A 144179-nucleotide genomic window follows, 5' to 3' on the forward strand; every position below is an offset into this window, starting at 1 on the left:
TCAGTCTTATTGTCACAATGCTGGCAGGGCCCATAGCCTTTGCACTACTTGTCCATTTCTTGATCTGATTTGAAATGAGTTTTCAACCAATTCAATTCACATCTGTGATGTCAGGGACCAATGGAGAAGGCTCATCCACTTGGCACTGCTGGCTGAAGATTGCTGTAAATGCTGTTGTCTTATCTGTTGCATGAATGTGTGAGGCCCCTCCATTAGTAAGGGTGGGGATATCTGTGATGCTTCCTGCAGTGAGTTGTTTAATTGTCCATCACTATTCATGACGAGGTGTGGCAGAGCTCAGATCTGATCTTTTAATTGTTGGGTCACGCAGTTCTATTTGGTGTTGCTTGCACTGTGTGGCATGCACGTTGGTTAGCTTCACCAGGTTGGCACCTCATTTTTAGGTATGCCTGTTATTGCTCCTGGCATGCCCTGCGGAACTCTCCATTGAACTAGGGTTGATCCCCAGTTTGATGTTAATGGTTGAGTGGGGGATATTCCAGGCCATGAGATTTCAGATTGGGCTGGAGTACAGTTCTACTGCTGTTGTTGGCCCTCAGTGAGACAGAAGTTGCAGGATCAAGAGGGCTGATTGTGTGGTTGTATTTTCTAGTGCATTGGTAGATGTAATGTGGACCATCCAGTTTCATTCCATTGTTGAGACTGTGCAGTGATTAATACAATGAGTGATTTGGTGGGCCAGTGTCAGGAATGCAACTTTTAAAAACAGGTTTGGTGATTGACACATGAAAGAAGTGAAACGGTCATGGGATTCGAACAGATGAAAGACTCAACAGACAATCAAGGTATTTTTCAATGGATAATTTCAGTTACATCACACTGTAAATTTTTGCTATAAATTCCGTGCCTTTGAATTGTGCCCTCCACAATCACCTGATGAAGGAGCGGCCCTCGGAAAGCTCGTGTGCTTCCAATTAAACCTGTTGGACTATAACCTGGTGTTGTGTGATTCTTAACTTAGAATATTACAGCACTACTAACAGGACTGCATGTAAACAAGCTCAGTACAGTTGATCAATACATTTGGAAGGATTTTCTCCAAGTTTGATGATACCATATTAGTCAAAATCGTCAACTTCAACCTGCAATGTTGCTCTTAACAAAAACTTCAGGCTGACACAAATCTCCCCACCCCACTGCAATGTGGAAACCGGGCCCGACCCAGGAATTGGAACTGGGACATTTGTGGACTGTGATCTCCAAGGAAGCGAGCAAACACAATTCTGACAGATTAGTCCTCAAAGATGAGTCGCAAGTTTGAGACACGGCAGGTGGTATGCCTTCTTGCATTTAGCTTAATTGCATTTCTTATTTACAGTAATGTTTTGCAAAGTATAAAGATATGTGTTTTTTTTTTCCATGGTTGGGGAGTTTTATCCTAGTTGATCACAGCTGCTGTCTCTCGCTCCCCAAGTCAAATCATAGGATCGATAACAAAACAATAAACTGCAGATGCTGGAGATCTGAACATCGGAAACAAAGTGTTGGAGAAACTCAGCAGTTCTGAGGGTATCTCTGAAGAGAAAGAAATGTTACATGTGAAGTTCACTGACTCTTTGTCTGAACGAACAAAAGGTCACTGGACTTGGAACTTACAAAGTTTTTCCCCTCAGAGATGCTGCTGGACCTGCGGTTCTCCAGCACTGTGCTTTCTATATTGAACTTTATTTACAAAACAGATCGGAAAAATACTAATCTGCAAAATTGAAAGGTTCATTGTAAACATAAGCGTAGTGTCGACAATTGCGTTACACAAGCACGTCTCAGTTTAAAAACAAGATTTAACTCACAATAATATTCCATCTCAAAATGAGCCAAGTTACACCAGTAATAAAGCTCATCCACCCAATGAGGCACTTCAGCACAACATCCTGCCGTGTTGCACACAGCCACCTTTACCAAAGAATGATCACATGGCACAAAATTGAAGGCCGAGAGCATGTCTCTTTAAAGGGGCTGAAATCAAACTCTCAATTTTTGGAAGGCTTTTTGATCAAACCTGATTGAACACTTAAATCTCAGAGCATAATCTTTGCTTTTTTTAAACAAAGTGTGTGGGAAACATCCCACATCTTGTTAAAGGTTCAGTTCAGTCTGATACATAGAGCCAAAGGTCAAGCAAACCTCATACTTTCCATTCACTTCTACAAAGGGCTGACATCACATTTCTTCAGGATTTAAAGTATTTTATAAATTCTTTATAAAACCAATTGTCACATTAAAGAATTGGACAATAAATGTCATTGTATGCAATAAGAGTGAAGAGTGGTATTCAAATCTACCAGATTGCCTTCAATAGCGTGAATGCATCTATTGTAAATATTTGGAATATTCCAGAACTGCCCAGTGCTTGGCAAATTCAGAGGGGACAAAAAAATCACATTGAGTAATTTGAAATTAAGAATCCAAGAGGACGTAACCACTGAAGTATTCAATTCAAATAGTTGAATGGAGTGCTCACATTTAAAATACCTCTTATCCATTGGAATGGATGGACCGACAAAACTGGGACCAAATTTCTAGCTGGGGACTATGAAAGGTGCTTTGATAATGTCACCTACATTTACCAACATTAATTTGGCAAGCTCTGAAATAAAAAAAAAATCAATACTAGCTTCATTGCTGCTCCGATCAGGTCCCAAGCTCTGTAAAAAAAAACAATGTTCAGGTTTATTGCATATGCTCAGAAACATATGTTTCTTCTACAGATCTTGCAAGTTTCCCCAATGAGCATAGTCCATCCAAATGATGTTGCTAACTTTGGCCAACTCATTTCTTTCTGAGCCTCTATAGCCCGAAGAGTGACCAGAAGCAATTACTCCACATATGTGGGAACATTGCCAATGAGGAATTTTTCCTTCAGAATTGACTTCCATATATTCAGTGCCCAGAACAGATAAAAATCTTGTTATCTTTTATAGAACAATGAATCAGTGGGAGTAAAACGCCAACCTTTTCTTGCTTAACAATCAAGCTGCCTAAATTTTAAAAATGAACACTTCTTAACAGTTCACTAGATCCTAATGAAATATTTTGTGCAAAACAAATCACATGATACATAGTTATTCAGATAACAAAACAGGTTCGGTCATTGAAGAAAACAGATGAAAAGGTCATGAAATAATGTGAGTTTGATATACCTCGATCATCATTTCAGGTGCATTCTCTGCATAAATCCTCCTTTTCCTCCTCGAAGTATTCAACTGCTTGAATATTTGAGAGAATGAAGTCACAGTTGTACAACACTCAATCAAACCCTTCAGTCCAACTTGCCCATGCTTACCAGATATCCTAAATTAATCTAGTCCCATTGGCCAGTATTTGTTCCATATCCCTCTTAACCCTTTCTACTAATTATCAGTTTATTTTACTTTATCAGCACTTGAAACACTGACATTTTTTCTCCTAACATTGGTAAAGGGATTCCTAAGTTCATCCATCCAAGTTAATTTTGTGATCTTTCACAAAGAAACAAGTGAGAACAATAAATGGCTGAGTGCAAAACAAAATCCTGCAGCTCCGCGATATCTGAAAGCACTGTAAAGCTCAGGCAGTATTAATCTTTCTGGTCAATGACCTTGTTCTCGCTAAATATAACATACAGGCAAAGCAGAAGGAAAGTAGAATTTGGAATGATTTGGAGATGTCAGTGTTGGATTGGAGTGTACAAATTTACAAATCTCACAACACCAGGTTATAGTCTAACAAGTTTAATTGGAAGCACACGAGCTTTCGGAGTGTCACTCCTTCATCAGGTGGTAGTGGAGGGCTCAATCCTAACACACAGAATTTATAGTAAAAATTTACAGTGTGATATAACTGAAATTATACATTGAAAAATTGATTGTCTGTTAAGCCTTTCATCTGTTAGAATATCACGATAGTTTCACTTCTTTCATGTGTAAATCACAAAACCATTTTAAAAAAGGTTGCATTCTCAGGTTAGCTGTTACCAATGGTGAGAGGTAGACAATATGTTGAAGGTGTTACACCCCTGTGTTCTCTGTCTATGCCATGATGTTTAGATTGATTCTAATCTAAAAAGTGTGATAACTGAGTTTTACATGATTTCTTGCAGTTTTTGAGTAAAGTAAAATGTAACCCTGCAAGGACAAATTCATCCCACAAAATATGTGTGCATGTGGGTCTTTGTCTGTCTCTCTGTGTGTGTCTGTCTGGGTTGGGGGGTTTGTGTGTGTAGTGAGTGTAGAGTGTCTTAAGTCTGTGAGGGGGTGCATGTGTGAGTATGGGAGTGTATGTGCGTGTTGTCTGTGTATATGTGTGTCCATATGCATGTGTCTATAGGAGTGCTTTGTGAGTGTGTGTGTGTGTGTGTGTGTGTGTGTGTGTGTGTGTGTGTGTGTGTGTGTGTGTGTGTGTGTAGGAGTATCTCTGTGTGTGTGTATAGTACAATGGTGGTCACCTATAATGTGACATGAACCCAAGGTCCCTGTTGAGGCCCTCCTACGGGTACCAAACTTAGCTTTCAGCTCTGCTCGGCCATTTTTCGCTGCTGCCTGTCCCGAAGTCCGCCTTGGAGGATGGTCACCTGAAGGTCCGAGGTCGAATGTCCTGGACCACTGAAGTGTTCCCCAACTGGGAGGGAACACTCCTGTCTGTTGATTGTTGTGCGGTGCCCATTCATCCGTTGTCGTAGCCTTTGCTCAGTTTCCCCAATGTACCATGCCTCTGAGCATCCTTGCCTGCAACTTAGAAGATAGACAACATTGGCTGAGTCACATGAGTACCTGCCATGCAGAGCAAAACATCACCTGTTCACAACACAATGCCATCCAGGCTCTTAAAACCAATCACAACATTGTCCATCAAACCAGCAGATAAAGGAGAAGCCATTGTCATTCAAAATAGAATAGATTACTGCAAGGAAGTGTACCAACAACTGCACAACCAGGAACACTACAGCCAACTACCAGGTCATCCGACCAAAGAACAGGTTTGAGATTGGAGTTAGTGTATTTCAATGGACAGGGAGCTAGTTGACAGACAGGAAACAAAGAGCTGGAACAAACAGGGAATTTTCTGAGTGGCAGCCAGTAACCAGTGTGGTACTACAGAGATCAATGGTTCAAACCCAGTTATTTACAACATATACGGATGATTTAGATGGGGGATATATTACTATTTCTATTTGTGGACGACACAAAGCTGGGTGGAAGGGTGAACTGTGAGGAGGATGGACTGTGAGGATGATACAGAGATGCTTCAGTGTGATTTGGATAAGTTGAGTGATTTTTTTTTGTTGCAAAAACAGAAAGGGAAATTATCTGAATATAATGGGAAAAGGGGAGGCGCAACTGTCCTCCAGTCACTGAGAGTGAGCATGCAGGTGCAGCAGGCAGTGAAGGCAAATGTTATGTTGGCCTTCATCGTGGGGTAGGCCAGAACCAGTGGGCATCGTCTAAAGGATATAAGATTAGGCTATTCAGAAGGGAGAGAAGGAGACATTTCTTCATCCAGATAGTGGGGAACTAACAAAATAGTCTGTCACAGAATGTATTTCAGGATAAAACATTGAATATTTTTAATGGTTAGATATAGTTCTTAGGGCTAAAGAGATCAAATGGTATGTGGTGAAAGTGGGAACAAGGTCTGCATTTGGATGATCAGCCATGATCATATTGAGTGACAGAGCAGGCTCAAGCGGCTTACTACAACACTTGCTTTTTATGTTTCCAACAGGAAAAAAAGTCAAATATTTCTAAAACATGTCAATTTCTTATCTGGATCACAAAAGAAAATCTTCATTTTTTTTAACAGCCTCTTTAAAGATTTATATAAACACAATCATTACAAAGTTCCCTTGATATTTAATTCACCCTGGGAGAGGGTGCTAGTTTCTATTAGTTTTCCAATATTACAACATTCACACAACAAACATAATTCATACGTAAAATTCTGCATGATTTTTCAATAATTCCAGTAATTCTGGGTGCATTTTATTCAGAAATGTAGTGCAGCCTACCATATAATCAAGGCCATTATATCGAAACTTTCACATCACACTGTATAAGACAAAGAGGTCTTCAATTAAACTGGATTATCATGAAATACCATGACATTGCTTCAAAATGACAAAGCTGTTTCCTCTCTCATGATTGATTAATGAATAAATTTTCAGTTAAATGTAGCGTTCTAGCAAGAATACTATTAAAACAGGTTAGGTTCATAGCACAGTGTCTGCAGATTATATACAAAGCTGCATTGTAACCACAGGATATATTTACATTACTTGCTTTTATTGAAGATGGTTTCATGGAATAAGAGGATTGCCAATGAAACCAGCATTTGTTGCTCATTCCCAATTGCCCTTAAGTGGTGGTATGCTGCCCTCTTGAAGGTACACCCACATTGCAGTCAGGATGTGGTACAGGTTTGATGATATGATTCCAATTCAAAACATTATGCAGCTTGGTGGGGAACTGGGTGGTGGTAGCATTAGTAAGGGAGCAGTAGCTACCATTGTCTTAGGATGGCACAGATCATGGGTTTAAAAGGTGCTGTCAAAACAGCCTTGGTTAGTTGCTTTCGTGCATCTTATATATTGTACACACTGCTGCAAATGTGTGCCATTGAGAAAGAAGTCAATGGGTGGGGTGTCAACCAAGTGGGCTGCTTTGCTCAGGACAATGTCAAGCTTTTTCCTTGCTGTTGGAGCAGTATTCATCCAAGCACATAGAGACTGTTCCATCACACTCCCAAAAAGTGCCTCTCAGGCTTTGGACAGTTATTCATTGCAGAATGTCCAGCCGTTGAGCTGCTCATAAATCCAGAGTATTTGTGTCGCTCATCCAGTTACAATCCCAATTAAGTTATCCTTCCATCAATGCCATGTCTTTTTACCTGATCAGGAAGAAAATAGTAGGTTAACAACCCAGTTACAGATAGAAATACCAACATTCAACTTGCAAAAATACTACTCCCAAAGCAAAAAAGAGGGAGATGGAATTGTCTTTTCTGTGGGAATCTACGAAGGAGCTGCAGAAAAGCATTAAAGTAACAAACTTAATTTTGAATGCAGTTTAAAAGAAAAGATAAAAAAAGGGAAATTAAATAGCTCTGAAGCAAGATTAAATTCAAATTAGAAATCAACACAGATTTCCTGCAATTGCTAAAATCATCCAAAGTGCTTGTGAGCTTGTCCAGCATGACACTAAATGCAGCACTAAGCCCTGAATTATATTTGATATCAGTAATTTCAATTCTAAATAAAAATCTAAAATCTGAAAGGACTATTAAACTGACATTTTAAACAAAAATTCCAAGTATTCCATACAACACTTTATATCCAACCTCCCGACACCTTCTGGCTCAACACTACTCCTTCTGCTAAGATTCGTTAACTTCAAATAGCAACAGAGCTCAGTAAAGCCAACACCAGCTCCATTTCACTTTCTGACTTGGATAGGAGGAGAATCTCAAGTATTATCTTCCGAATGGTCCAACCACAGGTTACACATCCCTCTGAAACAGGGTGAGCATGTCAGCAGCATTGGGATACAGAATAAAGAAATGTTCCTCGATGATACACTCACAAGCAAAGTTATATTCTGTTTGTCTGTTGACAAATCTTTTGGAATGAGGCAAAGAAAATAGAAGAGGGTAAATTAAATCAATATTCCAAATTCACACCACTGTGATTTACTATCCCACTTCACACCCAACCTCACAAACACACTAATCAGTCATGTGAATAAGGACAGAGTACTTCATCTCCAACCAACCAGCATGTTTGGCAAGGAGGGAAACGTTTAGTCTTTCATCTGTATTACTGATATTTCCTGAAATGCCCCAGGGATTCTGATCTTTGCTGATCTGGCTGCAGAGACTTGACAAGGCAGATGTAAGACTGCAGCTCACTGAGCAACCACAGAATTGCCATCTTTCACTCTTTCAATGTTTGAACTGTGAAATTCAGTTCACATAGTAAGGTTTGCATAAATATGACTCTCATTTTACAAAACTAAAACAGGGCCTGAAACGAGTGGTAAGTCATGGAATTAAAGGATATCACAATGCTTCCAAGTCTAAAAGGATTAAAAACAATGAAGAATTTGATATAAACTCCAGCACAACTCAATGTCAATTATTTAAAAGATGTAGTAGGTCAGAGATTTTCAAAACTGTTCCCACCGTGACACCATTTTAAGGCTTGTAAATTGTTAAAACTCAGAGTGTCTGGGTGGTGAAGGGTTTGACCATTGCTACCTTGGAGCTCATGACACCAAAACTTCATGTTGTGACCTCAAGTAGGGACTCACCCCACATTTTGTAAAGATCTGCAGAAAATCATAACTGAAACCTTCTGATCCACTTGACACAATGTATTTCCCCGCCCCTTCATGTCATAAATTAATCTCTATTTAAGAGAAAGTTTTATAGCAATACACCTCGTGTGTTTTCAGTTTAAGTTAACCAATTTGATTTAGGGCTTCGGATTTTTATCTTTCCACGTTAAGTACAGATCTTCAAATATCACTTGACTATCATAAATTACCAGTTATCAGGTGAGGAATTAGAGGTCTGGTTTCAACACTCCATTGCACTCTTTCACAGTGGGGTATGAAACAATCAATTCAAAATCCATCACTGAGTATTTTGGAAATTGATATTTAGGATTTCTAGTCTAGATTTTATAGTATCATCTTTTAACATTTATTGTGCCAGATACAAGTTAAAAACAGATGTTTTAGGGTTAAATAAGGCAGGTTCCAGACATATGCATGTTATTTCAGCAAGGGGGCAATACTGCAGAAATATCACAATGGTCCACTTGTTATCTGAAGGTACTTTATTTGAGTTAGTAACACTGAATTTTGCAAATTATTAGTTAATTATATAATGTCTTAAATGCAACTAATTCCTGTTATGGGATTACCAGATGAGAAAAACTGCCATGGATCTGCTGGCCTTGACCTTTGAGATCTAAGTGGTTGTAGGTTTATAAGTTGCTGCCTAAGGATTTTTGGTGAATCTCTGCAATGCATCTTTAGATCGTACATACTGCTGTTACTGACCATGAGTGGTGGAGGGAGTGAGTGCATGTGGATGTGGTGCCAATCAAACAGCTAGCATGTCCTGGATGGTGTCAAGCTTCTTGTGTTGTTGGAACCCCACCATTCCAGCCAAGCGGCGAGCATACCATCACCGTTTTGGCGTGAGTCTTGGAAATGGTGAACAGACTTTGGAGGTGAGTTGCTCACCACAGTATTCCTAGTCTCTGACCTGCTCTTGTAGCCACTCTGTGTTGGTGTGGTATGTCCTGTTGAGTTTCTGGTCAATGGTAACCCTCAGGGTTTTAATAGAGGGAAATTCAGTGACAGACATTTTTGTCAAGGGATGGTTGTTAGATTGTCTCTTATCGCAGATGGTCTTTAACTGGGGTTGTACAAATATTTCTTGCCACAACCCTGTATATTAATTAGTCCTTGCTTCATTTAAACATAGTTTGCTTCAGTATCTGAAGAGTTACAAATAGTGCTGAACATTGGGGATGTTCAGCAGTGAGTGCACATTCTGACTTTATAATGGAGGGAAGGTCATTGATGAAATAGCTGAAGATTAGTGAAACCAGGACAGTACCCTGAGGAACTCCTGCAGAGATGTCCTGGAGCTGAAATGACTGACCTACTACAACCACAACCAGCTTCCTACTTCCCAGGTATGACACCAGAGGAGAATTTGCCCCCAAAAACCAATGATTCCAATTTTGCTCAGCCTCATTGGTGCCACAAATGCGGCTCTGAAGACAAGACCTGTCACCTCACCTCCCCTCTGGAATTCAGCTCTTTTGTCCATGTTTGAACCAAGGCTGTAATGAGCTCAAGAGCTGAGTGGCCCTGGCAGAGCCCAAACTCTGCATCACTGAGCAGGTTATTGCTGAGCAGATGCTGCTTGTTAGAATTGTTGATGACCCTTTCCATCACTTTACTGGTGAGCGACGGTAATAGGGCAGGAAATAGCCAGGTTGGATTGGTTCTGCTTTGTGTACACGACATATCTGGGCAATTTTCTATATTGTCGGGTTGATGCAAGAATATTGTCAGGCCCATCATCTTTGCAGTATCCAGTGCTTCTAACCGTTCCTTGGTATCGTGTGGAATGAATCAAATTAATTAAAGACTGGTATTTACAATGTTGGGGACCGCTGGAGAATGCCAAAATGGATCATCCACGTCTGACTGAAGATTTCTGCAATTGGTTCAGCCTGAATTTTTGTACTAATGTGTTGGGCTCTTCCATTACTGATGATAGGGATACTTGAGAGTGTTCTCCTGCAGCAAGCTTTTTCTTAAATAAAAGATTTTCCACTATCATTTACGACTGGATGTGACAGGACTACAGAATGTAGATCTAATTCACTGGTTGTGGGATCGCTTAGCTCTGCCTATCACTTGCTGTTTATGTTGTTTGGTGCACAAGTAGTCCCGTTTGATAGCTTCACCAGGTTGGCACTTCACTTTTAGGTCTGCCTGATGCTGCTTCAGGGATGCCCTCCTGCACTCTCCATTGAACCTGGGCTGGTCTCCTACTTTGATGCTAATGGTTGAGTGTGTGATATGACAAACCATGAGACTACAGATTGAGGAGTACAATTCTGCTGCTGATGATGGCCCACAGTGCCTCATTGATGCCCGGTCTTAAGTTCTTAAATTGGCTCAAACATTTGTCCCATTTAGCATCGTGACCTTTAAGTGCTATTTTTCCTGTAAGAACTGTTCACCTTAAGGGCTGTTATCATTGGTGGAGTAGCCCAAATTTCTCAATTAACAAAACCAATTCCACAAATATCTATGAAACTGACAGTTAACTCGTAGCATTTTGATGTGAAGGCAAGTGTCGAGAGTATAATGCTGGAAAAGCGCAGCAGGTCAGACAGCATCCGAGGAGCAGGAGAATCAATGTTTTGTGCTGAAGCCCTTCATCAGCAATGAGGCTTGTGTGTCGAGGGGTTGAGCGATAAATGGGAGGGGGTGGGGTTGGAGTACAGTAGCTGGGAAAGCGATAGGTGGAGGAAAGTTGGGGAGAAGGTGATAAGTCAGAGGGGGAGTTATGGACAGGTCCGGAGGGCGGTACCAAGTTGGAGGCTTGGGACTGGGATAATGTGGGGTAAGGGGAAATGAGGAAGCTGTTGAAATCCACATTTATCCCGTGTGATTTCAGGGTCCCAAGGCAGAATATGAGGCATTCCTCCTCCAGGCGTCGGTTGGCAACGGTTTGCAGGTGGATGAGGCGCAGGACCTGCATGACTTTGATGGTTTAGATGGGGGTGTTAAAGTGTTCAGCCACGGGGCAGTGGGGTTGGGTGCGGGTGTCCCAGAGACCTTCTCTGAAATGATTTGCAAGAAGGCGTCCCGTCTATCCGATGTTGAGGAGACCGCATCGGATGCAATAGATGACATTGATAGAGGTGCAGGTAAATTTCTGATGGATGCAGAAGGATCCCTTGGGGCCTTGGACCGAGGTGTGGGGAGTGGTGTGGACACAGGTTTTGCACTTCCTGCTTTAGCAACTCGACACCGCCCTCAGGACCCGTCCCTCACTCCCCACTCTGACTGATCACCTTCTCCCTTACTTTCATCAACCTATTGCTTTCCCAGCTACCTGCCCCCAAACTTCACCCCTTCCCATTTATCTCTCAGCCCCGACCCACAAACCTCATTCCTGATGAAGGGCTTATGCCCGAACCATCAATTCTCCTGCTCTTCAGATGCTGCCTGACCTGCTGTGTTTTCCAGCACTACGTTCTTGACTCTGATCTCCAGCATGTGCAGTCCTTATTTTCTCCTCCCTGCAAGCCTACTTTATCCACACTTTTCATGATCAGACATTTTCCTTCCCTGTCGCTGGGTTTCATAACAAAAGTCACCAAATAATAAAGAGTATAAAATTTCTAATCACTTGTAACTGAGTCAAAGTAAAGTCACCATAGCCCTGGAAGGCAGTAGGGCTGCTCTGTCATGACAGAAAAAGTGGTGGTTTAACCTGAGGGTCACCGCACCTCAGGTGAGGGACAAGTTTGAAAAGATTGAGCCTCAGCCGATGCAGGAATTGAGCCTGCGCTGTTGGCATCACAGCATTGCAAACCAGCAATCCAGCCAACCGAGCTAAACAACCTTTATTACAGCATGTGCAACAACATGGGAGAGAAAAAGGGTTTCACTGAGCAAGGGTATGTAGCATCAACCAACAATGAAAGAAAATGATGATTCTCAAAAAACAGATGGCCAGTTAGACTCAGATGTACAAATTGGAGACAGGCCCTTTGGTCCAATTTATCCATGCTGACCAGATATTCTAAATTAATCTAGTCTCATTTGCCAGCATTTGGCCCATATCCCTTTAAACCTTTCCTTGTTTTAGGCTGAGTAACTCGTGGGTTAATTTGCCCAATTATCTTACTAATCCAGAAGATACTGCTACCATCCCTAAAGATGGGACATAAGCAAGGTATTAATGGGAGGAAAGATGTTAGAACAGTCTCTCTGACAAGGGGCAAATTATCTTCCATCTTTTTTTTGTTCATCCTTCGATAGTTTGAAATTTTTAAACCTTCTGGTCTACCATCATCTTTGCAGTTTTGTGCATCTTTTCTTTCAATTTCATATCCCTCATAATTCCCTGAGCTATGCACTGCTGTTCATCATGCATTTCTTTTACAAGTCAATAGATATTGTTGAGAATAATAAAATAACTGAATATATTCTTCTGCTTTAACATTCTAACTATAGTCCCATTCCAGTTTAGCTCACTTTTACTTTATACCCTTGTGACTGCCTTTAAATTTGGATACTAGTTGAAGAAGCAAATTCCTCACCCTAAAACTAAATTCTATCACCTGCATTGAATCTTACCAAAAGGGTCACTTATTTTGAGCTCATTAATCAATCACATTATCAGATGATCCCTGATTGGTTCCAGAGCATCTGCTCTGAGAAATTGTACAGAGCAGTCAACCTCAAATTGCTTCAGAAGGTAACATAAGCTGAGTGTACAATACTATTTTAACTAACAGAGAACCCTCTGCATACCAGGATTCTGTTAGATCCCCAAAATTACTCAGAGCATTGAATCCCTATGTTGTGGAAACAGGCCCTTCAGCCCAACAAATCCACACCAACCCTCCGAAGAGTATTCCAATCAAACCTATTCCTCAACATTTACCCCTGATTAACGCACGGAAGCTGTACATCACTGGACACTATGGGCAAATTAGCATGACCAAATCACCGAACCTGCACTTCTTTGGATTGTGGGAGGAAACCACTTGGATCACATTTTGCTTTTGAAATCAGAGGCCCCTATTCAACCCATCACAACTGTGCCGCCTTTTTAAAATAGCTACTTGGCTAGACCCCTGCTCTCACAGTGTTGCAAATAATTTCTATTTGCAAGTATTCAAATTGTGGAAATTAACAGTGAATCAGCTGCCACCTCCTTTCCAGATGATCTCAGCTCTTCTTTGAAACAGCAAAACCCAATCAGAATATTGAAGCATCCAATGTTTAAAAAAAATCACATGCTCAGACACTGTAATATGATGGGTTTTTTAAACATAACGCTGAGCAAAAGTTAATTTAGGGCAAAATGGAGAACTCGAAGAGAAAGGTGAACCACCCGTGGGTAACAAAGGCAGTCAAGGGCAGTACCCACAAGGAAAAAATGACGTAGCAGCGGATGAGTAAAAAGCAAGAAAACTGACCATGTAATTAAATTGACAAGAAACAAAAACGAATGGCAAGAGTTGTCCAGGTATATTAAAAATTGAGTATCTAACGTCAGCATCGAACCCTTGGAGGTTCTGACTGTGGAATTGACAATGGGTACAGGGAAACAGCAGATAATTTAAACCGATATTTTACATTGATCTTCATGAAGGAGGATACCGTTATCATCCTAAAGGTAGCAAATAAGCAAGTTACTCATGGGAAGTAAAATGTTATAACAGTCTTTGTCACAAGGGACAGAGTATTGACTAACTAATAGGACGAAAGGCAGACAGGACCTAATGGCCTGGATCAAACATTTTTAAGCAACTGGCTGCAGAGACATTTAAGGCATCGATTGGAATATTCCAGAATCAAGGGATACAGGGAACATCCAGTGGATTGATGAGCCTGTTCAAGAAGGAAAGGGAGACAGAAATCAGGAAACTATAGACTAGATTAGATTATTTACAGCGTGGAAACAGGTCCTTCAGCCCAATAAGTACCTACCGACCCGCCAAAGCACAACCCTCCCAGACCCATTCCCCTACATTCACCCCTTCACCTAACACTACGGGCAATTTAGCATGGCCAATTCACCTAACCTGCATATTTTTGGATTGTGGGAGGAAACCGGAGCACCCAGAGGAAACCCACGCAGTCACGGGGAGAATGTGCAAATTCTACACAGAGAGTAGCCTGAGGTGGGAATTGAAGCTGGGTCTCTGGCGCTGTGAGGCAGCAGTGCTAACCACTGTGCCACCGCGCCACCCAGTTAGTTATTTTAATATCTGTTTTGGTAATACAACAGAGTTGAATATAATAGTCAGAAATAGCGGGACATTTTGAAAAGCTTATCCTGAAACATGGTAGACTGGGTTTTGTGAAAGAGAAATGGTATTTGACAAATTTGCTACAGTTCATTGAGGAGATAACAAACAGGGCTGATAAAGGGCAAGCCAATGATGTTCTGCATTTGGATTCAAAAATGCAAATGATAAGGTGCTACATAAAAGTTAATTGCATAATACAGGAGCTCACCATATCGGGGTAATGTATTAGTATGGACTGAGGATTGGTTAACCACACTGGCTGTTGCTGAGACCTCACTTGGAGTACTGTATACAATGTTAGCTCCCATATTTAATAAAGGATAAACCAGCATTGGAGACCATTCAATAAAGATTCACTTAGCAGCTTCAAGGATGAAAAGGTTGACCTATCAAGAATAGCTACACAGGTTAGGTCATTATTCAATAGAATCTCAACAAATAAGGGGTGATCTTGTGGAAACAAGATTCTGAGGAGCTTGACGGGGTAGATATTGACTAGATCTTCTAGCACCAGTGAAGCCTCAAATCAGGGGACATTACAGAAGGGAACATTCATTTTAAAACAAAATGTAAAGATTTTTTTTCTCTCCGTGAATTGCAAGAATTTTCCAGCCCAAGGAATTGTGAAAGCTAAATGTGGTAGGCGAATGGGTCTTGGGTTACTCTTTGGAGGGTCAGTGTGGCTTGTTGGGCTGAAGGGCCTGTTTCCACAGAGTAGGGAATCTGTGATTCTGGACAATAGACAATAAGACAATAGGTGCAGGAGTAGGCCATTCTGCCCTTTAAGCCTGCACCACCATTCAATATGATCATGGCTGATCATTCCTAATCAGTATCCTCTTCCTGCTTTATCTCCATAACACTTGATTCCACTATCTTTGAGAGCTCTACCCAACACTTTCTTAAATGAATCCAGAGACTGTGCCTCCACTACCCTCTGGGGCAGAGCATTCCACACAGCTACCACTCTTGAGGAGAAACTTCTTCACCCAATCTCTGTCCTAAATGTTCTACCCCGTATTTTAAAGCTGTGTCCTCTGGTTCAGCACTCACCCATCAGCGCAAACATGTTTCCTGATGCCAGAGTGTCCAATCCTTTTATAATCTTATATGTCTCAATCAGATCCCCTCTCAGTCTTCTAAACTCAAGGGTATACAAGCCCGGTCGCTTCAGTCTTTCAGTGTAAGGTAATCCCGCCATTCCAGGAATTGACCTTGTGAACCTACGCTGCACTCCCTCAATAGCCATAATGTCTTTCCTCCAATTTGGAGATCAGAACTGCACACAGTACTCCAGATGTGGTCTCACCAGGGCCCTGTACAGCTGCAGAAGCACCTCTTTGCTTCTATACTCAATTCCTCTTGTTATGAAGGCCGGCATGCTATTAGGTTCTTCATTACCTGCTGTACCTGCATGCTTGCCTTCATTGACTGGTGTAGAAGAACACCCAGATCTCTCTGTACTGCCCTTTTACCTAAATTGATTCCATTTAGGTAGTAATCTTCCTTCCTGTTCTTGCCACCAAAGTGGATAACCAGACATTTATCCACATTAAACTGCATATGCCATGCATCTGCCCACTCACCTAACTTGTCCAGATCACCCTGTAATCTCCGAACATCCTCATCACATTTCACCCTGCCACCCAGCTTTGTATCATCAGCAAATTTGCTAATGTTATTGCTGATACCATCTTCTATATCATTTACATATATTGTAAAAAGCTGCGGTCCCAGCACAGATCCCTGCGGTACCCCACTCATCACTGCCTGCCATTCCAAAATGGAGCCGTTTATCACTATCCTTTGTTTCCTATCAGCCAACCAATTTTCAATCCAATCTAGTAAATTACCCCCAATACCATCCACCCTAAGTTTGCTCACAAACCTCCGATGTGCGACTTTATCAAAAGCTTTCTGAAGGTCCAGGTCCACTACATCTACTGGATCTCCCTCGTCCATCTTCAGAGTTACATCCTCAAAAATTTCAAGAAAATTAGTCAAGCATGATTTCCCCTTCATAAATCCATGCTGACTCTGTCCTATCCTGTTACTACTATCCAGATGTGCCGTAATTTCATCCTTTATAATAGACTCCAGCATCTTTCCCACCACTAAGGTCAGATTCTATCCCAAATTATTTTAAAAGAGGGCAGATAGATTTTTGAAACATTGAGCAGTTGAGGGCTATGCGAATCAAGCGTAAAAGAGGTGTTGAGGCCTGGGTTGGCCCAGCCATGATCTGATAGAATGGGGGAACAAGCTGAAAGGGATGAATGCCCTACTCCAGCTCCAATTCCTTGAGCCTCCATTTCATGCTTTTTTGTCTCCAAAGAAGAGCATGATACAATGTGCTGAAGATCTCAGATGTTGTGAAAATGAGGTGTTTATGTACTGATTCAGATGGCATTGATTCATCAATCACAGCGATTCAGTCATGACTAGGAAGGGAATTCCCTCCATGAATAAAGGAAATCTACTGCAGAGCTCACACAAAGGGAATTCTTCCCTTCAGAGCAGAAAAGTGTGTTGCTGGAAAAGCGCAGCAGGTCAAGCAGCATCCAAGGAGCAGGAGAATTGACATTTCAGGGATAAGCCCTTCTTCAGGAATGAGGCTGGTGTGACAAGCAGGCTAAGATAAAGGGTAGGGAGGAGGGACTTGGGGGAGGGGCATTGGGAGTGCGATAGGTGGAAGGAGGTCAAGGTGAGTGTGATAGGCTGGAGAGGGGGTGGGCGCGGAGAGGTCGGCAAGAAGATTGCAGGTCAAGAAGGTGGTGCTGAGTCTGAGGGTTGGAACTGAGATAAGGTGGGTGGAGGGGAAATGAGGAAGCTGGAGAAATCCACAAGGTTGGGACTGAGATAAGGTGGGGGGAGGGGAAATGCCTGAAACGTCGATTCTCCTGCTCCTTGGATGCTGCCTGACCTGCTGCGCTTTTCCAGCAACACATTTTTCAGCTCTGATCCACTTTCTCCAATTCTTCCCTTCAGTGAACTCTCCCATCACATTACCCAACGTATCAGCTAAAGCAGGATACACTGCGCATGATCTAGCCAACAAAGGGACCCCGGGTGATTGATGTTATCACCGGACCAATAAAAGGACGGTGGGCGGAGCTGGAGGACCTGGCGGGGCGGTTGGTCCTCCAACCAATCAAAGTGAATGATGGGCGGAACTAGACTAAACCACGTGATCACCCTTGCGCGTGGAGCACAGTCGCTGTAATGAATGCTCGGGAAGTTATGGAGCGAAAGGATACGGTAAGGAAAGAAATAAACAGGGAAACGGCAGAAAAACTGTGTTCCTATGAGAGGAGAGGTTTTATAAACAAATTGTGCACGTCGGAAAACAAATTTGAACGTCCCAGTCCCGCGTTTGCAGTAAATGGGAAATTGCCTCAGTGCTGAGTGAGCGCCGCCATCTTTATTCGGGACAACGATTCACTGGACACGTGCGGAGCCGCCATCTTTGTAGGGGGCAAAGGAGCAGCGTTTCTCTGGTAAAAGTCATAGGACAGGATTTACACAGAGCATTTTCAAACCTAGAGAGATGGGTGTTTATTTCTGGATTTGTTTCGTCATTCATTTAAATGATTTGGATGTCAACATAGGAGGTATAGTTAATAAGTTTGCAGGTCATACAAAATTGGAAGTATTGTGGACAAGGAAGAAGGTTACCTCAGATTGTAATGAGATATTGGTCAGATAGGGTTTAATTTAGATAAATGTGAGGTGCTGCATTTTGGAAAAGCAAATCAGGGCAGGACATATACACTGAATGGCAAGGCCCTGGAGAGTCTTGCAGAAAAAAGAGACCTTGGACTGGAGGTTCATCGTGTTAAAAACAAATTCAATAAAATTTAGACGAGACCACCAAAACTGGAAACGAGACAATTTATTCTGCAATCTTGCAAGAATCGGACTCCAATTGTACAGAACAATTGAAGTGAGGAAAAATTCAAATTACTACACCAGTTGTACCTTTTTAGTTGCGTGAGGTCATCTCTCCCGACTATGACTGGCTCCTATACAACCCAATCTATCTTATTGATTTCAATTAATGCCCTGCTGTGCTCCACTCTTATTGCCCCCTTCTCTCCAAGTTGGCAACTTTCCCCTCTGTAAGTGCTGACACAAGGCTAAACCTATATCTTGATGTTCCTTCTCACTTGTCCATGTACCATTATCCATAGGTACATCATGATCTGGTTCAACATTTTGTATCAACTCTGCTGTTACATTCCATCCCTGCATATTTCATTGACTTGTATAGCTCAAGCATTTTGGTTATATCAGCGTTTTGCTGAAAACACAAGTTTTAAACAAAACTTATTTGAACTTTATTTTAAACATTGAACTTATTTGAAACTTATAATAATTACACACTAAAATTAGTATTCAATTAACCATAATTATAGATTCTCTTCCCTAATTATTACAGAGTTAATAGTTCTCTTGCTGTACCCCTTTTTCTGTATGCTTTTTCTATATCTGCAAAAACAACACTTTTCCCATTTCTAACAATAGTTCCTTGCCAGTCAAGTTGCAGGTAGACAGGATAGTGAAGGAGGTTTTCAGTATATTTTCCTTTATTGGTTATAGCATCAAATATAGGATATGGGAGGTCATGTTGCTGTACAGGACTTTGGTTAGGCCACTTTTGGAATATTGTGTGCAATTCTGGCCTGCCTCCTATCAGAAGGGTGCTGTTAAAGTTGAAAGGTTTCAATAAAGATTTACAAGGATGTTGCGAGGTTTGGAGGATTTGAGCTACAGGGTGAGGCATAAAAGGCTGGGGCTGTTTTTCCTGGACTACCATAGGCTGAGCGGTAATGTTATGGAGGTTTATACAATCATGAGGGGCATGGATAGGGTAAATGAACAAAGTGTTTTTTCCTGGGGTAGTGATGTCTAGAAGTAGAGGGCATTGCTTTAGGCTGAATGGGGAAAATTTCAAAGGGGCCTAAAGGCCAACTCTTTAATGCAGTGGGTGGAATGAGCTGCCAGAGGAAGTGGTGGAGGCTGGTACAATTAAAACATGTTAAAGGCCTCTAAATAAATACATGATATGATTAGGAAGCGTTTACAGGGATATGGGCCAAGTAGTTGCAAATGGGAGTAGATTAGGTTCCGATATCTGGTTGGCATGGATGAGTTAGACCGAAGGATCTGTGTCGGTGCTATACATCTCTATGACTGTGGGATCAGAACAGCTAATATTGCTCTGATTCACCTCTGGGCTCCCTCATGGCCACTTTGTCAAAATCTAGCTTCCTCAGTCTTGAACAGTAGGTGTATTTTTGGTCTGTTTAGTATTTTACTATTACTTTAACAGAGATTCTTGTAAGTTAACTTTTCACTGCTGCCCAGCTCCTGACCGTGTGCTGCTCTATTATCAGATTTTTTTTTTCTAGAAAATGTTTGACAGTCAAGAATTCTTTTTTCCAACAAGCAAGTGTATTTTCCTTCCATTTCCGACTATCAAATTCCGCACCATTTTCATTCCCTGTAATCTGTTTTGCACTCCCTGAAACATCAACTGTGTTTCTCCTTCCACAGATACCAGTGATTAATGTCAAAGCCCTGTTGCTTGTGGAGAGGGTGATGTTTAACTTTCTTGTACAGCTGCAGTTTGTGTGGTGAAGGTACTCCCACAATGTGGTTGGGTAAGAGACATTACAGAGTATTCATTACAGCAACAGTAAAGGTCTGAAGATAATGTCCAAATCAAGAACATGCTTATAATTTCACAAAAATATTATTGGGAACTTTAGACATGAGGCCAGAGAAAGATGATATTAGGTCAGGTGACCAAAAGCATTGCCAAATAAGCAGGTTTTGAGGAAAGTCTGAAAGGAGGAAAGCAGATCTGTGAGGTTTTGACTGCGAATTTCAGACCTTGTTGCTTTAGCAACTGTAGAAACAGCCACACAGGTGAAATAATGATTTAACAAAGCGTTGGGAGTCTCGAACAGAATGGGTTGTCTAGGTCTCAAAGGGTGTGTGATGCAGCGAGCTAGGAATTAAATCAAGGGTGATAATTTTAAATTGGAGGATGTGGGCTGGGTGCTGGCAAATGAGATGAGATTGGGATATCTGGTTGGCATGGACAGGATGGATTGAAGGGTTTGTTTCCATGCTGTACATCGCGGTAGCTCTATGTTATTGATTATGAATAGGAGCCTTTTGATTGATCAACAATTTTTGGTGTGAGGGAGTACTTGGGCAGCAGAGATTTAGTTTTTCTTGAGATTACAGGGAGGTTGAATGTGGGAGGCTGGCCAGGAGTGTGTTTGGATCATGAAGTCTGGAGATAACACAAGGTGGATGAGAGTATATGAGCTGAGAGGAGGGTGGAATCAGCAAGAAAAAGTGGTCTTGGACTGGGACTGAGCTATCACACTCTCCTCACCTCTGGGATTCAGCTGGTTGTCAGGTTGTGAATCAGGGCAGTATCACAATTGGGAGCTGAGTGGCCCTGGTGGAGCCTAAAATAAGTGTCACTCAGCTGCTGCTTGATAGCCCTGTTGATGACGACTTCTATCACTTTATTGCTGATCGAGTGTGGACTTTTAGAAAGAAATTGTCTGGGTTGAGTTGCCCTTTGTTTTTGTGTTGAACATGCCTGTTCTACATTGTTGGTCGATGTCAGTGCTGGAGGGGTACTTGGCTTGGTGGGTGGCAAGTTCTGGAGCACAAACCATCAGTATTATTGCCAGAATATTGGCAGGGCCCGTAGACTTTGCACTACTTAACCATTTCTTGATGTTATTCAAACTGAATCAAACTGGCTTAAAACTCACATCTGTGATGTTGGAAACCACTGGAGAAGGCTGAGATGGATCATCCCACTTTGCAATTCTGGCTGAAGATTGCTGCAAATGCTGTCATCTTATCTGGTGCATGGATGTGTGAGGCCCCTCCTTCAGTAAGGGTGGGGATATCTGTGATGCTTCCTCCAGTGAGTTGTTTAATTGGCCCTCACCGTTCACAACTGGGTGTGGCAGAACTGCAGAGCTCCGATCTGTTCCATTGGATATCGGATCACTTAGCTCTGTTGCTTGCTGCTGATGCTGTTTGATATGCAGATAGTCCTGTTTGGTAGATTCACCAGGTTTGCACTTCATTTTTAAGTCTGCCTGGTGCTGCTCATGGCATGCCCTCCTTTCCTGTCCATTGTGATGGGTGAGAGCAGGATTTACAAACCCATGAGATTATAGATTGTGCTGGAGGACAGTTCTGCTGCTGTTGATGTCTCATAGTGCCTCAGAGATGTCCAGTTTGAGATTGTACATCTCTTCAAAGTCTGTCCCATTTAGAGTGGTGATAGTGCCACTCAACACGATGGAGGTTTTTCTCAACTTTAAGGCAAGACTTTGTCTCCAAAAGGAATGTGTGATGGTCGCTCTTACCGATACTGTCATGGACAGATGTATCTGCCGCTGGTCAATTCATAACAATGAGATCACGTATGTTTTTCCCTCTTGTTGGTTCCCTCACCATCCGCTGCAGACTCAGTTGAGCAGCTATATCCTTAAGGACCTGATCAGCTCAGTCAGTAATTCTGTTGCAGAGCTCGTCTCGATTATGGATATAGAATTCCTGTACCCAGAGTATGTTTGGCACCATTTTACTTCCTCAGTGCTTCCTCCAAATGTTGTTCAACATGAAGGAGAACCGATTCATCAGCTGACGGAGGATGGTACGTGGTAATTAGCAGGAGCCGTGAGACTTCCTGGTGTCCGGAGTCAATGCTGAGTACTCCCAGGGCAAATCCTCCCTCTCTGTACACCACTGTGCCACCACCTCTGCCTGGTCTGTCCTCCCGGTGGGACAGGACATATCCAGAGATTTTAGGAGAAAGTGAAGATTGCAGATGCTGGCGATCAGAGTCAACGGTCTGGTGCTGGAAAAGCACAGCAGGTCAGGCTGATGAAGGGCTTAGGCTCGAAACGTCGATTCTCCTTCTCCTCGGACGCTGCCTGACCTGTTGTGCTTTTCCATCACCACACTCTCAATATCTTGGGATGGTGATGATGGTGTCTGGTCATTGTCTGTAAGGGTTGATTTTGTGAGTATGAGTATGTCAGGCTGTTCCTTGATTGGTCTGTGAGACAGCTCTGCACATTTTGGCACCAAAATCCAGATGTTAGTGAGGAGGACGTTGCACCATCGAGAGGGCTGATTCTGTGGTTGTATTTTCTGGTGTCTTGATAGATACCAAGTGGTCCATCCAGTTTCATTCCTGTGTTGAGACTTTGCAGTGATTATTTCAGTGAGTAGATTGCTGGGCCACTGTCAGGCTGGCAGGATGTTTTTTGCCATTGACAATGATTTCATGGAGATCAGGAGATTCCTAATTCCAGTTTTTTTTTTCTTGAATTCAGACTCCACCATCTGCAAAGATGGGATTCGAACCAGGACTTCAGTCATTTGTTGTAATATTTTGGATAAACGTTAAATACATTAGGTTTGTTCACTCACTTTAAATATCACTAACCCAGGTTTTGTTTCTTTGTGAAACACTGTCCATCATCCTGTATCCTCCATCCTTCTCTCTAACAACAAGAGTTTGGAGCACATGGAGTTTCTTTGTCACTAAGACTGAGATAATCCGATCAGTTGCTTCCCTCCCTCCCACTAACCCACGGAGCCAAACTGCCTCACGTAGTGTTCCTGGTTTTTGTCCTAAACTGACATCTTTCTCCAATCTCAGGTCAAACCTTATCAGAGCTCATCTTGACCCTTTACCCTAATCTCACTAAACTACAGACTTTCCAACTCTCTTTCTTCCTCCTCCTCATCAGTCCCTCTCACCGATTCATTGATATTGTTCCTTGTTCTGTCTTTTCTGGTTATGCCCTTCTCTCCCAAAATCCTGCTCCATCTCCACTCTCCAACTCCTTTCTGAATTTCTTGCATTTGGTGTCCTTGGTCCCTCCTGTATCTCACGTATAATGCCAGGAGGTGACATTGTGCAAAAGCACCATGTTGGGTTTCACATGTACACTGACGGTGCCCAACTCTTCCTCCCCATCATCCCTCTCCATTACTCCACTGCTACTCAGTTGTCAAACTGCTTACCACACTCCCACTACTCGATTAGCTGCAGTTTCCTCCAATGAAACATTGTAATGGTTAAACCCATTGCCTTACAAATTCCTTTCCCTTATTGCTGAGCCCCTCCCTCTCACTGGGAACTGTCTGAGGCAGAACTACACTCTTCACAATATTGCTGTCATATCTGACCCCAAGCTGACCTTCTGATCAGACACCTACACAATCCCAAACACCAGGAATTCCAATCTCTTAAACGTTGTTTGTCTCCTCCTCACCCCAGCTCCATTGCTACTGAAACCCCTTACCCGCGTCGGTGTCACCTTAAACTTGATGAATCTGAAACGGAACCCTTGATTCCGTGACTGACACAGAATCTGGTTTCCGACTCCCCCGTGATGGGAAACACCCTCTCACTATTTATCCTGTAAAACCCCTTAAGAATCTGGTGGTGGGGTTTGATTGTAGGTGGTGGAAATGGCAGAGGATGATGTGTTGTATCTGGGTGGAAGGTAAGGACTTGGGGAGGGTTCTCTCCTTGCAGTTGGAGGTTTGGATTTCAAAGACAGAGGTGCGGGAAGTGGAGGAGACACATTCGATGGTATTGACTACGTGGGAGGGGAAATTGCAGTCCTTGAAAAACGGGGCAATTTGGTATGTTCAGGCATTACTGGAACACTGCAGTAAGCGTGAGACAGAGATGTTGGCCAGGGAACAGGCTCATGTGTTAAAGTGACAGGCAGCTGGAAGCTCGGGGTCTGTTTTTGCAGCAGAACGTAGATCATCAGTCGCCATTTCCGCCACCTCCACTGAGATGCTGCCAGACACAGGTTCCTGTCCCCTCCATTAACAGCTATGCACCCCCCAGCCAGATCGTAATCCACTCCTTTGTCTTTCCAAATGTTCTGGTTTCTCTTTGGGTTCTGTCCCTCCCTATTATTTACTCTTTAACCCCTATCACCTGCAGTACAAAGATCTGCAGGTTAGTTGAATTGGCCAAGCTAAATTTCCCATAATGCTCAAGGATGTGTAGGTTAGGTGCATTAGTCAGGAGAAATGTAGAGTAATAGGGTAGGGGAATGGGTCTGGTTGGGATACTCTTCGGAGGAACGCTGTGGATCTTTTGGGCCGAATGGCCTGTTTCCACATTGTCAGGATTCTAATTTTCCCAGCTCCGGTTCTGAGGAAGGGCCACTGGACAGATTTCTGTTCCCAGATGCTGCCAGACCTGCTGAGCTTTCCCAGCACCTTCTGCTTGTTCCTGATTGACACCATCCATACACCTTCTGGGTTTGATTCAGACAGGGGGAGGATCCCAACACTGACCTCACAATGGGGTCCAGCTGATTGGTGGCAGCTTCGGACCAATAGGAAAAAATGGTGGGACTGGTGGACCAAGTGGAACCAGCTGGTCATCCAAACAATGGGAGTGAATGAGGGGCGTGGCCAGTGGGATGACACGTTACCAGTAACTCAGCTGATGCAGTGCCACGTGACACGGTCGTTGGTGAATGTGGGAGACGCAAACAGGGAAGGGGAGAGTGGCCTCTGAGACAGGGAGATAATGAGTCACTTTAGACTGGGAAGTTTTAATTACACACTGTGCGGTTCGTAAGTCTGAATTAGAAACTCTGGGTCCCGCGTTTGCAGCAGATGGGAAAATGTCTGCGGCCCTCAGGCGGTGATAGGACCTGGGATATGGTCGCCATCTTTATTAGGGGTAAGGTCCAGGTGAGGCACATGTGCATGTCCTCTTCCTAGGATGGGGGGTGTGATTTGAAGAGAGGCATTTACACATCAAGCACATACCAAGAGAAATATATGTCTTTACTATTCTTCCTGCACTGACTGTGAGTTTTGTTTTGTGAATTCATTTCATAGGATATTAAATCAGAATAATTGAGGCTGGGATCTCAAAAGCAAGTTTTTACAGTCGATGGAGTCATCAGGATCTGAATATCATTGGCATTTAAATGTGGAAAGAGAAGCGTTTGTCTGTTCTGTTTGTGGGAAAATATTTCTAATATTTTTGTTAAGCAGAAAGATGTACAAATTTGTGGTTGGATCACCCTTTGGGTGTGTGCTCTGTTCTGGGCCCTGCAGCTGAGGAAGGAGATATTGGCCTGAGAGGGAGCACAGATTTATCCAAACTACACCTCATCTCTGTAAGAACTGTCAGATTTCGATCCAATCACCCACTTCATGACGTTAACCTATAAACTCTTTATTTTCAATTACCTGCAAACTTCTCATTAAAAATCCTTTTGGACTCAAATTCCAGTACCTTTTCAGGTGGAATGTTCCAGATTCTGACAACTGTCTGTTCATCCAGAAACTGCTGAGGTCCATGTTGACTCTGGGGTTACAAAGGGCTGAGCTGAAAGATGAGGTGCTGTCCCTGAGCTCCCATTGAGATGCATTGGAACAGTACAGGAGGCTGAGGGCAGTGTAGGTGTGAGCAGACAATGAAAATGACAGGGCTGCACTGTGAGGGCTGCTTGGCTCAATGAGAGTGTTCTGGAGTTGGGTGTAAACAGAGTGAGGTGAGACAGGGAGAAGGTGAAGCTGAAACTCCGTTTTGGTTCAGGCCATTCAGAAACTCACATGATCCCAATGGGAACAGCCAGTTTTTAAGTGATACCTGCGGAGTATTTCTTAACAGTTTTTAAAGTATAACATAACAGGTTAAGTAAAGATTGGTGCTTTTGATTTTAATAGAAATATTTGTGTGAAGGAAGGTTGCTAGTTCATTTAAATTCTCTTAATGGGAGTAACTAAATGAATAAAGAGAGACATTGAGATAGGAGCCCTCAGACCTGTGGTGTGCTACACTTGCACAATGTGGGAAATAAGGGCCGCTTCCAGTATCCCTGACGGCTATGTGTGCAGGAAGTGAACCCACCTGCAGCTACTGGGAAACTGCTTTTCAGACCTGGAGCTGTGAGTGGACTCACTGTGGAGCATCTGCAATACTAAGAATGTTATGGACAGCACGTTTAGTGACTTAGTCACACTGCAGGTGAGGGCTACACAGGCAGAAAGGGAATGGGTGACCGTCAGATCAAGAAAATAGACAGGAAGGGAGTGCGGAGTCCCCAGTGGTTATCCCCTTCTCAAACAGGTCCAGATATACCACTTGGGATTCTGTTGGGAGGTTATGGGTGGGGTAGCCTCTCAGGAAATCAGCAACAGTCAGGTTCATGACACCACAGAAAGGTCTGCTACACAGACCAGGAGGAAAGAGAGTGGCAGGGCTAAAGTGACAGGGGATTCAATAGTCAATGCACAGACAGGCACTTCTATGGCCACAGACATGAATCCAGGATGGTATGTTACCTCCCTGGTGCCAGGATCCGCGATAGCTTGGATAGGCTATCAGACATTGTGGAGCTGGAGGGTAAACATCCCATGGTGGTGGAATCTTCTCACTATGAAGACTCTGTATCATTTACATTCTCCACTGCTTCCCACTCCTATCTGCTTCGAAAAGAGAGAATCACAGAGAAACACGGAATAAAATGGGGCCAGAGTCTCTGGTATAAAACTGTTAAACACAGTGCCCCCATCTTATCCATACTGGTCATCAAGCACACATACCCTGTATGATCATCTAATACCTTTTGATATTAGAATAGATGATACAGGATTAATTAATGTTTTGATGAGGAAAATGAGCAGAGAGGTTTAGTAGTAATTTCTGGAGCTCAGGGTGCATGAATCTGAATTAAAAATGGGCTATCCTCAAGGCTGGAATTAGAGAAAGGCACTTAGCACAGAGATTGTGGGGCTCGAGGAGATTACAAATACAAGGAGGATTGTGAGAATGGATGATGTTACAGAGACAGATGTTTTGTTGTACCAGAGATAGTGAGGGTTCTGAGGCTGGAGAGGAATTACAGAGATAAGGAAGAGTTGTGAAGCTGATGAAGTGACAGTGATAGAGAGAGTTGTGAGCATGGAGCAATTTACAGAGACACTGAGAGTTCGAGTCTTAGTTATTCAGCATGGAAACAGACCCTGTGTTCTGACCAATCCATGTCGACTATAATTCCAAACGAAACTAACTGCACCTGCCTCCAAATATTTCCTATTTATGAACTTTTGCCCATGGTCTTTTAAAGATTGTAATTGTATTCACAGCTCCCATTTCCCCTTGCAGTTCATTCCACAAATGGAAAAATATCCTAATATCGATTAGGATATCTATAAAACATCCTAAAATCTATTTAAAACCTTTCTCATCTCTCTTCAAAATGTGTGCACCCGAGTCTTCAATCCCTCTGCGACCCCCCGGGCATTCATCTTATCTACACTCTCCATGATTTTATAAACCTCTTATAAGTTCACCCCTCAATCTCCGATACTCCAGTGACAGAAATCTCAGCCTATCCAGCCACTCCTTCAACACCACCCCTCCATGCATGGCAACATCCTGGGAAATATCTTCTGAACCTTCTCTAATAACATCCTTCCTATAACAGGGAACCAGAACTAGATGCAGTATTGCAGAAAAGGCCTCACCAGCATCCTGTACAGCCTCAACATTACGTCCCAACTCCTCTACCTAAAGGTCTGAGAAATGAAGGTAGATGTGCTAAACACCTTCTGAACCACCCTCTCTACAAATGACACAAGACCTGAACCCCTCGGTCTGTTTGTTCTTTGTCACTACTCAAGGCCTTACTTTTAATTAGTGAAATTAATTAATGAGGCTAAAGTCGATGTCTGTTTTATCAAAATGTAACAGCTTACATTTATTCAAATTAAACTCCGTCTGCCCCTCTTCAGCCCATTCACCCAATTGATCAGGATCCCTTTGTAATCATAAATAACCTTTGTTACTGTCCACTTTAACAATTTTGATGTCACCCACAAACAAACCATACTTTGTATATTCTTACCCAAAACATCTACACGCATGGCAAACAAAAATGGACCCTGCACCAATTCCTGTGGAACACTACTGGTCACGGGCCTCCAGTCTGAAAAGCAACCCTCCACTATTGCACTCTGTTTCCTACCGTTAAGCTCGTTTTGTATCCAATTGGCAAGCTCTTCCTGAATCCCATGTGATCAAACTTTACAAATTAGTCTCCCATGCAGAACCTTGTGAAAGGCTTTACTGAAGTCCAAATAAACAATGTCTAATGATCTGCCCTCGTCGATCTTCTTGGTTACTACCTTAAAAAGCTCAATCAAGTCTGTGAGACACCCTCTTGTGTAACCATGTTGACTGTCCCTAATCATTCCTTAACTCTCCAAATACATGTAAACCCTATCCTTCTGAATGACCTCCAACAGGTCACCCACCACTGAAGTCAGACTCCGAGGTCTACAGTTCCTAGGTTTCTCCTTCTATCCCTTCACAAACAAAGGCACATGAGCCACTCTCCAGTCATCAGGTAGCTCACCCGTAGTTATCGATTATACAAATATTTCTCCATGGTGCCCACAATTTCCTCCCACCCAAACTGTTCCCGTCCTGTCACTTCAGTCACTTGCCCTGTCTGATCAGCCAAGAAAAGGTCAGGTGTTGCTTGCTTTCTGATAGGAACATTTACATATTGATAAAGAACATTTTCTTGGACTCGTTTAACAAATTCTTTCCCAACCAAACCTTTCACACTATGGTCGTCCCAGTCAATGTTTGCAAAATTGATTCGTCTACTATAACCACCTTATTATTCTGACTTTATATCTGAGATCCCTCTGTATGTTCCTTTAGTTCACTCTGATTATTGCGGCGTCTATAGTGCCATCCAACCAAGGTGATCATTTTTTAAATTTTGAAAACACAGTTTTATTTTTAAAAAGCTCTCCTCCGCGATTTAAAAATAAATCTCTTTTTGTTTATTCACTCAGTTGATGTGGGTGTTTACCCTGAGGGCAGTTGAGAGTTACCTACATTGTTGTGGGTCTGGAGTCACTTGTCGGCCAGACCAGGTGAGGATGACAGTTTCTTTCCCAAAAGGACATTAATGAATCAGATGGGTGTTTTCTAACAATCGACAATAGTTTCATGGTCATCATTCGCCTTTTCATTCGCGATTGTATTGAATTCCGATGCCACCATCAGCCATGTTGGGATTCTAACCCTAATCCTCAGAACATTACATATATTACTCGTCTAGCAAGAATACCATCTGGCCATTACCTCCCTTTTTAGCAGAGATTAAAAAAAAAGTTCCCTCATTCTACATGTACAATTTGTGATAAAATACTCAAATGTCCATGTGTCAGCCTCTCCAAAAGGTCACTCCACAGAAATCTGTTTGGGGGGGTAAATATTTCACTCTTTTTGTTTTTGGGGTTTTTTATTTTTCATTTTTGAGGTAAAAGAAACAAAAATGAATCCAAATAAAAATCTTACATCACGGACATGTAATTTCTGAAGCTGGAGGGGGATTACAGAGACGCTGAGGGTAGTGAGGCTGGAGAGGGATTACAGAGACAGGGAGGGTGGTGAGGCTGGAGGGGGAATTACAGAGACAGGGAGGGTGGTGAGGCTGGAGGGGGATTACAGAGACAGGGAGGGTGGTGAGGCTGGAGGGGGATTACAGAGACAGGGAGGGTGGTGAGGCTGGAGGGGGATTACAGAGACCGGGAGGGAGGTGGGGCTGGAGGGGGATTACAGAGACAGGGAGGGTGGTGAGGCTGGAGGGGGATTACAGAGACAGGGAGGGTGGTGAGGCTGGAGGGGGATTACAGAGACAGGGAGGGAGGTGAGGCTGGAGGGGGATTACAGAGACGCTGAGGGTGGTGAGGCTGGAGGGGGATTACAGAAACGCTGAGGGTGGTGAGGCTGGAGGGGGATGACAGAGACAGGGAGGGAGGTGAGGCCGGAGTGGGATTACAGAGACAGGGAGGGTGGTGGGGCTGGAGGGGGATTACAGAGACCGGGAGGGTGGTGAGGCTGGAGGGGGATGACAGAGACAGGGAGGGTGGTGGGGCTGGAGGGGGATTACAGAGACAGGGAGGGCGGTGAGGCTGGAGGGGGATTACAGAGACCGGGAGGGAGGTGGGGCTGGAGGGGGATTACAGAGACAGGAAGGGTGGTGGGGCTGGAGGGGGATTACAGAGACAGGGAGGGTGGTGAGGCTGGAGGGGGATTACAGAGACAGGGAGGGCGGTGAGGCTGGAGGGGGATTACAGAGACCGGGAGGGCGGTGAGGCCGGAGGGGGGTTACAGAGACAGGGAGGGAGGTGAGGCTGGAGGGGGATTACAGAGACAGTGAGGGTGGTGAGGGTGGAGGGGGATTACAGAGACAGGGAGGGTGGTGAGGCTGGAGGGGGATTACAGAGACCGGGAGGGCGGTGAGGCCGGAGGGGGGTTACAGAGACAGGGAGGGAGGTGAGGCTGGAGGGGGATTACAGAGACAGTGAGGGTGGAGGGGGATTACAGAGACATGGAGGAGGGTGATTGTTGTCCAAACATCACTGTGGTGGACATGGACTGCAGCATTTCAGGAAGACAGTCTACCACCACTTTCTCCAACACAAAGGTGGCCAATCAATACTGGTCTGGGCAGCAAAGGCAACCCCCAGTGAATAAAACCAAGCAGTGACCTCTCTTTGCTGACTGGCTGTGAAGTTATAAACATCTCTGGAAATGGAGTGGACAGAGAAGAGAAACAGTGACATTTCACAGCTGCCCTCCGAGAGTCCTCACCCTTGGAAGTACTCCGAGCCGGGGATCAGCTCAGTGGGTTTCAGTCTCTTCAAACATCAATCTTAGTCTGTTCAACTTTATTAAATCTACAATAGTGAGTAAGGTGAGGGTTTCTTTTTAATGTCTTACAGTTTCTTGATTAAATGTTTAAAATATAAAACATAAGCATTGTTATTCTCGGGCAGTATTTTTCCAGCAGTAAGACTGTGCCTTTTTCTTGGTCTGTAGATTCTTAAGGCGGAGAGATGGCCTGTTGTAGAGTGGTGTGCTGTTCCTGTCGGATGAGGGAGATTAGGGAGAGTCTCCATGATCCTGATGATTATGTCTGCAGGAAGTATGATTGTAAATCCTATTGGAACGCATGGATTGGTGGAGGAATGATTAAAGACAGTGAGGAATTGACAGGAGGCCTGGGGGTGTGATAGGTCGCAGTCTCAGGATTGCAGGATACTGCAGATACAGTCAGGTAGGTGGGTTACCTCCAGGAAAGCTAGGAGGGGTAGGCAGGTAGTACAGCAGTCTTCTATGGCTATCACCCCTCTCAAACAAGTATACTGTTTTGGAAAATGTAGTTGGTAATAGACTTTCAGGGGAATGTAACACTGACAGTCAAGTTACTGTGACTGAGACTGGCTCTACTGTAATGTGAGGTATATCCAGTTCCACGTGATCAATGGTGATAGGGGACTCTCTAGTCAGGGGCACAGTCTGCCGTTTCTGCAGCTGACCGTGAGACATCAGAATGGGGTGGTGCCTGGGTCAAGGATGACTCCGAGATGGTTCAGAATCTTCTCAAAGGGGAGGATAACCAGTGGGAGGTCGTTGTACATTGGTACCAATGGCATGGGAAGGGGAAAGCCTGGGGTCCTGACGAGCAGGGAGATTTGCTAGTGCCACTCGGGAGGCATTAAACCAGTGAGGGAGTCGGGGTAATCCTGAAGAGATAGTGAGAAAAGAGGTGAGTCTGAGACTGGTACTGTTCACCAGTCAGACTGTCAAGGCAGGCAAGAGCAAGCCACAGAATGAGGTGCGACGGACCAGTTACACTGCATTTATTTCAGTGCAAGAGGCCTGACAGGTCAGGCAGGTGGGCTCAGGGTATGGCTTTGAGCATGGCACTGGGATATTACAGCAATTACAGAGGCATCACTCAGGGATGGATAGGACTAACAGCTTAATGTTCCAGTGTATAGATGCTATAGCAAGGTTAGAAAGGGGGCAACAGAGCAGGGGGAGTGGCATCTTTGTTTAGGGATAATGTTACGGCTGGGCTTCGGGAGGATATTCCTCGGAGTACATCCAGGCAGTTATTTGGTTGGTACTGAGAAATAAGAAAGGGATGACCATCTTATTGGGATTGTATTATAGACCCTCTCCCAGTAGTCAGCAGGGAATTGAGACAAAATTTTACCGAGAGATCTCAGTTATCTGTAAGAATAATGTAGTTGCAATGATAAGGGGTTTGAACTTTACATGGCCTCAGAGTGCTGTAGTGTTAAGGGCTTGGCTGGAAAGGTATTTGTTCAGTGTGTACGAGAACATTTCAGATTCAGTTTGTAGGATGTACCTACTAGAGAAGGAACAAAACCTGACCTGTTTTCTTTATTCACTCACAGGATGAGGCTGTCACTGGCTCGGCCAGCATTTATTGCTGCGTTTACCCAGAGGGCAGTTAAGAGTCAACCACGTTGCTATAGGTCTGGAGTCCCATGCAGACCAGACCAGGTCAGGATGGCATTTTCCTTCCCTAAAGGTCGTGCGTGAACCAGATGAGTTTTTCCAACAATTGACAATGGATTCCTTGTCGTCACTAGATTATTTTTTCCAGATATTTATTGAATTCATGTTCCACCATCTGCCATGATGGGATTCAAACCCAGATCCCCAGATCGTTATCTGGGTCTCTGGATTAACTGTCTAGCGATAATTTCACTCTGTCATCAGGACATGAGGCAGGGTGAGTGACTGAGGTATCAGTGGGGCATCACATCAGCACCAAAGATCCCACAGTATTGTGGCTCAGTGATGAGCACTGCTTCCTCAGCACCAGGGACCTGGGTTTGATTCCAGCCTCAGGTGACTGCCTGTGTTCAAGTTGGCACATTCTCCCCAGTGTCTGTGAGGGTTTCCTTCGGGTATTCCAGTTTGCTCCCACAGTCCAAAGATGTGTAGGTTAGTTGAATGAGCCATGTTTAAATTTCTCATAGTATCTAGCTGCAGTAGATGAGGTTTTGGGATGTGCAGGCAAATCTCTGCCTGATGTGAAAAGATCCTTTTGTGGTCTTGGACAGAGGTCAGAGGGAGGTGTGGCCGCACGTTTTACATTCCCGTGGCAGCAAGGGAGGGTCAAGGGTGTGGAGCATGGGTTGGTGGGAGGGTGTGGACCGAACATGCGAGGTGCAGAGGGAATGGTCTCTGTAGTACACAGATAGGGTTGGGGAGGGAAATATGTCTCTGGTGGTGGGGTCTGACATGAGGTAGCAGAAATAACCGAGGTTAGTGTGCTGTATCTGGAGATTAGTGGGGTGGAAGGTGAAGACCGCAGGGTTATATTCTTTATTGTGGCTGGAGGGGTGGGGTAAAGGCGGAGGTGCGGGAAGTGGAGGGTATGTGTTGGAGGGCATTGTTGATCAAGTCAGAGGAAAATTACGGTCCTTGAAGTAGGCCTTTCTGCGATGTCCTGGAATAGGATCCAAAGAGATTAAACAAATATATCACAGACAAAAGATTAACTGGACCAGAGAATAGGACCCCTTAAAGGTCAACAAGGCTGTCTATGGAACCACAGGGGGTGCGAATGATATGCAAATATTTCACGTCATTTATACTGGAGAAGTATATGGAAGCTCGAGAGTTTGGAGAATTAAACAGTGATAACTTAAAAAGTGTCCATGTTACAGAGGAGGTGGGACTGGATGTCTTAAATCACATCGAGGTGGATAAAGCCCTGGAACCTGATCAGGTGTATCCTGGAACTTTCTGGAAATCTAGGGATGTGATTGTTGGACCTCTCCTGAGGTATTTGTATCATTGATAACGACAGGTGAGGTGCCATTATTTTCAAATGTGGTAAGGAGAGGCCATGGAACAAGAGAACAGTGAGCCTGAAGTCAAGTTGTTGGAAAGGATTCTGAGGGACAGGATATCCATCTATTTGGAAAGGTAAGGAATAACAGGGAGAGTCAATGTGGCTTTGTACATGCACAATTGTGTTTCACTAACTTGAGTGAGTGTTTTGAAGTGACAAAGAAAATTGATTAAGCCAGGCAGTGAATGTTGTTTATATGGACATTCAACAAGGTTCCACAAAGCAGACTGGTTAGCAGGGTTAGATAACATGGAATGAAGGGAGAGCAAGCCATTACAAAACTGCCTTGAAGGTAGGAGACAGAGGATGATGATGGAGGGTTGCTTTGCGGACTGGAGGCCTGTGAGCAGCAATGTGCTGCAAGGATGGATATTGGGTCCTTAAATAAATGACTTGGATGTGAATATGAGGTATGGTCAATAGGTTTACAGAAGGCACCAAAATTGGAGGTGTAGTGGACAGTGAAGAAGGTTGGTTCAGAATACAACAGGATCTTGATCAGATGGACCATTGGAGCAAGGAATGGCAGATGGAGTTAAATTTAGATAAATGTGAGCTGTTGTATTTTGGAAAGGCAAATCAGGGCAGGACTTATACACTTAATGGTAAAGTCCTGGGGAACATTGCTGAACAAAGGGACCTTGGAGTGCAGGTTCCTAGTTCCTTGAAAGTAGAGTCACAGGTAGGCAGGGGAGTGAATGCAGCATTTAGTACACTCCCCGTTATTGGTCAATGCATTGAATGCAGCTGTTGTAACGTCATATTGTGGCTGGACAGGGCACTGATTACAGCTTTTCTGGAATTCTGTTTTCAGTTCCAATCTCCCTGTTCTTGGAATAATGTTGAGAAACTTGAAAGGGTTCAGAAAACATTTGCAGGGACTTTGCCAGGATTGGACGGTTTGAGCTGTTGGGAAAGGCTGAATAAGCAGGGAATATTTTCCCTGGAGGGTTGGAGGCTAAGAGGTGATCTTATAAAATCAAGAAGGGCATGGATAAGGTGAGCAGTCAGGGACTTTTTCCCAAGTTCGGTGGCTCCAGAACTAGAGGGTACAGGCTTAAGGTGAGAGGGAAAAGGTTTAAAAGGGATCTAAGGGGCATCTTATTCATGTTGAGGGCATTGCAAGTATGGAATGAACTGCCAGAGGAAGGGGTGGAGGCTAGTACAATTGCAGCATTTAAATGTCATCTGATTGGGTACATGAAGAGGAAGGATTTAGAGGGATAAGGGTGAACCGCTGGCAAATGGGACTCCATTAATGCTCTCCGTTATTGGTCAATACATTGAATACAGAAGCTGGGATGTCATATTGTGGCTGGACAGGACATTGATTAAGCCACTTCTGGAATTCTGTTTTCAGTTTGAATTACTCTGTTCTGGGAAGGATGTTGGATAAGATTTACAAAAACGTTGCCAGGATTGGAGGATTTGGCCTACAGGGAGAGGCCGAATAGGCTGGGGCTATTTTCTCTGGTGAGTCAAAGACTGAGAGGTGACTTCATGGAGATTTATAAAATCACGAGGGGCGTGGGTAAGGTGGGCAGCAGGGGTCCTATTTCCTCAGGTTAGGTGGGTCCAAAACTAGAGCACCTGGGTTTAAGTTGAGAGGGCAAACATTTAAAAGGGATCTAAATGGCAACGTTTTCAAGCTGAGTGTGGTGTGTGTATGGGAGGGGCTACCAGATGAAGGAGTGGAGGCTGATAAAATCACAACATTTAAAAGGCTTCCAATTGGGTACATGAATAGGAAGGGTTTTGATGGATTAGTGGTGCTGGAAGAGCACAGCAGTTCAGGCAGCATCCAAGTAGCTTCGAAATCGAAGTTTCGGGCAAAAGCCCTTCAACAGGAATAAACGCAGTGAGCCTGAAGCGTGGAGAGATAAACTAGAGAAGGGTGGGGGTGGGGAGAAAGTAGCATAGAGTACAATGGGTGAGTGGGGGAGGGGATGAAGGTGATAGGTCAAGGAGGACAGGGTGGAGTGAATAGGTGGAAAGGAAGATAGGCAGGTAGGACAAGTCAAGGGGACAATTACTGAGCTGAAAGTTTAGAACTAGGGTGAGGTGGGGGAAGGGGAAATGAAGAAACTGCTGAAGTCCACATTGATGCCCTGGGGTTGAAGTGTTCCGAGGCGGAAGATGAGGCGTTCTTCCTCCAGGCGTCTGGTGGTGAGGGAGCGGCGGTGAAGGAGGCCCAGGACCTCCATGTCCTCGGCAGAGTGGGAGGGGGAGTTGAAATGTTGGGCCACGGGGCGGTGTGGTTGATTGGTGCGGGTGTCCCGGAGATGTTCCCTAAAGTGCCTCCTAGGAGGTGCCCAGTCTCCCCAATGTAGAGGAGACCGCATCGGGAGCAACGGATACAATAAGTGATATTAGTGGATGTGCAAGTAAAACTTTGGATGTGGAAGGCTCCTTTCTGGCCTTGGATAGAGGTGAGGGAGGAGGTGTGGGTGCAGGTTTTGCAATTCCTGCGGTGGCAGGGGAAAGTGCCAGGATTGGAGGGTGGGTTGTTTGGGGGCGTGGACCTGACCAGGTAGTCACGGAGGGAACGGTATTTGCGGAAGGTGGAAAGGGGTGGGGAGGGAAATATATCCCTGGTGGTGGGGTCTGTTTGGAGGTGGCGGAAATGTCGGCGGATGATTTGGTTTATGCGAAGGTTGGTAGGGTGGAAGGTGAGCACCAGGGGCGTTCTGTCCTTGTTACGTTTGGAAGGGTGGGGTCTGAGGGCGGAGGTGCGGGATGTGGACGAGATGCGTTGGAGGGCATCTTTAACCACGTGGGAAGGGAAATTGCAGTCTCTAAAGAAGGAGGCAACTGGTGTGTTCTGTGGTGGAACTGGTCCTCCTGGGAGCAGATCCGGCGGAGGCGGAGGAATTGGGAATACGGGATGGCATTTTTGCAAGAGGTAGGGTGGGAAGAGGTGTAATCCAGGTAGCTGTGGGAGTCAGTGGGTTTGTAAAAAATGTCAGTGTCAAGTCGGTCGTCATTAATGGAGATGGAGAGGTCCAGGAAGGGGAGGGAGGTGTCAGAGATGGTCCAGGTAAATTTAAGGTCAGGGTGGAATGTGTTGGTGAAGTTGATGAATTGCTCAACTTCCTCGCGGGAGCACGAGGTGGCGCCGATGCAGTCATCAATGTAGCGGAGGAAGAGGTGGGGAGTGGTGCTGGTGTAATTACGGAAGATCAACTGTTCAAAGGATTCAAAGGAGAAATTGTTAAGGTGAGAGGATTCCAAGGATCCTCCCACTTCCTCCAGACCAAAGGGGTAGCCATGGGCACATGTATGGGCCCCAGCTATGCCTGTCTCTTTGTTGGCTATTTTCCTCAGTAAGTTCTGGGCATCTGGAACAGTCTGAACAACACAGATTCAGCAGGTATTCTGAAACAGATTTGGAACTTTACTTTTTAAGGAAAGATTTGGGGGGCCGAGGGCACATGGGAGGAGACTTGGGACAGACTTGCAGCATCTCCGGAGGGAGAGAGTACAGCCCCAATGGGCTGAATAGCCCCCAGGCCCTGTGCTCTGTGACACTGCCCCATTCAGTGTGAATGATGAAGTTCATCCCGGGGCAGAGAGAGGGAGGAGCCCTCCACCCTCATCACAATGGGGCCCGGCTGATTGATGGCAGCTCCAGACCAATGGGAGGAGAGTCGGTGTGGTCCTGCAGCCAATGGGAGTGAATGAGGGGTGTGGCCAGCAAGACAACACATGTCCATGAGCTGTGCAGGTGCAGTGTCACTGTTTGGGGTTGGGAGAGACAGCAGAGACTGGGACAGAGGATGTTGGACCTGAATTACAAACTCCCGGTAAATTAAAACCAAAAGAACTGCGGAAGATGTAAATCAGAAACAACAACCAGGAGGTTCTGGAAAAGCTCAGCAGGTCTGGCAATATCTGTGATGATAAATCAGAGTTAAAGTTTCAGATCCAGTGTCCCTTCCTCAGGACAGATGTTACTGCGGAAAAAAAGTCAGTTTATGTGCAGAAGTTAGTGTGGGGGGGAGGATAAAAGGAGTAAAGGATAGATGGGGATAGAGTGAGAAGAACAGTTGGATAAAGGAGGGGATAACGATCTGGCTGGGGGAGGGTCATTAGCTGTTAATGGAGACTGTTCGTGGCTTACCATAGGTAGTGTGTAATGGCAGGCTGTGAGAACAGGGCCTGGTGTGTGGGGTAGGGGGCTATGACATGAGGTTGTTAACCTATGGTTAGCCACTAACTGTCTCCAATGTAAGCTGTTGCCCACCTATATCACTCCACGATTGGAGCTGCCGAGGACACAAACTTTGGAATATCTTCCCTAAACCCCTCTGTCCGCCTTAAATATGTATCTAAAAATCGTTCTCTTTAATCAACGTTTCCATCATTCGTGAAGCATTTTAGGAGATTTGTCAATGTGAAAGGCTCCATACAATGCAGGTAGTTGTTGTTATTGTCTGACATCAGGAGAAACAGGGATGAGCCCCCTCTCTCTCATACCTGTTGAACAGCAGCAAAAGCAGGAAGCACTGAGCATGCTCCAGCCCACAATGGCCTCGGATTATTGATGTCAGCGCATGACCAATAAGAGTGGGGGACGGGAGCGAGAGGTGCAAGTTGGTCCTTCGACCAATCGGAGTGAATGAGGGGCGGGACAATACTCAACCACGTGATAAACTTCACAGACAGCACAGTGTTGTTGTGACCAAGGCATTGGAAATGTTTGAAGGTGAAGGGCAGGGGAAAGGAAAGACATATTGACCAGGAAGAGAAGGAAATTTTCATGGTATGGGATGAGAGGTTTTACAGAACTTAGTGCACATTGTAAAACACAAATTTGAATTTCCCAAATTCTGCACCATTTTCCCTCCCTATAATGCATTTTGCACTCCCTGAAATTTCAACTGTGTGTTTCTCTCTCCACAGATACCAGTGATCAGTGCCAAAGCCCGATTGCCTGTGGAGAAGGTGATGTTTGACTTCCTTGTACAGCTGCAGTTCGTGTGGTGAAGGTGTTCCCACAATGTGTTTGGGTAAGAGCTGTTATAGATTATTCACTCAGTAACATTGAAGAGTTGACAATGTATGTGCAAATCAACAACAGTTTTTTTTATCATGGTTATAATTCCACAGAAATACTATTGAGAACTTCTGACATAAGGCCACAGATGGGGATATTAGGTCAGGTGATCAAAAGAATTGCCAAATAAGCAGGTTTTCAGGAATACCTTAAAGGAGGAAAGCAGGTCTGAGGGGGTTAGGGTGGGAATTCCAGAGCGCGTTGCCTTGGCAACAGTAGAAACAGCCAGACAGGTGAAGCAATGAATAAACTCATCGTTGGGAGTCTGAAAGAAAATGAGTTGTCGGGGTCTCACAGGTTGTGTGGTGCAGGGAGACAGGGATGTTCACAGCCAGGAATTACATCAAGGGTGAGAATTTTAAATTGTTGCTTGTTAATAGGAGCCTTTTGATGGATCAACAAGTTTTGGTACAAGTGAGCACTTCGGCAGTAGGGTTTTAGATAACTCTCGAGATTACATGGAAGTTGAATGTGGGAGGCTGGCCAGGAGTGTGTTTGGATAATGAAGTCTGGAGATAACACAGGGATGGACGAGTGTTTCAGTAAATGGGCTGAGACTAGGGTGGAGTTGGGTGATGTCACTGATGTAGAAATAGTGCTTTTGGAGTTGGGCTGCTCCTCCTCCTCATCACCCCCCCTCCCCAATTCACAGATATTGTTCCTTGTTCTACCTGTCTGTCTTTTCTGGTTATGTCCTTCTCTCCCATTCTGCTACAAACTAATATTTGAACCCACCATTGTTTGAAAAACCTACTCCATCCCGACTCTCTCTTTCCTTTCTGAATTCCTTGTATTTGGTGTCCCTTAAGGATCTCTCCTCGGTCCCTCCTGTTTCTCACCTACATACTACCAGGAGGTGACATCGTCCAAGAGCACAGTGTTAGGTTTCACATGTACACTGACAATGCCCAGCTCTCCCTCCCCATCATCCCTCTCCTTTACTCAGTTATCAAACTGCTCATCACACTCCCACTACGCGATTGGCTGCAATTTCCTGCAACGGAACATTACAATGGTTAAACCCATTGCCTTCAGTTGCTATTACAAATTACTTTCCCTTACTGCTGAGCCCCTCCCTCTCCCTGGGAACTGTCTGAGGCAGAACCACACTCTTGACAATATTGCTCTCATATCTGACCCCAAGGTGAACTTCTGATCAGACATCTACACAATCACAAACACCAGGAATTACAATCTCTTAAAATGTTGCTTGTCTACACCTCACCCCAGCTCCATTGCTACTGAAACCCCTGACGCGTGTCAGTGTTGCCTTAAACTTGACGAATCCAAAACAGAACCCGTGACTGATCCAGAATCTGGTTCCAGACTCCCTCATGATGGGAAACATCCTCCCATTGTTTACCCTGTCAAACTCCTTCAGATTCCTACATGTTACAATGAGATCCCCTCTCATTCTTCCCAATCCAGTGAGTAGAGTCCCAACTTCTTCAGCCTTTTCTTAAAAGATAATCCCTGCAAACCAGGGATCATCCCAGTCAATCTTCAGTGAAATGCCTCTGATGGAATGATGTATTTCCTTAAATAAAGGGACCAAAACTTCTGTCATTACTCCAGATGTGGTCTCACTCACACTTTATAAAGTTAGTCTCAGGTATATACTCCAAACAACTCCCTTTAACCTTGCACAGATGTTGTTGGAAATGCTCAGCAGGTCATGCAGCATCTGTGAAGAAAGTTCAGTTCAAGTTTCAGGTCTGGTCACCCTTCCTCAGATACATTAACTCTAATTTCTTTTCACAGATGCTGCTAGACCTGCTGAGCTTTTCCAGAAACTTCTGCTTCTCTTCCTGGTTTACAGCAACTTCAGTTGTTTCGGTTTTCATATCCTTTAAACTTGCCATCTCTCTTCTAGAATTTGTCATTTCCACCTTGGAAAAAAGATTCACATTTGTTTGGACTCCCCTACCCTGAGGAAAAAAAGAAACCATGACGAGTCACCCTATCATTGCTCCTCATTATTTTATAAAGTTCGATAAAGCCACCTAAAGTGTCCAGTGCTGCAGGGAAATAGCCTCAGCCGATTCAGCCTCTCCCTGTGGTTCAAATGTTCCAATACTGGCAACACCCTAGTAAAACTTTTCTGAACTCTTGCAAGTTTCCCAACATCTTTCCTCTCGCAGGGAGACTGGAATTGAAAGCAGTCTGGGGCTTCCAAAAGTGTCCGAGCCAATAAACCGTATAACCAAAACATGATCTCCTAACTCCTATACTCAATGCACTGCCCAATAGCAGCTAGCATACTGCACACCACCTTCACTGACCTGTCTACCTTCAACCACACTTTCAAGGAACTATCAACCCACACTGCACGGTCTGTTTGTCTGTCAACACTTTGCAGGAGCTTGTCATTCAGAGGTTGAGTCCTATTCTGGTAACATCTTTCTGAAATCAGGGAGACCACAATTGAATACAGTATTCTAAAACTGGCCTCACCAATGCCATACTCAACCAGAACGTGACTCCTAATCCCTATACTCAGTGACAGAATCCCTATAGTGTGGAAGCAGGCCTTTCGGCCCATGAGAGCATCCCAATCATCGGAACAGCATTCCACCCTAACTCTGTAACCTACCATTACCCAAAGCTCATCCAGCTAACCTGCATGTCTTTGGATTTGTGGGAGGAAATTAAGAGCGCCCAGAGGAAGCCCACGCAGAAACACGGAGAATGTGCAAACACCACACAGACAGTGGAATCGAACCAGAGTACATTTATTGATCAGCATATTACATTCAGTGTTATTGTCCCAAATGCCATGTTCAGCACCTGATCTCCCTGAAACTCTACTTTCCAAGAACTATGCAGTTATTCTGAGCCCTTTAGAAGGAATTAAGGTGAGGAGGAGAAAACTGGAACAGAATTGAGTTTTAGATTTATAAAATAACTCTCCATCTTCCCTCTCTGTTCCCCCTGTCTCCCCCCGCTCTGTTTTCTCTCCCCCCATCTACCCCTACTCTGTCTGTACCCCCCCCCCTCTGTTGGCCTGTTGTTCCCCCCCCTCTGTCGGCCTTTCCCCACCGGCCCATCTCTTCACAACCTCTCCCAATCGGCCTGTTCCCCCGACTCCCCCCCCCCCCCACCCCGGTCTGTTCGCCTCACCCTTTCTGTCAGTCGCAACCCCACCCCCCTCCTCTAATCCCACTTTCTGTCCCGACCTGTCTCTGTGCCACCCCTCTCTATCCCCCGCTCTTTCCCCATCCATTTCGGTCCCACCCCTCTCGATCTGCCTACCCTCCCTCCCAGTCCCCGAGTTCTGTACTCCCCCACTGCAGGGCAAATATCTTGTCTATTTACCCTATCCATGCCCAGCCTGATTTTAAAAATCTCTTTCAGGTCACCACTCAGCCTCTGACGCTCCAGGAAAAACAGCCTATCCAACCCTGGCAACATGCTATAATTCTTTTCTGATCTCTTTTAAAGTTTAGGAACATCCATCTGATAGGAAGGAGAACAGAATTCTATGCGATATTGATTCAGCAACTTTTGCAATGTCCTGTACAGCCACAATATGACCTCCCAACCCCTCTACTCAATGCTGTGACCAGCAAAGACAAGCAGACCAACTGTGGCCTTCACTATCCTATCTACTTGCTACTCGACTGTCAAGGAACTATGAACCTGCGTTCCAAGGTCTCTGTTTAGCAGCACTCCCCAGGAACTTACTATTGATTGTATAAGTCCTGCTAAAGTTTGCTTTTCCAAAATGCAGCAGTTCGCATTTTTCTAAACTGAACTCCTCAGCCCATTCACCCATCTGATCCAGATCCTCTTGTACTCTGAGGTAATCTTTTTCACTGTCTACTACCCCTCCCATTTTGGGGTCATCTGCTAACTTATTTACAATACCTCTTATGTTCACATCTAAATCATGGATATAAATGACGAAAAGTAGTGGATCCAGCACCGATCCTTGTGAGACTCCACTGGTCACAGGCCTCCAGCCTGAAAAGCCCCCTCTGCCTTCTCCCTTCGGGCCAGTTCTGTACTCCATGCGATCTAACCTTGCTGACCAGTCTCCCATGAGGAACCTTGTCAAACACGTTACTGAAGTCCATGTGGATCATGTCCATGCTCTGACCTCAGCGATCCTCTTTGTTACTTCTTCAAAAAAACTGAGTCAAATTCATGAGATATGATTTCCCATGCGCAAAGCTGTTATTAGTATCCAGGATTTAACTCTGTACATTGGGGTCTGCGTTGCCCAGTTATAGGGGTTAATATTCTGGATGAAGTTCAAGTACGCCAGCATTTTGTCAGTGAGTCTGTATTGAGTCCCTATATCCCTTGCCCACCAGGAAATAGTGTAAGTGTCCTTATCTCTGGACGAGGGGGATCAGGCTCAGAGTTGAGAAACTGCATCTTTGAAGAGGCTGATTCGTAAACTTGCCCAAGCCACCAGGCCATACAGTCTCCCAGCTGTCCCTGCCTGAGCCTCCAAGCAGAACCTTCCTGTAGTTTCTCTCCTGTCAGACTCACCCATTGCTCAGTTTGTCCAGGATCCCCTCCTGCTGCTGCACTGATCCTGTCCGTCACTGACCTGTCCATCCCCCAGTGTTATGCACATTCATTCATGGTTTACAATCTCGTTATCCCAGTACTCCAGCCCTGCCCCCTCCACCCTATAGAGACGGCTCAGTAGTTAGCACTGCTGCCTCACAGCACCAGGTACCCGGGTTCGATTCCAGCCACGGACAACTGTGTGGAGTTTGCTCATTCTCCCCGTGTCTGAGCGGGTTCCCTCCGGGTGCTCCGGTTTCCTCCCACAATCCAAAGATGTGTAGGGCAGGTGAATTGGCCATTCTAAATTGCCCATAGTATTAGTTACATTAGTTAGGGGGAATGGGTCTGTGTAAGTTACTGTTTGGAGGGTCAGTAAGGACTTGTTTGGCCGAAGGGCCTGTTTCCATACTGTAGGGATTCTCATATATTGGGCAGCAATTGCTGTCAATCACCCGGACTCCTGTATGATCGGGAGCACGTGCTGTAATAGGGGAGACAAGTGCACGGGCGCAGTGCTGGCCAATTGTGGGACTATGTGTAGCATAGATCAGTGCCTGGGAAGGAGGCTGTGGGTGTGAGGGATTAATCTATCATTAGCAGCTTCATCCCTCTGGGAGCAGGACCCAGGGGAATGGCCCCTTTTTTGCTACCCTGACATGTGATCAGACTATCAGTGGTGCAGTGTTTTGCAGAAAGTTATAAGAACTGTTTTGTGAAGATTCAGGGTTGTTATGGAAAGGGACAAGGATGGGCCTGCAATTAGAATTCTAATTTGGGTCATTTTAGTCAGATGGGTCTTGGCCAGAGTGTGCAGGAAGCAGTGTATGCAGGATGGTTCTCTTCAGGAGCTCGGAGACTGAATTCGAAGAGAGAGTGTGTGAGAACTGGGTGTGGAGGAAAGGTGTGGGGGGATTGGTTTGGATTTCAGTTCAAAGAAGAGAGAAACTGAGAACGGGATTGTTGTAAAGGGGTTCATTCTCGATCATGGATTGTAATCCATTGGCATTGTCACGTTGGTTCCAGCGCTGTGGGGAAATACTGGAAATATGATGAATGTAATGTAGGTTTCAGTTCTTAAACTGTAAAAAGTGCAGAACAATTTACAAGGAAGTTGCCAGGGCTCAGGGGTCTGAGTTATAGGGAGAGGTTGGACAAGCGAGGATTTTATGTTTCGAGCAGAGGAAACTGAGGGAGTTCTTTTCTAGAAGTGTATAAGACCATGAGAGGCATGGATAAGGTGAATGCACTCAGTCTTTTTCCCAGGAACTCAAGGATTGGACGGCTTGATTAGATCAGTTTAAGGTTAGAGGAGAAAGAATAAAAGGGAAGCTGAGGGGCAACTGTTTTACACAGAGGGTGGAATGTATATGGAAGGAGCTGCCAGTGGAAGTGGTTCAGGCAGGAACACTCAACGTGTAAAAGGCATTTGGACAAATACATGGATAGGAAAGGGTCAGAAGCAAATAGGCCAAGTGCAGTGAAATGGGGTTAGCGTGGATGGACATTCTGGTCGGTATGGGCCAGTTTGGGCCAAAGGGCCTGTCTCTGCTGTCAGACTCTATTCTAAGTGTATTTGCTATTTCTCCCACTAATTCTGTTGGTATCCTGGGATGTATTCCATCAGGGTAATGAGACTTGTCTACCTTTAGCTCCATTAACTTGCCCAGCTCTAACTCTTTCACGGTAATGGTTATTATCTAGGTCCTCACCTTCCTCAATCTCCTTATCAATTACTGGCATGTTCTTCATATCCTCCACTGTGAAGACTGACTGCTGTGTACTCATATTCCTGAACCCTGCAGGATAGGAATAACTGGGCACAGAACTCTGAGAGGTCTTCTTTGAGTCTTTATTGATGAGACATGGCAGTTACATGGATAGTGTACATACAAAACGCCTTCAGGCAGCATCAGGTAACTCCCCGCCTGTCCAATGTGCTGCTCCCACTCTTATACCTTTGTGGTTTGGGACTTTGAACAGAGACTGTCTCTCAGTGTTATCTCCATGGCAACGCGAGTTAGAAAGTCTAATTCAGTTCAGCACTTTGTGGTGAAACCACACACACCTCCCCCACGCCCCCGTGGCTCCCTCAAGTATCTGACAGGCACTTCAGTTTCCGTGGGGCTCTCTGTCAGGATTCTGATGTGGAGGAGCCGGTGGTGGGGTGGACAAAGTTAAAAACCACACATCACCAGGTTATAGTCCAACAGGATTATTTGGAAGGACAAGCTTTTGGAGTGTGCTGTGATTTTTAACTTGATCAGGATTATCTCTATGGTAACAGTTAAGTGCTTCAACAATTAGAGGCCATATGTTCCCCAAACAACATGTTCCCCTCTGGCAGTATAAACTGTTATTCCAGCCCTGGGGATAGCTATTAATCACTTTTCTCCCCCAATCCCATCTCGCTTTCTGTTGATCTTTAAAGTTTTTCTAATCTCCTTGGTCTCCTTATTTGATATTCCCACACTGTCGGTCAACTTTCCCACCATAAAGTCTTTGTTTACAGTCTACATTAGCCAACTCCTGCCTCATCCTATTGTAGTCTCCTTTTGTTTAAGCACTGGATCTTGGGATTGGATTTAATCGTCCAACTTTCCATCTTTGTTCTAAGGTCAACCAGACTTATCAGAATTCTTTTATCAGATTACGAGGTGAGGCGATGTTTCCTGGGTGTTTTGGTTTTCATCGTCAGTGACCTTGGCTTTGTAATAAAGTACAGGATGGATATTCACAACAGCGTACTCTGGACACTGCGAATGTACGACGCAATCTAAAACCATAAATCACTGTCTCCCCTCAGTTTAAAATTGCAAATTCATTATCTCCTACACGCTTCCTCACTATCTAAGATTGGAACGCTAATCCACCTGACTATCTGTCATTTTCCGAAAATCTCCTTTGGTGAAGGTGGTGATTTTTGGATTCAGCTTTCCAGTTATTACCGCCTCTCCAAGGACAACCTGCTTTATCCTCAATCATAGAATAGCCTTTATCCTCAATCATAGAATAGAATCCCAACAGTGTGGCAGGAGAGCATTGGCCCATCAAACCCCACCAACCATCCAAAGAGCATCCCACCCTGGAGTACTCCATCCTTGTAACACTGCATTTCCCATGGCTGATCCACTGAGTCTGCACAATCCTGGACACTGTGGACAAGTCCACACCGACCCGCCAAAGCGCAACCCACCCATACCCCTACATTTACCCCTTACCTAACACTATGGGCACACACAGAAACACAAAAGGTAGCATGTGTACCTGCGTTGAATGAACCTGCACTTAGGAAAATGTGACAACAATCACAACTAGTTAGAATTACAGAATCCCTTAGGCGCACAAAGAGGCTATTTGGTCCATCGAGTCTGCAATGACCTGCTGTCCCACCCTACCTCCATAACCCCACATTTAGCATGGCTAACCCAACCCACCTTACCTACACACTACAGGCCATGTTAGCACAGCCAATCCATCAAACTGGCACATCTGTGGGAGGGTCCCATATAATGTCTAAGTGCTCAGGATTGTGGATGAAGGCTCACAAATACTTGAGTCTGACGCAAATCCCCTTTTTTTTTCAAAATAAAATCTGGGGGAAATTGCAGCCAGACAGATTTCCAATTATCTCATGAAGAGAAATCAAAACTCGTGCCCCTGACCCAGGGTGCGCAATGAAGTCACAGAGATCTGGGAACCATCAGAAATGGAACAAGTTGTGAGCAAGGTGGGGGTGAGGCAAGGACAAAAAGACAGTCTGTCACACGGGGGAAGGCAGGAGAAATTAAATTGCAGAAATGGTAGTCCCTCAAGGCCATGGGGAATGGAGTTAGGGCTGGGAAAGAAACCAGGGAACAAGGTGAGCAGCTGTCAAAGAAATACATTGAAAAAACAGATTATAACAACATAGAGGGCAGAGTACACAGTCTGAAATTGTTGCTCTCATTGGTGAGTACAGAACGCTGTAAAGCCTGGGTCATTCTATTACAGCCAACACATGCAGGATAGGCCAAGTGGCCTCGATCTGTGCTGAACTTTCTGATAAATTTATTCTGACATTTGGAATTCAGGTCGGATGATGTTCATAAAGTCAAGTCCAATTTGAGAATTTAATATTCTGGAGAAATGTTAAATCAATCACAATGATCCCATTCTGCAGACTTTAGTCCGCAGCCCTGCATGTTCCAGCATCTCAGTTATATCCATGTCCTTTTATTCTAATGTAATGCTGGTTACTGCCTCTGCCAGTCCATCAATGAGTTCCTGCTCCATTATCTCTGAGTGAAATGAATTCTCCCCTCCCCTTCTTTCTGGGAATTAGTTTCAATCTAAATCCTCCAGTTTCTGACCTCTCAGTTAATGAATAGCTCCTTCCTATCCACTCGATCTGGATTCCTCAGCATTTTATCACTTCAATTAAATCTCAGCTCATCCTCCTTGGAAATCATCGCCAGCCTATCCAACCTTTCTTCAGAGCAGAAATTTTCCAATTGTAGAAACATTCTGATCAATCTCCTCTGTACCCTCTCTGGTGTGATCACATTAACCCTGGAATAAGGGGATCGGAAGTGTGTGCAGTACTTTAACCGCAGTCAAACGAGTGTTCCTGACATTTCCCGTGTCACCTCTGTGTTCTTGTGGTTGTCACTCACACAAGTGTCCTGGTTTTCCCACATGGAACTGGATGTGCACTCCATGGGGCTGGGATTCCCTACCATGTGTTTATTTGTTAACTAATCCTAAATTAACTTCAGATTAAAACAAGATTATCAGCTGCCCACCAATCAACTTCTTCCATTATACTCAAGTCACCATACTTTTTAAAATCTCTTTAAAATTATTACTATCTAAACACAACAGGCTTTAATTTGCTGATCAAGTATTCAGATGTCTCCACTGTTACAGTCACTTGAAGATTATCTTTACCTTCAGCTACATTTGGTGAATTGAACACTGATTGTAAATATATGAATATCAAACGGACTTGAGTTTTATGATAATTAATCCAGTCTGAGATTCTTGTTGGTTAATATCTTGAAGAGAACTGTCCTCAGAACTCCAGCTGTGCTCTGACTTCATTCACAACTGGATGTGGCTGGACTGCAGATCTTAGATCTGTTCTGTTGTTTCCTGGATTGCTTCACTCTGTCTATCACTTGCTGCTTATGCTGTTAGGCACACAAGTAGTCCTCTTTGGGAACTTCATCAGGTTAACACCTCATTGTTAGGTATTCATGCTGATGTTACTGACATGCCCTCCTGAATTCTCTCGGTTGAATGAGGATTGATACTCTGGTTTGATGGGCAGAGGTAAGTTGGGGGATATGCTTGGCCATGATTCTGTAAGTTTTGTTGGAGTACAATTCGACTGCTGTTGTTGGAAGGAAAGAGCTAAACTCTTACACTGTTGGCCCCATATACTACATGCAGTTTCATGAACACTGATAGGCCAAGACATGAAATACGAGCAACACTGTACAATGATGCAGGATCACAACTGCAGTAAGGGGAGTTTAAGATCCAACTTGACATAGGAGTAGGGAAAGAAGCAGCTGATCAGATTGTCTCACTCATAATCATAAAGAGACACTGAAATTATTGTACTGTTGGAGGTGAGGATGGAGGAGGTTGGGGAGAAGGAGAGTTCTTCTGCAAAAACTAATCTGCCTGAGAGTTGTGAGATAGAATTGATTGCCATGCATTTAACAGAAAGCTAATTGAAACTGGTTATATCCCCAAAAGATGACAAGACTGATGATGCTTCTAATCATCATCAGAAACAAACCCCAGAATACATGGTTCGGAGATGTATGTCAACAGCCAATCAACATCCAACTCCTGCAATCATTGAGCAAACGTATGTGTGATTACCCAGTTCTGATGAACCAGACAATCACTGTTCACTCTGTGCAGATGGACAGCGATGTGGGAAGTCTTGGCTGAGTGGTATTGTCGTGAGACAGTTAATCTAAAACCCCAGATAGTGTTCTGGAGACCTGTGTTCAAGGCCTGCTGCAGCAGATGGGGGTGGGGGGGGATTTGAATTCAATAAAAAACAACTTATGAATTCAGAGTCTAATGATGACCATTAATCGATTGTCAGAAAAACCCATCTGGATCACTAATGCCCTTTCACGAAGGAAGCTGCCATCCTTACATGGTCTGGCCTACATTGTGACCTCAGACCCACAGCAATGTGGTTGACTCTTACCTGCCCTCTGGGCAATTAGGGATGGGCAGTAAATGGTGCCAGGCCAGCGACACCCTCATCCTGTGAATGAATAAAGGAAAATAAAAATCTGTACCCAGTGTGAATCTGTGCATGTTCAACAATGTTGTGAACATTTCCAAAGCTAAGATCTCTATGTGCACAACTTTGAGCTGCCAAAACCATTGTTCATTACTTGGCATGAAAAAGAGAAAAAAATCCTTCAACTGTGGCTATCAGTAAATTGACTGGTGTTTCAGCAGGATGGATGCCTGAGTGAATCCCATCTCCCCTCCCCCCACCCACACATACAGAGCAGGTGAACAGCTCCCCAATCTGACTGGTTTGGCCAATTTGCAGGTGGGATGGGTAAAGAATTCCCTTCTGGCATTCCCCACATTTCCAGAGTCAATCCCGAGTGTGGCTGCACTGGTGTTTTGCCATTTCAGATAAATGCAAGCAGACTTTTAAACACACCGTTTGCCTGCCCACTCCCCCCCCCCCCCCCCCCCCACAAAGAACCCAGTATAAAACACTAAACATAATCTCCTGCTGTGGAGGGACAGCCTGTATTGGTCTGAGTAGGAACGCTGAGCAGATTGACCTAAATGACAACTTAATCGGTGACCAGAGCAAGTTAAACAAGTCCAAATAAAATGCATTATAGCACAGAAAGAGGCCCATCAAATCCAAGCTGGCTCTCTGTGGCAGAATCCAATATTCTCATTCCCCATACGTACCCCAAACTCTGCAACTTTATTTCCCTCAGAATTTTTATCAATCATTGATCTTCTCTCCTTGCACCACCATAATACGCAACATGTTCTGCATAGTCTCATCTAAATGCTTGATCACCTTCTCAAAACACTCAATGAGGTTTGTGAGACACAACCTGCCCTTGACGAAACCATGTTGACTATAAGAAATCAAATTGTTGTTTGTTAGATGATTCTAACTGTTATCTCTTATAATCCTTTCCAAAATCTTTCCTACAGTGGAAATAAGGGTCACTGGTCTATAATTACCTGGGTTATCTCTGCTGCCCTTCTTGAACAAGGGCACAACATTTGTAATCCTCCAGTCCTCGGGTACTAAACCCATAGACAATGATGACTCAAATATCAAAGCCAAAGGCTCTGCAATCTCCTCCCTAGCTTCCCAGAGAATCCACGGATAAACGCCATCAGTCCTGGGGACTTGTCTACTTTCACTCCTTCTAGAATTGATAACACCTGTGCGTAACTAACCTCAATCCTTTCTAGTCTAATATCTCGCACCTCATTTTTGTCCTCTACAATATTTTCCTTTTCCTGTGTAAACACCGATGAGAAATATTCATTTAGCACTTCTCCGATCTCTGCAGGGTCCAAACTCAACTTCCCACTTCTGTCTTTGATTAGCCCTATTCCTACCCTAATCACCCTTTTATTCTTCACATACCTATAGAAAATGTCATGGTTATCCTATATTCTGTTTGCTAAAGACAGCTCGTGTCCTCCCTTTGCTTTTCTTAACTCTCTCTTTAAATCCTTCCTAGCTGATCTGTAACTCTCTATTGCTTCATCTGTATCATTTTGCCTCATCAACATAAAAGCCTCTTTCTTCTTCTTAACATGAGATACAATTTCTGAAGTAAACCATGGTTTACAAACTCTCTCTGTGCCAGTTGGATCACCCCACAGCCATTGACTTTCCAAAGAGAACAATCCAAGATTTTCGAACCTCTCCCAATCCAGGCAACATCCTAGTAAACCTGTTTCCACCTTCCCAAAAGCCTTCACATTCTTCCTATAATGTGGTGATCAAAACGGCACACAATACCCCAAAGGTGGCCTGATTATAGTTTTATATTCACTCCCCTGACAGAAGAAGGCAAGCCTGCCATTCACCTCCTTCACCACTTTCTGGGATCTTTCATCTTTCAACTGAAGATCCCTCTGTATATCAGAGCTGCTCAATACCCTTCCGTTTATTGTATACATTCCTCTTGCTTTGTGTCTTCCAAAATGCATCACCTCACACTTGTCTGAATTAAAATATATCTGCAATTTCTCCACAAAACTTTCTGACTCATCTCTTTCTTGCTGAACCCTTTGCCATCATTCTTCACGATTCACAACTTCAACAGTTTGTGCCATCTACAAACTTGCTAATTAAAACGTTTACATTTTCAAACTTTTCATTTATATACATTACAAGCAACTGATGTCCCAGTTCTGATCCTTGTGGAACAGCACTAGCCATAGACCTCCAGCCAGCAACATGCCCCTGCACAACTGTTGCTGGGAGAAATATCAAAGAGGAGCCTTGAGTTCTGTGTTGAGCAGCATGACCAACGTTTATTCAGAGCTCCGTACTTATACATGATGGGAGAGGTCCCTCTCTGTCCCCCCCAGGTAAGTCCAGCATTTTGATGTGTTTACTTCATATGTTCCAGTAATATTTTTCCCCCTGACCTGAACTCCAGGGTTTGGAATGTCAGCTCGGATATTTCCACGTTTCCTTTCCCAGTCTCTGATTCTCTCAGCTCATGCAGCTGCTTTGCCAGTTCTTTCACAAATGGTTTAACCCTATCCTTGTCATTGCACATCTCCAGCCCTCCCACTACCACACATCTCCGGCCCTCCCACTACCATACCCTGTGGCATCTGCATAGTCCATCCAGTCACTAATTCAAAGGGGGACAGTCCCGTCCGCTTTGCTGGAGTTGTCCTCAGTTTCATTAGGCTGCTGGATAGTACTTTAACCTATCGCTGTCCTGTCTCTGCGAGAGCCTTAGTCAGACTAGCTTTCAGTGTCTGCGTCATTCCTTCTACTGTCCCAGAGCTCTGGGGGTGGTATGGGGGATGGGATTTCTGTTCAGTACCAAACAGGGCACATAGCTCTTTAGCTATGTTCCCTGTAACATTTGTCCCATGGTCAGAATCTGCAGGGGAATGCTTCCACCCACTGAGTCAACCTATTTATTAAAACCCAGCAGGATTTCCTTCCCTGGGATTGGGATGGGGGTGTGTGTAAAATCCATTTGTAATTGTTCCCATGGACCCCTGGGTCCCTGCTGCTGCCTCCATTTTATTGCTTTCCCTGGCTCACACTGTGAACAGACTACACACCTTCAACGAAACATTGCTGTATTTCTCCCTGTTCCAGGCAAGGATTGTAGTGGATCATCTGATATTGCATTTTATCCTCCCCAATATGGGCCAGCCCATGATATGTTTTAATAATGTTTGTCTTATACAGTGTAGTGGAACGGCTGTGTCATCCAGACTCTGACGTGTCCTATTACTGCCGCACCCTTTTCCCATTCCTGTTTCTCCTGTTGTGGGACTGTTTCTGGGAATATCTTTAAACCTTCCTCTCTCACTTCTGTAGCTACGGCCATTGCCATCTCCTCAAATGTCTGCACTGTTTCAGTCAGTATTTCACATCTAAGATTATTAAAGGATTGGACACTCTGGAGGCAGGAAGCATGTTTCTGCTGATGGGTGAGTCCCGAACCAGAGGACACAGTTTTAAAATAAGGGGTAGGCCACTTAGAACAGAGTTGGGGAGAAACGTCTTCACCCAGAGAATGGTGGGTGTATGGAATGCTCTGCCCCAGAAGGCTGTGGAGGCCAAGTCTCTGGACACTTTCAAGAAAGAATTGGATAGAGCTATTAAGGATAGTGGAATCAAGGGTTATGGGGATAAGGCAGGAGCAGGATACTGATTGAGGATGATCAGCCATCATCATAATGAATGGTGGTGCTGTCTCGAAGGGCAGAAGGGCCTACTCCTGCACCTATTGTCTATTGTCTATTCACCTGCCTTACCCACGAACTTCCTGCCCCATTGGTGTGGGGTTTCTACTTCCCTGTGAGCTCTAATCTTCATTATTGCTGCTTCACTGGGAAAGTTAGCTGCTTCCACTAACTCTCTGACCTGGCCTTCATTCTCTACGTGCCCACAGACAGGGTGATGTACCCTCACCGAGCCCAGGCTATCACTTGGTCATGAACTATACCAAAGGCATGCTGTCTGTCTGTGTATATGCTGACTGCCTGACCCCTGGCTAATGTCCGTGCTTCTGTCAGGGCTCGTGATGGTTCTGCCATTTCTGGGTAATTCTCCAAAAAAGTCCTCCAATAATTAAACAATCCTAAAGTTTGCCTTACCCCCTTCATGGTGTGGGGGTGAATAGTTTTGAAATCATGGTCTTTCGTTCCACTGGGATTGTCCACCTCCCTTCCTGATTTGATCTTCCTGATGTGATGTCCCAGGTACATCTCTCCCTACCTTCCCACGCTCTGTGGGTTAATTTTAAGCCTGGCATGCCTGACCTGACCCAATACTCTGTGTAATATCCGGATATGTTCTTTCTCTCCAACTGAGGTAATGAGGTGTTGGTAAGATTAAATCGACGCACTCCATCAGCCATGTATCGGTGGGATATACTGGAATATTATGAGGTCCCTGAGGGAACTGAATCCAGGTCTACTGCTTTCCTCAGACAGTAAATACTAGCTTATTCTGACCGTTCTAGGTCCACAGGAACCCATTCACGATATCAAGGGCTGAGACTGTATCCTGTTGCAATTTTAATCCATTAAATAAAGTGTTGTGGTTCACTCCTGTAGGATACTCTTTAGTGGCAGATTTACTGAGGGAGGTGTAATCAATAGTGAGGTGGGATGAGCCGTTTGGCTTCTGTGAGTTAGTCTGGGATACTGTTGGTCTGACTATTCCCTGCTTCTCTCAATCTATTATTGTCACAATTATTGCCTTCTCAGCCCCAGCTTTAATGGGATCCAGTTTGTGTGGGGAGTGAGAGGGCCCTCGATCTTTACAGGATCTACAGATAATAACCCACATTCCTGTTTGAGTTACCCGCCCTGCTGTTTGGGTCCTAGCTATAACTCCCCAGATTCCCTGACTGTTCCAGTCTCCCTGCAAGGTAACTACTCTGGAGATGTCGCCTCTCCTTTGCTTCCTGTCCCGGGCCTGGCCAGATTGTTCCCATATTAGAGTTTGTGTCTCTGCATCAATAGTTGCTCTGAACTGTTCTAAAATGGCATCTCCCAGAATGGTCCCTTCCTCAGTTTCACACTCCCATATCTGAATATATTTTGCCGTATCCATGATCTGCATTGGGACAGATTTATTTCATCCAGCTTCCTTGATTCCCTCTCCAAATGCTCTCATTTTAGTAATTGAGGGGTGAGGGGCAAATCTGTCTCGGTAACTGATATAGGTGCTCCTTTTATTAATATTTGTTCTGCTGGTTCCCAAACACACCGTCAATGAATATTCATGTGCCTACGTGAACACAGGCACACACAAAATGTGAACATCTATCTCCCTCTCTCTGCCTACGTTCCTTGTCTATGTGCCCTTTCCTGCTTCCCTTGTAACATTGTGTGTCTGATTACCCTCCCTGTACTGCAGCTATTCCCCTGTGTTTCTGAGTTTGCCTCAGCTCTCATGGCCCAATTCAGAATGTGGTTAGAATGATCTCCCACTGGGAGTCCCATGTTTATGATTACAGTTAAATAGGGTCCCATGTCATCTTTAAAATACATCAAACCTATTTCATCATCACAGGTTGGGGTTTGGTAATCCCCCATGGTCCTTACACACCTCAAGCTTCCTCTCTGTATGATCCTCAATAATACCCTTGGGTCCCTGAGTCACCAAGGTTATTTTAGCCCATTCAGTCTGTCTCCTCCCCAGTGTATCCCTGTAATATCCGTAAATGCCTGGAGGCACTGATCAGCTGTGATTGGGGGGGACCAGCTCACACCCTCACCCTCTCATTGCAGGGACAGGTTCTGTTGTACACGTCCGGGCATCTTGGCCTAAAAGATTTTGGCCTAACACCATCATTGGTGAGACTGTTCCTCAACTAATTCATCCATATTCTCCTAATAAGGCCCATTACTACCATTTCTCTATCAGGCTGGTATTCATTCACCAACATCTATCGTACAGCCAGATAAACGGTTCAGTTTGGTTTCTGTCAGTTCCCTTTCTTGCCCCCCTCCTGTCTGTCCAAGTTTGAGGTTTGATGCCCAGTGGTGCCGTAGACACGGCCTTCTGGGCATTACAGGGCGGTGGGTCATCCCACCCATTGCCGTCCCTCTGTCCATACATGGGCGCTTTGTCATCTAGCCCGTTCCAGTCAGTGTCACCATCCTCACTGCCTTCTGAGGAGAGCGGGGCATGAGGTACCTCCCCCCACTGTAACTACCACCTGACCCTTTGGCTTTAAGGCCTCAGGTCTGAGAGCCACCACCTTCACTTGTTCCTGTTTCCCATAATAATGTAACACATCCTGTCATTCCTGGAATAGAACAGAACAAAATTTGAATTTGGTTTGACTTGAAACATTAATAATTTGACATTCACTTTACATATTTTTAAAGGTGAAAATTCTACTGTGATTATTTAAGTGAATTTAACGTGATCATACAGTGAAAATAACCCTCATAATCAACGATAATGAATGAACAGAATAATATGTGATTATTTGTACAAATTCTTGCATTGAAAATTCAATTTTATTTAATGCTTGTCACCCATTACACCATGGGCATTGTTATTAGGGAATAAAGTAATGGAAGGATATCAGAGAAAATAAATAGACTTTAATTTTAGCTTCACTGCAATAATGGACCAAAACAAGATTTGGAAATATGGGTAAACTACATAACAAAGTTTCCAGTGTCATTATTGATATAAAAATTATTTTAGTTTGCAAGCTGTTTTGCACTAAGAATAATTGGATATGAATTGTGTTTATGAATTGACAATTTAAAATATATTTTGAAGAGAATAGTCAGATTTTTTTGGAGGAAATTAGGAAAGGAAATATATATGTATCCATTGGTATTAATAGTTTTAAAATGTTTAGAAGTTGACAGGGATTATTTGATTGAGAGAGGCTGCATGATTATAAAGACTAATTCACCTTTTTCATTGCATTGTTGGTTTCACTAGAATCTGTTGTGGTCTAAGCTCTTGTTGTGTGCAATGGACTTGCAGGTTAATTAAGCTATTAGTGAGAGTCCCTGATCAGGTTTCCTTTGTCTGTAAGTCAGTCTGTAAGTGCGCAACACACCTGCTTTTCTGAGGGGAAACAGAGATTCTTTTCAAAGGAAATAAGTGGCAATTCTCACTGAGAATGGTTTCTACCACACACCATCAGCAGGGAAGGGTTTTCTGAAGAATTTCATTGTCTATCTATAAACTGATGGTAACTGTGTTTGTCAGTTTATGGAGGATTCAGCCCCTTTGTTCTGAGCTGTTTTTATACAAGCAGTTGGTTCATTCTGTCTTTGCCAAGAATGTTGTTTACTTTCCTCTTTTACTGTGATTCTGCAGGTTAGAATAGTCTGAGAGTCAATAATGTTCAATAACTGAACATTAAATGATTTTGACTCTAACAGAGCAGTGGCCTTGTTTTCAGCTAATTATTCACTTTCCATTTCCTGGTTGTGTTGAATGTTACAGAAACAGGCTCTGAGCAATGTTTCCATTCACTTGTGTTGGAGTCACTGACAGCCACATGGTCAGTCAGTTTCAGGCTGATGGATCAGTTTCTCTGTCCTATTAGATGGTGGTCACTTGCTCAGTTTCCGATGGCTCACCTGAGCGTCAGTCCATCAGCTGCTGAAACCCTCCATCCAGCATTTGTTCCCTCTCACAGTGACTAATCCAATACAGTCCCAGCTTGTCTCCCACATTCACCTCCACACACTCATGATCACCTCAGATTCTACTGTCTGTGTTCTTGCACCAAGTTGTGTAAGACACCTACTTCAGTTTTAACTTGATCGATATTATGTTCAGGAAGATCATTTCAAAATGTGGTTAACTGCTTTTAAACCTACCCGTGCCTTCACCCTGTCCTCCCAGCCGAGTTCCACACCTCCCTGAGGTATCTGCATTTATCCAATTCCAGCTGTGTGAGTGTTTCTTCTTTTATTCTCCTCCCTGTTGGTTGCTTTAATTTCAGCTGCCTTGAACCTAAACTTGGTCATTCTCTTCCCCCATTCCCTTCAATTCTCCTCCATTCTATCAGCTCTCCTTAATTTCTACCTGTTTGATCAAGGATTTGGTTTCCACCCTTATTGTTGCCGATCTGTTAATCCAGAGACCCAGGTAATTTTCTGGGGACACTGATTCGAATCCCATCACAGCAGATGTGGAATTTGATTTCAATGCAAATCTAGAATTATAAGCCTTTAGATGAAATTATTCTCAATTGTGGGGCTGTATCTGCGAAGGTCTTTAAACTTTCCTTACCCACTTCTGCAGTTACTGCCACTGACCTTCCCCAAATATCTGCCCTGTTTCAGTCAGTATTTCACTCGCCTTACCCACATAATTACTGCCCCATTGGTGTGGGGTTTCTACTACCCTGTGAGCTCTAATCTTCATTATTGCTGCTTCACTGGGAAAGTTAGCTGCTCCCACTAACTCCCTGACCTCTACTTCGTGCTCTATGTGGCCCCCAAACAGGGTGATATACCCTTACCGAGCACAGGCCAACACATGGTCATGAACAATGCCAAAGGCATGCTGACTGTCCATGTGTACATGTTGACTCCCTGACCCCTGGCTAATGTCCGTGCTTCTGTCAGGGCTTCTGTCGTTCTGCTGGGATTGTCCCCCTCCCTTCCTGATTTGATCTCCCTGATGTGATGTCCCAGGTACATCTCTCCCTACCTTCCCACTGTCTGTGGGTTAATTTTAAGCCCGGCCTGCCTGACCTGACCCTGTATTCTGTTTAATATCTGGATATGGTCTTTCTCACCAACTGAGGTAATGAGGTGTTGGTAAGATCAATGTGACTAACTCCATCAGCCATATGTCGGTGGGATATTGTAGAATATTGTGGGATCCCTGAGGTAACTGGATCCAGATGTACTGCTTTCCTCAGCCAGTAAACGCCAGCTTATTCTGGGATTCCAGGTGCACAGGTATGGACCAGAACCCATTCACAATATCAAGGTCTGAGACTATATCCTTTTGCGATTTCAATCCATTAAATACAGTGGTGTGGTTCGCTAATGTAGGATACTCCTTAGTGGCGGATTTACTGAAGGAGGTATACTCAACAATGAGGTGGAATGAGCCGTCCGGCTTCTGTGAGTTAGTCTGGGATAGTGTCGGTCTGACTATTCACTGCTTCTGTCGATCTGTTACTGTCACAATTACTGCCTCCTGGCCCCAGCTTTGATGGGATTCTGTTTGTGTGGGGAGTGAGAGGGCCCTTGATCTTTACAGGATCTTCAGGTAATAACCCGCATTCCTGGTTGAGTTACCCACACTGCTGTTTGGGTCCTAGCTATAACTCCCCAGATTCCCTGACTGTTCCAGTCTCCCTGCAAGGTAACTACTCAGGAGATGTCGCCTCTCCTTTGATTCCTGTCCCGGGCCTGACCAGGTTGTTCCCATATTACAGTTTGTGTCTCTGCATCAATAGTTGGTCCTAACTGTTCGAAACTGACAACTCCCAGAATGGTCCCTTCCTCAGTGTCCCACCCCCATATTTGAATATATTTTGCCATATCCGTGATCTGCGTCGGGAGAGGTTCATTTCATCCAGCTTCCTCGATTCCCTCTCCAACTGCTCTCATTTTAGTAATTGAGGGGTGAGGGGCAAATCCGTATCGGTAACTGATATAGATGCTCCTTTTATGAATATTTATTCTACTGGTTCCCAAACACAGCGTCAATGAATATTCATATTCCATACGTGAACAGATGCGCACACACAATGTGAACATCTATCTCCCTCTCTCTGCCTACGTTCCTTGTCTATGTGCCCTTTCCTGCTTCCCTTGTAACACTGTGAGTCTGATTACCCTCCCTGTACTGCAGCTATTCCTCTGTGTTTCTGAGTTTGCCTCAGCTCCCATGGCCCAATTCAGAAAGTGGTTAGAATTATCTCCCACTGGGAGTCCCATGTTTATGATTACAGTTAAATGGGGTCCCAGTTTAAAAACAACAAACTGATATCATCATCACAGGTTGGGGTTTGGTAATCCCCCGTGGTCCTTACACACCTCAGGCTTCCTCTCTGTATGATCCTCAATATTACCCTTGGGTCCCTGAGTCACCAAGGTTATTTTAGCCCATAAAGCCTGTCCCCTCCCCAGTGTGTCCCTGTAATATCTGTAAATGCCTGGAGACACTGGTCGGCTGTGCACTGGGGGGAACCGGCTCACACCCCCATATTCTCATTGCAGGGACAGGTTCTGATGTACACGTCAGGGTATTTTGGCCTAACAACATCATCGGTGAGACTGTACCTCAACTAATTCATACATATTCTCCCAATAAGGCCCATTACTACCATTTCTCTATCAGGCTGGGTGTTGACACACCAACATCTGTCATTCAGCAGGTGAACTGTTCATGTTTGGTTTCTGTCAGTTCCCTTTGTTGCTCCCTACTGTCTCTCCAAGTTGACCTTTGATACTCAGTGGAGCCATGGACCTGACCTTCTGGGCATTACAGGGTGGTGGGTGATCGCACCCATTACCGTCCCTCTGTCCATACATGGGCATTTCACCATCTAACCTGTTCCAGTCAGTGTCACCATCCTCACTGCCTTCTGAGGACAGCGGGGCACTGGGTACCTCCCCCACCACTGTAACTACCACCTGGCCCTTTGGCTTTAAGGCCTCACGTCTGAGAGCCACCACCTTCACTTTTTCCTGTTTCCCATAATAATGTAACACATCCTGTCATTCCTGGAATAAAACAGAGCAAAATGTAAATTTGGTTTTACTTAAAATAAGAATAGGTTGACATTCACTCGACATATCTATAGAGGTGAGAATTGTACTGTGATTATTTAAGTGAATTTAATGTGTGATCATACAGTGAAAATAAACCTGATAATCAACGACAATGAATGAACCCATAATATGTGATTATTTGTTCCAGTTCTTGCATTGAAAATTCAATTTTATTTTAATGCTTCTCACCCATTACACCGTGGGCATTGTTATTAGGGAATAAAGTAATGGAAGGATATCAGAGAAAATAAATAGACTTTAATTTTAGCTTCACTGCAATAATGAACCAAAACAATATTTGGAAATATGGGTAAACTACATAACAAAGTTTCCAGCGTCATTATTGACGTGAAAACTATTTTAGTTTGCAAGTTGTTTTGCACTAAGAATAATTGGAAATGAATGGTGATTATGAATTGACCATTTAAAATATATTTTAAAGAGATATATTTTTTGGACGAAATTAGGAAAGTAAATAAATATGTATACATTGGTATTAATAGTTTTAAAATGTTTAGAAGATGACTGGGATTATTTGATTGATAGAGGCTGCATGATTATAAAGACGAATTCACCTTTTTCATGGCATTGTTGGTTTCACTAGAATCTGTTGTGCTCTAAGCTCTTGTTGTGTGCAATGGACTATCACGAATAGCTTAATTAACCTGCGAGTCCCTGATCAGGTTTCCTTTGTCTGTAATTCAGTCTGTAAGTGCGCGACACACCTGCTTTTCTGAGGGAAAACAGAGATTCCTTTCAAAGGAAGTAAGTGGCAGTTCTCACTGAGAATGGTGTCTACTACACACCATCAGCAGGGAAGGGTTTTTCTCACGAATTCCAGTCTCTATCTATAAATATGATGGTACCTGTGTTTGTCAGTTTGTGGAGGATTCAGTCCCTTTGTTCTGAGCTGTTTTTATACAAGCAGTTGGTTCATTCTGTCTTTGCCAAGAATATTGTTAACTTTCCCCTTTTACTGTGATTCTGCAGGTTAGAATAGTCTGAGAGTCAATAATGTTCAATAACTGAATATTGAAATGTTTAGACTCTAACAGAGCAGTGGCTTTGTTTTCAGCTCATTATTCACTTTCCATTTCCTGGTTGTGTTGAATGTTACAGAAACAGGCTCTGAGCAATGTTTCCATTCACTTGTGTTGGAGTCACTGACAGCAACGTGGTCACTCAGTTTCAGGCTGATGGATCAGTTTCTCTGTCCTATTAGATGGTGGTCACTTGCTCAGTTTCCGATGGCTCACCTCAGCGTCAGTCCATCAGCTGCTGAAACCCTGCATCCAGCATTTGTTCCCTCTCGCAGTGACTACTCCAATACAGTCCCAGCTTGTCTCCCACATTCACCCCCACATATTCATGATCACCTCAGATTCTACTGTCTGTGTTCTTGCAGCAAGTTGTGTAAGACACCTACTTCAGTTTTAATCTGATCTATATTATGTTCAGAAAGATCATTTCAAAATGTGATTCACTGCTTCTTCAGGACCTTCCTGAAGAAGGGCTTATGCCCGAAACGTCGATTCACCTGCTGCTTTGATGCTGCCTGACCTGTGCTTTTCCAGCAAGACATTTTCAGTTGTAATTGTAGTAACCAGTTAATTACAAGTTACTGACAAAATATTTTAAGAGAAGCTGCTATTGGTGGTGGAAATGCTGCTGGTTGGTATAAAAGAGGGCTGGGGTGAATACTGTACTCTGTTTTGATGAGAATGTTGAGCAATGTAAGATTCTTTTATCTTTGTTAATAAGAAGAGGCAGAGATTGTAGCTAGGACATCCACAATCATCCACCCTCACCATCACTGAGGCTCAGTAGCAGCAGTGCCAATCAAGCGGGCTGCTTTATTCCGGATGGTATCAAGTTTCTTGAGTGTCGTTAGGGCTGCACTCATCCAGGCAAGTGGGGAGTATTCCATCACATCCTGACTGTGCCTGGTAGCGTTTGGACAGGATTTCAGAAGCCAGGAGTTGAATTACTCTTGTAGCCACTGTGTTTATGTGGTGAGACCAATTCAGTTCCTGATCAATGATTATCTACAGGATAATGTTGATAGTGGGTGTTCAGTCATGGTAACACCATCGAATGTCAAGGGATGGTGGTTAGGTTATGTCTTATATGTGATAGCCTGCATTTGTGTGGCATGTGTGTTACTTGCCACCTGTAAGCCAAAGCCTGGATATTGTCCAGATCTCGCTGTACTTGGACTTGGACTGCTTCAGTACCTGAGAAGTAAATTATTTATTAACACGATATAGTCACGAGATTATGCAAATTATTCCTGTTCATGTCTGCACATTGCACAGTCATGTAGCAAAATTAAATTTCTCCTTCTTACAAGTGTACTGATAGATTTTCGAAAATCTAAGTGTTGCTAATATCTAATTAATGTTCAGTTCAGTAGGGGGTATAAATGTGTAATAATGGCTCAGTACATGAAGTAATGTGAAGATATTGCAATGTACAAACTCACAATGATTGTGAATATTCAATTTTTATTTTAACCATGGAAACACAGTTGAATTGATTAAATTATATTTCACTTCAATGCTCACATTCATTGTATTTCTAATCACAATAAGAGCAAAATTATTTTAAATTCATGTCACTTTTTTATGGATACAAAATAGAATTAACACCCGTTTGTTCTTTCCTTTACCAATCACAGTGAAGTTTGAATTGTAGAATGCTAGATTGATACAGCACGGAAACAGGCCATTCAGCCTAACTTGGCATTCCGGCCAGGTTTCCTAAACTAAACTAGTCCCATTTCACTGTGTTTGTCCCATACCCCTTTGGACGTTTTCTATCCAATAAACTGTCCAAAAGTCTTTTAGATGTTGTAATTGTACCAGCCACTGCCCTTCCTCTCACAGCTCATCCCAATATGTGAAACACACTGTGTGGAAAAGTTGCCCCTCAGTCCCCTTTTAAATCTTTCCCCCTTACCTTAAATATTATTTACACCGTAGAATCTTTAAGACTGCAAAGTTATTAAAAGTTGAGAGGTATTTAGAAGCAGCGTAATAACATTCAGTCTTTAATCAGTGATGTGAAGCAAATAAATTCAAGATGTTGTGATCATTATAATGAACAACAGTTACAAGTTGAGACAATGTTGGTTGAAAAGCAATTCAGTCGACACTTAGATATTTTCTAATCAACTCTGAGGTGTTTTGACACATCTCTGTTGAAGGGGGAATTGAACCCATGGCTCCTGGTCTACTAGTACACACATTACCAGAGCCCTCCATAATATTCCCATGCAGGAAGGGCAGGACTATAATCACATACTTACTGTGTTTATTCACAAGGAAAACTGCTCAGATATTTATTGTTATAATTGGACTAGGATTGTATTAGACAGTTCCAGTGTGTAATGGACCGATAAAAAGAATTAGTAATTTCTAATAATGATGGAACGAAGCAACAATGGTCTTAAATAAACATAAATCTCATGATAATCAAGTAAGTCAATTTGTTTGAAGCAGTTATTCATCTGCATAAATTAAAATTAACCTGCTTTTTATTGCACATGCATTGGAAATAAAGCATTAGTCATTCAATGTGACTACTCAGCGAAAAACTACTTCCCTCATTTTCAAAAAAATGTGATTTCTAAGAATTCAAGATTTATTGTAAAAGCATAGAACAAACATTTGTTAATTCTGGTTTATTTACACAAGGAATACGTGAAATTTAAATAATGCTTAACATGAAAAATACTTAGCTCTTATTGTAATAATCAGAAACGTAGCAATGTTAGAATTGAAGTGAAATACAATCAATACAAAAATGTAAACAAAACTGTGGATGCTGGAAATCACAAACAAACTCAGTAATTGCTGGAAAATAACTCAGCAGGTCTGGCAGCATCTGTGGAGAGAGTTGGGCCCAGTGACCTTTCTTCAGACTGCACTTTTTCTTACAACCAATTCAATTCAGCTAAGATTCCACACTTAAAATTATTTTTGCTAAGATTAAGAGATTGTAGAGTGCAATATTGTTTGTATCAGTTGATGTACTGAGACATAGTTCCACATATACAGCTGGAGATTTTGGATTTCAACAATGATTACCGGTTAGATTTTGGTAATAATTAGTTTTAAAATGGCTGATAACAAATTTAATAATGATGAGAAAACTCTTATTGCGATGTAATTGTGCAATATGTTGGAAAAAAAATGAAATATTTATGTGAAAAATAGTTAGCAATTTCTAAATTGATAAGACTGATTAATGATCCTTCCATTAATACGAGAATTCAAATGAAAGAGAATAAGAGAGTTAAAATGAGTGTTGGATGAGAGAACTTTGGTTGATTGCAGGTGTGTTGACCTGAATAGAATGTCAATATTTCATTATGATACTGTCTCTAATAATAATGGATTGAACGATAATGTAAATCTCATGATGGTGTGATTATTGAAATGACAATTAAATAATATTTAATGTGAGAACGCAACACTTAAAATGATACAATATTTTCAAAGCAGTTTGTACTGGATATTCGTTAAGATCAATAAACTCAGAATTAAAATGTTGGTTTTTTTTTAAAAGTCGCACTTTAGAAGATTATTCATCAGAATTATTCTGTCATTGAAAAAAACCTCATTTTTCAAGAATTCTGCATTTCCCTCATTATCTGTCTTTTTTCCACAGGGATCTGTACTGGAACCCTTCTGTTTGCGATGCAATTATATAGAAGTGACATGGCTTAAAATCTAATTGGGTGAGTTAATAAGTTTGCAGATGATATAACGTTCAGTGCAGTTGGGGACATTGTAGAGTGTTGTCAAATAATGCAGCAGGAAAAAGATAAATTGCAGATATGGGCAGAGTAATTAAAGGTGAAGTTTAATCCATACAAGTGTGAGGTGTTTCACTTTGGAAGCTCAAATGTTAAAAAAAAGTAGATAGTTAATGGCAGGACCCTAACAGTTTTATTATTCAAAGGGATATTGGCGTTCAAGACCATGGCTCCCTGAAAGTGACCATGCAAGTAATTAGGTGGTTAGGAAGGCAAATGGCATGCTTGCCTTATTGGTAAGGAAACTGGTTACAAGAGTCAGGAAGTCATGTTGTAACATTTTAACATTTTGGTTAAGGCATACTTAAAGTATTGTATTCACTTTTGTTCGCCATGTTCCAGGAAGGGTGTGTAGGCTTTGGAGAGGGTACAGAGGGCGTTTACCAGGATGCTGCCTGGATTTGGAGAGGCGAGAAAATTTCAGATTGATTCAAACATTTCGAACACACACACACACATTGTTATTCTGCTGTGTAACAAGGGGGAAAACAAGTCGCTTTCTTCAGCGTTAAGTAAATATATGCCACTTCCAAGTGTTCATTAGTCAGCTAATTACCTACATTTGTTATTAAAAATTGCAATTCGTCTAAATAATGTTATGACCTTTGATCAAATTAAATTGTTAATTATTGTTTATACATGATTTGCCGAGATTTTGTTTTTTTTTTGGTTTTCCACACACCTATTCGTATTGACTGTAAGATTGACATGCTTTGACAATATCGGAGAGTGTTTATTTGAAACTTATTTTTTCGTATCTTTCACTGATTTTACTTATTGCATAAGATTACATGGTACCTCAGTGTTGAACAATGCTGCCTCACAGCGCCAGGGACATTGGTTTGATTCCCTCCTCGGGTGACCGTGAGGACATTGCACGTTCTCCCCAAGTCTATGTGACTTTCCTGTGGTGTCCTACCACAATCCAAACATATGCAGGTTAGGTGAGCTGGCCATGCTAAATTACACATTGTGTTCAGGGATATGTGTATTAGTCAGAAATAAATGTGAAGAAATATGATCGGGAAAAGTGTTTGGGTGGGTTACTCTTAAGAGGGTCATTTTTGGGCTGTTACCACACTGAGGTAAAAGGGGTGCTTTCATAGCGTCGCTAGTATTAAGGTGCGCCCCGAGATCTAAGCCATGTTGGAACTGAAACGGAGGAATCGACAGAGAGGCTACAGAATGACATCGCATCCATTTCCTTTTCTTTAAATCACTGACGAGCAGGAAAATGTTCACGGGGCGGGCAAGTGGAGAAGTGAGGCAGTTGCAGCTCTGGTGAAACTCCAAAGGTTCATCTGAGAGTGTAATTTCTTTCATTGCAGTTGCTGATTGAATGAGCCACTAACGTGCTCCAAAACATGATTCAGGACTTCTGATACCAATTCTCGCACGTTGAATAACGACAGACAGCTTCCAAATGAGGCCTTTCAGAGACGACTTTGGGGTACATTTGACAGACAGACAAGTTCAGGAATTCGTGGTGCGCTGTGACACCAGCGCATCAGCTTCTGCCCTGCCTTTGAACCGGGCCGCCTGCGCATGGAATGCAAATGCGGTACAGCTTTTCGTGGAAGGATCAGAACGCGGGAACTGCACTCTCAAACAGAATGGCATATGATCAGAACCAGGTTGGAGAAAAACTTTATAATGCTTTGCAAAGTCATGAAATGCAGTTGCATTACATTTCACGAGGAGAGCAGATTTGTTCAACCAAATTCGAAGGCAGGTTTGCAGATGGGAAAACAAGCAAGGAAGCTCCGTTCTTGTCCATGTAAAAGGCTGCAGTTGAAGAACAAAACAGTTTCTGCCTAGTTTCGAACTGGGGACCGTTCCCGTGTAAGGCGAACGTGATGGCCTTACACGGGAAAGAAAGAACATAATAAGAACGGGCCATAAAAAGTGAATTTCAACAATCACAGTCTCGATTAGATTACCTTTTCCTTCCGATGTCTCCAGGACGGAAATGAAGGAAATGGGAGAAATTCAATAACATATGACACCGAAATTCATTGGAACGATTTTCCCATTGGCCAGAAAACCAAATAACGACGAGTCGAGTCACCGCAAGACTTTGTTTCCCAACAGCGATGAAATAATAGTCTCCATTCGGTTCCAGTAAAGGCATAACTTGCCTGGAACAGCAGAGCTGTTTGCGATTTTCCGCGCGGGAGGCGAACGCGATCATGACAGCAGAGACACTTTGGTCAAATAACCATGAGCTGCTTGACATGACTGCAATTTCGATTCTTGCTTTGCTCAACGATTTCACCCATTGCTCGAAACAGGACGACTTTCACATTTACACGGAACACGAAACACACCTGACTACAGGGAAAATGCATAAAGCTGCACAGGCCGTGTTCCACATGATACCGTGCAGCATTTATTCAGTCACTGTGTCTGTTTTGCAGAAGAAGGGTCCCAAAGAATGTTCTCCACCCTAAAACCGGAGCTCGCATTACAATCCGAGAACGACAGATCACATTGTGAGCATGCTCTGACCTCGGGGCCGGTTCGAGATGCCACTTTCCGTGCCTTTTACTTTAACCGTGCAATTTGCTGCAGAGATGTTCACTCCTGGACATGAGCCACGTGGATACCAACTGAGTTGGAAACCTGTGCGGGAATCGACGAGAAGCGACTCAATAAGTTTTGCTAAATTACATGGTGCTTATTAGAAATGCAGTTTCTGTTCAAGTCAATCTAAAAGGCAGTTTCTGAACATAGTAACAGAAGTCAAAAGGTAATTAGCTCACCCCACCCCCACTCCGGAAGAGGTGCTAACTGCCCATGAGTGCCTTTTGATCTCGATGTGAAGAGCTCACACGCCTCTGAGTCACCTTCACGTCTCTGTTTGCGGAGTGAATCACAAAGAAGGACTTTTACCAGAGCTGCAACTGCCTCACTTCCCCACTCGCCCTCCCCGTTTACATTTTCCTGCTCGTCGGTGATTTAAAGAAAACCAAATGGATGCGATGTCATTCTGTAGCCTCTCTGTCGATTCCTCCGTTTCAGTTCCAACATAGCTTAGATCTCGGGGCGCACCTTAATATTAGCGGCGCTATGAAAGCACAAGTCCAAAGGTTCCTCTGAGAGTGTAAATTATTTCATTGCTGTTGCTGATTGAATGAGCCACTAACGTGCGAACTGCCCCAAAATATGATTCAGGAATCTGGTACCAACTCTCGCACGTTGAATAACGACAGACAGCTTCCAAATGAGGCCTTTCAGAGACGACTTTGGGGTACATTTGACAGACAGACAAGTTCAGGAATCCGTGGTGCGCTGTGACACCAGCGCATCAGCTTCTTCCCTGTCTTTGAACCGAGCCGCCTGCGCAAGGAATGCAAATGCGGTACTGCTTTTCGTGGAAGGATCAGAACGCGGGAACTGCACTCTCAAACAGAATGGCTTCAAGCAAATTCGAAGGCAGGTTTGCAGATGGGAAAACAAGCAAGAAAGCTCCGTTCTTGTCCATGTAAAAGGCTGCAGTTGAAGAACAAAGCAGTTTCTGCACAGTTTCGAACTGGGGACTTTTCGCGTGATAGGCGAACGTGATGACCACTACACTACAGAAACCAGCCGAGGTCGTCCTACTGCGGCTCAGTGGCATCCAGCACTGAAAGTTGAAGCCATTCTCCGTTTCACCTTTCTGTTTCCAATCGCTCGTTGTTGTCCAGCGTAATTGACATCTTGAAAACGTAAAACAAAAGACACGTGAAATTGATGACAATATATAGACAAGAATTTCGTCAATGTTTGGACCGTAGGGCGAGGTGGAATAACCTGGGACGACTTTCCCTGCAGCGTAACGGCTGCGATATGATCTTACGGAAGGGTTGTAAACTGAGTATTTCAGTGTTTTATCCATATTGGGGTGAGTTGAAAACTCGAGAGCATAGGTTTGAGGTGAGTGAGCTGAAATTGACAAAGGACCTGAGGCACATTTCCCACACAGAAGGTTGTGCGTGTTTGGAATGAGCTCCCAGAAGAGGTGGAGGAGGCTATTACACTCAGAAAATTGCAAAGGTAATCGGATGAGTTTCTGGACAGGATGGGTTTAGAGGAATTGGGGCCAAATGCTGGGGAACGGGACTTGTTTAATTTTGGCTATACGGTGAGCATGGATGAGATACACCGAAATATCTGTTTCCACGCGGTGTACCCCAATAACGTCGTGTTGCTTACACCGGCTTTAAAAGATTACTTTTGAGCAGAGCTTGCCGTCGCAGTCTGTGGCACAATCGTTTAGTCTGTTCGACTGCTCGGGGAAAGGTAGTATTGTGAAACACTGCAGAAACGAACCACTTCCTTACATTTGCCCCGACTGACCATACTCTGTGAAATTTTCCCAGACCCTCAGTTGAGGATTTTTGCTGCTGGAAGTTACCTCAGAAACCAAGTTAACTCGTAATGTCCTGAGCGAATCGCAAAACAAAAAGCATTTAACACGGAACAAAAAACAAAACTGGCATACCTAATCCATTTTCAGACAGAGAGATGTATGAATACTAAATGTGAGACAGTCCGAGTGCTTGAGTCATAAAGTAATCTCACAACTAACAACAGGGCAATTCCAAACTACTCTTTCAAACATACTGCAACCTTAGTGCACCTCCACTTTCCAGAGATTACTGAAAAGAGAGAAAGAAAGAACATAATAAGAACGGGCCATAAAAAGTGAATTTCAACAATCACAGTCTCGATTAGATTACCTTTTCCTTCCGATGTCTCCAGGACGGAAATGAAGGAAATGGGAGACATTCAATAACATATGACACCGAAATTCATTGGAACGATTTTCCCATTGGCCAGAAAACCAAATAACGACGAGTCGAGTCACCGCAAGACTTTGTTTCCCAACAGCGATGAAATAATAGTCTCCATTCGGTTCCAGTAAAGGCATAACTTGCCTGGAACAGCAGAGCTGTTTGCGATTTTCCGCGCGGGAGGCGAACGCGATCATGACAGCAGAGACACTTTGGTCAAATAACCATGAGCTGCTTGACATGACTGCAATTTCGATTCTTGCTTTGCTCAACGATTTCACCCATTGCTCGAAACAGGACGACTTTCACATTTACACGGAACACGAAACACACCTGACTACAGGGAAAATGCATAAAGCTGCACAGGCCGTGTTCCACATGATACCGTGCAGCATTTATTCAGTCACTGTGTCTGTTTTGCAGAAGAAGGGTCCCAAAGAATGTTCTCCACCCTAAAACCGGAGCTCGCATTACAATCCGAGAACGACAGATCACATTGTGAGCATGCTCTGACCTCGGGGCCGGTTCGAGATGCCACTTTCCGTGCCTTTTACTTTAACCGTGCAATTTGCTGCAGAGATGTTCACTCCTGGACATGAGCCACGTGGATACCAACTGAGTTGGAAACCTGTGCGGGAATCGACGAGAAGCGACTCAATAAGTTTTGCTAAATTACATGGTGCTTATTAGAAATGCAGTTTCTGTTCAAGTCAATCTAAAAGGCAGTTTCTGAACATAGTAACAGAAGTCAAAAGGTAATTAGCTCACCCCACCCCCACTCCGGAAGAGGTGCTAACTGCCCATGAGTGCCTTTTGATCTCGATGTGAAGAGCTCACACGCCTCTGAGTCACCTTCACGTCTCTGTTTGCGGAGTGAATCACAAAGAAGGACTTTTACCAGAGCTGCAACTGCCTCACTTCCCCACTCGCCCTCCCCGTTTACATTTTCCTGCTCGTCGGTGATTTAAAGAAAACCAAATGGATGCGATGTCATTCTGTAGCCTCTCTGTCGATTCCTCCGTTTCAGTTCCAACATAGCTTAGATCTCGGGGCGCACCTTAATATTAGCGGCGCTATGAAAGCACAAGTCCAAAGGTTCCTCTGAGAGTGTAAATTATTTCATTGCTGTTGCTGATTGAATGAGCCACTAACGTGCGAACTGCCCCAAAATATGATTCAGGAATCTGGTACCAACTCTCGCACGTTGAATAACGACAGACAGCTTCCAAATGAGGCCTTTCAGAGACGACTTTGGGGTACATTTGACAGACAGACAAGTTCAGGAATCCGTGGTGCGCTGTGACACCAGCGCATCAGCTTCTTCCCTGTCTTTGAACCGAGCCGCCTGCGCAAGGAATGCAAATGCGGTACTGCTTTTCGTGGAAGGATCAGAACGCGGGAACTGCACTCTCAAACAGAATGGCTTCAAGCAAATTCGAAGGCAGGTTTGCAGATGGGAAAACAAGCAAGAAAGCTCCGTTCTTGTCCATGTAAAAGGCTGCAGTTGAAGAACAAAGCAGTTTCTGCACAGTTTCGAACTGGGGACTTTTCGCGTGATAGGCGAACGTGATGACCACTACACTACAGAAACCAGCCGAGGTCGTCCTACTGCGGCTCAGTGGCATCCAGCACTGAAAGTTGAAGCCATTCTCCGTTTCACCTTTCTGTTTCCAATCGCTCGTTGTTGTCCAGCGTAATTGACATCTTGAAAACGTAAAACAAAAGACACGTGAAATTGATGACAATATATAGACAAGAATTTCGTCAATGTTTGGACCGTAGGGCGAGGTGGAATAACCTGGGACGACTTTCCCTGCAGCGTAACGGCTGCGATATGATCTTACGGAAGGGTTGTAAACTGAGTATTTCAGTGTTTTATCCATATTGGGGTGAGTTGAAAACTCGAGAGCATAGGTTTGAGGTGAGTGAGCTGAAATTGACAAAGGACCTGAGGCACATTTCCCACACAGAAGGTTGTGCGTGTTTGGAATGAGCTCCCAGAAGAGGTGGAGGAGGCTATTACACTCAGAAAATTGCAAAGGTAATCGGATGAGTTTCTGGACAGGATGGGTTTAGAGGAATTGGGGCCAAATGCTGGGGAACGGGACTTGTTTAATTTTGGCTATACGGTGAGCATGGATGAGATACACCGAAATATCTGTTTCCACGCGGTGTACCCCAATAACGTCGTGTTGCTTACACCGGCTTTAAAAGATTACTTTTGAGCAGAGCTTGCCGTCGCAGTCTGTGGCACAATCGTTTAGTCTGTTCGACTGCTCGGGGAAAGGTAGTATTGTGAAACACTGCAGAAACGAACCACTTCCTTACATTTGCCCCGACTGACCATACTCTGTGAAATTTTCCCAGACCCTCAGTTGAGGATTTTTGCTGCTGGAAGTTACCTCAGAAACCAAGTTAACTCGTAATGTCCTGAGCGAATCGCAAAACAAAAAGCATTTAACACGGAACAAAAAACAAAACTGGCATACCTAATCCATTTTCAGACAGAGAGATGTATGAATACTAAATGTGAGACAGTCCGAGTGCTTGAGTCATAAAGTAATCTCACAACTAACAACAGGGCAATTCCAAACTACTCTTTCAAACATACTGCAACCTTAGTGCACCTCCACTTTCCAGAGATTACTGAAAAGAGAGAAAGAAAGAACATAATAAGAACGGGCCATAAAAAGTGAATTTCAACAATCACAGTCTCGATTAGATTACCTTTTCCTTCCGATGTCTCCAGGACGGAAATGAAGGAAATGGGAGACATTCAATAACATATGACACCGAAATTCATTGGAACGATTTTCCCATTGGCCAGAAAACCAAATAACGACGAGTCGAGTCACCGCAAGACTTTGTTTCCCAACAGCGATGAAATAATAGTCTCCATTCGGTTCCAGTAAAGGCATAACTTGCCTGGAACAGCAGAGCTGTTTGCGATTTTCCGCGCGGGAGGCGAACGCGATCATGACAGCAGAGACACTTTGGTCAAATAACCATGAGCTGCTTGACATGACTGCAATTTCGATTCTTGCTTTGCTCAACGATTTCACCCATTGCTCGAAACAGGACGACTTTCACATTTACACGGAACACGAAACACACCTGACTACAGGGAAAATGCATAAAGCTGCACAGGCCGTGTTCCACATGATACCGTGCAGCATTTATTCAGTCACTGTGTCTGTTTTGCAGAAGAAGGGTCCCAAAGAATGTTCTCCACCCTAAAACCGGAGCTCGCATTACAATCCGAGAACGACAGATCACATTGTGAGCATGCTCTGACCTCGGGGCCGGTTCGAGATGCCACTTTCCGTGCCTTTTACTTTAACCGTGCAATTTGCTGCAGAGATGTTCACTCCTGGACATGAGCCACGTGGATACCAACTGAGTTGGAAACCTGTGCGGGAATCGACGAGAAGCGACTCAATAAGTTTTGCTAAATTACATGGTGCTTATTAGAAATGCAGTTTCTGTTCAAGTCAATCTAAAAGGCAGTTTCTGAACATAGTAACAGAAGTCAAAAGGTAATTAGCTCACCCCACCCCCACTCCGGAAGAGGTGCTAACTGCCCATGAGTGCCTTTTGATCTCGATGTGAAGAGCTCACACGCCTCTGAGTCACCTTCACGTCTCTGTTTGCGGAGTGAATCACAAAGAAGGACTTTTACCAGAGCTGCAACTGCCTCACTTCCCCACTCGCCCTCCCCGTTTACATTTTCCTGCTCGTCGGTGATTTAAAGAAAACCAAATGGATGCGATGTCATTCTGTAGCCTCTCTGTCGATTCCTCCGTTTCAGTTCCAACATAGCTTAGATCTCGGGGCGCACCTTAATATTAGCGGCGCTATGAAAGCACAAGTCCAAAGGTTCCTCTGAGAGTGTAAATTATTTCATTGCTGTTGCTGATTGAATGAGCCACTAACGGGCGAACTGCCCCAAAATATGAATCAGGAATCTGGTACCAACTCTCGCGCGTTCAATAACGACAGACAGCTTCCAAAAGAGGCCTTTCAGAGACGACTTTGGGGTACATTTGACAGACAGACAAGTTCAGGAATCCGTGGTGCGCTGTGACACCAGCGCATCAGCTTCTTCCCTGCCTTTGAACCGGGCCGCCTGCGCAAGGAATGCAAGTGCGGTACTGCTTTTCGTGGAAGGATCAGAACGCGGGAACTGCACTCTCAAACAGAATGGCTTCAAGCAAATTCGAAGGCAGGTTTGCAGATGGGAAAACAAGCAAGAAAGCTCCGTTCTTGTCCATGTAAAAGGCTGCAGTTGAAGAACAAAGCAGTTTCTGCTCCGTTTCGAACTGGGGACTTTTCGCGTGATAGGCGAACGTGATGACATCTACACTACAGAAACCAGCCGAGGTCGTCCTACTGCGGCTCAGTGGCATCCAGCACTGAAAGTTGAAGCCATTCTCCGTTTCACCTTTCTGTTTCCAATCGCTCGTTGTTGTCCAGCGTAATTGACATCTTGAAAACGTAAAACAAAAGACACGTGAAATTGATGACAATATATAGACAAGAATTTCGTCAATGTTTGGACCGTAGGGCGAGGTGGAATAAGCTGGGACGACTTTCCCTGCAGCGTAACGGCTGCGATATGATCTTACGGAAGGGTTGTAAACTGAGTATTTCAGTGTTTTATCCATATTAGGGTGAGTTGAAAACTCGAGAGCATAGGTTTAAGGTGAGTGAGCTGAAATTGACAAAGGACCTGAGGCACATTTCCCACACAGAAGGTTGTGCGTGTTTGGAATGAGCTCCCAGAGGAAGTGGAGGAGGCTATTACACTCAGAAAATTGCAAAGGTAATCGGATGAGTTTCTGGACAGGATGGGTTTAGAGGGATTGGGGCCAAATGGTGGGGAACGGGACTTGTTTAATTTTGGTTATGTGGTGAGCATGGATGAGATACACCGAAGTATCTGTTTCCACGCGGTGTACCCCAATAACGTCGTGTTGCTTACACCGGCTTTAAAAGATTACTTTTGAGCAGAGCTTGCCGTCGCAGTCTGTGGCACAATCGTTTAGTCTGTTCGACTGCTCGGGGAAAGGTAGTATTGTGAAACACTGCAGAAACGAACCACTTCCTTACATTTGCCCCGACTGACCATACTCTGTGAAATTTTCCCAGACCCTCAGTTGAGGATTTTTGCTGCTGGAAGTTACCTCAGAAACCAAGTTAACTCGTAATGTCCTGAGCGAATCGCAAAACAGAAAGCATTTAACACGGAACACAAACAAAACTGGCATACCTAATCCATTTTCAGACACAGAGATGCATGAATACTAAATGTGAGACAGTCCGAGTGCATGAGTCATAAAGTAATCTCACAACTAACAACAGGGCAATTCCAAACTACTCTTTCAAACATACTGCAGCCTTAGTGCACCTCCACTTTCCAGAGATTACTGAAAAGAGAGAAAGAAAGAACATAATAAGAACGGGCCATAAAAAGTGAATTTCAACAATCACAGTCTCGATTAGATTACCTTTTCCTTCCGATGTCTCCAGGACGGAAATGAAGGAAATGGGAGAAATTCAATAAGATATGACACCGAAATTCATTGGAACGATTTTCCCATTGGACAGAAAACCAAATAACGACGAGTCGAGTCACCGCAAGACTTTGTTTCCCAACAGCGATGAAACAATAGTCTCCATTCGGTTCCAGTAAAGGCACAACTTGCCTGGAACAGCAGAGCTATTTGCGATTTTCCGCGCGGGAGGCGAACGCGATCATGACAGCAGAGACACTTTGGTCAAATAACCATGAGCTGCTTGACATGACTGCAATTTCGATTCTTGCTTTGCTCAACGATTTCACCCATTGCTCGAAACAGGACGACTTTCACGTTTACACGGAACACGAAACACACCTGACTACAGGGAAAATGCACAAAGGATCAGAACGCGGGAAATACACTCTCAAAGAGAATGGCATTTGATCAGAACCAGCTTGGTGAAAAACTTTACATTGCTTTGCACAGTAATTAAATGGAGCTGCCTTACATTTCACTACGTGAGCAGATTCGTTCGAGCCAATTCGAAGGCAGGTTTGCAGATGGGAAAGCTCCGTTCTTGTGCATGTGCAAGGCTGCAGTTGAAGAACAAAGCAGTTTTGGACCATTTTCGATCTGGGGACCTTTCGCGTGTTAGGCGAACGTGATGAGCACTACACTACAGAAACCAGCCGAGGCCGCCGTACTGCAGCTCTGTGGCATCCAGCACTTGAAGCCATTCTACGTTTCACCTTTGTGTTTCCGATAGCTTGTCGTTGTCCAGCGTCATTAACGTCTTGAAAACGTAATAAAAAACACGTGAAATTGATGACAAAATATAGACAAGGATGTCGTCAATGTTTGGATCGTAGGGCGAGGTGGAATATGGTGGGACGACTTTCCCTGCAGCGTAACGGCTGCGACAGGACTTTGTTTCACAACAGCAATGTAATAACAGTCTCCATTCGGTTCTTGTAAATACTCAACCTGCCTGGAACATAAAGCTGTTTGCGATTTTGCGTGCGGGAGGCGAACACTGCCATGACAGCACAGACACTTTGAGAAAATCTGCACTCTCCCACACCACAGTTAACTCTTTAGGGGTCATACCCAATTTGTTAAAACCTCAACTTGCCTACAACCTAAAGCAGCTTGAGCCCACGATTTACCGTGTGGGAGGCAAACACGACCATGACAAGATGGACACTGGCGCCTGTCTCCACAAAGCAAACTCCCGGTTCTGCTTTTTATTTGAACACCCAACAGCCACAGAAACTGCAGTGGGGGGACTCTACCCTCAGCTTCTTTAGTAATTGAGTTCTGAAGCTGGATCCTCCGGCTCCTTGATTATCCTTCATAGCGCTGATTCAGTTCGAATAGTGAAATTTCCTGTGTCTGATCCGCAGGAGACCCTGCAGGATTTTCAGACAGCGCCATCCTCCCTGTGACATGTACGTTCTGGGTAACATTCTGTTGTGTCATGTGTCCCGGCTTTGCCAATATCACCGTTGTTTAACTCCCACCATCCTGTTGGTCGAACTGTGATTCCAGTCAGAATCACAAACGTGTAACAAAACACCTTAGCTGCGCTGGCTCTCTACAGAGATAAATGTGATTCTCTTTTCGTATCATTCTCTTGCCTTCTCCCTGTAACTCTACACATTTTACTTTCAACATGAACATTGAATTAGTTTTTCAACAACTCGATTGAAACTGCGTCTTTGTCAATGTCAGACCCTAACCATTCCCTTTGTGAAAACATTTCTCCTCATGTACATTTTTCTTCTTTTACTAATGTCTTTAAAACTCTGCCGAATCGTTCTCGATTCTTTCAGGCGTAGGGAGCATTCCCCCTTCCTTATTTCCTCTGTCTAACCCACTCATGTCTTGGAAAGGTTTAACCAGGCCAGGTTTTGGCCTTCTGCTCTCCAAGGAGACCTGTCCCAACTTTCCAAATGACCTTTATTGTTGACATTCCTCGTACACAGCACCATTCTCATCAACCTGTTCACCGCTGTTTTCAATCATTTCACGTCCCCACTTCCTGAGGTTTCACCCCCAGAACTGTGTGAATATCTAGATGGTGGATTTACTCAGAGTGGGGTTCTGTGGGTGAACATCCTCTAGCACTTGTTTCACTTTCACCACATGTGGTACTGTGCCATGCCCACTATAATGACACTTCTGACCCCAAAACTCAAAGGTATTTCAAAGGGTGCAACTTAATGATTTACATCCTTTTATCAAACAGTTGATCAGTCGACCGGGAAAAAGTGAAACCAAACAACCAAGGCTCGATGGCGATTTGAAGTCAGACATTCTCCCATGCCAGTATTAACACAAGCTGCTAGGCGAAGATCGTGCCCTAGACACTCTTACATTGCCAACATCAAACCAGCTGATATTCGGTCAGTTCCAACTACATCCCAATTTGTTCTCGGATTTCTAAGCATCCAAGTATTTAAGAATATCGCCTTGTCATTCCATCTCCTTGTTCACGGGACAGTGCTGTTTATCCCTTCCGTTTGCACTAAGTTGTCTCCATCGGCAGAGTATTCAGCTATTTCCCTCCACCGGCAAGCAGTGTGAGGGGAGGCAAGCGCGGTTACATTCTAAAGCTCGCTCTCATCGGCACAGCCAGTTCCATCAAGTGCTGGGAATCAGCAAGTTTGATTGGGAGCTTCCTGCAAATATCATTTATCTGAGAAGCGATAAAGATGTTGAGCTGGCGGGTAAGACACAAATGCACTCCGGACTCTCTACCCTCAAGTAAATTCATGTGAGGGCATTTTTGTGCAGCCTGTTTGCTGTTCAAAATCCATCTTCACACAGCAATCCTGCAGAAAGGTTTTTGTAACAGTAACATCGGCTTCTTTGCTGCAATCGGGCAGCAGTGAACATCTGAGCCCGAACTTTCCCAGATAAAAACGATCCGAGTGAAAGTCTCACTCACTGAGAGCCATCTCCACGTCCCTGAGCTGCGGGGCTGCAGACAGTTTAACGCAGAAGATAGAGTTAACAATGAGACTTTGTTTCACCATCAGCCACTCTGTCCCAGAGACAGGAAGAGGGACAGCATCAATGTGTGGAGTCACTCACGCGCCGACAGAAGCTGTTCAGCCCATCGAGTCCATAGTGACTCTCTGCCGCTTGTATATCCCTGTGGTTATTCATAGTTGGTGATGTATGTCGTAATAATGTGGAGCTGTGCCTGGATCGCAATTCTGTCTCCAACAAATTGATCGAATTGTAATTCACAACTTTTCATTTCACAGGGAGAACACTGCTGTGTGAAACGGAGTGGGGAATAACTGCAGGGCGTCATGCGCATAGAGCAGTCTACAACTGATGTGTCTCACCTTCATCAGTTTATTCCCAGCTCTGGCAAAAGATTTTGTGAATCCGATCAGAGCACACCTACAGAGAACAGGAAAAGAGCTTCCAGGACTTCACAAGTGTGTTTCCTCATTTGTGCAAATTTCCCTTGTGTATCGGTATGAAATATTCATTTCAGATACATTGAATGAAAGGAAGCGGAAAGTGAAACAACACGCAATGCATAGAATGGAGATCTATTATAGAGAAACACTGGCGGGTACAGTACACACACTGAAACAAGGAATTGTCGAGTAGAGGATGTTTTCAATCCATTAATTTCATGGTTATGAGCCCAATACGCTCCCGCTGGCCCGCTCTGTTAGCGCTGACCATAGCAGCTTCACACAGTCTTCAGCTTTTTGTCTGGCGTGTGGCATGTACCTCAGAGGATGATTTCAAAAGGTCTTCACTATTATTGTGCGACACTCTGTGGTGCAGATGTGTCCCGGCTGTGTCAATATAACCTGCGACTAACTTGCCACGTTCTGTTGATTTAACTGTGATTTCACTCAGAATCACAAAATATGTCACAGTGCAAAGTGAGGCCATGCAGCCACCTTCACTGTGCTGGCACCAAACAATAAGGAAGTGTCTGTGTAGTTTGATTGATTGACTTTATTTGATTGTCACGTGAACCTGAGTACAGTGAAAACTTTTGTTTGCGATTGGTAAATGCAGATCATAGTAATCAAGGGCATGCAGATCACAGCATGAGAAAAACAACATTTTGGACAGATAAAGGCTTTCAGGTTACTCCGCACAGGACGTGCACTCGGCAAAATCCACATTAACAGGATCAGCATCATTTGAAGTTAGGGAATCCATTTCTACTCTAGTAACGGTCTAGAAGAAGGCACTGTGTATGTCTTTAAGCTTCGGTACCTTGATGTGACCTCGATCTCATCACAGTTATACCTGAGTCCAAAATAGAGCTGGATGCAAAACTCCACTTACATCACCCACCCGAGGCGACATCACACCCCAAACCAACAAACCAGAACCGCAACAGAAGCATATATCCATAAATCAGGTGAGTTTCCTTGTTTTTTTTTTAAAAAAAGTTCTTCTGTTGTTTTGGAGTGAAGCAGCACTGAGTTTGAATAACAGCTCCTTGCCGCTCTGACTCCCGGTTCCCAGGAGGCTGTGCTGGCCAGTTCCCCCCACGAGCGGGCTCCCACCATGGGAGCTGGACGAACTCGTCTTCTATTAGCAATCAGTGTCGTGGGAGAGCAATGTGTGTTTGCTGTTCAGTTTCCTATTAACCAGATTAAGGCTTATGGAGCGCGGGAGGGGGTTAGAGGGAGTGGGAGTTATGGAACTTCTGGAAAACTGAACAAAACGGAGATCATGCATGCACAGGAACTCATTTTCTTTTGGGAACCTTGTGCAAATAACGCCATCTGAGACTGATAGAAAAGTGCAGAACTGCTGGGAAAGAGAGAATCTCTCGCAGTCATCGGGAACATGTCCTTCTCGAAGTCACCGCGAGGGCTCTGCTGTCTGACTCAGCATGGGATGTTACTGCAGCGAGTCCTGTCGCTCAGTTACACAGGAACTGATGTGTGTAAGCTTTATCACGTTACCCCCAGTGCAGAGAACAGATCTCACAGCTCACATCATATCAGAGTGACAGGGAACAGAATAAAGCGATTGAGACCATCATCTGAACACCCCCTGGGGAGAAAACAGATGTGGGAGAGCAAACAGTCTCGACCAGTGTATGTTCCCAGCATTTAAAATCTTGGTCTGTGTGACAACAAAAGCAGGAACCAGGAAATGTTTATCTTGTTTCTTAAAACAGGCGTGAAAATTTGCAGAGCATAGATACATCTACCTGCTGTTCGTGAAATGATGAACAGCAGAGTACAGTGCACAGAATATGGTCAGCCCTCTGGGTTATGGGCTCATCATGCTCCAACTATGACCCTCTGCTCACAGGATTTGAACACAAACAAAGAAATGACTCAGTGACAAAATCTGTTGAAACGGGTTTTGTGAGGAATTGAAAGCAATGGAATGAGAAGCCCCTTGAGAGCGGGATGTAACATTATCAGTGTTTTCCAGACTCGAGGAGAGAGCGCAGTGCTGTTTCCTGGGTCACTATCAGGATAGATAGATAGAATCAGCGTCGAATGTTATTGTCGGGTGTCCTGTCGCTTAGACACACTGCACCTCTTGTACAATGGTACAAAAGCACGGACGTTTTGTGTAGAGGGGACAACTTCAAAATCGTTAATGAGGCGAAATGCACAATGAGCGAAACAACAAAGCAACCACAGAAACCGGTGTTACTTGACGAGGTAAACCCCTCTCTAATGTCAAATAGCAAAACAGAAAGGATTCACGCCGTGCTGTATTCTGTTAAAATTCAAGAGGCAGACAACGATCCCTAAAATCACAATTTAAAGTTAAAAATAACAACATTATTGTTTTTTTTAACATTTGACAGAGAATAATCAACTTATAACTACTTTTAACTCATTTTCTCTCAACCGGTCTTTAACCTTCTGCTCTACAATACCTTCCCCAACCCCGAGCCCATTAACATTTTATAAAAAAATCAATTTTAAAAACCATCTAGTTGTCGAATCTTCTCTTTGTATCTTCCTCTGTAGATTTTTTATCCAGGTCGGTGTTAATGTTTTTTTTCTATGCAATCTATTTCTCCAGATAGGCACCTCTTGGAGATTTTACTAACATTCTCCATCTCTTGGTATTTTAGCTGCTCTCTTTGCTATTCTTTGCCGCTCTGGATAACTGTTCAAAATGTCCGATATTTGTCCCACAAAACGCCGGATCGTTTCATTGGTTTTAACATTGTAAAAATATCAAATTCAAACTTGATTGGGGCATAATTTTAACTGATTGGCCGAATTTGATTTTTTTTTGTATCCATGTATCGGAATTGATTATTCAGAAAGAAAAAAATCATTTTAGAAGATGATCTCAGAATAGTTGAAAAATCACGTGCAGGCACACAAGGAGCGAATTTAACAGGGACAGGGATTCTGGGCTGCCTGGATGGGGAGGCAAATTGTTTAGCGTTCATCAGAAAGGAATTGCATAATACCTGCAACTGAACATGTTAAGTGTAAGAAGTGCTGATGATGTTGAAAGGTGTAGCAGCTGGTTCGACGTGAACTAATACAAATTGTTAATGTACTGAGCTGTTTGTTTTAGCTTTGCATTAAATGGGAGCCGGTTAGCTCAGTCCGTTGCTAACTGGCTTATGGGATAGAGTGAGACTAACAACATGGGGTTAATTGTCACACTGTCTCAGTTTGCCATAAGGATCATCAACTCCTCCGCTCACGTGATCTGTAATACAATGTGATTGTAGTGAGTGGGAATGGACCTGTCAATGTCAAACATCATTATTATTGCCATCTGTTGCCTTGAACATTTGTTCACAATGACCAGGAACGGGACTGAGTCCATTTAATTCTCACTGATCTTTGTCCGAAAAATCCAGCGACAAGAATCATCCTTATTCCTGTTGGAAACCTCTGTTCCACACAGCAGCAAAACTATTTGTCATGACTTTACCAGATACGCTGACAACATTCAATCTACCCAAAGAGATAAATCTAATTCCTTTCGAATGGTTGAATGAGCTGTGTGAGTTTGCAGCAAACAGGATGATATGAAACGAGTTGAACAGCCATTTCAAGAATGTAATCCAGAGCAGTGTCAGAGATTTGAAAAAGGTCATCAATCTAAAATATCACCTCTGTTTCTCGATCCACAGATGGATAATCACCTGGTGAATATGTGCAGGTTTACGGTTAATAATTGACACCCTTCCCAAAGACAGAAAAATCCCACAAATCAGAAACTGGCGTTTTCGAATAGATTCTGCTTTATTTGACATTACTCTTCAACTAAACTTCAGTCTGATGTTCCAATAATTCCTGATCAACGTCAGTAAAAGCAGCTTTAGATAAGGATTGAAATTACAACTGCGGCATTTTAACACACTGTTCAGTACCATGCGCTGATCAGTTGCTCCACTGGAGCCCACCGGCAGCAAGCCCACAAAGTGCCCTACTCGTACCTCTGGGACCTTCGACCCGCCTGTTCGACTTTTGCTGCAGTTCTGGAATTAATGCTAAGGCAGAAGAGGAGGAACTGATATGGACCTGTGACCTTTTGAGCATCAGGTTCAGGAAACGGGACACAGAAAAATGGGATTTAAAACTGGGTTTCTGTGGCTCGCTGCGTTGTTTACCATGTGACGTTATCGATGTCGCAGGGCTTCTCATTGGGTCGGCTTCAATTTAGCACAGAATTCGATTCATCGACACTTCCCGAACTTCCTTCTGCAAGTTCCTACCGACAACATGAAACATACTGCACTCATCACCAAACTTTACCATGGCTACATCCAAGGACATGTTGTACAGTTTTCGTGAATATTGAAGATATAAGAATGTTATAGCAGAGTAAATTAAATTTCAGTTTACATATTAAAGTGATAAGAATCCAGGGTAAGGTACTGAATGTCCCAAATTCATGTTTATTACTGTGGCCAGAACTCTAGCCAGGCAAAGGGGAAATCTGTCCCTGAATCCCCAATATCTACACGGCCGTTTGGTCCATGTGCCCAGTTGGAAACCTGTGTGAAGGAGCATGCAGTCTGACAGAGCGCCTGGGAGAATCCTCCACTGTCTGATCTAAAGCTGCAACAGGAGCTGTGTATTCCAGCTGTGAGAGCAGTGGGATAAAGGGGAGGTCCTTGGTATTCCGTGGTGTAGGTTCACAGGGTCCTTATCATGTTATTGTTTAAAACCCTCTGTCAGAAACAGCACAGACAGAGAGGAATAGGAGGGGGGCCATTACACCCGCCAGAGCTTCCCCGCCATTTGATATCCTTATGGCTGACTGAACACGTCAATGTCTTTTCCCAGCCCATCCACAACAACCTGTCGCCCAAAGGGAAAAAGACACTGAATAAACCGAAAACCTCTGTGTAACTGTGGAAGGGAAATGTGTTTCGAGACAGTGGGCTTCTGCAGTGTGAGTTTTGTGAAAGAACAGCCGATTCTGGGCTGATCATATTTCAAATGATACGATTCCTTCAAAACTCACCACCCAGAAAGTGAGGAAACTTCTCTGGTCAGTAGCAGGGACGAGAATTCCAGACGATGGGAACTGATGATGTGTCGGTGGAACAATCATTCATTCAGCTGAAATCCGAACTAAACTCCAATTCTGGTGGGACTCAAGCCCACACACTTTGAATCGCAATCTTAACAATGCAGTAGATGTCCAACACGTCTCTCATTGTGCCACAGAGCTGTACTAGCCTCCATTTTGCTGCACCCAAAGTTATGGTGTTCAAGTTTTTCATCAAACATCTGTTTATCCTCGCCTCACTTTCCAGTAACTAGTCCTTATCCGTGCATGCTCTAGCTCCTAAAGTGTACGGCCAAATAACTCCTGAAGACACCACACGTTCAAACAGTGAGGTCTACACAAACAACACTCTCAGGATGTAAACATTCTTCCTAAATCTTCTCTGAACATCCCCTCTCTAGCATTTCATCTATCGCCCTGATTATTAACATTTCCCATAAGAAGTTTCTTCCTGTCACACATATCTATCCCCATTCTGTGCACGTTAGTAAATTCCTCTCTCAGCTTTCTCCGCTCTCAGATAAAGAGCCCCAGTCGAGCTTTGCAGTGGCGAGGGTGGAGTGCTTTAAAAGCACAGCAGGTCAGGCAGCATCCGAGGAGCAGGAGAATCGATGTTTCGGTCATATGCCCTTCATCAGGAATGAAGATTTTGAGTCGAGATTGAGGGAGAGGAATGGGGTTGGTGGTCAGGTGATGGGAAAGTGGATGAAGGTGAGGGAGAATGTGATAATTCAGAGGGGGGATTGATGGACGTGTCCAGAGAGCAGTGCTAATTGGGACTGGGATAATGATGGGGAGGCGAAATGAGGAAGCTGTTGAAATACAGATTTATCCCGTCTGGTTGCAGGGTCCTAAGGTGAAATATGAGACGTTCTTCGTCCAGGAATCGGCTGATAATGAAATAGCGGTGGCTTGTACCTGAAATATGGATTCTCCTGCTCCTCAGATGCTGCCTGACGTACTGTGATTTTGCAGCACTACACTGTCGACTCTGAGCTCCAGCACCTGCAGCCCTCACTTTCCCTTATCTTTGCAGGAGGAATGGTGGAGCTCAGGCACCACCTTGGTAAATCTCCTCTGACCACCCTCCCGTGCAAACACACGCTTCCTGAAGGCGGTCAATCAGAACAGAACAAAATTATCTAAAGAAAAGCAGAAATATCTGAACAAAATCAGCAGGTTTATTGCATCTAGGAGAGATTTCCGAGCCAAACCATTCACCTTTGGAACGAATGATATGTGTAGGTGGGGCAGTAAGGTGTAAGAAGGTGTACAGTATCTAAAATAATTGAACTCGATACTGGGTATTGAAGATTGCAGAATAGTGCCGGTATTCAGTGATATGGGCTAGTGGGAAAGGGCAGAATGTATATCTTCCTGAGCTACCTGCTCTAAAAAAACAGCTCACTACAGAGCAAAAGTATTTAATGATTTTCATTCCAACACTGACACTAGGAACAGCTTGCAGAAGTCACGTGTTTGCACTATCGCTGTCACTCTGACTCCGCGGGAGCAGTAGTACTCCCCCACGTTGATTTAAACAGAATAGTTCTTCCTGTGAAATGTCCCTTCGAGAATGGAAGGACAGCTATTAATAACAATCACTGAACTGTCCACACTCCATTTCAAATAACTTGACCCATAACCTTGTATGTCTTGCCATCCCCAATTCCAACCGGAATATTGTGGAAGGTTATGGGGATCCCTCCCTCTCCGACCCTTCCAGACACTCGATACCAGATTCCAACCACCCACTGGGTGAAAACGGTTTTCCACGTCACTCTCATCTTGCCGCCCCTGACCTTGAATCGATGGCCAACCGTGATCGAAGCCTCCATCAAAGTGTAACATGTATTTCAGTCTACTCTATCCATATCCCTCAGTACTTTTTACATCTTAATCATGCCCCCCACAATCTCCTCTGCTCAAAGAAAAACAACTCTAATTTGTCCAATCTCACTTCTTCAGCCCAGACAATAACTTACCAAATCTCCCCTGCATCGTTTCCAGTGCTATCACATCCCTGCTCTAATATAAATGGCATAGCTACACACATTGGTCTCGCTTGAGCCGAATGAACAAGTGAAATAAATGATGCACAATTCGACAAAAAACTCTTGTTTTTTTAAAAAAACGTTTATTTTCCTCAATGCTGCCCTGTGCCCTTTTCCTGAGCCTGATGTTTCAATAATCGCTGGTTCATCTCAGTGAAAGCAGCTACATGAGGATTGATCTCACAACCGCGGTATCCGAATGGATCAACTGGTTTGAAGGTCCCGATGGTGAGACTTGGGCATGGTCACCCAGCAACAGTGAGCGCAACAACACCAACTGAACCGGGTCAATGTGAAAATGATTGTAAGGGAAATGGGAGGGGGAACGTAAAAGACCTAAGTGATTGCGGGAGGGAGGAAAGACTCTGAGAAGGGGTGAGTCTAAATCCTGATATATGACTCGCAGAGATGTGTGTGTGTGAGAGGGGTTTGTTGGCAAAGTAATCATAATGTCTGAGAATGTTTTCAAGTAAAATAAACGAATTTCTTTCTGTGCTTCCTCTGCATGAGTCACAAGGAATAAAATGCAGTGACTCGGATTCATACGAGCTTACTGCGGCCACAATGCAGAATATTTTATCATTGAAACCATCACTGAGTCATGCAGAGACACGCGTTTAAAAATAACAATAATTACAGTGACAGAATATATGTTAGGAAGAGAAGCAGATGCACAACAATATTTTAGGCGAGGGACAGGAGGTATGTGGGAATTCAGAATTGGCTGAATTTTAAATTCGATATCCTCAGACGCTGTGGTGGTTCCATCAGACTGCATGTTGAAGACTGAGTTTGATGGATTTCAAGAAACAGAAAGTTTCAGAGGATAGTGCGAGATATTGGTGCAATGTATGTTTCAATAGCAATGAGTTTTCAAATTTTGCTTCACTAACCTACCCACACAAGGAGGTTCCCATTGCTGCAGTCAGTAACATAACCCCTGTTCATATAACCAGAATCAGGCAAACCTTGTGGCACGTCCGCTAACATCAACCCGGAAGTGGGGGAGGAAATGAGCACATGAAGCTATTCTATGGCACCAGTGACAAAATTTGGTAAAGGTGCGGTCATTGAGTCATAGAGATGTACAGCATGGAAACAGACTCTTTGGTCCGACCCGTCCATGCCGACCAAATATCCCAAGCCAAACTAATCCCACCTGCCAGCACCCTGCCGATATCCCTCCAAACCCTTCCTATTCCTATACTCATCCAAATGCCTTTGAAATGTTGCAATTGTACCAGCCTCCACCACTTCCTCTGGCAGCTTATTCCAAAGACGCACAACCCTCTGTATAAAAAAGTTACCCCTTAGGTCTGTTTTATATCTTTCCCTTCTCAACTTAAATCTATGCCCTCTAGTTCTGGACTCCCCGACACCAGTGAAACGACATTGTCTATTTATTCAAGCGTGTGAAATGCTGAGGATGGGAGTGCTTCTGGTCAAAGGCGAGGTGGAAGGGCATCTTGGTCTCAAGTTATTATATTATTAAGATTCAGCAGCAGCATTAACCAGCACTGAGGATTGGCTCAGAGGAAGCTTACTGAAGCCTTAAGTGAGAGGCTGATGTATTGAAAGCATTCTAAGAGATTTCCTCAACAAAGTGGAAGTTTGTTACTTTGACAGTAAGAACTGATTTTGCTCACATCGTCTCCACATCATTCTCTTGGTCCAGTAAACACTCCAATCCATTGTACATTGCTTCCATTCTAACACAGGAACGCGTAGTATTCTCTCTCAGTCTGGGATAATCTAAATTGACAATGTCATTCTTTGAATGGAGAAATGCAGCAGGGAGTTGTTAGTGCAGCGGCGATATATTGGGCTAGTAAACTTTGAAGACTGGAACGTGGCAGCTGCTGTTATTTAAATTCGATGAAAAAAATCTGGAAAATAAACCCAATCTCAGAAACAGAGACAATAACATTACATTGCTGAATACTCATTCATTCATGTCCCTTCGAAAGGGAAATCTGCCGACCATAACGAGTCCTGTCAACATGGGACTCCAGACCCACAACAATGTGGTTCACCCATAAATTCTCCCTGACTCAGTTCAAGGGGAATGAAGAATGAAGGACTAATGGTCTTCAGACCAACGATAACAACCTTTCGTGGGAAAATAAGGAAGCACAAAAATATATGGACAACGGGGGAAATGGGAATCGTGCCTGTGTGGACTCGAATTCAACTGTTTATCAAACTAAATAGACAAAAGGATACCCGCAACGCTAAGAAGTCAGGGCCATGGGGTGACTGCAGGAAGGGATTCAATTACCCGCTGAGGTGTAAACTCACTTGCTCAGTCACAATGCGCACAGGTCACTCATCACACCCACATGTGAGAAGTGATCACGCTGGAGAACAACTGACAGAGTGAACAGCAAGTTTACAAATAACAGCAGGAGGCCGATTTTGCTGTTATCGCAGCTGTTAACCCCGACCAGCAATGAACCATGTTTGTATGCGTGTTTGCAGTGGAGTTCCACTTTTTTTTTGATGTAGACCAATGATTTAGACTTAGTTGTAGGAGCCATGATTCAGAGGTTTGCTGATGATTTAACAATTGGTCGTGTAGTTGACTATGACGAGGAATGACAGAGATTGCAGGGATGTATCAATAAGATGGAAAGGAAAAATGGCGAATTGCATTGAATTCAGACCAATGAGTGTTAACGAAATTGGGGAGAAGAAACAAAAGCAATGAGTATTCTGTGTGGTGTAGACAGACAAAGAGATCTTGGAGTGGACATTCATGATCGCTAAAGGTCAATGGGCAGGGGAATTAGTTGGATGGACGTGCGTATTGTAGCTGCTGGAGATCAGAGTCAAGATGAGAGTGGTGCTGAAGAAGAACCGCAGGGCAGGCTGCATCCGAGTCGCAGAAAAAAAAGGCGTTTTGGGCAAAAGGCCTTCATCAGTAATAAGGCTGGGAGCCTCGAGGTTGGGGAGATAAATGGGTGGGGTGGGGTTTGGGAGAATTTAGCTGAGACAGCAATAGGTGGATGGAGGGGGAGATAAGAGTGTTAGTTTGGAGAAGAGGTTTGAGTGGATCGGTGCGAAGGAAGATAGACAGGTGGGACAGGTTAGTAGGACGGTGCCAAGCTGGAAGGTTGGAACCAGGGTAAGGTGGGAGGCGGGGGGAAATGAGGAAACTGGTGAAATTCACATTGATGCCATGGGGTGAACTGTCATGAGGCAGAAGATGAGACGTTCTTCCTCTAGGCTTCGGATGGTGTGGGAATGGTGGTGGAGGAGGCCCAAGACCTGCATGTCCTCGGGAGGGTGGCGGAGGGGGGAGTACAAGTGTTCGGTCACTGGGCGTTGGGGTTGATTGTTGCCGGTGTCCTGGAGATGTTCTCTGAAGTGCTCTGTGAGAAGGTGTCTGGTGGCCCCACTGTAGAGGAAACTTCATCGGGTGCAACAGATGCAATAACTGGCATGTGTGGAAGTGCAGGTGAATCTTTCATGGATGTGGAAGCTTCTTTGGGCAGAGGGCAGAGGTGGGGTTTTGTGGGAGCAGGTTTTACAATTCTTGTGGTGGCAGAGGAAGGTGCTGGGAGGGGAGCGTAGTTCATTGGAGGGCGTGGACTTGACGAGGTAGTCATGGAGGGACTGGTCTTTGCGGAAAGTGGATAGGGGTAAGGAGTGAAACATATCCCTGGAGGTCAGTGTTACTGATGTTTTTTTAGAAACCCACTGACTCTCACAGCTACCTAGACTTCAACTCCTCCCACCGCACCTCCTGCACCAATGTTATCCTGTATTCCAAACTCCTCCGCCTCTGCCACATCTGCTCCAAGAGGACCAGTTCCTCAACCGAACACAACAGATGACCTTCTTTAAATACCGGAACCTTCCCTCCCATATGGTTGAAGATGCCCTCTAACACATCTCATCCATGTTCTGCACGTCCAACCATGAACCCCATATCTCCAAACACAACAAGGACAGATCAAGGACACGAGGAATGTCCTCAAGTTCCATTCCACCAATCTCAGCAAAGATCACATCATCTGCCGACATTTTCACTACCTCTAAATTGACCCCACCACCAGGGATATATTTCCCTCCCCAAACCCATTCATTTTCCTCAGAGACCTTTCCCTCCGTGACTACCCATGCCCTCAAGTGACCCACCATTCCCTCCCAGCACCTTCCTCTGCCACCGAAGGAATTGCAAAACCTGAACCCACATCGTACCCCTCACTTCTGTCCAAGGCTCCAGTGGAGCCTTCTACATCCATCAAAGGTTCACCTATACTTCCACAGATGTCATTTGTTGTATCTGCTGTTCCAGATGCGGTCACCTCTAAATTGGGTAGACCGGATATCTTCTGACAGAGCACTTCCGAGAACATCTCCAGGATACCTGCAAGAATCAACTCCACTAACCTATGGCCAAACATTTCAACTTCGCCTCCCACTCTCCTGAAGATATGCAGGTCCTGAGCCACCCCCTCGCCACTCCCTCACTACCCAATGCCTCATCTTCTTCCTTGGGACCCTTGAACCCCATGGCATTAATGTGGACTTCATTAGTTTCCTCATTCCCACTCCCTCATCTGACACCAGTTCTGACCTTCCAGCTCAGCACCGTCCTCCTGACCTGCCCCACCTTTGTATTTTCATTCCCACCTATCCATTCCACCTTCCTCTCTGACATATCACCGTCAACACCCACCTCTATCCACCTCCTGCACTCTCAGCGACCTACTCCCCAAACCCACGACCTCCCATTTATCTCTCCACCCTATAGACTGTCTCATTCCTGATGAAGGGCCTTTTCCCGAAACGTTGATTTTTCCTCAGATGCTGACGGACTTGCTGTGTTTCTCCAGCACCACTTTCATCTTGAGGGGAATAAGTTGATTGAGAGGGATTTTGGATTTTTCTGTTGTTGACCACAGAATGTTTCAGCTAGTAGAACTTTAGCAAACACCAGTTTAGGGAATAGCTCAAGGTCGGAGCACAAGTGTGGTCACTGCATTAATCAACATTTATTAAGTTTTCAGATTAAAGATGGAGGGCTGAAGTATGTAACTTTGCCCATCAAGACTGATTCACCACTCAATGAGTTTATCATTGATTCCGTTCAAAGTCAGGCTGCTATTGGCCTTGGAGGGGAACTTGCAAATGGTGGTGTTTCGTTGAATGTTCCAACCTTGTTCTGTTCGTTAGTACAGCTTGTTCAGCTTTGAATGTTCGGTCAAAAATACTCGGGTGACTTACTCCAGTGCATCGTGTAGTTGGTGCACTCTGCTGTAATTGTGCCTTAACGGTGAAAGGAATAAATATTCAGGTACTAAATCGGGGACAATCAAGTGACTGCATTGTCGTGGATGGTGTCCAGTTCCTTTAATGTTTTTGAAGTCACACCCATCTCGACAAATGGAGAGAATTCTGTTCCACATCTCATTTATACCTTGCAAACGATGTAGGATTCACGGAGCAATGAGTTGGGTTTACAATCCGAAACTGTCTACCAACGGACATGTTTTTGTCGTGCAAGTGTTTATATCGCCGTTCTCAAAACGTTTTTCCCAAACTCTTGCTCCGTAAACGATGACACAGGGGAATTAGGTTACAGTAAAGCCATTGAATGTCAATGGAATATGATTAGGTTCTCATTTGTCAGATTTAAAATTACTCTATTTCGTCCTAGTGTGGACCAATCTGATACCAATCGCTCGCTGATTTAAAGTTCCAATTCTCGGCTGTGCTTGAAATTTCAACCGTTGCCTCACATAATTTTGTCCACCTGCCTTAATAATATGTATGGACAGTATACGGGGCAGCAGCGATTTACAAACATGGTGCCAACACTACATAAAATGGAGCTCTATAATCACATAATAACAATTATAAAATTCCAATATTCGTGGGATCTTGACAGGGCAGATACGGGCAGATGGTTTTCCCTCTGGCATGAGTAGAGCACCAGAGGACATGAACCCAGAATTAGATATTGCCTATTTAATTCAGAAATGAGGAGGAATTTCTTTGCTCAGGGCCCAGTGATTCTGTAGAACTCTTTCCTGAAGCTGTTGTTGGGGCTGATTTATTGTGTTTTTTCAAACTGTGCCAGACAGATATTTAACCAGAAAGTCGATGAAGCATTCTCGAGGTTAGGCGGGAGAATGGAGGTGAAGATTATCAGATCAGCCATGAGTTCGTTGAATGGTGGAGAAGACTCGATGGGCTGAATGGTCGACTTCCAATCCTATATCATTTGATGTAACGCCTTATTTTATTGATAAGTTTTGAATTCTGAGGGATGGGATGAAGTTATATAAAAGGTTTATCAAACTGATCAGACAGATCAGGAACTAGGCTCATAAACTGATGAACAAGAAATATGCACACCACAGATGGGTATATGCAGACGCTGTCATTGCTAAAGAAAATTCGTAGATCTTATATTGTTGCCAACTTGGTGATCACGCAGGATGATGGATTGCGCCATGAGTCACACAGCAAAAAGTTGTGAAAGAAGGAACGATTTGTTTCATTGGAAAAGTTTTCTGCATTTCCAATTCAATTGACTGTTTAAAGTACTGATCAGAACTTTGTGTGGAGTGTTACATTAAAATTCACAATCCCACTGGATAAACTATTGCACCCGATCTCTCCTTATTTGTTCCCCTTTCATTCGATGTAAATTCATAGAGAGTCAAGATGGAATGAAAGGAGGAAAGAAACGTTGCACTCTTTTTCGTTATCCCAATTTAACTTATAACAGAAACAAATTGCTTAATTACAGCTTTGATGAGGTATTGACTTATCACAAATCTCCGGTGCAATGAAGGGCATTAGCAAGATTCTCCATCTAATGTATACTAAAGATCCGAGGCACAAAGGGAAACCACAGCTGCGTTTGATAGAAGTAACAGCGAGAGTCGGATTCAAATCCACACATGCGCAGTGGAAGAGCAACCCGCCGCCTTCACCTCTGGGCCACTTCAGCCCATTGCAAAGGCGCTCACATGTGACCACATCAAGATTGCATACGGGGCACCGAGGGGATAAGAAATTTCCTGAGCGGAATCGAATCCACACCATTATGTTTCTGCTTTCAGCAGAATAATAATACCAGCAAAATCCTAGGAAATGACCTCGTCCTTGGAAGGAATACCTTGTCCTTGATTTATTCCGAGTCGGAACTGTCTCAGAATGAACCAGCAAACATGAAATTCCCGTCACATTCACACGCACATTTAGTCTTGACGCATAATTTCTTCAGAGAGTTTCTCTGTCACGTGAAGAAGTATATATGGAGAGAGAAGTGAAGGTGATGTTTTAGCTCGATGGGCTTTCTTATATGGCTGAACCTGAACTGGGTAAAATTCCCGGAAATGCAGTGTTGTTGGTTTCATTTTATTAATTTTGCTGCAACTTCACTCTGTTCATTGCAATGATCGGAAGTGAATTGGATTTATATGATTGGAACGTTTAATGTTGTATTCAATTTTGCTCCGAATTTATTTCAGCTTAAAGAAAATACTGATGGGAAAAACAGAAGGTTAAACTACAAAACAAGATGCCAGTTTTGATGCTCAGTTACTTTGGTAGATTTCATTGGGTTTCAAATGAACCCAACACCATGGCGATTGTCCTCCCATCTTTAACCTATTGGATTAAAGCAGGAAATCGATCTCTAAGAGATGGTTCACTTCCTATTCATTATGGAATAGCTTTCCTTGAATAGATACAAAATCCGCTCTGTTCCATTTATAATGCTTCATTTAGAATATTAATAGAAATCTTTCAAAACTCTGAGATTTTTTTTGCTGAATCTTATTCAGCTGCATACGTTTCCGATATTTCTTTACATCTAAAGCCGTCCAAATTAGACATTGTTTCCTCGAACCTTCTCCCCCCCTACACCCCACTTTTACACTTTTACCTGACACAGGCTGTCTCTTTCCTGGTGAAACTCAGTGCTTCTGTGTCTCTAAATGTGCCTTTCCAAATATTTTGGAAGTGGATTCTCTGAGTGACAGAAATGATGCTCCCATCATTTCTGTGTCCTACATCGATGGTTTTGAAAACCTGACGTTCAGAAATATACGAACTTGAAAGAGTGAATTTACCACCTATTTACTCTCTTTAAACCTCAAATACTCTGGAAAACTTCCTTTCAGTTTTACTTGGTTCAGTGTCAAATTTTCCAAAACACAAATAAATAAAATTCCATCCCCACTCAACGCCATCAGCATCGTCTCTAATGCCTGAGCAGCCCAGTAAACGCTGACAGTGTCCTCTCTGATAGAATCACAGATTCCCTACTATGCAGGAAGTACAGTTCAGCCAATCGAGTCTGTTGGGACACTCTGAACAACATCTCAACCAGACCGAGCTCCCTTCTCTATCCCCGCAGGCCTCTGGCTTGTGATTTCAAATAAACCTGTTGGAATAAAACCTGGCAACGTGTGACTGCTGACCTTATCACTGCGTTTCCGATGGCTAATTCACTTAACTTACTGAATTCGCTCCCTGGACACATCAGCTCAATTTAACATGGCCAATCCACCTAACCTACAGAATTAGCAGCAGTGAGAACCACTGAGCAAATGTACCATCACATTGAACACTATTTGAATCATGTGTAATGGCTGTACACACTGGTAATCCCACCTAGTGAAAGCAAGTTGCGCCCACCAACCCGAATTCAATCCATCCAAACGCGGTTCTCCGCTGTTCATCCTCATTAGTGCTGCTGGAAATGGTTCTGCACTCAGATCTGAATGGGTTTACTCTGTTTTCTTCCTCAGATTCCTGCTTGAAATAAACTAATCAGTCAGGAACAACTCTATATAATGGTTTTCATAAACACAATATGCAGTTTGCTGAAGTTACGTGTTTGCACTTTCACTGACACTCTCTCTCCCTAGGAACTGCAGTCCTTCCCCAGCTGATTCAGACATATCAAATCGAGAATGGAAGGCCAGGCATTTATAAACTTCAGTGGGGAAAAGAGCGACAGGTTTCAAACATTTACGATGCCCCAGCGGCGAATTGAGCCCAGTGACAGGCGGGGACACTAACCACGAGACTGTGGAGGACAACAACATCGAAGGAGTCCCTTCAGCCTGTTGTGGCCGCACTTGTCCAACACAACTGCTTAACGATGTGAATCAAGTATTCCATGATTTCGCACATAGTCTTATATGTTTTGCCATCACAAATTCACATCTCTTTTTTTTCAGGTTGGAAGGATTTCCGCCTCTCTGACCATTTCCGCAAATCTACTCAAACTTTTCTGCCTTTTCCCGAAATCTCTTGGCCTCAGTGTTCGATCCCTCCATCAATCAGAAACGCTTCTTTCAGTCTATCCTATCCATATCCCTCATTATTTTGTACATCTCAGTCATGTATTCTCCAATCTCCTCTGCTCGGCTACAAACAACCCCAGTTTGTCCAATCTCTCCTCACAACTGAAACTCTTCAGCCCAGACAATATCCCAGTAAATCATTCCTGCAATATTCCCAGTGCGATAACATCCATGCTCTTCTGTGAGTTGCAAGATTGCACGCAGTAATCTAGCTGGAGCCGAATGAACTTTTTTTACGATTCTGTTACAGTATGAGGGTGTCGCTGGCTTGGCAGCATTTATTGCTATCCCTAATTGCACAGCGGGTAGTTGAGATTCAACCGTATTGCAGTGAGTCTGGAGTCACATGGAGGCCCGACCAGGTAAGAATGGCAGTTACATTCCTTAAATGACGTCAGATGGATTTGTTTTTTTTTCAACAATTGGCTATAGATTAACAGGAGTTATTAGATTCGTATTTCCAGATATTTATAGAATCCAAATTCTACCACCTAGCATCGTCGGAGTCAAACCTGAGTCCGTGGTTTCTGAATAAACAGCCCAGTGGTCAGTGGTAATAGCGCTCGGCCATTGCAGAAAAGCAGTGAAACTGATCTGATCCAATGAAGTCGCTTTTCCCTGATACTGTTCTGTGCCATTTTCCTGAGCTTGACCGCCCCACCCCATACCACCCCACAATAATCTCTGGTCCATGTCGGTAAAAGCTGCTACATGAGTATTGATCTCACAACAGTGGTAACCAAATGAATCAAACGGTCTGTAGGTCCCGGTGGTGGGGTTGGGGCACGTTCACCCAGCAACAGTGACCGCAGCCACACGGACTGATCGGTATCAATGTGAGAGTCAGTGTTAGATTCTGCAGTGCCTTCATGAAATAGGAAATGACTCCACAAACACATGATGAAAGAGCAGCGCTCCGAAAGCTAGTGCTTCAATTAACCCTGTAAGATCATAACCTGGTGTTGGGTGATTTTTCACTTTGTACTCCATAGTCCAACACCGGAATCCACAAATTAATGAAATGGGGTATGGGATGGAAAGTTCGGTTAGTGATTGTAGGAGGGAAGAAATCTCTGAGAACGGGTGGATTTGAATTCTGAAACACAGAGATGTGAGCGAGCAGAACTTGAAGGAAAAAGTCATCACTTTGGAGAAAAATTACCATGATAAAATAACTGATTCCTTTGTGTTTCACAAAAGACTGGGACAAACAGAGTGATTACTGCCGTGACTCGGATTCGAACCGAGGTTGCTGCGGCCACAACGCAGAGTACTAACCACTATACGATCACAGCACCTCACATATAAGCACACACCATCGCCACAATAAGTACAGTATCATAAGAAATGTTCGGCAGAGCACCAAATGCACAATATCAGTGCTTAGCGAACAGTGCCAGAAATGTGGGAACTCAGAATGGGCCGACCGTTTAACTTCAGTGCCCCAAGTGGCTGTGGTGATTCCATCATTAATATGCTGAAGGCTGAGACAAATAGATTTCTCTAAAACATCAAAGACTCCGGAGACAGTGTAGCTTTTGTTGAAATGTATGCTGCAATAGCAATGCAGTTTAACATCGGCTCCTTCACCAGCTCCCCGCAGAAGGCAGTAACCACTGCTGCCATAGAGTCCCAATTCCCAGCCCCTGAATCAGACGAACGGAGTGGTGCAGTCGCGAAGATCCAACTTGAAATCGAGATGGGAATGAGGTCGCAGAGATACTCGATGGCTCCAGTGACACAACCGGAAAATGCACGGTATTTCTATGACGGTTTAGAGGCGCAAGCAATTCCGAGGTTGGATGTGCTCCTGGTCAAAGGCGGGGCAGAAGGGAAAATTTGTTCCCGTTTATAATAACATAGCAAGCGAAAGTGCATCTTGCTGAGACAACTGAGTGCCACAACTGGAGCAAGGGTGGCTGGTTTGAAGTTTGATTTTACTTCACTTTCACCCACTTCCCTGGAATGAATTGCTTTCACCCTGTAGTCTGCGGCTTTCTTCCTCATGGTTAACTGCATGATTAACTGTTGTATGATCTGCACACTACTAAATCACGGCCACTGCAAGTAAATATGAATCATTGATCTATATGAGAAAGCAGTGGAACTCACAGCAGGCGTGCTTCGTACGTTTGCAGGCGATATCAGTATTGTAGACAATGAAGAAGATTATCTAAGATTCAAAAGGATCTTAATCCAATGAGTCGTTGGACTGAAAAATGTAACATGGAGTTCAATCTGGATAAATGGAAGGTATTCCATTTTGGTACAGCAAAAGGAACGGAAGCTAGGGATGCCAGTACATAATTCCTTGTAGTTTGCATCACATACAGACAGGATGGTTCAAAGGCATTTAACTTACTTCCCTTCATTACTTAGTCTTTAGTATACACTAGTTGGGACGTTACGTTTAAAATTTTCAGGACATTGATGAGGCCGATTCTGGAATATTATGTCCAGTTCTGGTAGCCCAGTTGTAGGAATGATATTATTCAGCTGGTGCAGGTTCAGAAAAGGAATGCACGCATATTGCCGTGTGTGGAATGTTTGAGTTATAATGAAAAGCTGGATAGGCTGGACTATTTTAAGATTCGAGATCGGAGTGTTGGAAAACCACAACGGGTTAGGCAGCATCCGAGGAGCAGGAGAATCAACCTTTCGCACAAGTGTCGCTCATCAGGCTCTTGCCCAAATAATCGATTCTCAAGCTCCTCAAATATTGCCTGACCTGCTGAGCTTTCCCAGCACAACAATCTCGACTCTGATCTCTCATCTGCATTTCTCACGGTCTCCTCGTTGCGACTGTTTTCACTCTAGGTTAGGGGTTTGAGCGGCGACCTGATGGAAGTGTATGAGAGGTAAGTAAGAGTTAACCATAGCTGCCTTTTCCCAGCAGGGTAATTTCAAGACGAGAGGGCATATGTTCAAGATGGAGAGAGATTTTTTTAAAAAAAGACATGTGAGGCATTTTTCGAGAGAAGGTGTTTTACGTGCGCAATTAACCTGCTGAGGAAGTGATGAATGAGGGTACATTTGCAACATTTAAAGGACAATTGGATCCAAAAATGAATGGGAATGTGGGTTAATAAAATAAATTTAATCATGCCTAGCACATCAGTTATTTCCCAGAGGACAGTAAGGAGCCAACCACGTGTCCCAGTCGCCAGGGATGACCAGTTTAAAATATCAGCCCAACACCACCTTCTCCTGGTTGAAGTCTTGACTGTGTGGAAGAAACTGATACTGAGCTGATACAAGCGAATGTTGCTGCCACCGCCAGTGTCGGAAACACAGATCCAAACAGCAAAATCATCTTTTAAACTCACCACTGCAAAGTTCACGGCTCAACACGCTCCAGTTGTGCCACTCAGCTGTCTTAGCAAGATGCACTGTCGACCGCCATGAGTGTATAAACGGGAACAACCATTCCCTTGAACAGGACCACACTCAACCTAGGAATTTCTTGCGTCTCCATACCATCATAAAAGGACTGCACGCTCACCTGTTGCATCACTGGAGCCAGAGAGTAACTCCGCGACTCATTCCCATCCCAATTCCGTTTGGATCTGGGCGGCTGTGCCGCAGTTTCTCTGATTCCGAGGCTGGGAACTGGGATTGTGTGAGATTATCTGCAACACCGATTACAACTTTAGGAAGCTGGTGAAGTCGCCGATGTTATGCTAAAATGCTATTGAAGCATACGTTTCAACAATATCCTGTACTGTCCCCTGAGTCTTTGATGTTTTGTCAAAAGCTATCAATCTCAGTTTTCAACATTCTCATTCAAGGGATCGCCACAACCTCTGAAGACATCGAACTGAAAGATTCAGGCCATTCTCAGCTCCCACATATCTGTCACTGTTCGCTGAGTACATGTGCTGTTCTTCCGAACATTTCCTCTGCTAGCATATTTATTGCTGCTTGCAAGCATCCTGTTCTGTGGTTACTGTGATCGTGGTTGTCGGTATTTTGCACTGTGACCACAGCAAATTCGATTTGAAACCAAATCACGACACTAGGTGTTCCCTCCGTTGTCTTTTTTTGTGATAAATGCTAAGAAATTAATTGTTTTACCTTCAAATTCCGCTCTCCCACATCTCTGCGTTTCATATATCAGGATTCAAACACAGCCGTTGTCGGAGATTTATCTCCTTCCCACGATCATTAAACCTCCTTTCTGCCGCTCCCCCCATTTCTCTGAGGCAATGCCCAATCTATCACTCTCTTTCACATTCATACTGTTCTGTCTGTGCTGCTGCTGCGGTTACTGTTGTTGGGTGAACGTGCCCCAATCCCACCATCGGGACCTTCAAACAAATCGGTCCATTTGGATACCGCGGTTGTGAAATCAGTCCCCATGTAGCAGCTTTTACTGACATAGGCCAGAGACAATTGGAGCGTCAGGCTCATGGAAAATACCCAGGGCAGTTTTGGTGAAAACACATTTTATCGGAAAACATCAGCTTTGTGGCTTTCTGCGTTGGTCTTGTGATAATTTCATAGGACTGATAATCCAGAGACCGAGGTAATAGTCTCAGTACTCGAGCTTGAATCCCACCGTACCATAATCGTCAAATTTGGATTCAATATATATCTGTAATGAAGAATCTAATGACTACTATATATCCATTGACAATTGTTGAAAAAAAATCTGTTTCACTGATGTCATTTCGGAATGGAATTTACTATCCTTACTTGGTCTGGGCTGCATGTGACTTCAGACTCATAGCAATATGGTTGAGTCTCAACTGCCCTCTGGGCAATTCGGAATGGGTAATAAATTCTACTTAGCCAGAATCGCCCTCATACTAGTTCAGAAATTTTAAAACAACTGCTCATAAAGCTCACGCAAGAGTGTTGTTGTGCAATTTTGCAAGTCACATTATAGCAGGGATGTGATCACACTGAGAAAATTGCAGGAGATATTTACTGGAATATTGTTTGGGCTGAGGAGTTTCAGTTTGGAAGAAAGACAGGGCAGAGTGGAGTGTTTGTCGCAGTGCAAAGGAGATGTAGACAAGATATGACTGAGTTAGGGTATGGACAGGGTCGACTGAACGAGTTTCCCATTGATGGAGGGATCGATCAGCAGGGGCCAGAGATTTAAGGAGAAAGGCTGAGTAGTTTGAGAAGATGTGCGGAAAAGCTTTATCAGCCAGCGCGGGGGGGCGGGGGGGTTGGAATTTGGAATACGTTGTCTGTATTGTTCAGTAAGGCAGAAACCCTCATGACCTGAATAAATATTCAGATGTGAATGTGTGATGCCAAAACATATAAGGCTGTGGGATAAACATATTGAAATGGGATTCAGTTCATTAAGCAGTTGTTTTTGACTAGTGTGGCCACAATTAGCTGAAGGGCCTTCTTTGACACTCTTGTCCTTGGTCGTAGAATGGTTTGTGTTCCCGCCTGTCACAGGGCTCAGTTCTCCGCTGGGGAGAATGGAAATATTTTTAAACTGTCACTCCATTTCCAAGTGCGGGTATTGATACCTGTCCTTCCATTCTCGATGGGGCATGTCACAGGTAGGACACTGCTGCCTGATTCATGGGGGAAGGGCTACAGCTCTCAGGGAGGCAGAGTGTAAGTGAACGTGCAAGCATGTGACTTTTGCAAGCTGCATCTTGTGACTGTGATGGAATGAAAACCATTTGACAGATTTGTTCCGGATTGAAGTGTTTACCGCATGCACGAAGGTGAGGAATAAACAGGATAAAAGCATTCAAATAGAAGTGCAGAAACACTTCCCGCAGCACGAATGAAATTGTAGAGTAAAGGGTAGTGTTTCGATACATTGAATTTGGGTTGATTTGCATTGATGAGGCTGAGTTACCAGGGTATAAAGCTAATAAAAATTATCCACCATTTGCTCACTATGATGGAACATTTACTCAGTAATTCGCACTGCTGTTCGCTCGGAGGGTTAGGTTGATTAGCAAAATTAAATTGCCCTCTCGTGTCCAAGGATTGAATAAAGCATGTTAAGAGTGAATTAACCATGGGTTACGCGGGGACAAGGTCAAAAGTCACAGAACACCAGGTTATAGTCCAACAGGTTTATTTGAAATCGTAAGGGAGACGGCTGCCCCTTCTTCAGGTGAAATACACGGGAATAGGGAGGAGAACTAGGTCTGGGTGAGATGCCCTTCAGGGTGTCGACACCGGCTCGATTGACTTAAATGCCCTTTCTACACTGTAGGATTCTGTGATTCTATCGGAGAGGGTAATGACGGTAAATAATGGGGTGTAACACCATGAGAGACGATGCTGACGGGGTGTACTGAGGATAACATTTTATTCACTTGTTGCCTTGGAAAATTTACAACAGTTATCCCTGTTCTAAGGAAGACTTAATGATGCTTATGAAATATTTGGACAGAGTAGATAGGTGGAAAATCCCCTCTGTCAAGTAAGTAAACATCTCGACGTCAGGCATTCAAAGCCTTTGATAAAACCTTTGAAGGACAAAGAAATGATGAGAGCAGAATCGCTGTCACTCTGATAATCTGTTTTTCAAAATATTTGGAAAGGCACATTTGGTGAAACACAAGGAATAAATTTCACAAGGAGAGAGATAGCGAGTGGCTAGATAAAGGTGGTGGGGTGGGATGTAGTTGGTCAGAAGTTGCGGGGAAAAAATGCCTAAGTTTAAATATAAAGACATTTCGTGAACACGTGCAGCTGAATAAGATTCGGTTCCAAAAACTCTGGATTTTGAAAGATTTGGCAGAATATTCCACCTAAACCATTGTAAATGGAACTGAGTGGATTTTCTTATTGTGAAGGGAAAATATTACATAATGAAAAGGAAGTGATCAGTTGCTTGGAGATATACCTCCAGCTTTAATCAAATACGTTAAGGATGTGAGGTCAAACACCATGATGTTTGGTCTATTTAATACTCGGTGAAATCTGCCAAAGCAACGAGCAATAAAACTGTTGGGTTTTCTTTTGCACTTTAACCCTTTGTTTCTCTAAGCAGTATTTTCCTTAAGCTGAAATAAAGTCGGAGCAAATTTGAATACACCATTTATCATTTCAATGAGATAAGTCTAATTCACTTCCGATTATTACAATGAACATTGTGAGGTTGCAGCAAAAATAAAATGAAATGAATAAAACAGTGCTTCTTGGGATTTAATCCAATTCAGGTTCAGCCACATGAGAAAGGCCATTGAGCCAAAACATCGCCTTTATTTCTCTCTCCATGGCTGCTTCTTCACGTGAGAGAGAAAGTGACTGAAGAAATTACGAGTCAAACGTAGGTGAGAAGATGACGGAAAATTCTTGTTCTATGTTTCACTCTGACATAGTTCTGACTCAGAATGTATCAATGACAGCTATTCATTCTGCGAACATGGGTATTTATTGATATTTGTTGTTATTATAATTCTGGTGAAAGCAGAAACACCATGGTGTGGATTCGATTCCACTCTGGAAATTTCCATGACTTTCACCACGTGTAACCTGATGAGGTTACAAGTCACACCTCTACAAATAGTGCTGAGGAGACTGAGCGATTATGGTGGTGGGTTGTTATACCACTGTGCTCCACATTCACGGGTTAGAGCCACACTCTGGTTGCTAACTTCACAAACCTCTCCAGCAGTTTTTCTTTGCACCACTCGTATACACTGGTTCGAGGATTCTGTTCTTGCCGTTCACTGCATAAGTGATTCACGAATAATCGACACCACATTAAAGTCGAAATGATGAGTGAGAGCAGTCATTCCATTCAATTTTCGATTAAATTGGTGTAATGAGATTGAACGCATTTTTCTTTCTGCCCCACATTCCATCTTGTCTTTCTATGAATTTTCGTCGAAAGAAAGAGAAACAAATAACAAGAGCGCACGTTTATCCAGTGGGGTCGTTCATGAGTATTTTAAACTAACACTTCACACAATGATCTGATCAGTTATTCAAACAGTCACTCGGCATTGGAACCGCAGAAAACCTCTCCAATGAGATGAACTTTTCATTCTTTCACAAATTTCTGCTGTGTGTGAATCATACAATGATCCATCATTCAGCGTGATCACTGACTTGCCAACTGTATAAGGTCTACCAACTTTCTTCAGCAATCACAGCTTCAGTGCACAACCACGTGTGCTGGGCCCAGTGTCATTCGTTGCCCCCAGGTCATAGCACATTTCTTCCTCCTGAGTTTATGAGCGTTGTTACTGATCTGTCTGATCTGTTTATTAAACCTTTTCTATCACTTCATCCCTATCCCTCACAATTCTGAATTTATGAATAAAATAAGGCGTTAAAGCAAATGTTAAGCAAGTGGAAGTTTGCCATTGTGCCCATGGAGTCTGCACCACCATTCAAAGAAATCATGGTTGATCTGATAATCTTTAATTACTTTCTGCTCACTGACCTCGACAAAGTTTTATCATCTTTCTGATTAACTATCTGGCACAGTTTGGAAATGCCCACCAACACAGTCTCAACAGCGATTGGTGAAAAATGCCACAGATCTTTTGGTCCCTGTGAAATTACTCCTCATTTCTGAATTAAATGGGCAATATCTAATTCTTATATAATGTCCTCTGGTGCTCTCCTCACAGCATGGGGAAAACCACATGCCCGTTTCTCCCCAGTCAAGATTCCACGAATATTGAACGTTTATAATTCTCCCCTCCACCTCCATTGTTTCGAGGAGAAAAAGCCCAGCCAAACCAATCAGTTCACGAGCTCCATTTGATACAGAGTTGGCAACATACTTGTAAATATCTGCTGTCCCCTGCAGCGTCCTTACATTTATTAAGAAAGCTGAAGAAATTTCGGCGAGGAAACGGGTTGAAATTTCAGGTGCAGACGGAATTGGAACTTGAAATCAGAAAGTGATTGGAATCGGATTGAGGTATATAAGGACCAAATACAGCAATGATTACTCTGACCAAAGTGAATCTTATCATATTCGATTGGCCTTTAAAGGCTTCATTGTAGCTGAATTCCTCTGTGTAATCGTCCTGGGAGCTAGTATTTAGGAGAAATGGAACCGGATCACACATATAAAGAAGTTGACTCCAAAATAATGTCCATCGGTCGACTTTGTTTGATTATTAATTCAACTCTTCTCACCGTGAAGGCTACATCGTCTGCAACGCACAAATTAGACGTTTAACAGAACCCTCTCCATTTGGCTAGATCGGTTTCACTTCAATACCATTGAAAGAACTGGACACACTCCACGACAATACAGTCACATAAGTGTACATTGTTCAACACCGGAATATTTATTTCCTGAACTGCGAAGGCGCAATTTCAGCAGAGAGCACCTCCTAGAAGATTCCCTGAAGTAAGTCATCCAGGTTTTGTTGACACAACCGTCAAAGCTCAAAAACTGTACCGACTATAACGACAAGGTTGAAGATGCACTAAAACGTCACCATTTACAAATTACCCTCCAAGGCACATACCAGCATGACTTGGAGAGGAATCAGTGGTAAATTCATTGAGTGATGAAGCGGTCTTGATGGGCAAAGACTTATACTTCAGCCATCCACCTTATATTTTACAATTTTTAAAAATGTTGATTATTGCATGGACCAGACTTGTGCCCATTCCTTAAGTTGTTCCCTAAACTGGCGGTTGATAAAGATCGAATATCATCCTGAGCCTGTGGTCACCAATAGAAAATATCCCAAAAGCCTCACAAACATCTGATCTCCCTGTGCAACAATCTTCAGGGATCTCTGAATGTTTACTCCAAGATCTCTTTTTTCCTGAACACCTCTCAGAATCCTCACTGCTATTGTTTCAACTCCCCAAGTGTCTGTTCCAGGGCTGTGAATTTTCTCTGTGTTCTTTGTTCTTCTTTGTTAATACTCTGCCAACTTCATGTTACATTGCTGCATCTCAGAGAATGACATAGTCAATTCTAATTATCACAGAGGGAATGAGAACATAATATGTGGCTGTGTCGGAATGTAAGTGATGTACGCTGGATTGGAGTGTTTACTGGGAGCAAGCGGCTGATGTGGAGACGATGTGATCAAAAACAGGTCTTACTGTCAAAGTAACAAAACAGCGCATTGTTAAGGAAAATTTCAGAGAAGGCTTTCAATTAATTGACCTCTTGCTCAAGGCTCCAGCACGCTTCAGCTGAGCTACTCTGCGGTGCGGTTAATGCTGCTGTTGTATTTTAATAATCTAATAAACGGAGACAAATATGATCTTCCTCCCCGCCTTTGACCAGAAGCACTCCCAGCTTTGGCATTTCTTGCGCCTCTGTGCCGTTATAGAAGAAACACGTGTTCGTGTTCAAATCAGTCAATCCATTTCGATACAATGGTTGTGACATCAATTCACATGTAGCAGTTTTTACCACATAGACCAGAGATTATTGGAACATCAGGCTCTGGAAAAGGACGCAGGGCAGCACTGAGGAAAAGAAACTTTATTCGAAACTACCTCTTTCTGTGGACTTCTACATCATTTATTTCACTTGCTTATTTAGCTCTATCTTGTCTATTGTGTGCAGTTCTACAATTCGCATGATAGCACGGATATGATAGCACTGCAAATGATGCAGCAGAGATTTACCAGAATATTGTCTGGTAGAAGAGTTTCAGTTATGAAGAGAAATTGTATAAACTGGAGGCGTTTTACTTAGAGCAGAAGAAATTGAGAGGAAACATGATTGCGATGTACAAAATAATAAGGATATGGATGGCGTCGATTGAAATAAACTTTTCTCTAGGATGGTGAGATCGATCACGGGGGCAGGGTTAGGGTGGCATAGATATAAAAATAGAAGAGGAAAGATTTGAGTGAATGTGCAGACAAATGTTTTGAAACAGCCGTTGAATAAAATCTGGAACTCAGTGCATGCAAAGGTTGCAGAGGCAGAAATCCTCATAACATTCAGAAGTTTTCAGATGTGAATTTGTGATGCCAACACATACAAGGCAAAAGTCCAAGTAATTTTAAAAAAGAGTTCGGATAGTTTAGCGAATGTTAATTTCCAGTATTAACAAATCGGCTTCTTTTTGCACAGAATTCCTGGGTAGTACCACCGCCTGTCACTGCGTGAGGTCGGGTTCAATTCGCTTCCAGGACGTGCGCTGGTATATTGGGAGGGCTCAGTGAGTGAAACTGTACCATTCAGCGTCAGAAACCCGGCTTCATTCAAGTCTTGTGTGACTTACTGTGTGGAATTTGCACACTCCTGCTCTCTGTCTCCCGTGTGAGTTTCCTCTGGCTGCTCCAATTCCTTCCCACTGTGCAAAGGTGTGCAATTCAGGTACATGGCAAACAAAATCTGATAGGACTGTAAGTGCTGTAAATATGAGACAAAAGTCAGAATTACAGCTCGGGGAACACAGAATGACCAGTTCGGGACAACAGACTCTTCCTTGGAACTGTTTTGAATTATCAATGTTAACTCTGATTTCTCTCCACTGACGCTGCCTGACTCGCTAAGCTTTGGGAGTAATTTCTATTTTTGTAGGGGGATCACAAATGCGGGTTTAAAAAGATAGCGTGGGGGAGTGTGGATCTCTTCCATGGCACAGTGCAGATTCAACTGGCCAAATGGTTTCTGTCTGCACTGTGTCGACTTCCATAAACTCTAAATCTATACGTTTTTCTCCTTTTTTTCAGTCCTTGGTTTTCACATCTCTCCTGTCATGTGAATTGCAGAGCAGGACAATCGACGTTTCGGGCATAAACCACCATCAAACCGTTACCACTTGACGCCTCGAAGATAAACGCTTCACGTTCTGCCTTGGGACCCTGCAACCACACGGGATAAATGTAGATTTCAGCGGCTTCCTCATTTCCCCTCCCCCGACATTATCACAGTCTGAAGCATTCAAACTCAGAACCACCCTCCGGATCCATTCATCTCCCCGCCCTCTGACTGATCACCTTCTCCCCGCCTCCATCCACCATTCGCTTTTCCAGCTATCTTACACCCAACCCCAACCCCCTCCCATTTACCTCTCAGTCCCCACCCAGAAGACTCATTTCTGATGAAAGACTTATGCCAGAAAACGTCGATTCTCCCGCTCCAAGGGTACTGCCTGACTTGTTATACTTTTCCTGCACGACACTATCGCCATGGCGAATACAGACGAGCTCAGCTCAGGCGCCTTCTCTGAGAGCGGGGTGGGCTGAGTGAGGAAGTGATTAAGCTGCACATTAAAGGGATAGATATGTGTGATAGGAACAAACTTCTTATGGGAAGAGTTAACAACCAGGGATCTCCGTCCAACCCCAGTAAGAGGATGTTCAGAGGAGAGATAGGAAGAACGTTTTCACTCTGAGAGTGTTGTTTATTTGGAATTTACTGTTTGAACGTGTGGTAAAGCTATGCGTCAGGAGCATTTAGACGAATACTTGAGAAGTTAGAGCACACATGGATAAGGACCAGGTACTAGAAAGTGGGGTAAAGATAAATAGAAGTCTGATGAAAAATCCAAACACAGTACAGAAAATACAGAGCATGAAAACATGGAAAGGGTAAAGACATGGAAACTACTGACGATCTGTTACAAGGGGTCTGTGGAATGCTACTCGCGTCAAAAGATCACTGGGGCAGGATGGGGCCAGTGTGGCAGGATGGGATAAGAATAGTGGAATGCTGCTACACCAATTAGCAGAGTCAGACTGGGCTGAAAGGTTACTATGGCAGGCTGAGATAATAACAATTGATAACGTCCGACTCACCTACTAAATATCATCATGGCAGGCTGGGACAACTCGTGACAATAAATACTTAGGACATGACTTTAAATAATAAATTGATAGTAGAGTCAGCCTGCTTGAGACGCTTGTAGCAGGACATGACATTAAATATCTAATCAGTAGTTTGTCGAGTCAGTTTGGGACAGGAGAACATTGTGGTAGATAGGGTAGCTAAATATCTAATCATGACAGGTTAGTCTGGGATGGAAGATCATTGCAGCACAGGTGGCAGTAGAATACCTAGTAGTGACAGTAGAATAATATTAAGTAGAATTATGAAAAAGCATAGTGGCAGAAGTAGAACGATAATGGGAACTAACACTATTGGTTTATTGTATAGTTGAAATGAGGTAATTCTGACTAACACAGTTGGCCATTTTGATAAGCTAAAAAAACATGATTCAAGAAAAGGGAAGAAGTGATGGAGTTTAATTCAGATACATGCGAGGTGCTGCACTTTGAGAAAGCAAATCTTAGCAGGACTTATACACTTAATGGTAAGGTCCATGGAAGTGTTGCTGAACAAAGAGTCCTTGGAGTGCAGGTTCTTAGATCCTTGAAAGTGGAGTCGCAGGTAGATAAGATAGTGAAGAAGGCGTATGCTTTCCTTTTTTGGTCAGAGTGTTGAGTACAGGAGTTGGGAGGTCATGTCGCGGCTGTACAGGATACTATTTAGGTCACTGTTGGAATATTGCGTGCAGTTCTGGTCTCCTTCCTACCGGAAAGACGTTGTGAAACTTGGAAGGGTTCAGAAAGATTTACAAGAAAGTTTCCAGGGTTGGAGGATTTGAGCTAAAGGAAGAGGCTGAACAAGCTGGGGCTCTTTTCCCTGGAGCTTCGAAGGCTGAGGGCTGACCTTATAGAGGTTTACAAAATTATGAGGAGCATGGACATTATAAATAGACAAAGTCTTTTTCCTGGGTCGGGGATTCCAGAACTAGAGGGCATAGGTTTAGTTTGAGAAGGGAAAGATAAAAAAGAGACCTAACGGGCAACTTTGTTTTCACACAGTGGGTGGTACGTGTATGGAATGAGTTGCCAGATGATGTTGTGGGGGCTGGTACAATTTCAACGTTTAACAGGCATGTAAATAGGAAGGATTTAGAGGAATATGGACCAGTTGCTGGCAGGTGGGACTAGATTGGGTTGGGATATCTGGTCGGCATGGACTAATTGGACAGCAGGTTCTGTTTCCATGCTGCATATCTCAATGACTCTATGACTCTATGCCATGGACCCTGAGGTTCGGGGGGATTCAAGAATTTCTATTCTGAGTGTCACGGTTTTTATTTGCAAATAAAAGATCTTCTCCTTGAAAAACTCTCCGTAATCTCCTGGTGATTGTTGACAATTCCACCACGACAACGGCAACTTTGGGTGCAGTAAAATTGTGGCGACTGCAGCTCTGTGGTGCAAGGTTTGTGGGTTTGAACCACACCAGAATTGGAGTTTAGTTCAGTGAAGCATCAGGTTGCAGAAGTCACGTGTTTGCACTATCACTGTCACTCTGTCTCGCCAGGAGCTGCAGTCCTTCCCCACACTGATTCAGACAGCACTGTCCTTCCTGTGACATGTCCCATGGAGAATGGAAGGACAGGCATTAATAACCCGCACTTTAGATATTAGCGACAGTTTTAAAACATTTGCACTGCCCCATCGAGGAATTGATCTCCTACCTCCCACATAACATGCGGCGACACGAACCACTCTACTACCGAGGACAACAGTTTCAAAGGTGACCCCTCAGCCCGTTGTGTCTCCATTTGTCAAAAAAACAACTGCTTAACGACTCGAATCGTTTAGCCCATAGCCTTATAGTTATTGGCAGAACATATTCACATCTGAATATTTCTTCAGGTTCTAAGGTTTCCTGCCTCTCTGACCCTTACAGACACAGTGTTGCAAATTCCAACACCCGCCGGCCTATACCGCTTTTCCACACATCTACTTAAACCTTTCTGTCTTTCTCATTAAATTTCTGCCGCCCTGTGATCGATCTCTCCGTCGATGGGAAACGTTACTTTCAGTCTACCTTATCCATACCCCTCTTTATTTTGTACATCTGAACCATGCCTTCTCACAAACCCCTCTGCACTGTGACAAACAACCCCAGTCTGTCCTGTCTCTCTTCATGACCAAATCTCTTCAGCCGAGACATTATCCGAGTGAATCTCTCCTGCACCTTTCCCAGTGTGATCACATCCCTGGACTTATGTGAATTGCAGATAATTGTCGAGGTAGAATCAAATTGAACCTTTTTTTACATTCTGTGCCAGCATGCAGTGTGGCTCTGCAGCATATCTTGCCTAGCGGTCTGGAGTCACATGGAGGCCAGACCAGTTCTGGACGGCCGATTCCATTCCTCAAGGCCTTTAGTGAAACAGATGGGCTTTACACACAACGGGTTTAGCGTATTCTTAATTGGAGGTATTTCTTGCATTTATATTCTACCACCGGCGTGGTGTGGTGAGAATCGAACCTATCTCACCAGAATGTGACCTGGCCTTTTGTGTTAACAAAACAGCGATAATACCAGTAGGGTATTGCAGAAAGCCGTCATGGCTGATCTTTTCCAATGGAGTCGCTTTTCCCCAATTATTCTCTGTGCTCATTTATTGAACCTCACGCTCCAATAATCTCTGGTCCATGTCAGTAAAAGCTGCTAAAAGAGAATTGATCTCACAGCCACGATATCCAAACAGATCGAATGATTTGAAGGTGCCAATGAAGAGATTGGGGCATGGTCGCCCAGCAACAGTAAGTGCAATGGCATAGACTGGACGGTATCAACGTGAAAGTGTATGTTAGATTGTGCAATTCCTCAGTCAAATAGGACGAGGGACGGAAAAGAGAGTGAGGGCGAGTGGGAGAGAGGGACATCTTCGAGAACTTTTGAGTTTAATTCTTGATACATGAAACGCTGAAATATCAGAGAACAAAATTCGATGGAAAACAAATCATCACCTCGGAGAACATTATCATGTAAAAACGAGTTATTTCTTACCGTGTTTCATCAAAAGATAAACTTTGAGAGAACTGACCGCTATGATGTGGATTCGATACGAAGTCGCAGCAATCCCAACGCAGAAAACGAAATACTAAATGGTTGCAGCACTCCACAGACCACACTTGCCAACTGAAGCCAGAATAGTAGCAGAGGAAATGTCAGGAAGAATACACAATATCAGGACTTTAGCGACAAGCATGAGGGAACTCAGAATGGGCTGAATCTTTAACTTTAACGTCCCCAGAGACTGTGGAGATTCCTTGAATAAGAGTACTGGAGAATGGGATTAATGAAACTCTCCAAACTCATGGGACAGTGCAGGATATTGTTGAAACGTATACTTCAAGAGCATTATAGTTGAACATCGGCTACTCCATCACTTTGCCCACACAAGGCAGTACCAACTGCTGCATGCAATCACACTTAATTCCAGTCCCAGACCCGGAATCAGGGAAACTGTGTGAAGCAGCCAAGAAGATCCAATTGGAAGTTGGGATGGAATGACGGGAGAGAAGCGCATGTATTTCTGATATTGGGAATGCTCCTGGTCAAAAGCGGGGCGGAAGGGAATACTTGCCCCCATTTATTCTGTTATAGCCATAAGCAGTATATGTTGTTGATACAGCCAACTGCTTATCTAAAAGGTGTTGGACCTTTAAAGTTGGGGTGGCAATGTCCGAAATTTCATTTTCCTATTTGGATCAATGTTCTTGACATTGGCAGTAGCAGCTGTTTATGTTTGCATCAGCTCAGGATCAGCTTCTTGTTCCCAGTAAATGCTGGAACCTGGAGAAGGTGGTGTTGTGGTTATATAATAAACGAGTCATTCTTGGGGACTCAGACACGGAACTGGTAATGTTAAAGTTCGACGAATAAAACCTGGAATGGAAGCCTGACCTCAGGAACAGAGAACATGACTTTAATTTCCTGCATCCCATTCATGCATGACCCTTATACAGGGGATGCTACCATCTTGCCCCAATCCTGCCTACTTGTGACTCCAGGTGCAGAACCACATGGCTGACCCTGAGTCCAAGAATGCCGACACTGTGCGTAGGCTGGCCATTCGGCCCATTCCAGTCGTCACCATCCCTCCGAAGCACATCCTATCCACCCACACTCCATACCTATTCCATTCCCCTTCATTTCCCATGGCTGATCCCAGTAACCTTCACACCTTCAGACTGTGTGAGGAAACTCACACAAGCACACGAGACTGGGATCGAATCCATGTCTCTCGTGCAGCGAGACAGCAGCGAATCAGCAGCGAATGAACAACAAATGCTGTCCTGACCAGCGACATCCACACCCTGTGGGTATATCAGGAAGAATAAAAACATATTCACAACATGGACAACGGGACTTACGTCTGCGTGGCCATGATTTGAACCAATCGGTCACCCTGGGTAGAGACAAAGACACCGATATCACAGAGAAACCAGGGCAATGCAGAATTCAAATACCTGCTGAGTGGAAACTCATTTTCTCAGTCAAACTGGGGACAGACTGTTCAACAGTCCCGTGTGTGGGAAGGGCTCAATGGCCAATAAAAACTCCAGCGTAGCCAGCAAGATTACATATACCAAACGGAGGTCAATTAAACTGTCAATGCTGCTGTTAATCCCAACCAGCTGCCGGTTTCATAGCGTCAAAGTCTTAGACTCACGTCGCATGAAAACAGGCCTTTCACTCCTTCCAGCTCATACTGCACAAAATGCCAAACTAAACGAGTCGCATCTGACGGCTCCTGTAATTGCTAAGGGTTAATAATGCCCTTGTAATATTATTACTGCATTGTTAATATGAATGTCCAGATATAATTCTGTGGACACGTGTTCAAATCCTGGCATGGCAGATGCTGGAATTTTATTTCAATAAGTACCTCGAGTTGATGAGTCTAATGATGATGTTGAATCAGTTGTTGTAGATCTGATTCACTAATGCCTGATAGGGAAGGAAACTGCCATACTTATCTGGTCTGGCTGGTATGTGACTCCAGATCCATAATATCGTGGTTGATTCTGAACTGCCCTCTGGACAATAAATAATGGACTCGGTATGAATGAATAGCTTTTTTCTAATCCCACAGAAACTTTCCAACTCATTTATCGATCCAAATATCCTGTAAATATTGTAAATGTACTTTCATCCACCACTGCCTCAGGAAGTGAATTGCACACATCAACCATCCTCTGTTAAAAAAGTCTCTCATGTCTTATTTTAAATCTCTCTCTTTTCACCGAAAACATTTGCCCTCTCGTCTTGAAGTGCCCCTCCTTGGAGAAAAGACAGTTACAGTTAACTCGAGCCGAACACTCAATAATTTATAAATTTCTATCAGGTCCCCTTTCAAACTCCAGTGCTGGAGTGAAACTATTCTCAGCCTATCCAGCCTTTCGTTATAACTCAAACCTTCCCCACTAGCCATATGCTGGTATACCTGTTCTTAACCTATTTCAGCTGAATAATTTCCTTGCTATTACTGGGCGACAAGAACTGGATGCAGCAGTCCAGAAGAGCGCTTACACAATGTCCTATTCAATTCAACATAACATACCAACTCCTACGCTCAAAGGACTGTGCAACGCAGGCAGGATGACAATTTTTTTAACCATACTGTCTATATGTGAAGCAAACTCAAAATAAATATTTAGCTGTATCCCTGGCCTTCGTTTTCCACAACACTATGCAATGCCCGATCACTAATTGTATAAGCCTTACTCTTATTTGATGTAGCCAAATCCATTTATCCAGATTGAACTCCATGTGGATTTTTTCAGCCCAAAGACACATTGGATTAAGATCCTTCTGGAAACTTCGATCACTTTCTTTACAGTTTCCAATTCTGGTGTCCTCTACAAGATTATGAACCATGGCTTCTATGAGTTCCATTGTTTTCTCATATAGGTCAATGATTTATATTTATTTGTCGTGGCCATCATTTAGCAGCTTACAAATCAGGTAACAATTAGTTATGTCGTTAACCATAAGGAAGAAAGCTATAGACTGCAGGGAGATTGTAAACAATTGGCAAAAAAATGTGCTGAAAGGAATTCAATCCAGTGAAGTGGGTGAGAATGAATTTGGGGAGGATCAATGATAAAAGTGTGAATACTGAGTGGTTTAAAGTAATAAAAGAGAAATTGGAGTAATTCACGAATCTTTGAAGTTGATTAGACAAGGGATCAAGTGGTCTCGAGGGGTTGGAGATACTTTCTGTTCTTGACCGCAGATGGGAATGTAAGAGCAGGGAAATGATGCTGGAACTTTAGCAACGGCCTATTCAAGATCAATGGACAGGGTAATCAGTTGGACGGAAGTGCGTACTGCAGGTGCTGGAAATCAGAATCAAGATTAGAGTGGTGCTGAAGAAACACAGCAGGTCAGGCAGCATCCGAGTTGCAGAAAAAAATAACATTTCGGGCAAAAGCTCTTCATCAGGAATAAAGCTGGGAGCCTCGAGGGTGGAGAGATAAACGGGAGGACTGCGTCTGGGAAGAATTTAACTGAGAGTGCAAGAGGTGAATGGAGATGGGGTTAAAGGTTATAGGTTGAAGAAGAGGGTGGAGCGGATAGGTAGGAAGGAAGTTAGACAGGTGAGACAGGTCAATAGGATGGTGCCAAGCTAGAAAATTGGAACTCGGATCACGTGGCAGTGGGGAGATAAGGAAACTGGTGAAGACCACGTTGATGCCCTGGGGTTGAAGGGTCCTGAGGTGGAAAATGAGGCGTCCGGTGGTGATGGAATGGCGGTGGAGGAGACCCAGGAACTGCAATTCCTCGGGAGAGTCGGGGGGGGGCGAGTTGTTGATGTTTTTGGTCATGGGGCATTGGGGTTGATTGTTGCGTGTCTCTTGGAAAAGTTCTCAAAAGCGCTCTGCAAGAAGGTGTCTGTTGGCCCCAATGTAAAGGAGACCACTTCGGGACCAACAGATGCAATAAATGACATGTGTGGAAGTGCACATGCACATTTGATGGATGTGGAAGGCTCTTTGGAGCCTTGGAAGGATGTGAGAGGGAAGGTGTGGATGCAGGTTTTGCAATTCCTGTGGTGGCAGGGGAAGGTGTGGTGAGGAGAGTGGGTCATTGGAGGGCGAGGACTTGACGAGGTAGTCGTGGAGGAAACAGTCTTTGTGAAAAGTGGATAGGGGTGGGGAGGGAAATATATCCCACGAGGTCAATGTTGCTGACACTTTTTGCAAACCCACTTATTCCCACAGCTATCTGGATTATACCTCCTCCCACCCCAATTCTTGTGCAAATGTTGCCCTGTATTCCCAATTCCTCCACCTCAATCGCATCTGCTCCCAAAGGTCCAGTTCCACCATAGAACACACCAGATGGCCTCCTTCTTTAAAGACCACAACTTCCCCTCCTATGTGGTTGAAAATGCCCTCCAACGCACCTCATCCATGTCCTGTACCTCCGCTCACGAACCCCACACCTTCAACCACAACAAGGACAAAACCCCCTTGCTCCTCATCTTCTATCCCTCCAACCTCCACAAAAATTACATCATCCTCCGACAGTTTCGCCACCTCTAAACGGATCCCACCACCAGGGATATGTTCCCCTCCCCACCCCTATCCACTTTCTGCCAAGACCGTTTGCTCCGTGACTACCTAGTCAAGTCCGCACCCTTCAATGACCCACCCTTCCCTCCTAACACCTTCCCCTGTCACTGCAGGATTTGCAAAACCTGCACGCACATCTACCTCCTCACTTCTGTAAAAGGCTCCAATGGAGGCTTCCACTTCCATCAAAATTTCTCCTGCACTTCCACACATGTCATTTCTTGTATACATTCCTCCCGATGTGGTCTCCTCTATATTGGAGAGAGTAGATATGTTCTCATAGAGAACGTCTCTGAATATCTCCAGGATACCCGCAAGAATCAACCCCAGTGTTCCATGGCCAAACATTTCAACTCCCCCTCCCACTCTCCCGAGGACATGTAGGTCATGGGCCTCCTGCATCGCCACTGCCTCACGACCCGATACCTGGAGGAAGAAAGCCTCATACTCCGCCTCGGAACTCTTCAAACCCATGGCATCAATTTGGACTTCACCCATTTCCTCATTTCCCCTCCCCCTACCTTACCCCAGTTCCCACCTTCCAGCTCAACACCATCCTCCTGACCTGTCCCACCTGTGCATCTTCATTCCTACCTATCCACTGCACCTTCTTCTCTGACATTTCATGTTCACCCCCCACTGCATCCACTTACAGTACTCTTAGCTACCTTCTCCCCAGCCCCACACCCTTCCCAATTATCTCTCCATCCATATGCTGCAATCTCATTCCTGATGAAGGGCTTTTGCCTGAAACGTCCATTTTTCCTGCTCCTCAGATGCTTCTGGACCTTCTGTGCTTCTCCAACACCACTCTAATCTTGAGGAGAAACATTTGATTGAGAGGGTTTTCGGATATTTTCTATTGTTGATCACAGGCTGTGGATCATAGCAGAACGTTAGCAACTACCAGGTTAGGGAACAGCTAAAGGACTGAGCACAAGTCTGGTCACCGCATAAATCAACATTTTTTTAAAAATGTAAGATAAAATATGGAAGGCTGAAGGATGCAACTTTGCCCATCAAGACAATTTCACCAATGGGTTTATCACTGATTCCTTTCAAAGTCAGGGTGCTATGGGCCTTGGAGGGTAACTTGAAACTGGTGGCGTTTCGTTGCATCTTCCTTATTATTTTTCGTTGTCCTTATAGTCCGTACAGCTGTTGAGTTTTGAAGGTTCTGTCAAAAATGCCCAAATGACATACTCCTGTGCATCTTGTAGTTGGTGCACTCTGCTGCAATTGTGCCTTAGCAGTGTGGGGAATGAATATTGCAGGTATTGAAGAGGGTACACTCAAGTGACTGCATTGTCGGGGACGGTGTCCATTTCCTTAAGTGTTATTGAAGCTACACCCATCTAGGCAAATGGAGAGAGTTATGTTCCACATCCCATTTGTGCCTTGCAAACGATGTAGGATTCACGGAACAATGAGTTGTTTTTATAATCAAAAAATGTCTCAAGAACATGTTGTTGTTGTCAAAGTGTTTATGTAGCCAGCTTCTATCCGTTTTTGCCCAAAATAATAGCGCTGTGGACGATTACACAGGGTAATTTGTACAGTAAAGCCATTCAATGTCAGTGGGATATGATTAGAGTCTCATTTCTCAGAGTTATCATTACTCGATTTGGTCCTTGTGTGGACTAATCTGATTCCAGTCGCTGTCTGATTTCAACTTCCAATTCCCGTCTATGCTTGAAATTTCAACCGTTTATTCGCATAAATGTCTCCCCCTGCCTTAATAATATGTAAGGACGCTGCCGGGGACGAACATGTTGTCAACACTGGAGAAAATGGAGCCTCGTGGAATGATTGGTTAGGCTGGGATTATTCTCCTTGAAACGAAGGAGGCGGAGTGGAGCTCTATAATCACACAATAACATAATGACATTCATAAACGGTCAATATTCATGGGACCCTGACAGGGTAATTATGGGCAGGTGGTTTACCCTCTGGTATGAGGAGAGCACCAGAGGACATGAACTCAGAATTAGATATTGCCTATTTAATTCAGAAATGAGGAGTAATTTCTTTGCTCAGGGGCCAGTGAATCGGTGGAACTACTTGCAGAAACTATTGTTGAGGCTGAGTTGTTGTGTATTTTCAAACCGTGCCAGACAGATATTTAATCAGAAAGACGATGAAGCTTTGTCGAGGCAATGCAGAAGAATTGTGTTGAGCATTATCAGATCAGCCATGAGTTCATTGAATGGTGGAGCAGACTCGATGGGCTGATTGGCCGACTTCCAATCCTACATCATTTGGTCTAACGCCTTATTTTATTGATAAATTTAGAGTTCTGAGGGGATGGGATGAAGGGATAGAAACGGTTTCTCAAACTGATCAGACAGATCAGGAACTAGGCTCATAAGTTCATGAACAAGAAATGTGCTGTGGCCTGAAGACAACAAATGGCACTGGGCACACCGCAGATGGGTATGTGCAGAAGTTGTAATTACTAAAGAAAATTTGTGGATCTTATATTGTTGCCAACTTGGTGATCATGCTGGATGATGGATCGCGGGATGTTTCATACAGCAAAAGGTTGAGAAAGAATGAAAGATTCGTTTCATTGGAAATGTTTTCTGTGGTTTCAATTCAATTGACTGTCTGAAATACTGATCAGAACTTTGTGTGGAGTATTACATTAAAATTCACAATCCCACTGGATAAACTATTGCACCCGATTTCTCCTTATTTATTTCACTTTCTATGGGTAAATTCATAGAAAGTCAAGATGGAATGAAAGGAGGAAATTCATTATCCAATTTAACTTACAACATAAACAAATTGCTTTACTTTCCTTTGATGAGGTATTGATTTATCACAAATCTCCGGTGCAATGAAGGGCATTCGCAAGATTCTCCATCCAATGTATACTGAAGATCATGGCACAAAGGGAAACCACAGCTGCGTTTGATAGAAGTAACAGCCCGAGTAGGATTCAAATCCACACATGCGCAACGGAAGAGCAACCTGCCGCCTTCACCTCTGGGCCACTTCAGCCCATTGCAAAGGGGCTCACATGTGACCACATCAAGATTACATACGGGGCACCTAGGGGATAAGATATTCCCTGAGCAGAATCGAATCCACACCACTATGTTACTGTTTTCAGCGGAATAATAATACCAGCAAAATCCAAGGAATTGACCTCGTCCTTGGAAGGAATACCTTGTCCTTGATTTATTCCGAGTCGGAACTGTCTCAGAATGAACCAGCAAACATGAAATTCCCGTCACATTCACACACACATTTAATCTTGACGCATAATTTCTTTAGACAGTTTCTCTCTCACGTGAAGAAATATATATGGAGAGAGAAGTGAAGGTGATGTTTTAGCTCAATGGGCTTTCTCATATGGCTGAACGTAAGCTGGGTAAAATTCCCGAAAATGCAGTTTTGTTCGTTTCATTTTATTAATTTTGCTGCACCTTCACTCTGTTCATTCCAATGATCGGAAGTGAATTGGATTTATATGATTGGAACGCTTAATGTTGTATTCAATTTTGCTCCGAATTTATTTCAGCTTAAAGAAAATACTGATGAGAAAAACAAAAGGTTAAACTACAAAACACGATGCCAGTTTTGATGCTCAGTTACGTTGACAGGTTTCAGTGGGTATCAAATGAACCCAACATCATGGCGATCATCCTCCCATCTTTAAGGCATGGGATTAAAGCAGGAAATCGGTCTCCAAGAGACGGGTCACTTCCTAATCATTATGGAATAGCTTTCCTTGACAATATACAAAATCTGCTCAGTTCCATTTATAATTCTTCATGTGGAATATTAATAGAAATCTTTCACGACTTTGAGTTTTTTTTTTGCTGAATCTTATTCAGCTGCAGACGTTTCCGATATTTCTTTACATCTAAAGTCGTCCAAATTAGACATTGTTTCCTCGCACCTTCTACCCACTACACCCCACTTTTACACTTTTACCTGGCCACAGGTTGTCTCTCTCCTGGTGAAACTCGCTGCTTGTGTGTCTTTAAATGTGCCTTTCCAAATATTTTGGAAACGGATTGTCTGAGTGACAGAAATTCTGTTCCCATTATTTCTTTGTCCTACATCAATGGTTTTGAAATCTTGACTTTCAGAAAGTTATGAACTTGAAAGAGTGAATTTACCACATATTTCCTCTCTCCAAACCTCAAATACTCCGGAAAACTTCCATTCGGTTTTCCTTGGTTTAGTTTCAAATTTTCCAAAACACAAATAAATAAAATTCCATCCCGATTAAACGCCTTCAGCATCGTCTCCAATGTTTTAACAGCCCAGTAAACGCTGGCAGTTTCCTCTGATAGAATCACAGATTCCCTACAATGCAGAAAGTACAATTCAGCCAATAGATTCTGTAGGGACACTCTGAACAGCATCTCAACCAGATCTAGCTCCTGTTTTTATCCCTGCAACCTCTGGCTTGTGATTTCAAATAAACCTGCTGGAATAAAATCTGGCATCGTGTGACTGCTGAGCTTATCACTGGATAATTCACTTAACTTACTGAAGTCACTCCCTGGACACATCAGCGCAATTTAACATGGCCAATCTACCTAACCTACAGACTTAAGAGCATTGCGAAACACTGTAGTGTACCATCACATTGAACACTATCTGTATCATGTGTAATGGTTTTACACACTGGTAACTCATCCTAGTGAAAGCCTGCTGCGCCCACCAACCCGAATTCAATCCATCCAAACGCGGTTCTACGCTGTACAACCTCATTAGTGCTGCTGGAAATGTTTCTGCACTCAGATCTGAATGGGTTTACTTTGTTTTCTTCCTCAGATTCCTGCTTTAAATAAACACATCAGTCAGGAACAACTGTATAAAATGGATTTCATTGCAACGCAAACACAATGTGCAGTTTGCTGAAGTTACGTGTTTGCACTGTCACTGACACTCTCTCTCCCCAGGAGCTGCAGTCCGTCTCCACGCTGATTCAGACAGCACTGTCCTCCCTGTGACATATCCAATCGAGAATGGAAGGCCAAGCATTAATAACTTTCAGATGCGAACAAAGCGACACGTTTAAAACTTTTCCGTTGCCCCCAGCGGAGAGTTGTGCCCTGTGACAGGCGGAGACACTAACCACGATACCGTGGAGGACAACGACATCGAAGGTGGCCCTTCAGCCTGTTGTAGCCGCACTTGTCCAACACAACTGCTTTACGACCTGAATCAAGATTTCCACCGTTTAGCGCATAGTCTTATTTATTTTGGCATCACAAATTCACATCTCCATTTTTTTTAAAGGTTAGAACAATTTCCGCCTCTCTGACCCTTTCCGCAAATCTACTCAAAACTTTCTGCCTTTTTCCGAAGTCTCTTGGCCCCAGTGTTCAAACTCTCCACCAATAACAAACATTTCTTTCAGTCTATTCTATCCATATCCCTCATTATTTTGTACATCTCAATCATGACTTCTCCAATCTCCTCTGCTCGGCGACAAACAACCCCAGTGAACTCCTCACAACTGAAAGTTTTCAGCCCAGACAATATCCCAGTGAATCTTTTGCAACGTTCCCAGTGCGATCACATCCATGCAGTACTCTGAATTGCAGAACTGCGCAAAGTAATCTAGATAGAGCCGAATGAACTTTTTTTCTATTCCGTTACACTATGAGGGCGTCGCTGGTTCGGCAGTATTTATTGCCATCCCTAATTGCACAGCGGGTTGTTGAGACTCAACCATATTGTAGTGAGTCTGGAGTCACATGAAGGCACGAGCAGGTAAGAATGGCAGTTTCATTCCTTAAATGACGTCAGATTTTTTTTTCAACAATTGAACATGGATATATAGGAGTTTTTAGATCCGTAATTCCAGATATTGATTGAATCCTAATTCTACCACCTAGCATGGTCTGAGTCAAACCCGAGTCCATGGTGTCTGAATAAACAGTCCAGTGTTCAGTGGTAATTGCTCTCGGCCATTGCAGAAAAGCAGTGAAACTGAACATATCCAATGAAGTCGCTTTTCTGCGATACTGTTCTGTGCCATTTTCCTGATCTTGACCCCCCCCCCCCCACCCCCAATAATATCTGGTCCATGCCGGTAAAAGCTGCTACATGATTATTGAACTCACAACAGCGGTAACCAAATGGATCAAATAGTCTGTAGGTCCCGATGGTGGGGTTGGGGCACGTTCACCCAGCAACAGTGACCGCAGCCACACAGACTGATCGGTATTAATGGGAGAGTCTGTAATAGATTCTGCAATGCCTTAGTGAAATAGGAAATGACTCCACAAACACATGATGAAAGAGCAGCGCTCCGAAAGCTAGTGCTTCAATTAAACCTGTAAGATCATAACCTGGTGTTGCGTGATTTTTAACTTTGTACTCCATAGTCCAACACCGGCATCTCCAAATTAATGAAATGGGGGTATGGGATGGAAAGTTCGGTTAGTGATCGAAGGAGGGAAGAAATCTCTGAGAACGGGTGGATTTGAATTCTGACATATGAAACCACAGAGATGTGAGCGAGCAGAGCTTGAAGGAAAATAAAATCACCTTCGAGAAAATCAAAACGTTAAAATAACTGATTCCTTTGTGTTTCACAAAAGACTGGGGCAAACGGAGCGATTACTGCCGTAACTCGGATTCGAACCGAGGTTGCTGCGGCCACAACGCAGAGTACTAACCACTATACGATCACGGCACCCCACAGACAAATGCTCTTAGCATGCACCATAAGTACAGTATCATAAGAAATGTTAGGCAGAGCACCAAATGCACAATATCAGTGCTTAGCGAACAGTAGCAGATATGTGGGAACTCAGAATGGGCTGACCGTTTAACATCGGTGCCCTCAGAGGCTGTGGTTATTCAATCGTTAATGTGCTGAAGGCTGAGATAAATAGATTTCTCCAAAACATCAAAGACTCTGTGGACAGTGCAGCATTTGTTACCTGCACATCCACCAATATCACTTATTGTACCTGTTGCTCCCGGTGCGGTCTCCTGTACATTTGGGAGACTGGATGCCTCCTCGCAGAGCGCTTCAGGGAACATCTCTGGGACAACCGCACCAATCAACCACACTGCCCTGTGGCCCAAAATTTCAACTCTCCCTCCCACTCTGCCGAGGACATGGAGGTCCTGGGTCTCGTTCATCGCCGCTCCCTCACCACCAGACGCCTGGAGGAAGAACGCCTCATCTTCCACCTCAGAACACTTCAACCCCAGGGCATCAATGTGGACTTCAACAGTTTCCTCATTTCCCCTTCCCCCACCTCACCCTAGTTCTAATCTTCCAACTCAGCACTGTCCCCATGACGTGTCCTGACTTGTCCTACCTGCTTATCTTCTTTTCCACCTATCCACTCCGCCCTCCCCCCCACCATCTATCACCTTCATACCCTCCCCCACTCAACTATTGTACTCCATGCTACTTTCTCCCCACCCCCCCACTCCTCTCACTTATCTCTCCACCCTTCAGGCTCTCTGCCTGTATTCCTGATGAAGAGCCTTTGCCCGAAACGTCGATTTTACTGCTCCTCGGATGCTGCCTGAACTGCTGTGCTCTTCCAGCACCACTAATCCAGAATCTGGTTTCCAGCATCTGCAGTCATTGTTTTTACCAAGCTTTTATTGAAATGTATACTTCAAAAGCAATGCAGTTTAACATCGGTTACTTCACGAGTTTCCCCACACAAGGCAGTAACCACTGCTGCCACATAGTCCCAGTTCCCAGCCCCTGAATCAGAGGAACTGAGTGGCGCAGTTGCAAATAACCAACTTGAAATCAAGATGGGAATGAGGTCGCAGAGATACTCAATGGCTCCTGTGACACAACCGGAGAATGCACGGTATTTCTATGATGGTTTAGAGGCGCAAGCAATTCCGATGTTGGGAGTGCTTCTGGTCAAAGGCGGGGCAGAAGGGAAAATTTGTTCCCGTTTATAATAACAGCAATCTACAGTGCATCTTGCTGAGACAGCTGAGTGCCACAACTGGAGCGTGGGCAGCTGGTTTGAAGTTGGATTTTGCTTCATTATCACCAACTTCCCTGCAATGAATTGCTTTCACCACTTTTATTTCCAATTATTTAATATCTCCCTGTAGTCTGCGGCTTTCTTTCTCATGGTTAATTGCATGACTGTATGACCTGCACACTGCTAAATCACGGCCACGACAAGTAAATATGAATCATTGATCGATATCAGAAAACAGTGGAACTCACTGCAGGCGTGCTTTGTAGGTTTATAGGCGATGTCAGAATTGTAGACAGTGAGGAAGATTATCTAAGTTTCAAAAGGATCTTCATCCAATGAGTCGTTGGACTGAAAAATGTAACATGGAGTTCAATCTGGATAAATGGAAGGTATTGCATTTTGGTACAACAAAAAGAGTATGGCTATGCGTATGTTGGAGAACACGGAAACTCGGGACGCAGGTATATAATTCCTTGTCATTTGCATTACCTACAGACAAGATGGTTTAAAGGCATTTAACACACTTCCCTTCATTGCTCAGTCCTTTGTGTATAGGAGTCGGGACGTTATGTTGAAGTTTTGGAGGACATTGATGAGGCCTCTTCTGGAATATTCTGTCCAGTTCTGGTCGCCCAGTTGTTGGAATGATATTATTCAGCTGGAGTAGGTTCAGAAAAGGTATACACGCTTGTTGCCTGTGGAAGGTTTGAGTTCTAATGAAAGGCTGGATAGGCTGAGACTATTTTCAGATTCGAGATTGTGGTGCTGGAAAACCCCATCAGGTAAGCCAGCATCCCAGGAGCAGGAGAATATTTTTTTTCGCACAAGTGTCGTTCACCAGGCTCTTCCCCGAAACGTCGATTCTCCTGCTCCTCAGATGCTGCCTGACCTGCTGTGCTTTCCCAGCACAACACTCTCGACTCTGATCTCTCATCTGCAGTTCTCATTTTCTCTTAGTTGAGACTGTTTTCACTCTACATTAGGGGTTTGAGCGGCGATCTGACGGAAGTTTATGAATTATTGAGAGGCAAGTTTAGAGTTAATGATAGCGGCCTTTTCCCAGGAGGGGGATTTCAAGGCGAGAGGGCATATGTTTAAGATGAAAAGAGAGATTTTTTTTTAAAAAAGGCATATGAGGCATTTTTTTAGGGAAGGTGTTTTACGTGTGCAATTAACTTGCTGAGGAAGTGATGGATGAGGGTACGTTTGCAACATTTAATGGACAATTGATTCCAAACATGAATGTGAAAGTGGGATTTTTAAAATAAATTTATTCATGCCTAGTACGTCAGTTATTTCCCAGAGGACATTTAAGAGTCAACCACGATATTATCTGTCTGGAGTCTCCTGTGGGACAGAGCAGATGACTATGGCACGTTGCTTCCCGAACTCCATGAGTGAATAAGATGGGATTTTCTACACAACTGTTTCAGGTCATCACGAGACTCTTCAATTCCAGATGCTTATTGAATTCAAACTCCAACACCAGTCATGCCAGGACCTGAACCCTTTGTTCCCAAAATATTACCTGGGTTTTTGGATTAACACCACAGTAATAACACTACAAGGGCATTATAACCACTCAGCGGGTACAGCAGGAGGCAGATGGGACTAGATTAGTTTGGCAGTGTGTTCAGCATGGATTGGTTGGACTAGAATGGGGAACCTTATCAAAAGCCTTGCTAAAATTCTTATTCACCACATTTACTGGTCGATTTTCATCGACGTGTTTTTTCACATCTTCAAAGAATTCAATCAGGTGAGTGAGGGATGACCTGCTCCTCACAAAGCCATGCTGACTCTCTCTAATCAAACTATGGTTTTCGATGTAATCGTAAATCTTGTCTCTGAGAACCGTCTCCAATACTTTGCCCACCACTGGTGTAAGACTGACTGTTCTATCATGCCCAGGGTTATCCCTGTTCCCTTTCCTGAACAAGCGAATAACATTTGCCACCTTCCAATCATCTGGCACTATTCCAGTGGACAGTGAGGATGCAAAGATCATCGCCAATGCCACATCAATCTCTTCCGTCACAGACCCAGGGGATTTATTTATACTTATGTTTGTCCATCAATCAGTCTTTACCATCAAATTGTCTACACACTGTCCAAACAACTGATTGACTGCTTTCCACTTCAGTGTCATATACAGTGCTGCCTTCCAGAGCAAATCTGGTTCCTGTGAACCATGGAATAAAAAAAAATGGAATGCACCAATGCCGTCATCATGAAGGGCCTATGCCCGAAATATCGACTCCACAGATTCTGCTTGAACTTCTGTGCTTTACCAGCGCCACGTTTTCGACTCTGATCTCTATCCACTGCAGTCCTCAGTTTCTCCAATACTGAGGGCTGTCCCCTCTGCACACTGACAGGGAATTAACCATCAGAAACTCATTGTATGTGGAGCTGACTGCTCTGGAAAGTTGCACTTGATGACTACACATTTTTTAAAAAAAACAAATTACAATTCAACAAATATTCATTCACACCAGGAGTTATTATTTTGATTCATGGTTTGGGCAGTCTGATAATAAACAGTGAATGTTTGAAGAACTCCGATGTACAAAGTATTTTAGGTGTTATATTCCAGCTTACGTTAATGCTGGGAGCATTATCAGACAGACTGATGTGATAAGGGAATGAGTTGACATATGGAGGAGGGACATCTTTGCCATCACAGAGACGTGTTTGAGGGAGGTCAGGGCGAACAACTCAATTTTCTGTTCTACCGGAACTATCGGCAGGACAGGACAGGGTGTCAAAGAGGAAGTGGTGTTGCAATATTTATGAAGGAGTCAGGTATTGTTGAAAGGATGGATGATATCTTGGAAATGTCTTCAAATGATATTTTATAGACCCCAGAAAAATGAAAGGACAGGAGGAGATATATAACCAATTCACTGAGGCGTGTAAGAACAATAATAGGATCATTGCATTCAGGCAGGTCAATTCCCAACATTCATTGGGGCAGTGATAACTTTTTAAGAGGGAGAGAGATGGCCTGATTTTTTTTCCAGGAACTCCTTATATTGACATGTAGAAGATGCAACAAGGGCCGGTGAAAATCTGCGTCCTCATTCTGAGGAATGAAGTCAGTCAGGTGTTTCAGGCAGGATTGTGAGACCATTTTAGGACCAGTGACCATGACATCATATATTTTAAGTTTGTTGAGGAAAAGGTTAAAAAATTAAAGTTTTTTGGATTGGGGACGCAAATTTTATTCAAAGAAGACAGCATGTGGCCAAAGTACCGTTTCTTCTGGTTAAAACTGTAGCAGAACAACTTGGGGCTGGGGCTTGGAGTCTGGGGGTGGGGAATGTCACATACTCAAAATGAAATTGATGACAATGTCAACACACCAAAGATGAATATGAGAAAACACAAGCCCAGAGAACTTTGTATGTCTACAATTATTCCGAAGAAGGGAAAAAAAAACTTAATGGAGATATAAAGTGAGCAGGTCAATGAAGATGCTAAAGGAGCATAGAAAGTGTAGGGCTCACCTTAAGAAAGTAAGAAGAGCAAAAGTGGCGTGGTAAAACATCAGCAGGCAAGTTTAACAAGACTCACAAGATATTCTCTCTGTTTATTAAGAGGAAGAGGTTGACAAGGGAAAGAATGGGTAGTATTAGGGACTGAGGAGGCAACCTTTGAACGGAGCCACATAATATGGTAGTCATGTATTTCATATCGGTCTTCAGTGTCGAGAAGCAGTTACCGGATTCAGGGAGAGTGACCATGTGATCCTTGAGCAGTTTGACCGGGAGGCTGAGGAAGAATTGGAAGTTCATGTGGAATAGAGTGTGGGCAAATCCCTAATCTGGATGAGCTGATATCTTAGGCTGGTGATGAGGGAAGAAATGACAGACTCTGAAACGTTCCTTATTTTATTGTTTTCACTGACTGGAGATGAGGTGTGAAAGGAACAAGACAACATCTAATGTAGATTAAACTTTCACACAGTGTGCTAGAAATAAGACAAGGGATTGAGACCACCAAATCTCCCATCAGTGGGAGGGAAACAATTCATAGAATCCCTCCAGCATGGGAACTGGCCCATCAGCACTCCAAGTCCACACGGGCCCTTCAAAGAATACCCTACCCAAATCCGTTATGCAACATTTACCCTTAACCTACACATCCATGAATGCAGAGGGGCTATTTAGCATGGCCAATTCACCGAACCTGCACATATTTGGATTGTGGGAGGAAACCGGATACCCACGCAGACACATGCAGAAGGTGCAAACTCCACAGAGTCAACCGTTGAGCCACCATGCTGTAGAAAATTGTGAAGGCTGTTGAGATTGGATAATTAAATATCTTCAAGGTTGAGAGAGACTTTTTTTAAACAAGGGTTACCGGGAAAAAGCAGGAAAGTTGAATGAAGGATTATAAGTTTAAACACAACCAAATTGAAAGGAAAAGCAGATTCAATGAATGGATGGGAATCTGTTGCTCCAATGTCTGATGGTAGTTTTTTTTCCAATAGCCCTGTACTCACTGGAACATCACCATCTGTCCCTCTGGAGTGAGATCCACTTTGGAATGCAATTGATGGATGCAAGTAAATCACACGTGCAGTTCTAATAGACAGAGAGTTCCAGCAGAGAGCTACAACAACGTGGATGCGATGTTTGGGTGAAAACTTTCATCGGCACAGTCACCACTACCAGAAGGAAACCCTCAGCAAGATACCCTCCAAGGCCAGGCAGTGACCTGCAGCTGAAGCACAGGTTGTTATGGATTGGTAGAATGGCGTGCTTCAGTCCTACTGCCATACTAGTCTGAAAATGTCTGTTTCTGAAAGGTAAGCAGACTCAGGCCTGGTTAGTACTTGGACGGGTGACTGCCTGGGAATGTCAGGTGCAGGAGGCATGATGCCCACACACTGCATCCCTGTAGTGTCGCCATCCAGCTAGAACCAGAACTATATGCAGAGGAGTATATAGAGGCGTGATGGTAAAATTGCAGAGTCAGCAGTAAGACTTAGGCTTGAGAGGCTTCAGCGAACAACAGGTTAGCTTAGTTAACGTCTATTAACTTTCTTCTTTAGTCTGACAGTGGTTAAGATGGTAGGGCCGTCGCCTGTTCCTCCTGCTGGAGGTGTGAGCTCAGGAAGACTTCCATTATCCCTGATGACTACATGCGTGTTGGAAGTGTGCCCAGCTGCAGCTCCTGGAAGACCCTGTTATAGAACATAGAACATAGAACATAGAACAATACAGCACAGAACAGGCCCTTCGGCCCACGATGTTGTGCCGAACTTCTATCCTAGATTAAGCACCCATCCATGTACCTATCCCAATGCCGCTGAAAGGTCGCCAATGAATCTGACTCTACCACTCCCACGGGCAGCGCATTCCATGCCCCCACCACTCTCTGGGTGAAGAACCCACCCCTGACATCTCCCCTATACCTTCCACCCTTCACCTTAAATTTATGTCCCCTTGTAACACTCTGTTGTACCCGGGGAAAAAGTTTCTGACTGTCTACTCTATCTATTCCTCTGATCATCTTATAAACCTCTATCAAGTCACCCCTCATCCTTCGCCGTTCCAACGAGAAAAGGCCGAGAACTCTCAACCTATCCTCGTACGACCTACTCTCCATTCCAGGCAACATCCTGGTAAATCTTCTCTGCACCCTCTCCAAAGCTTCCACATCTTTCCTAAAGTGAGGCGACCAGAACTGCACACAGTACTCCAAATGTGGCCTAACCAAAGTCCTGTACAGCTGCAACATCACCTCACGACTCTTGAATTCAATCCCTCTGCTAATGAACGATAATACTCCATAGGCCTTCTTACAAACTCTATCCACCTGAGTGGCAACCTTCAAAGATCTATGTACATAGACCCCAAGATCCCTCTATTCCTCCACTTGACCAAGAACCCTACCATTAACCCTGTATTCCGCATTCTTATTTGTTCTTCCAAAATGGACAACTTCACACTTGGCAGGGTTGAACTCCATCTGCCACTCCTCAGCCCAGCTCTGCATCATATCTAAGTCCCTCTGCAGCCGACAACAGCCCTCCTCACTGTCCACAACTCCACCTATCTTTGTATCATCTGCAAATTGACTGACCCACCCTTCGACTCCCTCATCTAAGTCATTAATAAAAATTACAAACAGCAGAGGACCCAGAACTGATCCCTGCGGAACTCCACTTGTAACTGGACTCCATGCTGAATATTTACCATCTACTACCACTCTCTGACTTCGACCGGTTAGCCAGTTTTCTATCCAATTGGCCAAATTTCCCTCTATCCCATGCCTCCTGACTTTCCGCATAAGCCTACCATGGGGAACCTTATCAAATGCCTTACTAAAATCCATGTACACTACATCCACTGCTCTACCCTCATCCACATGCTTGGTCACCTCCTCGAAGAATTCAATAAGACTTGTAAGGCAAGACCTACCCTTCACAAATCCGTGCTGGCTGTCCCTAATCAAGCAGTGCCGTTCCAGATACTCGTAAATCCTATCCCTCAGTACCCTTTCCATTACTTTGCCTACCACAGAAGTAAGACTAACTGGCCTGTAATTCCCGGGGTTATCCCTATTCCCTTTTTTGAACAGGGGCACAACATTCGCTACTCTCCAGTCCCCTGGTACCACCCCCGTTGCCAGTGAAGACGAGAAGATCATTGCCAACGGTACTGCAATTTCCTCTCTTGCTTCCCACATAATCCTAGGAAATATATCCCGTCAGGCCCGGGGGACTTGTCTATCCTCAAGTTGTTCAAAATGTCCAACACATCTTCCTTCCTAACAGATATCTCTTCTAGCTTATCAGTCCGTTTCACACTCTCCTCTTCAACAATACAGTCCCTCTCGTTCGTAAATACTGAAGAGAAGCTGGAGTTGGAACTGAATGCACTCAGGGTCATCTAAGATGCTGAGCGCATCAGAGATAAGAGTTTTCGTCAGGTAGTCACACCTAAGGTGTAGGCAGAGAGTTGCGGATGGCCATCAGGAAAGGCAAAGAGTGTAGGTTCGCCTGTGTCCATTCCCACCGAAAACAGCTATACCAATTTGGATTGTGTTGGGGGTATGACTGTTCGGGGAAAGCAACAGTAGTCAGGTTGGTGGCACTACAACTGTCTCTGGGGCACAGCGGGAAATGGTAAAGATAAAAAGGGCTTTCGTGGTGGGAGAGTCGATAGTTAGGGGTTGAGGGCAGGCAGAGATTCTGTGACCGAAAATGGGAATGCAGGAGAGTGTGTAACATCCCAGGTGTCGGGATCCAGGGTGTCACAGATGTGTGCAGAAATATTTCAAGGGGGAGGGGGAACAGCACATTGGCGGAAATGACATAGGTAGAAATAGGGATGAGGTCCTGCGGTGTGATTATAGAGAGCGAGGAAAAATGTTAAACGCCAGGACTTGTTGGTGACAATCTCTGGATGATTTCCAGTGCCATGTGCTAGTGAGGGTAAGAACAGCAGTATATAGCAGATGAATGTGTAGCTAAAAAAATTGTGAGGCCGGAATTCAGATTTTTGGATTGTTAGGATCTTTACTGAGGGAGAGATGACCTGTTCAAGATGGCTGGGTTGCATCTGAACTGGAGTGGGACCAATATCCTGGCAGGCAGGTTTGCTTGTGCTCCAATGGAGGGTTCAAACGAGATTGGCACAGGTTGGTATCCTCAAGAGCAGGGAGGCAAGTGCGAGGCTGAAAAGAGATAGAGTAATCAGAAACAGTCAAGTGAAGAGGCAGGTCAGGCTGGAACATGACAGGGAGCAAGGAATGCCTGTTGGTTAAATTGTATCTATTTCACTACAAAAGGGTTGACAGGTAAGGCCAATAAACTCAGGGCGTGGATAGGTGCGTGGGACTGGGATATTATAGCCATTACAGAAACATGGCTAACGGAGGAACTGGACTGGCAGCTTAACATGCAAGGGTACAGGTGCTTTAGGCGGGACAGCGGTGGTGGAAGGAGGGGAGGGGGAGTTGCATTTTTGATTAAGGCAAGTATCACGGCAATAATCAGAGATAAAATAACTGAAGGATCATCCAGTCAGGCTTTGTGGGTGGAGCTATGAAATAAGAAGGGATCGCGATATTATTTGGGTTGTACTCTAGGCCCCTAAAAGGAATAAAAATGTTGGGAAAATGAGGAGGTTTGCAGATGGAAACGGATTGTCATAATAGGCGATCTTAATTTTCCTAACATAGACTGGGACTGCCAGATGGATAAGGGCTTTGATGTGGAGGAATTGGTTAAGTGGGCGGCACAGTGGTTAGCACTGCTGCCTCGCAGCGGCAGACACCTGGGGTCAATTCCAGCCTCAGGCGACCCTCCGTTTGCACATTCTCCCTGTGTCTGCGTGGGTTTCCTCCCACAATCCAAAAATATGCATGTTAGGTGAATTGGCCATGTAGTGTTAGGTGTAGGGGAATGGGTCTGGGTGGGTTGTGCTTCGGCGGGTCGGTGTGAACTTGTTGGGCTGAATGGTCTGTTTCCACACTGTAAGTAATCTAAAAAAAAGTGCATCAGGAAAGTATCATCAAGCAGTATGGAGAGGGCACTAGGCGGAAAGGGCAAACCTTGACCTACTCTTGTGGAATAGGGCAGGACAGGAGACAGTGGGGGGTGCACTTTGGGACCAGTGACAACAGTTCTCTTAATTTTAAAACAGTTATGAAGAAGGACAAACCTGGTCCACAGATTCAAGTTCTAAATTGGAATAAGGTGAATTTTAATGGAATTAAACAGGAGCCTGCAAGGGTTGGTCGGACCAGTTTGTTTGCAGGTGAAGAGACCTCTGGCAAATGAGAGGACTTTAAAAATTAGACAGTGAGAGTTCAATATCTAGATGTACCTGCGAGGGTGAAAGGACAGGAAGAGGGAAGCTTTGATGACAAGAGATATTGAGGTTTTGAGCAGAAAAGAAAGGTGGAGGAATGGCTCAGATAACGGCAGCTGGGAACAAGGCAGGCCCTGGAGGTATACAGGGGATACAAGAGTTTACTGAAGAAGGAAACCAGTAGGGACAAAAGGGAGCATGAAACAACTTTGGCTGAGATGACTAGGGTGAATCCAAAGGGGTATTTTTAAAAGTATATTGAAAAAAACAATAACGAGGGAGATAATTGAACCCCTCAAGGACCAAAGTGGACATGTATGCATAGAACCGCAGGCAATGGGCGAGGTCTTCAATGGATATTTCTCCTCTGGGTTTACCATGAAGAAAGGCATAAAATCTTGGGGAAGTTAGTGGTCATATCTGGGGAACAGTCCATATCACAGTAGAGGTGCTGTTGCACCTATTAGAATGTATGAAGGTGGATACTTCTCCTGGTCATTATCAGATATATCCAGGGATGCATCAGATATATCCCTCCACATTGAACAACATTTGGTGGAAGCGCTGAGACAGTGTCAAAGCTGCAGAATATATACTGGGTGGGCGATTTCAAAACCACCACTAAGAAGCAGCATTGCTGATAGAGATGGTCAGATCCAAAACGACATAGTTGTGAGACTGGGTCTGTACCGGGTGAGGAGGGAATGACAGAGATAGAAACAGACTGGATCTCATCATCGCCAACCGACAAGCTGCAGACACATTGATCGATGACTCTATTGTGAATGGTGACGACCGCACACAGTATTTCTGGAGACAAAGTCTCACTTTACATTATGAATATCCTCTGTATCATCATGCTAAACAGGAAATCTTTAGTAACTGAGTACTGGGCTGTGCTACGTGAATCATAAAAATCATAAAGTCCTTACAATGTGGAACCATGCACTTCAGTCAACAAGTCCGCACCAAACCTACAAAGAGTATCCTATTCAGATACACCCCAACATTACCAACAGCAGTAGAATTTTATTCCAGCACAATTTTCACTGTCACTGTTGCCATATGCTTCACTTTGCCCTGACCATCATGCCAGGGGATAACCCTTGTTCAATTGAGAATGCAGGAGGGCCTCCCACGAGCAGCACCAGCTACACCTCAAAATGAGGTGAGCTAAACATATTGGGCCACTTACTCACCAGATAGCAAAAGATTCAAATGACAGACTGATCGAACCAACAAATCAGAGCTAATCTCTGCAATCCTGTCAAATGCAGTCAGGGTGAATAGCCGTGGTCAATCGACCAACTCAAAGGAGGAGGATCCACAAATACGAACTTCCTCAATGATGGAAGGGCCCAGCACAACAATAGAAATGCTAAGGTTGAAACATTCACAGAAATGTTCAAACAGAAGTTTCGAAGGGATGATCTATTTCAGTCTCCTCCAGATGGCAGTCTTAAGCGAATCCAAAACATTTCATATGGTATCTGCAAGTGGCTGGCGAGATTGGAGATTGCAACAGCTGTGGGCCCTTATAACATTCCATTCAAGCTGTTCCTGCTGGGATACAGCACTGGCAGCTACCTGACAATGTGGGAAACTATCCTGTGTCCTGTACATACACAGACAAAACACCAGACAATTAATGACGGCCCCATTGCTCTAATCCCCATCATTAATAAAGTGATGGAAGATCTCATCTACAGTAGTATGAAGTAACACGTCCTCAGCACCAACCTGCTCACTGATGCTTAATTTGTGCTCATTGAAGCCTTGTTTTAAAAATGGACAACAAGAAAATACACAGCGGAAATCTAGAGCGGAGGCCAGAGTGACTGCATTTAACACAATTATAATTGGATTTGAGGGGGTCAGGGTGATGGTGATGGAGTGTGTGTGAGGGGGTCAGGGTGATGGTGATGGAGTGTGTGTGAGGGGGTCAGGGTGATGGTGATGGAGTGTGTGTGAGGGGGTCAGTGTGACGGTAATGGAGTGAGTGCAAGGGGGTCAGGGTGAGGGTGATGGAGTGAGTGTGGGGAGGTCAGGGTGACGGTGATGGAGTGAGTGTGAGGTGGTCAGGGTGACGGTGATGGAGTGAGTGTGAGGAGGTCAGGGTGACGGTGATGGAATGAGTGCGAGGAGGTCAGGGTGACGGTGATGGAGTGAGTGTGGGGATGTCAGGGTGACGGTGATGGAGTGAGTGCAAGGGGGTCAGGGTGACGGTTATGGAGTGAGTGCGAGGAGGTCAGGGTGACGGTGATGGAGTGAGTGTGCGGGGGTCAGGGTGACAGTGATGGAGTGAGTGTGGGGAGGTCAGGGTGACGGTGATAGAGTGAGTGTGAGGGGGTCAGGGTGACGGTGATGGAGTGAGTGTGATGAGGTAAGGGTGACGGTGATGGAGTGAGTGCGAGGAGGTCAGGGTGACGGTGATGGAGTGAGTGTGGGGAGGTCAGGGTGACGGTGATGGAGTGAGTGTGAGGGGGTCAGGGTGACGGTGATGGAGTGAGTGCAAGGGGGTCAGGGTGAGGGTGATGGAGTGAGTGCGAGGAGGTCAGGGTGACGGTGATGGAGTGAGTGCAAGGGGGTCAGGGTGACGGTGATGGAGTGAGTGTGAGGGGGTCAGGGTGACAGTGATGGAGTGAGTGCGTGGAGGTCAGGGTGACGGTGATGGAGTGAGTGCAAGGGGGTCAGGGTGACGGTGATGGAGTGAGTGTGAGGGGGTCAGGGTGACAGTGATGGAGTGAGTGCAAGGGGGTCAGGGTGAGGGTGATGGAGTGAGTGCGAGGAGGTCAGGGTGACGGTGATGGAGTGAGTGCAAGGGGGTCAGGGTGACGGTGATGGAGTGAGTGCAAGGGGGTCAGGGTGAGGGTGATGGAGTGAGTGCGAGGAGGTCAGGGTGACGGTGATGGAGTGAGTGTGAGGGGTTCAGGGTGAGGGTGATGGAGTGAGTGTGGGGAGGTCAGGGTGACGGTGATGGAGTGAGTGTGAGGGGGTCAGGGTGACGGTGATGGAGTGAGTGCAAGGGGGTCAGGGTGAGGGTGATGGAGTGAGTGCGAGGGGGTCAGGGTGACGGTGATGAAGTGAGTGTGAGGGGGTCAGGATGACGGTGATGGAGTGTGTGTGTGGGGGTCAGGGTGAGGGTGACTGAATGAGTGTGAGGGGATGAGTGTGACGGTGATGGAGTGAGTGTAGGGGGTGAGTGTGACATTGATGGAGTGAGTGTGGGGAGGTCAGGGTGACTGTAATGGTGTGAGTGTGAGGGGGTCAGTGTGACAGTGATGGAATCAGTGTGTGTAATGGGGAGAGTGAGAGTATGTGCTTGTCCAGGCAAAAACATAGACAGATCCAGCAAATCTCTTTCCCCACATACACTCACTCTGTGGTTTCAGAGCTTCCCTTCTCTGCAGCCTCTGCTCCATTTGTTGTTCATGTTACAGACCTAGAAGCTGTAACTACAGTCCCCATGCTCTATCCAGAGTTGGGTCAGCAAATCCTCAGGTCTCCCTGAATGTCTGAGGCAGCTCACAGCACAACATCCAGCAAACCATCCCCAGCCCCTCCACTAACTTTTCAATAGCAGGAGTCAGTCAGAAACCCCTCAGCTACAAGTTAGATGCCTGTTCCTTTACAATTATACTCCAGGATTTTCCTCGTGTTACTGACCGCACATCAACTGAGAGAGACAGGCGCATACCAATTTTTAAACATAAGAGTCAAATCTGTTGGAACACCTGTCCATGGAGAACCACATGGGACACATCGGGAAGTGAACAACAGCCTGACATCCACCATTTCACTGTTTCTGAGATTCACAATGCCAGCACTCGATGCACGAGGGATTCAAAACTAAAGGCCAGGGAAAGATACAGAAAAAAAAATAATTGGTAACTTGCGGAAAATATGGATAAGGAGATGGGGGGATCGGAATAACGGGATAAGGGAGACAATGTTAAGAAAACAAACATTGAATGGAGACATTGCCCGATCGGCTAGAATGGTCCATTGCCTCAAATTCTGAACTGAGGTAAGGTAATGGCTAAGATGGAGAGTTGTGCAGGCCGTGCTAGTGGATTACTACATAAACTGGACTGTCTGCACAGTAGGGGGAGCATTGCAACCTTTGCCAGGATATTGCAAGCCTCTACCACCACCCTCTGTCTCCGACCTTTGAGCCAGTTTTTTAACCAAATGGCTTTCATATGAACCAACCTTGTTAAACAGATGACCATGTACAATGTTATTCAACGCCTTACTGAATTCCATATCGATAATGTACACCACTCTATCTCAATTAATCTTCTTAGTCGCTTCTTCAAAGAAATCTCAGTCAAGTCAGTGAGACACAATATTGCTTGCACAAAGTCATGTTGACTATCCCTCATCAGTCGTTACCTTTCAAAATGCTTGAAAATCATATGCCTCATAATCCCCTCCAACAACTTACCTACCACTAACGTCAGGCTCACTGGCTTTTCCGTATTACCCTTAATAAATCCTTTAAGCAGTGGCACCACGTTAGCCAACGTCCAGTCTTCCGGCACTTTATCTGTGGCTATTGATGATAGCAAGGGGCCCAGCAATTACTTTCCTAGCATCCCACAGAGTTCAAGCGTGCATCCAATAAAATCCAGGACATTTTCCTTCCTTTGCATGTTTTAAGACCTCCAGCTAGATTAGATTAGGGTGTGGAAACAGGCCGTTTGGCCCAACAAGCCCACACCACCCGCCGAAGCGCAACGCATCCATACCCCTACATTTACCCCTTACCTAACGCTACAGGCAATTGAGCATGGCCAATTCACCTGACCTGCACATCTTTGGACTATGGGAGGAAACCGGAGCACACCCACGCAGACACGGGAAGAACGTGCAAACTTCACACAGAGAGTCACCTGAGGCGGGAACTGAACCCAGATCTCTGGCGCTGTGAGGCAACAGTGCTAACCACTGCGCCACTGTGCCACCGTGCCGCTCCTCTGTAATGCAGCCACTTTCAAAGATGTCAATACTTATTTCCCAAGTTCTCCAGCCTCCATATCCTCCTGCACAGTAGATACTGATACAAAATATTCGTTCAGTACCTCCCCCATTTCCTGTGGTTCTGCACATGGGGAGCCTTGCTGATCTTTAAGGGTGTCCTGTTCTCTCCACAGTTACTCTTTTGTCCCTGACGTATTTGTAGAATTCTTTTGGATTCTCCTTAACTCTATTTGCCAAAGCTATCACATGTCCCCTTTTTATGCTCCCAATTTCCCTCTTAACTATACTCTTGTTGCCTTCAGACTCTTCTAGTGATTCACGTTAAATCAAGAATTAAGAGGCTAATGATGATCATTCCGATTGTCAGAAAAATCCATCCGGCTCACTGACACCCTTTAAGGAAACAAACTGCCATCCATTGCTGGTCTGGCCTACAAGTGACTCCAGACCCAGAACAATGTGGTTGACTATTGACTGCCTTCTGGGCAATTAGGGATGGGTAATAGATGCTTGTCTTGTCAGGGACACTCTCATCCCGTGAATGAATTAAGGAAAAAAAAACCTCAATTCCTGCTGTATATACCTGACACACGCTTCCCTTTTATCCATGACCAGAACCTCAACTTCTCCAATCCTACAGAATTCCTTATACGTACCAGCCTTACATAGAACATAGAACAAAGAACAATACAGCACAGAACAGGCCCTTCGGCCCACGATGTTGTGCCGAACTTCTATCCTAGATTAAGCACCCATCCATGTACCTATCCAAATGCCGCTTAAAGGTCGCCAATGAATCTGACTCTACCACTCCCACGGGCAGCGCATTCCATGCCCCCACCACTCTCTGGGTGAAGAACCCACCCCTGACATCTCCCCTATACCTTCCACCCTTCACCTTAAATTTATGTCCCCTTGTAACACTCTGTTGTACCCGGGGAAAAAGTTTCTGACTGTCTACTCTATCTATTCCTCTGATCATCTTATAAACCTCTATCAAGTCACCCCTCATCCTTCGCCGTTCCAACGAGAAAAGGCCGAGAACTCTCAACCTATCCTCGTATGACCTACTCTCCATTCCAGGCAACATCCTGGTAAATCTTCTCTGCACCCTCTCCAAAGCTTCCACATCTTTCCTAAAGTGAGGCGACCAGAACTGCACACAGTACTCCAAATGTGGCCTAACCAAAGTCCTGTACAGCTGCAACATCACCTCACGACTCTTGAATTCAATCCCTCTGCTAATGAACGATAATACTATATAGGCCTTCTTACAAACTCTATCCACCTGAGTGGCAACCTTCAAAGATCTATGTACATAGACCCCAAGATCCCTCTGTTCCTCCACCTGACCAAGAACCCTACCATTACCCTTCACCCTAACAGGGACATAATGTCTCTCTCCTCCTGATGTGTCATTTTTGAAGGCTTCCCGCTTCTCCCCTTCTCTGCGAATATCTGTCCCAATCGACTTTGGAAAATTATTGATTAATATCATCAAAATTGGCTTTTCAACAATTTAGAACTTTAAGTTTTCGACATGGTTCATGCTTTTCCATCTCTATTTTGAAACTATGGCATAATAATGACTTGCCATAATGTGCTCCCCCCCCCGATACCTCAACCATCCCTCCCCACTGCCTTAACTCCCAAAGGTAAAGTGACGTTTAGCTCCTTCTCTGTGATGGAGAGCATTGGTCAAACAGCTGCAGCGTTGTAAATGGGATTGGGGTCAGCAGAGTCTTTGACTCATTGGGTTGAAACTAACAATAATTTGTTTCAGTGACATTTTCATTGAGTGAGACAGAGGGATTGTCTGTACGAGGCTGAGCTAGTTTCCTGGTGCTATCTTATGGAACTCACCTCATTAACTACCCACCCCACCCCATGGTGTCCCTCTCATTCAATACCAGCCCGATTCTCCCACCCATCATGGCTGGACGTACTCACCATCGCACAGATGCCCCTGGATATTCCATGATCCCTGACACGAGTACCATCTTTAAAAGACCAATGGGCACACGGTTGAGATTTCTCTGTTCGGAGATGACCTGCACAGTTTATCCCGAGCATGGCAGCTGAGGGGCAATTAAACCACGGTTTGTCGACAGGGGCACGGAGGTCCTGGTGAATGGGCTAGTACAGAGGAGGACTATTCTCTTCCCAGAGGGGCCACACCACCAGACCCACCGAGCATGGTCTGAGCTCACCACCCAGCTCAGTGCAGTATCTGCGGTCTGAGGAAATGTCCAGCAACACAGGACAAGCTTCAATAACCTTCCCCACTCTGTCAGGATAAGGGTCACCATATTCTCCCTGCTCCCTCACACTCACTGTATATCTGTTATAGCACCGACCCCCGAACAAGGCTCATGCTCCACCCCTCTCACTGCTGCAAGCAGCACCTTCCTTCTCGCTCTCTTTCCCCTCCACTATATCTTTCTCTTTAAGAACACTGTTTGGATACAACACTATGGACTGACTACCACTGGACACATCACCATCTCCACCCTCCCCCCCACACCCATGCCAGCAGGAAAAGCAGGGACCCCCACTCACACCTTCACTCCCTCCCTCCATTTCTCGCATTCCAAGAGAAACAGCCTGGAATAGGACAGAAAGGGACAAGCCGGGTGGTGGAGTGCCCGATATCCATCTCTCCCCACCACCACCCGTACCTGTGTGTCTGTATTTGACTCTGAGTATCTGTATGTAAGTGCAGGTCTGACCGTCTCTGTGGTGCTGAAAATGAACCAATCTCTCCCTCAGCTGGCCTCCCCACCCGACTGCAGTGACAGTGGCAGAGAGTGACAACCCTCGAGGATTCAGTCTGGGAGGGAGAGAGTGAGAGAGCTCATAGCATGATCCAAACTGACAGCACCATGAATACACACACACACGCAAACACGAGCAGGCTCGCACACACAATGCTGGTAGATGGAAGGTTGAAAATATACTTGGGCCTGTCAGAATGGAAATGTTCACCTTTGAGTGATCCATTTTGTCAGGAGATGACATGAATTGATTTCTCATTCTGTGACTTGCACTGTTTAAAACTTATGGGAGAAAGTTTTGAAAAGTCCTGAAAAAGGCCCAGTAGTGTTGCTAGTGACGCAGGAATAACATTGCTCAGTGTCGGACAAAACAGCTCTATGCTTCCAAAGATATTATTGGAAAAATCAAACGACCGTGCAATTTGAGAGTTTCACAGTAAAGGATTTGTTATCTTCTGAGTGAGTTGAAAACTCTGCCATTGATGCAGTGGTATGGAGAGGCCAGCAGAGGGAAGTATTGTATGTATCTAATCACTAAACTCAGAGGCGAGCACTGCTGCCTCACAGCACCAGGAACCCGGGCTCGATTCCACCCTCGGGCGATTGTCTGTGTAGAGTTTCACATTCTCTCCGTGTCTGCATGGGTTTCCGCCGGATTCTCCTGTTTCCACCCACAGTCCAAAGTTGTGGATGTTAGGTGAATAGGCCATGCTAAATTGTCCATAGTGCCCAGGAATGTATAGGTTAGGGGCATTAGTGGTGAGTAAACATAGGATTGTAATTAAACGTGTCTGGGTGGGGTACTCTTCGAAGGGTCAGTGTGGATGTTTTGGGTCGAAGGGTCTGTTTCCACACTTTAGGAATTCTATGAACTCTGCAAACAACAGGGACAGACAGAGACAGTGGAGGGGGGAGACTTTGATTCCAATTTCATTATATTTACTTCAAAAACAACTTTGCACAGAGATGCAGACAGAGGTACACACAAACTGAGATACTGACACTAACATACATAACGTATGCACACAGAGGTACGCACACAGATATGGACGTTTAACCACAAACACATGAACATACCCCCACATACAGGCACACACTGTCTTTAATACAGAGATATATACGTTTTATTAATAAGTTATCAATGGTCAGTTGGAGAAGGCAGGAGAATGGGGTTGAGAAATATTTTTGCAGCGATCAAATGTCGTGGCAGACAAAAATGGGCTGAATAGCCTAATTCTGCTCCAGGGTTCATTGCTCATATGATCATGTGGTGCCTGGAATCGTCTTTCCACAACGTCAGTGGAGGCTCATTTGGTAAGTATGTGATTTAGGAGAGTTAATGAGAAAGTGGACAGGCTTGAGGAGCTGAGTGATCAATATCTGTTTCTAATTGTTGTCTCCTTTTATATCAAAAGCGTGGTGTTTGTTTGAAGGGGCCATATTTTGAGAATAAGGAGATTCCCATTTCAGACTGAGAAAGGGATGTTCCTTTCTGTTTAGGGTTGTGTAATCTGTGGTGTTCTCATGCCGAAGTAGCAATGTTCAGTTCCATAGATCTTTGATGTACAAGAGAATCCATGTTTATTGGGTACAGACAGGAAAGGGATGTTTAGTAACAATCACATCAACAATGCACATTCTGAATGGTGCAGCAGGTGCAAGGGGCTGAATGGCCAGCTGCTGCCCCTAACCGATATGTTGTTTTCTCAGACACTCAATAATGTTACAGGGGTAAAGAAAGATCCCATTTAGCCAGTCAGCATCGTTATAATGAGACAGACGGAGACCATTCTGCCCTCTAAGGATTCACACAGGAATAGATTGAGGTTATTGAGCCAGCTAAGTCCATTACATAGTGTAGGATGAGGCCATCCTACCTTTCTAGCTTACTGGCCAGCAACAGGGGAAACCTGGTAAACTATCAGGGAACAAACATTCAGGATAAATGTTTATATTCAGGTTGCAAAGTTGTAACTTGGTGGAATGCCTCAGGAATCAATGTGACATTACCAACAATTTACAATCTATACCAATGACTTGGATGAGGTGACTGATTGGATTGGAGTTCATTTAGCTGATTTGCCAAGACAGTCATTTAACAGGATATGGAGCCTCTGCAATGGGATACCGACAGGGGAAGTTAGTGAGCAAATTTGGCAGAAAACAGTATAACAAGGGCTAAGGGAAGTCAGTGCTCTGTAAAACAGATAAAATAACAGTAACCTACTTAAATGGAGAGAATATCGCAGAACGCATTGGTACGGAGGGATGTGTGTGTCTCGGTACATGAGCCATATAAACCTAGTCAGCAGATTCAGCAAGGGATTAGGGAAGTGTATTGAATGATGCTGTTTCATGCAAAAGCTATCGGGTATAATCACCGGGATGTTTTACTGTATCTGTACATGACAATGCTGAGACTACATCAAATGTATTGTATGCAGTAATGAACCTTGAAATTGAAAGAGAAAAAATATGCAATTGTTTTGGAAGCTTTTCACAGATGCTTCACTTTACTCCTTGTTAGAATGAAGGCCTGATAGAACCATACTGTCATACAGCATGGAAACAGACCCTTCATTCCAGCTCATTTGCACCGACCAGATATTCCAATCTGATGTAAAACCATTTACCAACATTAGACCCATAACTCTCTAAATCCTTCTTATTCATATACCCATCCACCCCTCCACTGTTGTAATTGTACCAGCCTCCACCACTTTCACTGCCAGCTCGCTCCATTCACGCACTACCCTCTATGTGATAAAGATACCACTCAGGTATCTTTTAAATTTTCCCCTCTCACTTTAAGTCTTTGCCCTCTGGTTTGGACTCCTCCAGCCTCAGAAAATAACCTTGGTTGATCCCGCATCGATGGGCCTCATGGCCTCTACAAGGTCAGAGTACTTCAGACCTGAGAATGAAAGCTGATTATATTGAACCATATAAGACCCTGAGGAGAGTGTATTGGGGCGTAGCTGAGGGATGGGAGAATAAAACTATGGATTTAATTTAAGAAAACAACATACTCATTTTAACACAGGTACTATGAAGACATGAATTTATTGTACAAAAATCATGTAGGCACATATAAATATACCTTCAAATTATAAGTTACAGATTATTCCTAAATGAAGCAGGTAACAGGGATGGAGTCATTCAATCAGGAGAATATTCAACCAGATCGTACCGAGTCCAGGTTGGTGTTTGGGTCACATTATTGCATGTTTCAGATCAGGGAGGGAGCAAATGCAAACTGTCGTAGAAACAACAGCCATTTCTCCGTCTCTACTTGTACGTCTCTACAGCAACATATGAGAGCTGAAAACCAATCAGCCATCTTTAGCACTCTTTGAGGGTTCCTGTTGAGGATTCCTTGGAATCTCTCCAC

General features: G+C 44.2%; 1 long non-coding RNA gene and 4 other non-coding genes across 8 annotated transcripts; 1 reads left to right on the forward strand and 4 right to left on the reverse strand.

The window, feature by feature from the left end:
- The first annotated feature begins 17804 nt into the window (after positions 1-17804).
- On the forward strand, positions 17805-66337 carry LOC140483501 (uncharacterized). 4 transcript variants are annotated; one of them, XR_011961992.1, is made up of 5 exons: positions 29512-29575; positions 32918-33026; positions 39292-39398; positions 65636-65705; positions 66126-66337. It is a non-coding gene; the product is annotated as an uncharacterized lncRNA (long non-coding RNA). The 4 variants fall into 4 exon arrangements; XR_011961993.1 differs by lacking the exon at positions 29512-29575 and adding an exon at positions 17805-17836 and having other exon boundaries at positions 65636-66337; XR_011961994.1 differs by lacking the exon at positions 29512-29575 and adding an exon at positions 20218-20241 and having other exon boundaries at positions 65636-66337.
- A 2958-nt stretch (positions 66338-69295) lies between these two features.
- On the reverse strand, positions 69296-69368 carry trnad-auc (transfer RNA aspartic acid (anticodon AUC)). Its single transcript has one exon. It is a non-coding gene; the product is annotated as a tRNA-Asp (tRNA).
- A 2708-nt stretch (positions 69369-72076) lies between these two features.
- On the reverse strand, positions 72077-72149 carry trnad-auc (transfer RNA aspartic acid (anticodon AUC)). Its single transcript has one exon. It is a non-coding gene; the product is annotated as a tRNA-Asp (tRNA).
- Positions 72150-97200: 25051 nt separating this feature from the next.
- trnah-gug (transfer RNA histidin (anticodon GUG)) lies at positions 97201-97272 on the reverse strand. Its single transcript has one exon. It is a non-coding gene; the product is annotated as a tRNA-His (tRNA).
- Positions 97273-122852: 25580 nt separating this feature from the next.
- trnah-gug (transfer RNA histidin (anticodon GUG)) lies at positions 122853-122924 on the reverse strand. The gene has a single exon. It is a non-coding gene; the product is annotated as a tRNA-His (tRNA).
- Positions 122925-144179: the final 21255 nt, after the last annotated feature.

The sequence above is a fragment of the Chiloscyllium punctatum genome, chromosome 12 (genome assembly GCF_047496795.1).
Source record: "Chiloscyllium punctatum isolate Juve2018m chromosome 12, sChiPun1.3, whole genome shotgun sequence".
Classification (NCBI taxonomy): Eukaryota; Metazoa; Chordata; class Chondrichthyes; order Orectolobiformes; family Hemiscylliidae; genus Chiloscyllium; species Chiloscyllium punctatum.